Here is a 144179-nt window from a genome sequence, read left to right as displayed (position 1 = left end):
CAGTCTGTGGCACTCTGTTACAGCAACAGAAAGATGAAGTTTACCGCTGGGAGCAGTGGCTCACGCCTGTAATCCCAGGACTTTGGGAGGGTGAGGCAGCCAGATCACTTGAGATCAGGAGTTCGAGATCAGTCTGGCCAACAGGGTAAAACCCTGTCTCCATTAACAATACAAAAGAAAGTAGCCAGGTGTGGTGGCACACACCTAGAATCCCAGCTACTCGGGAGGCTGAGGCATGAGAATCACTTGAACCCAGGAGGCGGAGGCTGCAGTGAGGCGAGATCATGCCACTGCACTCTCCAGCCTGGGTGATGACGTGAGACACTGTCTCCAAAAAAAGAGAAAGACTAACTTTAGTTAGCTCATGGTTCTAGAGGCTGAGAAGTCCAAGAGCATGGTGCTGGCATCTGGTGAGAATCTTTTTGCTGTGTCATAACATGGCAGAGGGCATCACATGGCAAGAGAGCAAGAGAGCAGGAACATGCATGTCAGCTCACATCTCTCTTCCTTTTCTTGTAAAACCACTAGTCCCATCATAGAGGCCACACCCTGATAACTTTAATCCAAATTACCTCCCAAAGGCCCCTACCTTCATCAACATACACATTGGGGAATTAAGTTCCCAACATGAAATTTGGGGGACACATTCAAACCATAGAACTAACTCTAACTCTCAGTTATTTATCTTATACCCCAGTTATTTGTGTATTCTTATCTTGGCATGTATGAGTTAAACCAGCATTAGTTATTATCACACGATTAACTTTGGTAATAACGGCTCTTTTTTCATGGGTGCTATTCCCATCTTTAAATCTTCTTTTCTTTTTTTTTTTTTTTCTTGGAGACAGGGTCTCACTCTGTCACTCACGTTGGAGTGCTTTGGCACAATCTCAGCTCACTATAACCTCTGCCTCCCAGGCTCAAGTGATTCTCCCACCTCAGCCTCCCAAGTAGCTGGGACCACAGGTGTGTGCCACCACACCTGGCTAATTTTTTGTATTTTTGGTAGAGATGAGGTTTCACCATGTTGCCCAGGCTGGTCTCAAACTCCTGAGCTCAGGCAATCCACCTGCCTTGGCCTCCCAATGTGCTGGGATTACAGGCATGAGCCACTGCATCTGGCCTTACACCTTTTGTTCTTCTTCTTTTTCAGAGACAGGGTCTTTCTCTGTTACTCAGGCTGGGGTGCAGTGACTCAATCAGAGGTCACTGTAACCTCAAACTTCTGGGCTCTAGCAATCCTCCTTCCTCAGCCTCTCAAGTAGCTGGGACTACAGGCACGTACCACCATGCCCAGCTAATTCCTTTTTTTTTTTTTTTTTTGAGACAGAGTCTCACTCTGTCACCCAGGCTGGAGAGCAGTGGTGCAATCTCAGCTCACTGCAACCTCCACCTCCCAGGTTCAAGCAATTCTCCTGCCTCAGCCTCCTGAGTAGCTGGGACTACTGGTGTGTGCCACCATGCCTGGCTAATTTTTATATTTTTATAAAGATGAGATCTCTATATTTTTGTAGAGTCAGGGTCTTGCTATGTTACCCAGGATGTTCTCTAACTCCTGGTCTCAAGTGATCATTTTGTCTCGGCCTCCCAATGTGCTGGGATTATAGGCATGAGCCACCCCACCTGGCTGCATAGTATCTTAAATCCATGGGATAGGGATTATATTTTATATCTGTTCCTTACTGGTTCCTAGCTGAGTTCTGAATACAAAGCAGGTGTCCACTTATTATTTGTAAGTTAAGATTGCAATGTTACCTCCTGAGGACTGCTGAGTCATTTATACAACCATCCAAAAGACTGGTTAATATGTAACTCAATAACTTGTTGGCTCCTTCAGGTGTAAGCCAAAAATAGCCAAAAGTTCTAGTCCACATCAGCCCACAAAGGATGAACAAAGGTTCACAAGTGCTGCTCTTAAAATGCACACATCTTTTTATCCAATTTAGTCACTCAACAAATATCTGAGTGTCAACTCTGTACCAGTTCTGTCCTAGACTCTGAAGAGACAGCAGCGAGACAGACAAAGTCCATGCCTTGAAAGTCATCGTTTTCTCTGCTTGAGTTTTATTATCTGAACTAGTTCAGAAAAAGTCAAAATGATTGTTCTTAGGTCTTTTACTTAACCAGAACCACACGGGCCCAAGGACAGCTGCACAATCAGCCTTGCCTTTCTATTATGGAACATACCTGTGCTTCCAGAATAAACTCCAAACATCTAAGTGTACAAAGTCTTCTTCACATAGAATGTCTCACTGACAACTAGGTTGGCAGAAAGGCCTCTCATATTCTATGTTTTAGTCAGTGGCCTGCTTTTAGTAATTCAGTAAAGCAGCTGTATCCAGAAAACCTTTTTTTCTATGGTCCTCTTTCTGTCTTACTGTCTTACCTGGCTCCCTCTCACCGAGCTCATCAGTCATCTTCTCCAGGAAGCCTCCTTTGTCCTCCTACTCCATCTGGGTAAATACACACTTCTGGGTTCCCATGACTTTTAGTTTTTAATCTATATAATAGAATTCAATGCCCTGTATTACAATTGACTGTGTATGCTCCTTAGATTTAAAGACTAATTCTTTTATTACTGTGATGACTGTAATAAAAGAAAAAAAGTAAGATGAAAGGGAGGGTGTGTGGTGACATTGATAAGAATTCTCCCTAGAGCCCATTTTTTAGAGTCAGACACATTTGTGTCAAACCCAGCAACACCAATTATTAGTTGTGAAGCTTTGAGCACGTTACTTATCTCAGTTGGGTCTCTTGACCCTGGCACTAATCATTTGCTTAATGAAAGAATAGTAATCACTATTAGAGGCTTAATTAATTATGATAGCATGACTCTGTGCAGGCACTGCTTTCAGCACTTTTTACAAATTTCCCTATAATCTAACAAAACCCTGTGAGGTGAGTAATGTTATATCCCTTCTATAGATAAAAATGAAGAAACTGTGGCCCAGAGAGGGTGACCTGCCCAGGTTAGTCAGAGGGGCTCCAGGGTCCATTCACTTAACTATTACACTCTAGTTGCTGGCTGCAAGGGAGAATACGGGAAGAGAGACAAGGATGAGCTCAAAGAACCTCCTGCTCCCATCAAGAAAAGCATCCTTCGCCACTCTCATTTCATTTACTGGGAATTATCCCGCCAATACCCTAGAAGTGCCAGTCTTCAGTCTAACATTCCTTCTGTTATGGTCTGAATGTTTGTGTCCCCTCAAAAGTCTCATTGACATTTAATACCGAAGGTGACGATATTGGGAAGAGGGGTCTTTGGGGGGTGATTAGGTCACGCAGATGGTGCCCTGTGAATGGGATTAGTGCCTTATAAGAAGAGGTAAGAGAGCTAGCCTGCCCTCTTTACTCCATAAGAGGATACGACAAGAAGTTGGCAGTCTGCAACGAGGGAAAAAAAACTTTCATCAGACACTGGATCTGCCAATCCTTGATCTTGGACTTCCCAGCCTCCAGAACTATGAGAAGTAGATGTTTGTTGTATGAGCTTCTCAGTCTATGGTAATTTGTTAGTGATGTCCGTGCTAACTAAGACAGAAATTGATACTGAGAAGTAGAGTGCTCCTGTAACAGATACCTAAAAATGTCAAAGCAGCTTTGGAATTAGAAGTTTCAAAGTGCATGCTAGAAGAAGCTGAGATTGTCATGATGGGATGTTTAAAGTCAATTCTGGTGAAGGCTCAAAATAGTAAGAGAAGAGCTCTAGAGGAAGCTTTTATCTTCTTAGAGAATATATAAGTAATCATGGACAGAACGTTGGTAGAAATAAGAATGATAAAGGCCATTTTGATGAGGTTTCAGATAGAAATGAGGAACACATTATTAGACAATGGCAAAAAGATGATCCTTATTATAAAATGGCAAAGGATGTGGTTGAATTGTGTTCATGTTCTAGTGTTTTGTGGAAGGTAGAATTTGTGAGTGATAAAATGGATATTTAGCTGAAGAGGCATCTAAGTAAAGTGTTGAAGAAGTGGCTTGGTTCCTCCTAACCGCTAACAGTAAAATGTGAGAAAAGAGAATGACTTAAAGATGGAATTTTTAAGCAAAAGGAACTAGAACATAATTATCTGAAAAATTTCTCAACCGATCTGTATTGCAAAAAAAAATATGAAAAGCACATTTGGAAGAGGACACTCAGGGTGTGTGGCCAAGAAACCATTCAATAAGGAGATTAGGTGTGAACCATGAATTTAATCAGCTCCCCACAGATAAACTGACAGTTTAACTTGAAGGGGAAGGAGAGGGAAGGAATGAAGGAAGGATGTCAGAAGTCTTGGATTTTGCAGGACAGTACCTTAGAGCTATTTGGCTGCAAATGTGCACTATTCTCCAAGACAAGGGAAGAACGACCGTGAAAGCGATTCACAGATCATCAGGGCTGCCTCCTTAGTTTTGAAATGAGGAGCTGTTGCCTTGTTTTCAACAGGTCAGATGATCCTCACTCAAAGCTGTGCAGGCTTGACTCCAACCCAGCAAGACCCTTGGGGGCAGGACCCCTGCCTGTCAGAGCCACAGGATAGGGACTGCAGCCTCAGTGGGTGTGGAAGGTGAGACTGCCACACAGGGGGTCCCAAAGGCAGGACCGTTTCTCCAGCAGGCCTGGAGGGCAGAGTGCAGAGCTAGGAGACTTAAGAACCCATGGAGTTTGCCTTGCTAGATTTGGGCTTATTTGGAACCCGTCACGCCTTCCTTCTTCCCTATTTTTATCTTTTGGAATAGGAATATCTACCCTATGCTTGTTCCACCATTGTATTTTGGAAGTACATAACTTGTTTGGTTTTATAAGTTCACACCTGGAGAGGAAATTTGCCTCAGTATGAATTGTATGTGGAGTCTTACCCATATCTGATTTAGATAATACTTCAATGAGACTTCAGACTTTAGATTTTGAAGCTGATGCCAGAATAAGTTAAAAATTGGTGAGGCTGGGGAGCTGTTGGAATGGAATGATCAACTGTATTTTGCGTTTGAGAAGGATATAAGTTTTCAGGACCATGGGCAGAATGTGACAGACTAAATTTTTGTGTCCTCCCGAAATTCATATGTTGAAATCTAATCCCCAGTATGGTGGTATTTGGAGGTGGGACCTTATTAGGTCATGAGGATGGAGCCCTCATTAATGAATGGGATTAGTGCCCTTATAAGAAGAGATCAGAGAGCTAGCTTGCTCTCTCTACTCCATGTGAGGATACAAAAATAAGTCATCAGTCTGCGAGCCAGGAAGAGGGTCCTCACCAGAACCCCACCATCCTAAGCTTGAACTTTCAGCCTCTAGAACTGTGAGAAATAAATTTCTGTTGTTTATAAGCACCCAGTCTATGTTATTTTGTTAAAGCAGGAAGGTGACTAAGACACCTTCCTTTTATCTCAAACTCTCTCCTAGCTACTAAACAGATCTCATATAAACACACTAATTATGTCTGTTTTGAGGACCTAGCAGGAAAACACAGCTCCGAATACTAAAGAGCCTTTCTTCTTTATTTGTGACTGTCATCTTCTCTGACAGACCAAGCAGCTTTGGAAGATCTGTGTGTGAAAACAAGGTCACCACCTAGCTAGCCAGTCTATCTTCACACTCACAGGAGACTTTATTAATTGACAGAGAGATGTCAGTTTCCCTTCCAATTTCTGAAATTTCCTTTTCATTCACTATTCCATTTAATGCATAGGCTTGGCTTTTACACATTATACATAATTTCCTTCTAAAATAATTACACAAATACCTCTAAGAATGGTGGGTCTCAATATAGAAGCATGGTCAATAAAGTAGATGACCCTCTGCTGAAAATGACCCCCAACTTTACCCCCACCCACAGTAGCCCTCGTAGCTAGGCTTGTATTCTTTTACTCTCCCCTCTAAGTTTAGCTGATTAGAAGTCTGAAGATGCCCCAATTGATCGTCTTACATGGGTATTTGATGTTGAATTTCTTGTTTGGTCACTTAAACTGAGGTCTTATAAATTTAGAAGCAATCTTATATGTAGAAAAACAGAGAAAGCAGGTTTAAAAGTTAGGTTGCAGGTTCTGGCTTTCTCAATAAAAACCCAATGTAATACTAGCTCAAACGAGATCTATGTTTCCCTCTTATATAAGAGTCTGAGGCTAAGCAGTTGGGTCAGGGCTAATAATCACATTAGCTCCATGGAGTTGGGGACCCAGGCTCCTTTCACCCTGTTGCTCTGCCATTCTCCACCTGTAATTCTATTGCTAGGTTAAAGACAATGACTTCAACTCCTGCCATCTTATTCACACCCAGGCAGCAAGGAGGGAAAAAGAGGAAAGGAGGCGCCCATTCCTTTCTATTTAAGAGTGTAACCTGGAAGTTGTACATATCATTTCTGCCCATATCGCATTGGCTAGAGCCTAGTAAATGCCTACAATTAACAGCAAGGGAAGCTTGGAAGTGCATCTGTCAGCTGAGTGGCAAAGTGTTCAGCTAAAACTCTCTTTTCAGAGAAAAAGGGGAAGAGTGACATCACAGGTACAACAAGCAGCCTCTGCTCATCTCCACAGATAAAACTGATCTCCAGGAAGTGAGCACGAAGTTGAGGCTCAGAATAAAAGCAGCTGTGAGAGACTTGGGACCTCCAAGAGACAAGGAGAGCAACACTGGTTCCTGTTAGCATCCAGTTCTTGGGTTCTATTCCTCATTGAGACGCAGAAGCTTTCCTTCCTTTGTGTATAATAAATTCCTGGCTTTGCATAAGCCAGGCCAAGTGGCCTTCTGTTCCCTGATACCAAAACGTCTTGTCTAATACAAACTCATTATATGCTCCTGGAGGGCAAGGGTCACATTTTACTTTTTTATTCCTGACCCAGGGTTTAGGTGGCACTGATGCTCAGTAAATAAATACTGCTTTGACTTAATGCATTGCTTCCTTTTGCAGCTGGATGCATTTGCTATCTGTCTCCATCATTTTTTGCCAGTTATAGAACGTAGGCCTCCAAATTCCCTCAAAAAAAAGAGAAGGTAGAGTCATGAGGAGATCAAAGAATGTCTTAATTTGAGAACTGAAGAGGAAAATACTAACAGTTTTGGCACAGCTCTTCCCTGAAATCTGTCAGCACTAAGGGAAGGGCCAGCAGCAATAATACAGCAGCAATCTTCATGGCACTGTCAGGCAAATCAGGAGGGCTACAAGGGCCTGCTTCTCTCCCCTGTGTGGACAAATGCTTGTGGCTGTGAGTTAAATACCAATGCAATCAGCTCACTCTCAAATGAAACTGCTCTAGCCCAGACTTGGAGAACAGTCTTGCATGAACCTTTTTTTTCCAGTGTTTTAAATTTAACCAGCTGGAAAGAAGTATCATTTCATTAAATCTTTTTGGCCGAGCGTGGTGGCTCACACCTGTAATCCCAGCACTTTGGGAGGCCAAGGCAGGCAGATCACCTGAACTCAGGAGTTCAAGACCAGCCTGGTCAACATGGCAAAACCCTGTCTCTACCAAAAATACAAAAAGCCAGGCGTGGTGGTGCACACCTGTAATCCCGGCTACTCAGGAGACTGAGGCAGGGAGAATTGCTTGAAACCGGGAGGCAGGAGTTGCAGTGAGCCAAGATTGCGCCACTGTGCCTGGGTGACAGAGCAAGACTGTCTAAAAAAAAAAAAAAAAAAAAGATCTTTATAAAATGAAAGATTTTCTTTTTTTTTTTTTTTTTTTTTCCTAGATGGAGGCTCGCTCTGTTGCCCAGGCTGGAGTGCAGTGGCGCGATCTCGGCTCACTGCAAGCTCTGCATCTTAGGTTCATGCCATTCTCCTGCCTCAGCCTCCCAAGTAGCTGGGACTACAGGTGCCCACCACCACGCCTGGCTACTTTTTGTATTTTTAGTAGAGACAGGGTTTCACCATGTTAGCCAGGATGGTCTCGATCTCCTGACCTCAAGATCCACCCACCTCGGCCTCCCAAAGTGCAGGGATTACAGGCGTGAGCCACCAAGCCCAGCCTGAAAGATTTGCTTTTTTAATGGGAAATCTGCATTCTATCAAAGGGATAAAAAATAATGCTCGACTAGTTCATTTGATACAAAGGCCAGCACAACACTACCCAAATACATGCTTTTGTTGATCATCTTTGACAGAAAATAAAGCACAGGGTTTTGAGAGGTTTGCCTAACAAGGGCTTTTAAGCTGCATTCTGTGGTATCATAATAAAAACTGCAGGGTTCATGTTAAACCAAATAATTTTACATGTCAGCCTGGCATGTAGAAGGTATTCAGTTAGTTCTTGCTGAATAAGTATATTTCAAATTGTTGCTGAAAGAATAGTCTAGAAACATCTATATGTGATACATTCACATTTGACTCTCAAACCATACAGAATTTGTTAGTGAATACCAAAACTAGCTTCACGGACACTGGGAAGGAAATCAAGACTATTGGGGAGGGAACGGGGTAGAAGGGGAGGTGTATGGAGTAGGAGTGGGAGCCAGGGAGCTTTTAGTGTACAATGACCTAAAAATTGTAAATTTCTGCATTGCTGCCTTCTGCTTTATACCAAGTTTGTCCAACCCGCAGCCTGTGGGCTGCATGCAGCCTAGGATGGCTTTGAATGTGGCCCCACGCATATTTGTAAAGTTTCATAAAACATTATGAGATTTATGCTTGGGCCTTTTTTTTTTTTTCTCATCTTATGTCATTAGTGTTAGTGTATTTTATGTGTGGCCCAAGACAATTCTTCTCCCAATGTGGCCCAAGGAAGCCAAAAGATTGGACACCCCTGCTCTATACATTACAGTGTATGATTTTATTTTAATTTATTTTATTTATTTTTTTGAGATGAGTTTCACTCTTGTTGCCCAGGCTGGAGTGCAAGGGTGCAATCTCAGCTCACTGCAACATCCGCCTCCTGGGGTCAAGCGATTCTCTTGCCTCAGCCTCCCGAGTAGCTGGGATTACAGGCACGCGCCACCACGCCCGACTGATTTTGTATTTTTAGTAGAGACAGCGTTTCTCCATGTTGGTCAGGCTGGTCTCGAACTCTCAACCTTAGGTGATCCGCCCGCCTTGGCCTCCCAAAGTGTTGGGATTACAAGTGTGAGCCACCGTGCCCGGCCTACAGTGTATAATTTTTACAGCACTAAAGACTCTTAATATTTTTATAATTTTAGAGAAGGGTCACTGAAGACACAATGCTGCTTGGAGGGTTTTTATCCCTTACTCATTTAAGAACATTTTTCAGATCCTATGTTTCTGGTCATTTTTTGAAAATGATATGTTTGTTTACCTACATTAAATTAGATGATGCTGTGATACCACTCTTTCCCAAACAAATATGTTTCCTTCAGAGATAACTAGTTCTGCCCATCCCCAGGTTCAATGAGTCACTAAGAGGACTCACAGGACTCAGCCTACTGTCACGTAACACTAATGGCTATGATTTATTCCAGCAAAAAGATAACAAGCACAATCAGCAAAGAGAAAAGGCATCTGGGATGAAGTCTGCGGAAAACCAGGCACAAGCTTCTAAGGCTCCTCTGTCAGTAAAATCACAAAGGATAAATTAACCCCCCAGCAGCAAGTTCTGTATGTGAAAACAGGTGTGAAATGTTGCCAACCAAGGGAGCTCGTTAGAGACTCGGTGCCCGAGGTTTTTACTGGAGCCTGGTCATGTAGGCAGCCCCAACCTGGCACATACGGAAATTCTGGCTTCCCAGAAGAAAGCAGGTGTTCAGCACAAACCACATTGTTTGCACAAACAGCCTGACACGATGAACCACTCTTACCAGTTAATGGTGGGAACCCTCACAAAATCTCAGCTCTCTCCCACATGCCAGCCAAGGGCCAACCTTGCAAGCCGGCCTTTTCACAGGCAGTAGTTCGGGCCTGCTACGTTAATTATTTTCTGCACAACATCATCAACAGAGTGTCAATAATCGTGATAGTGACATTTACAAGTTTGATAGGGTTCTTTTTACCCCCAAAGTTTATGTCTAGTCCCTTTCTTTATCATGAAATTAACATTTATGGAGCCCTTATCACATGCCAGGCACATGGTTTAAATCTTTTAATATTTACAGTAAATGGGTCCTGTTTTTGTCACAGTTGTACAGATGAGAACATTTAGATCCAGCTGAATGAGTTAAGTAACTTGCCCAAAGTCTCACAACTAATAATTTGTAGTGCTGGGATTGGACCAGGAGGGCCTAACTCTGGAATAGGCACTGGGGAAGTTCTCAACAGTTTCACCACACACCTTCCTTTTCTTTTCTTTTCTTTTTTTTCTTTTAATATGGTCATTAAAAACAATTACACATTCACACACACACACACACACACACACACACCCCTATATCTCCCCATATTGTATGGACAGAACACAAATACAACCAGGTATATAACCTGGTGCAGACTGGCCTTCCAATATGTGTTGAGATGAATGAATAATGAAGCACAAAATCTGAATGTCTAGCATTTAAGTACCGCATCCTTAAAATATCAACATCACGTCAACTCCTGAAACTCAGTAGAAGGACCCTAATGAGAGAAAACCTAGGCAAGCCTCACCAATAAGTGCTTTAGTTACCAGTCCATTTGGACCTGTTTTGTTTTGTTTTGTTTTGTTTTTTATCTTTTGAAGTTGAGAAGATTGAATGTCATATTTGAAATAATGCACATATTCATCACCAACAATTTTTTTGAGTCCTTACAATGTGCAGAGCACAGAATTACTGCCCTCTTTTCAGAGATGTGTCATCAGCAGCTCTGCTGGAACTACCCTAGAAAATTTGGCCAGGGTTCTTGCTCTTGCTGTGTCTGGTCAAACCAGCAGGTTTGATCTGGGAATATAACCTCAATATGTGCCACCCGTGTTTCCATCAGAATGGAAGGGATTATAGCCTTCATCAAGTTGGACTAAGTGATCTTCCCTGAACGGATTATCCAAGACAGCTGCTCAACAAAAGAAACCACTGCTAGCTCTCTGCACATAAAATAAAATTTTTTTAAACTTCAAAAAAATTAAAATAAATTAAAGCCAAGAGCCATGAACAATTGAAAGCATCTGATGCCTGCCTGGTGTTCCCGGTTCCTGCTGGAGCTCTGCTTCAGCCCAGGTGAGACCAGACGCTGTTGTCATACAACAGGCTTAGCCAAACATATGGATTTGATTTGTCAGAAAGTTAAATTGGGGACTCCAGTGCCTTTTGAAAGATGTAATCTGCTCCAGAGACCTTGCAAAGGGCATGGCTGACCTTGCATCTGTTGTGAAACTGGTAATACCCTCAAGGCAGGGAGGAAAGCAAGTTTTGACAGAGCAGAATCCAGAAGCACAAAGCTGCCAGGAAAGCAGAGGCAGAAAGTATAAAGTAAGATGATAGTGATAACTGATTTCTTCTTTGCAATTGATTCTTTCAGGACGCTATCCCAAGGTAATAATAAGACCTAATGTATACGATGCTTTACTGGTTTTTTTCAAAGTGCTCTCACATCTATAATCTCACATCCTCTTCACAGCAGCCTGGAAAGGAGGCCAGATCTGCATTATTACGCCCATTTTACAGATGTGACATAGGCATAAGGATAATGTGACTTTTCCAATATCTTGGAACTAGTGACTTGTCTTTTAATCTTGGTCAGTGCTGCTCAATCTTCAATGTCCAGACAAACCACTTGGGGATCAGCAGGTTCAGTAGGCCTGGGGTGCGCTCAAGAGTCTTCATTTCTAACAAGCACCCAGCTCATACAATAAGAAATCAGAATGCAGAATGCATTACTTTTAAATTGGTTATTTGTTCTTATTGTGAAATAAAGCCTTCATTCACAAAAAGCATAAAATTGCACAGATGCTTAAAAATATTATTATAGTCCAAATACCATATGACCTACTACCTGGGTAAGAATTAGAACATGACCTGAAGGCTTCTCCCTCATGGCACCTCACCCCCATTAGCCCTCTCTCTCCTCCCAGGAGAAAACACTGTCTTGGCTTTCGTAATAATTATTTTCTTTTCTTTTTTTTTTTTTTTTTGAGACGGAGTCTCGCTCTGTCGCCCAGGCTGGAGTGCAGTGGCGTGGTCTCGGCTCACTGCAAGCTCCGCCTCCCGGGTTCACGCCATTCTCCTGCCTCAGTCTCTCCGAGTAGCTGGGACTACAGGCGCCCGCCACCACGCCCGGCTAATTTTTTTGTATTTTTAGTAGAGACGGGGTTTCACCGTGGTCTCGATCTCCTGACCTCGTGATCCGCCCGCCTCGGCCTCCCAAAGTGCTGGGATTACAAGCGTGAGCCACCGCGCCCGGCCTGTAATAATTATTTTCTAGCTTTTCTCTAGGAAATGGATGTTTTGAAGAGTTTTTTTTTTGTTGTTGCCCTGGTCCCTGATACTTTGAAATTACCAGTATTTCACACATGATAAAGGTACACAGGCCAAAGAGGTAGATCTTATCTTTTGAAATCTTTAGTAGGAAAATCCCCTAGAGGAGTCCAACTGGGGCTTGCTCTGCAAAAGTGTTCATAAAAAGAGGGTATCACCTGCACAAAATACTAACTTTAGGAATGGGGTGTCGTGGGAAAAAAAGGGACCCTGGCTCCTTGCTACTATATCAAGTCAATATTTAACAAATCAGTTAGAGACATTCAGAGTCTAATTCTGATGGCGGGACAGATAAGAAATGTCAGTATCCAGATGAGATACTGAAACAGACGAGGAGGACGTTGCTAAATGTTCCGTCTGCCTTAGGTAGTCTCACTTACAGTGTTTCCTATTCCTTTCATTTGATGAAATCATCAAGCCTAATTTTCAAGAAAACAAAATTTCCTAAAACAACTGCCTGTAAATATTATCTTTCCTTTGTTCAGCCCCCAGTCTGATTAAAAGTTGGACTGGCAGCACATTCAAAGGGGCAAGAGCATAAGAGCTACCAGTGGTTGCATTTAGTACCAGGTGTCTAGGAAGTCTTGACGTAATAAACAGAAGGATGGAAATTTCTCAGAAAGCTTATGACTAGGCCTGGGAACTTAACAGAGAAGAAGGCCAAAAAAGGCTCCTGCTTCTCTAGAAACTGACCCTCCCTCAGGCAGTCTCTACTATGTGTGTATCAGTTAACTATTGCTGTGTAACAAATCATCCCAAAATGTAGTAGTTTAAAACAACAACCATTTCTCATGATTCCTTGATTTGGCTGGGAGATTATGGTGCTGGTCTCCCCTGGACATACTTTGGCTGAGGGCCAGCTGGGCTGGAAGGACCAACATGGTTTCACGCACAGAGCTGATGGCTGTTGTCTTGGGTACCTCAGATTTCCTCTTTTTTTTTTTTTTTTTTTTTTTTTGAGATGGAATCTTGCTCTGTCGCCCAGAGGGGAGTGCAGTGGTGCAATCTCGGCTCACTGCAAGCTCCGCCTCCCGGGTTCACACCATTCTCCTGCCTCAGCCTCCCAAGTAGCTGGGACTACAGGCACCTGCCACCATGCCCGGCTAATCTTTTGTATTTTTAGTAGAGACAGGGTTTCACCATGTGAGCCAGGATGGTCTCGATCTCCTGACCTTGTGATCTGTGCACCTTGACCTCCCAAAGTGCTGGGATTACAGGCATGAGCCACCATGCCTGGCCGGATTTCCTCATTCTTAAATGTTAGACCCAGGGATGCTAAATATTCAAGATTTTAATGAGCCTCAGTTATTAAACCACTGGTAGCCTGAAATCAGCCATGGTGGGAATACTTTTACCAAAAAAAATAAGGAAATGCTATAAATCAAGTCTCTTTCTGTGGAATGCTGGTTTACCTGAACACTACTGCCTACATATGTGTATGCCCTGTAGAGCCTTGCACCATGTGGCTGCTCAGTATGTCTGTTAAATTGAATCCTCAGTTAAAAGACAGAGAGTTGTAAACAATGCTGCAGTCTTAGTGTCAAAAAATATCCAAAACTTATAAAATTAGGGGACTAGATCCAAGATAGCTGAGTTTCTTTTGGGGATATGCAATGATCACCACACACACACACACACACACACACACACTCTCTCTCTCTCTCTCTCTCTCTCTCCCACTCTCTCTCTCCCTACATATTGTAAACAGCATCAGCAGCTCTGTTAATTTAAACTGTTACAGTTTTTGGATGGGGAGTTTCTGACTCTGGCATAAGTGTGTAATATACACTTATATCCTGAAATATAAATGTAATCATCTAGTTTCCCACAGGACAGGAGTCCATAAAGCTACACTGATGTGTCTGAGAGAGATATGAAGGTGAAGAAGAGACAAGACAGTCAAGAGGCATGCCTCGCCATGTATCTTTATTTCTGTCCTCACTGTGTTGTCTGTGTTCTGGCATATTTTGACTTGCGCCTTTCTATGGCCGCCTCTGCACATATCTCTGTCTCTTCTGCTGTTGACTAGAGTGGGTAGTTTGTCTAGTTTTCTCTGAATTTGTTTGAGTCCCCCTCAGATCTCTATCCTGGTGAAAGAGGAGTGTGCATAGCAAGGTTGGTTAGTTGCCATTTCTGCATAGATTGCTATGTTTCTTGGCTAAGCATTCCCCAGGGACTTGGAAATCACTGACCCCCTGCATTTCCAGGACTTGTTTGCATCTGGAAAATGACTAATTAGGTCCGTGGGACTTCCTTACGTTCCTATCCCAGGTATCTTCTTCGCTTCTTCCACTGCCTTTTTTTTTCTTTTTCCTGTTTTGACTGGCCAGAGAAAAGTAAAGAACAAAACTAAAGCTCATAAACATAGTCTATCCAGTTTTACTTGTGTTGCAAAACTGTGCTGCTAGCTTTCCTTCCTTTGCTCAGTCTTAAATGTTAGCACTCCCCAAGGTTTTGTCTTTTGACCTTTGACTTCTGCCTCCTCTCACTTACTGGGTGGTCCTGGGTGATTTAATCCACTCCCTATTACTGACACTGATGGCCCAAGCCAGACAGCCCCAGAGCCATGTATTCACTTACCTACTGGACATCTCTACTGGAATATCCCATATGTTCTCAATGCTTACATTCTGATCGACACTCATTGCCTATTTCCTTAAACCTCAGCTTATAGGAGACATTCTAGACATCTTCTCCCTCATCTTCAGACCAATCCTATTGAGTCTACCTGTTTCAGTTATCCATTGCTGTATAAAAAACTACCCTAGGCCAGGCGCGGTGGCTCACGCCTGTAATCCCAACACTTTGGGAGGCCAAGGTGGGTGGATCATTTGAGGTCAGGAGTTCAAAACCAGCCTGGCCAACATGGTGAAACCCCATCTCTACTAAAAATATGAAAAGTAGATGGGTGGTAGTGGCGCACACCTGTAATCCCAACTACTCAGGAGGCTGAGGCAGGAAATTCATTTGAGCCTGGGAGGCGAAGGTTGCAGTGAGCCGAGATCATGCCACTGCACACTAGTCTGGGCAACAGAGTGAAACCCTGTCTCAAATAAATAAATAAATAAATAAATAAATACAAATACAAATAAAATAAAAAACTACCCTAAAACTTAGTGGCTTAGAACGATTTGTTATTTCTCATGATGCCATGGGTTGCCTGGGTATTCCTCTGTTGTTTTCCCCTGGGCTCCTTCATGTGTCTGCATAAGTTAGTGACAGCTGGGCTGGAAGGCCTAAGAGGGCCTCCCTCACACGTCTGACAGTTGATGTTGGGGAATGGTTGCTGGCTAGAGAGCCTCAGTTCTTCTCCATGTGGCCTGTCATCTTCCACTAGGCCAGACTGCCTTCCTTGCATTGGAGTCTAAGGGCAGCTTTCCAAATGAACAAAGGCAGAAGCTGCCAGGCCTGTTAGGCCTAAGCTTCAGGAAGCTTAGGTCATGTCTGCTGCATTGTATTTGTCAAAACAAATCACAAGTCCAGCCCAGATCTAAGGGGGTGGAAAAATGAACTCCAGCTCCTCCAAGGGAGAAGCAGCAAGGTCACACTGCAAAGGAGCATACAAACTGGGATGGGAGGAATTTATGAGCATAAAACAAACTAGCACAGCATATGAAGGCCTACGGAATTTGTTCTCTGTCAAGGTCTGTCCCAATCTGACCTGTGTTTTAGGATGATAACTCTGGTGATTTGTGGATATGAGTTAAAAAGGTCAGAGATTAGAAATAGGAAGCCCAGTAGGGAGTACATTTCAGTAGGCTAGGCAAGAAGGAAGAGGGCATTGTTCATAGGCTAGGGATGGGGAGTGCATATGGAGAAATGGACATAAGGTATTTCTGAAGTAGAATTGGAGAGAGGCCAGTGTTTACTATATGCTCTGTACCAGCATAGGTGATATAGGGAGATGTGAGTAAGATATTAGTAAGAGCCAGCCAACAAATAGATACTCAAACATTTGTCTGGTTAATGAGGAACTTAAAATCCTTTTTGGAAAAAAGGAAAACCTAGCGCAAAAAAAAAAAAATAATAAAGATTCTAGTGAACTACACATGTTTACTTCATCTGATTACAGAACCTCTCTTTCTCGTTTTTTTATTTTTTTGAGAAGGAGTCTTGCTTTGCTGCCCAGGCTGGAGTGCAGTGGCACGATCTCAGCTCACCGCAACCTCTGCCTCCTGGGTTCAAGTGATTCTCGTGCCTCAGCCTCCTGAGTAGCTGGGACTACAGACATGCACAACCATGCTTGGCTAATTTTTGTATTTTTAGTAGAGACAGGGTTTCAACATGTTGGCCAGGCTGGTCTCAAACTCCTGACCTCAAGTGATCTGCCCACCTTGGCCTCCCAAAGTGCTGGAATTATAGGCATGAGCCACTGTGCCCGGCCACTTTCCCTCTTCTGAACACACATTGTACTTACCATCTGTCCTGTTCTTTGCACATGTAATGATATACTGCCTTCTATTGTTTTGTTTTGTTTTTTTGAGACAGAGTCTCTCTCTGTTGCCCAGGCTGGAGTGCAGTGGCGCAACCTTGGCTCACTGCAGCCTCAGCCTCCTGGCTCAGGCCATCCTCTTGTCTCAGCCACCTGAGTAGCTGGGGTTCCAGATGTGCTCCACTACACCTGGCTAATGTTTTGTAGAGACAGGGTCTCGCTTTGTTGTCCAGTCTGGTCTTGAACCCCTGAGCTCAAGCAATCCTCCCACCTTGGCCTCCTAAATTGCTGTGAGTAGAGACATGAGCCACTGTGCTGGCCTTCTATTATTATTTAACCTTTTTATTTTTGTTAACCTTATTTTCCTTGCTAGATTTTAAATCTGTGAAAGGTCTAATGATGTGAGGCCAGTCACTCAGGAAATTCACAGAATATACTCGGTGCCATATTAGAAGGAAACAAATTGGATGGGGACTCTTGTCAGAGAAAACACCAAAGAGATTCGAGTTGCAGTGGAATAATTCTTAAAAACACACTTAAGACAGCAAGTGTTCACCAAGAAGATTGATGGCTACCAAATGCTTGCTCCCTTTTCCGTAGTAGAAAGTTGTTGTTGGGAAGCGGCTCCGCAGTCAAGGGCCATCTTCCCCAGCCCCACCATTCCTCTCCATGGAGTCATGTGATTCATTCTCAGCAAAGGAAAGTGAGTGGGAATGGTGGAGGCCACATCCAGGCCATCATGGTTAAGACGCAGATTTGCCTTCTCTATTCTCACTTTCCTTTCTGCCAGCTGGACATAGAGGATGCAGAGGGCCTGGAGGATAATGGATCATGGGTGAAAGAAGCTTGGGTGTCTGAATTACTGCATGGTGGAAAAACTCCCCCCAACAGGGAACTCTGGCTTTGGGCTGCTCTTTGAGAGAGACATAAATTCTTTGTGTTCAGCTACTGAAATGTGGAGGATTATTTGTTACAGCAGTGTATTAGTCAGCGTTCTCCAGACAGATAGGACCAATAGGTTATGTATATGTATAGAAAGACATTCATTGAGATTTATTGTAAGGGATTGGCTCATACAATTATGAAGGCTGGCAAGTTCAAAATCTGCAAGATAATTAGCCAGGCATGGTGGCATGTGCCTGTAGTCCCAGCTACTCGAGAGGCTGAGGCAGGAGGATCACTTGATCCCAGGAGGTCAAGGCAGCCGTGATCATGCCACTGGACTTCAGCCTGGATGACAGAGTGAGATTCTGTCTCAACAATCAAACAAACAAACAAAAATTTGCAAGGTAGGCCAGCAGGCTGAAGACCCAGGAAGGGCTGATATACAGTTCAAGTCCAAAGGCCATGTGCTAGTAGAATTTCATCTTGCCAGGGGGAGGTGAGACCTTTGTTCTACTCACCCCCTTCCACTGATTAGATGAGACCCACCCACACCATGGAGGGCAATCTGCTTTACTCAAAGTTGACAGATTTAAATACTAATCTAATTCAAAAGCACCATCACAAAAACATCCAGAATAACATTTCACCACTATTTGGGCACCGTGGCCCAGCCAATTAACCACCCCAAGCAGCTAACATTTCCTTTATTTACACCAAGATGTGTTGCGACTAGTAGCCAACCCATGCAGAAATGTATTTCTCACTCCTTTGTCTTCACTTAGAGGCTGTTCCTATCCTGGTAAAGGAAGACACATTATTTTCAAGGTATATTGAATACCTCTAACTTTCTACCACGATATAATAACTTGTTTGCAAAAGCCCTGGAGAACAGAGCATAATCATGACATTGTAATCCATTATGTCTACGTAGGAAAGGATATGGTCACCCGGGTTTTATTAAACAATTTCTGTCTCTGCCTAGAATCAGAATCAGGCACAGTGAAGATTACCACCAAGGAGCCTGCCCCATGTTTCCATTTTCAACAGAAATAAATGATGGGTTATTCTTGTAGTTGAGTGCCCTTTAGAGTGGGGTCGCCTGACTTCTGTTGTGTTCACTGTTGTGCCTCTCATGTCTTGATTCTTATGATGAAGTTTATAAGCAGGGTAGAACAACAGGACTGAAAAGAGGATGGATATAAACCAGTACCTTAGGGAACAACTAGTAAAATTAACTTCCTTACCTTTGGCAGCAAAAATGGGCACTCAAAAGCTAAACATCTCCCCTGCCCCTTGCCATGTTTTATAAGAAGTGGAAGGGAATTAGTATTATTTCTTGGCTCTAACAATAAAACTAAAAAGTTTGCTACAACCAGCATTCTGATCAATGCCCTGTAATAATCTAGGTAACTTACTACCCTCTTTATGAAGCCCACCCTTACCACTCTAGAACTCTTTATTTCTTTTCTTTTCTTTTTCTTTTTTTTTTTGAGATGGAGTCTTGCTCTGTCACCCAGGCTAGAGTGCGATGGCACAATTTCAGCTCACTGCAACCTTCACCTCCCAGGTTCAAGTGATTCTCCTGCCTCAGCCTCTTGAGTAGCTGGGATTACAGGCGCCTGCTACCACGCCCGGCTAATTTTTGTATTTTTAGTACACACAGAGTTTCACCATGTTGGTCAGGCTGGTCTCGAACTCCTGACCTCAGGTGATCCAGCCTCCTCAGTCTCCCAAAGTGCTGGGATTACAGGCTTGAGCTACCATGCCCGGCCAGGACTCTATTTCACAGGCATTTATTCACAAATATCAATTGAGCATCTACTATATAGTGCTATATAGCATTGCATCAAGAATTGTAAAGAACTCGAAAAAGCACAAGTTGTGGTCTCATACATCTCAATAAACTCAAGATATAATATCCACGTACACTAAGTTTGTGTGTGTGAGAGTGTGTATGCTTAAAGGATAATGCTATTCTGCTTTTTATTTATTTTTTAATTTTTTGAGTCACTGTGTTGCCCAGGTTGGAGTGCAGTGGTGCAGTCACCACTGCACTGCAGCCTGGACCTCCCGGGCTAGGTGATCCTCCTGCCTCCGCCTTCTGAGTAGCTGGGACCACAGGCACACACCACCACATCCAGCTAATTTTTAAAATTATTTGTATCCATGGGGTCTCTCTATGTTGTTCAGGCTGGTCTCAAACTCCTGGGCTCAAGCAATCCTCCCACCTCAGTGCTGGGATTACAGGTGTGAGCCACTGCGCCTGCCCAAGTCCAGGAGGAACTTTAACCCTCTGTGTTCCTCTTGGACTTCCCTTGTCTAGGATATCTGAACACTGTCTATGGCCGGTAGAAGGGGCTGGTTTTATAGATCCCCTACCTTGAAGGCCAATCTGCCTCTCTGATCTCTTTTTAAAATCCCTTTTTCCTCTGAATTGTAATGGAATTACATAATCACTACTGAGGGGACCTGGGACAGGGACAAGAGGGGATAGGGAGATCTTCTCATTTGTGGGGGAGAGTGGGAGTGTCCGGCAGCCCAGGGGCCTGTGGGTCCGGTCTACTTCCTGAGAATCCCTCCCTGATTCTAGAAGGAGGCCAGGGCAGACATGGCATGAGGAGGAAGCCTGTTGACTTGTTGACTTGCAAAGAATCTTAGCAAGGTGCCGGAGTGAATGCACCCAGAGACGGGGAAGCCCACCACGTGGACATAGCTTGGTTGCTGCATGTGTAACTAGAAAAAATACAGTTGTCTGTTGCCGGCTTCCTGCTTCTCCCTTTTTTTCCCCATCACTTGTTCTTGAAGCTAGTGGGAGTTGGATTCTTCCTGTTTGACCATGTTGGAGGGATATCCTAGCCTTCAGCTCTGTGGCCTGCAAGCCCCTCAGGCCTCTCTCAGACCTCAAAGAGGAGAGATGGGGTCAGGAAGAGACTTCCTACTTTCACTATATAGTGCAGCTCTTGCTCTATTTATCAGATTGAAATGTTTGTTTATTTATTTATTTATTTATTTCAGGCAGAGTCTCACTCTGTCATCCAGGCTGGAGTGCAGTGGCGCCGTCTTGGCTCACTGCAACCTCCACCTCCCGGGCTCAAGCGATTCTCCTGCCTCAGCTTCCAGAGTAACTGGGATCACAGGCGTGCGCCACCACACCTGGCTAATTTTTGTATTTTTTTTTTTTTTTAGTAGAGACAGGATTTCATCATGTTGGCCATATGGTCTCAAACTCCTGGGCTCAAGCAATCTGCCTTCCTTGGCCTCACAAAGTGCTGGGATTACAGGAGTGAGCCACCACACCTGGCCTGGATTGAAAAGTTTAGACTGAGGTTTAGGTACTTTTGTTGGGTTCAACCTTCAGTAATTCCTCTAGGCTAGGCTTCGGTCCCAGTAACCAAGCTCACCAGTCCTTGCTCCCAAATATAACTGCTACATTTCTCTTTTTTTTTTTTTCAAGCTGAACCTCAAAAAGTTAGCCTGGCAAGGTTGGAGGATGGTGAGATTTCCCCTCTTGTCACATAAACAAGGAAGTAAAGGAAGCCCTTTGTGCTCTCAGTACTCCAAGCATGAAACAATGTGAGTCTAAGCATTTAAATCACTTGTCTGGGATGAAGCATAAAAAGCTTGATTTTTTTTAAAACCAATTAGGTTTTAGCCTCCATGATACATTTTGGGACCTGTGGTTATCACAGCAATTACACTTCAATTCATGCATTGGATGCTTTGAAAAGGTTTAATAAACAACAATAAGAATATCAGCTGCCATTTATGTCTGTGCTCCTAGCACTGTCCCAGGGGCTTTAATATGGTACCTATAACCCTTCCAATTATTCTCATTTTAGAGTGGAGATAACTAAGACACAGAGAGGTGAAAAAAATAAGCAAACAAAAAAACCTGCCCAAGGACACATGACAGGTCAGAGGTTAAAAAAAAAAATTAGCTGGGCGTGGTGGCGCACGCCTGTGATCTCAGCTACTCTGGAGGCTAAGGCAGGGTTCACACTCCGGGCTCTTGGTTTACTGAAGTTCTCTTCATTTATTCCACTATCTCACAAGAAAAATGAAGCAAATCAAGTCACACTTCAAATCGACTGAGGAGATTTTGCTGTAGAAAGGAATCTGGTAAATCCCTTCATCAAGTAAATAATACTTTGTGTGTAAATCTGGACTTATATAAAGTATACGTTTTTTGGCATGGTTAAGGTGAGCTACCATGTTCCTTTCCGGAAAGTAAAGATGATTTAAGGACTATGAAGGAGGCCTTTGTTCATTCCTTTGATGGATATTTATTCAGTGCTCCTCTGTGGGAATGCTAAGATGAGAAAAGCAGACGGTCCCTGTCTTCAGGGAGCATATCGTTTTTCACTACCCCTTACTATTGGGTTGCTAAAAAAGACAATGTCTGTTTTATTTGTGGAAGTAAGTCAGCAGTTTAAAAAACTTTTCTTTTCTGCTTATCACAGTAATGCATCTCATTAAAAAGTGTAAAAAACCCAAACATTAGAAGAATGTATAATACAAAAAGTCAGTTTTCAGTATTGCCAGCCCCAAAGAAACAACCACGGTTATAGACGAAAATTTTAACCCTTAAAACTCTTTCTCCAGAGGAGAAACAGAGAATACCAGCTAGTAATTTCCCTATCCCGGCTCCTGCAGTACCTTCAAGACTTGGAGATTTTTTTTTTTTTTTTTTTTTTTAACTAGGCGGCTCCTGACCTTGGGGCAAACAGAAACACAGCTGAAAGTAAATGGAACAAAACTCTGGCCATGAGGCCTGAGAAAGGCTTTTTTCCACTGCCTTTTACATGTATTTTCATGAAAAGACACCAAAGACATTTAAAGTTAGGATTGTTCTAGAAAATCCAGGATAGATGGCCACCAGACGTCTATGGGGAATCAGGGCACACCACAGTAAACACTCAATAGATATTTGCTGGAGGGAGGAATGAAGACTGTACTTGTATTTAGAAAATTAAAACAACCCTGAAATACATATTGGACTTTATAGGTTTTCGATTTCTCTCTTCCTTTTTTTTTTTTCCCCCATGCAGAGCAAAGGGAAAAACAGCTAAGTGTTTCCTGGCTGAATTTTGTTTTGCTTTCAGTTTCTGCCATTTCAGTTCCTGTTATCATGCTTCGAGGTGCACTGAACTGCAGCAAACCCAGGGGATCCGAGGCTATGTTGAAAAGCCCTTGACCGCAGTGCAGGGAGCAGAAGACATTAATGATGTGATGTCGACACAGCTCGCACTCAGGATCCTCCAAGAAAAGAACACAGAGATAACCCCCGATCGATGGTACTTTTTGAAAATGCTTTACTGCAAAAGAGTGGCTAGGGTTTTACAAGGGCTATGAAGAAACATATTAAGGTTAATAAAGCTTTTTATTGAGTGTTTACTGAGTGTTACTATGTGCTTTACATCTATTAACTCACTTCATCTTCAAAACAACCCTATAAAGACATTACAACTATAATCCTCACCTTACAAATGAAACAACTGAGGCACAGTGAAGTGCAGTGGCCTGCCCAGGTAAAAAGCAAGACAGAATTTGAACCCAGGCAGCCCGACCCCAGAGTCCAGGTATTAAACCATTCTGCTATAGAGCCTCTAAGATAACAGAGAAACTTGATGAATTACTGGGTTACTGAATTTTAGTTTACATAGGTTGTTTTTTTCCCCTTAAGAGTAGAACAAAACATACCTGAAGTATGGAAAATAACATTTATTTTATTTTATTTATTTACTTGAGGTGGAGTCTTGCTCTGTTGCCCAGGCTGGAGTGGAATGGTGCGATCTAGGCTCACTGAAACCTCCACCTCTCAGGTTCAAACAATTCTCTTGCCTCAGCCTCCTGAGTAGCTGTGATTACAGGCATGCACCACCACGCCCAGCTGATTTTTGTATTTTTAGTAGAGACAGGGTTTCACCATGTTGGCCAAGCTGGTCTCGAACTCCTGACCTCAGGTGATCCACCTGCCTCGGCCTCCCAAAGTTCTGGGATTACAGGTGTGAGCCACCGTGCCCAGCCGAAAATAACATTTAAAAAATTTTTAGCTTTGGAGCCCTGGAGGCAGAGGCTGCAGTGAGCCATGATCACGCCTAGGCACTCCAGCCTAGGTGACAGAGCAAGACTCTGTCTCATAACAAATGATTTCCCTATGGGACAGCCCAATGGGAGCTATACAAAACCAATGGGAAGTAAAATTGGATGACTTATGCCCTTGACTGCAGGAATGCCATCACCATGGGTAATGGGAGGATAAATGGGAGAATGGAGGCAGGGATTTAAGCCCTGCCATCCACGTTTACTAGCTGCAATTAACCCTGGGAGTTTCTTAGCCTCCAGATTTGGCTTCCCTCTGAGTTGTGGGTTGGCCCCAAAGTTGCCAAAATTTATTCCAGTTACAAGTTCTATTTTAACCGAATTTCTGGTCTCCATTTTTCCTTGGAGAATCACACAAGAAAGAAAATAAGACTGAGTTTCTCCACAAATAAAATTATGTCATTTTTCTCTTCTTTTGAATTCCATTGATAAGCTAAGTGTAGAAAATAGTCCACTGCTAGTATCAGACTTGTAGATGAGAAGCACAGCACATCAAACAAAAACCTCAAGATGTAAGAGTCTTTTTTTTTTTAATCAAAATTATGCAAATAACAGATGAGGCTGGACGTGGTGGCTAATGCCTGTAATCCCAGCACTTTGGGAGGCTGAGGCGGGGCAGATCATTAGGTCAGGAGTTTGAGACCAGCCTGACCAACATGGTGAAACCCAGTCTCTACTAAAAATACAAAAATTAGCCAGGCGTGGTGGTGCACGCCTGTAATCTCAACTACTTGAGAGGCTGAGGCAGGAGAATCGCTTGAACTGGGGAGGTGGAGGTTGCATTGAGCTGAGACCGTGCCATTGCACTCCAGCCTGGGCAACAGAGGGAGACTCCGTCTCAAAAAAAAGAAAAAAGAAAAAAATAACAGATAATAACCTGATCAGGGAGAAAATTCAAACGTGTAGAAACCCATGTTCAAAAAAGTTAGAGCTCTTCATTTCCTTAATTTTATCTCCTCCACGGGGTAAGTATAAATTTAAGTGAAGAAAATTATTTTAATAAAGTCAATTTAAAAAATTAGCTTCTGCTCTAAAAACCAGAATGACAAAATTTAGCCTTAGTTTGTGTTCTTGTTATCATTTATTCATTGATAGGCGGTATCTCTTTAGCTCTCATGGTAGTCAAGCTGTTATCTGAGTTTCAGGTACTGTAAATGTGCTTTAATTTGTAATTTTTTTTTTTTTTTAGAGACAGGGTCTCATTCTATTGCCCAGGCTGGAGTGCAGTGGCATGATCATAGTTCACTGCAGCCTTGAACTCCTGGGCTCAGGCTATCTTCTTTCCTCAGGCTCCAGGGTAGCTGAAACCACAGGTGCACACCACCGCTCCTGGGTATTTTTTAAAACTTTTTGTAGAGATAAGGTCTCACTGTGTCGTCCAGGGTGGTTTTGAATTCCTAGCCTCAAGTGATCCTTGCACTTCAGCCTCTCAAAGTGCTGGGATTTCAGATGCTACCATGCTTGGCCTGTGTATTCTTTAATAGATCTGCATGAGAATTCAAAGTCAATTGTTCTCTCTTTAGTGCTTTGGGTAAAATGCAGTGGAGTGGAAAGTCGGCCTAGGAGCTAGAATGTCTTAGTTTTAGTTAGGGCTTTTGTGACCAGCCACCTGTGTCTTGGAGTATCTTTGGTCCTGTGTCCTCACCTGCTAAAAATATAAGTGAGGGTGTCCACTTATAGACCTTCTATCTCTAAATTCTGTGTTTTCACATCTGAGGTTTTTTTTTTTTTTTTTTTTTTTTTGAGATGGTCTGGCCTGTTGCCCAGGCTGGAGTGCAGTGGCATGATCTCGTCTCACTGCAACCTTCACCTCCTGGGTTCAAGCGATTCTCCTGCCTCAGCCTCCTGAGTAGCTGGGATCACAGGCACACACCACCACGCCTGGCTAATTTTTGTATTTTTAGTAGAGACGGGGTTCTGCTGTGTTGGCTAGGTTGGTTTCGAACTCCTGCCTCAGGTCATCTGCCCGCCTTGGCTTCCCAAAGTGCTGGGATTACAGGTGTGAGCCACCGCAACCAGCCTCACATCTGAGTTATTAACTTCTCTTGATGGTACTCAAAGAAGAAGAAAAATATCCAATTTAAATTACTTTTCTTTTGCTGACTGCAAGCAGAATTAGCTTATTTGTGCTTTGGCAAACTCCTACTCCTATGATTCTGTCTTTTGTTTCAACCCCATAATGGCTATTTTGTATCTCAAACTTATATTCACATGATTACATCTGATTTATTTTGCATGTCAGTCTAACCACTAAGCATATGTCATCACACTACTTAATTTATAACAGAACATAAATTTGCTGTGTTGGCTCCTTTAGTTAAAATAGAATCTAGTAATTTACAGTCACCCACAGAGTAATTCACGGTGAAGAATACTAAATAACAATTAAAAATGGCCAAGAGGCTCAGGAGAGAAAAAAATTCAAGGCAGATTTCTGTTTAAAAAAAAAAAATCATTTTCTAAAAAAAAAAAAAAAAGCTACTGTCTTGTTTTCTATCTTTTTTTCTGGCATTCTGCTGTCCTCAGAGACAGGTTTTTGTTTTGTTTTGTTCTATTTTTTTTTTTTTTGAGACGGAGTCTCGCTCTGTCGCCCAGGCTGGAATGCAGTGGCATGATCTTAGCTCACTGCAATCTCTGCCTCCCAGGTTCAAGCTATTCTCCTGCCTCAGCCTCCTGAGTAGCTGGGACTACAGGCGCCCGCCACCACACCCCGCTAATTTTTTTTGTGTGTGTGTATTTTTAGTAGAGACGGGGTTTCACCGTGTTAGCCAGGATGGTCTCAGTTTCCTGACCTTGTGATCTGCCTGCCTCGGCCTCCCAAAGTGCTGGGATTACAGGCGTGAGCCACCGCGCCCAGCCACCAGAGACAGTTTTATACTCTTCATTTTTGGAAGAGCCCCTCTCTAAAAAGCCTCAGAATCTTTTAGTATCTTTCTGAAGGGGGAGAGGGGAAGGTATACAGAGAATCTAATGGAATCTATAGCTTGTCTTCCAGAAAATACATAGATACACAAATCCCCAAAGTCATAGCCATTTCCACAGACTCCAGTTTAAGAATCCCTGGCTTAGAAGTTGGGGAAAACAAGATCCAAAAATGTTGGATATATGATTACTGACTATATTATACAGCAAACAATGGTATAAGCCAGACCCTTAGTATTTCAAAATATTTAATATATAATTTGGGTAGGGAGTAAATTAACTCCTATTTACAATCCAGTAAATTTATGAAAAATATCATGTTAACAGGTTTGGTTAAACAAATCTGGGTTTGAGACCACTGTGCCCCTCTCCAGAACAATAGCAGAGAAAAGTAAGGAAATCCTTCCATTGTAACTGACTCGTTTCCTTTTCAGAACTGGAATATACCTTTTAACATGCATTGCCTTATACTTAAATCTATACATTCAACATTCTTATATAAGTCAGGACTCTTTTTTCTTTTTTTGTTTGCAATAGAAAAGTCCCTAACAAAACAAGGACTCATGTGGTAGCCCTTGGATACTTTAATTATGTGACTAGACAATACAGGAAACAACAAATTCATACAAACCGTGACATTCTAAATCACAATTGTCAAGACTGATACCAAGTTAGAGCCTCCACAAAAATCACTGATGCTTGTAAGAATTCAATGACTTCTGTTGCTCAAATCAGATCACTCTAGCCAATGTTGATATGAAGAATGTATGGGCAGCTCCCCAAAGACATGTTGCCACTGACTCCACTGTTTTTAGGACAGAAACAGAAAACTTTTCCTGATTCTTATAAATCCCTCTAGGAGTTCTCACTGGTTTACAGACAAAGGCAGTCTTTTAAGACTTTGTTTAAAAAAAGTTCTAACTGACAGGAGGTTGTAGTAACAATTTGAAACATGAAATACATACATGAAATACATAAAAAGAAAACTAAAGTAAAAGAAAGGAGACTCCAATTAGGAGTCTGGAGTGGCTTTATCAAGCCCATGACTTTAAAGCATGTTAACAGGCAGACAAGTGACTTCTCTAAGCATAATGAATGGAGCTTTTTCCATTAAAGAAACGCTGTACTATTACTCTACATGTCCAGCAAAAAATAGTTTCATTTCAGAATTAATTTTTTTAATAGTAGAAATTACATTTTTTCTACTTTCCTCTGGGCTCTTTCCTTATTCCTTTCTTGGGTCTTACGCTACGTGTTTCACCAAATGGCCAGCTCCTCTTTACTCTGCTTGCTCTGATGAAACGATCATATGCTGCCATGCGAGTGGGAATTTCCTAGCTTTACCATTTTGTCTGCTGGGCCTCTCTCCTGTTCCCGCCACCATTACTGGGGTTGACACTAAGAAAAGCTCACAGGAAACTGGTGCCAGCGGTGGCGTGGGGATGAGAAGGAAGCCAAACAAGAACTGCAGGGATCTAGAAGGCCTACACTGGGGGCAATCTTCAGAAGGCTTCTGCGGAGTAGTGAAGCTCGGGTATTCTGCATTGCAGGGTGCCAACCATTGGGCAAGTGTATGCTTCTTCACATTATCTTTTGGTTCATGTATCCATGTCCTCAACTAAATTGAAAGTTCTTTGATGGCACAGACCAGGTGGTAGATGGTTGCGTCTATTCATTTGGCTTCTCCCACTCACTTTCCTATTCTTCTCTTTTGGGTTCTTTCGGTAATTTCTCCCCTACCCCATATGGCATTGATGGGGCTATCAATCACAGTCCCAGCCCTCCCTGGTCATAATGATTGGTTCATGGGGACTTGGGCAGAGCTAATCAAAGGCTTCCCTGCTATTGATAAATGAGTATCGAGAGAGGCATTCATTCTCTGTCCTTCGGGGTTGCTGAGTTGGGAGATGTGAACCTGAGGCTTTTGGTGATTGTTTTGCTTGCCAACTAGAGAATGCCTGCATACAGAATGAAGACAGGAAGAGAAGAGCAGAGCCAGGAAAAAAGAGGAGGCCAAAATAGGGCCCTGACAGTTATTATTTGAGCTCTTGAATCTATCAGGCTTTGAAATTGGGTTGAGACCTAGACTTTGTTTATCTGAATCAAAATTATTTTTTAATTTAAGTTGGGTTTCTATTATCTCAACCTTAAAAATTTTAAGTTAATTTCTTTTTCCTTTTCTTTCCTTTTTTGGGACAGAATCTCACCCTGTCACCCAAGCTGGAGTGCAGTGGTGCAATCATAGTTCACTGTAATCTCAACCTCCTGGGCTAAAGGGATGCTCCTGCCTCAGCCTGCCCTGCATAGGTGGGACTCTAGGCGCATCCCACTATACTCAGTTAATTTTTTAAAATTTTTTTGTAGAGATGGGGTCTTGCTATGTTGCCCAGGCTGGTCTTGAACTCCTGGCCTCAAGTGATCCTCTGCCTCCGACTCCCAAAGTGCTGAGATTACAGGTGTGAGCCACGGTCCCCAGCCACAGATAATTTCTTAAGGTTCATAATGAATCAACAGCATTGTTATAGTGCCAGGTGCACCATAGATGTTGGTTGGTGGAAACATGATTTGTTCAAAAATTGATTCCAATTGTACTTTAGCAGAGGGCAAAAATCTTCAGAAGATATGGCAAAAATGGTACAGGAAAATCTATTCTAATACTTTGTTAATATTCCCAGCCCAGCGATACGACACTTTTGGGTAAGGGCTGACAGGAGGGACGGGGCGGTGCAGTGAGCACAGGGGCTAAAAAGCACAGCATCCAAAGTCACGCAGGACTAGGTCTCAATGTTGGATCTGCCACCTGGCAGCTGTTTGACTTGAGGCAAGTCACAGAGCAGCTCTAAATGTCAGTTTTATAGAGAAAAAGGAAATAGTACCTAGTTTACTGGATTGTGAGGATTAAATGTAAGGCAATTAATACAATGCTAAGAGGCACTGTGAGTACCCAATAAATGCTTATCATAATGATTATCAGTGTCTTGGAAGGAGACATTGCTGTGAATTAAACTTTATAAAATCATACAATTATTTTTAAAAATAGAGCTGAGAGGCCCTTTGAGAGCAAAAAAGTACTCATCTCTCTATATATAACACTAAAAAAATTTATTAGTAATTTAAATCCCCTGCATTTCCCCCACAGCCTGCCTTTGGCTGCATGCAAATTTAAGACATGAGACAAAGTTCGATTCCTCTATATAAGAAAGGGATGGATTGTAAAGTCCATTGATTGTTGTATCTGCCAGCACCAAGAATATTCCTGGGAAACGGTAGATACATTAAAAATGTTTGGTTTTTTTAAATTAATTTTTTATCTTTTTAGATTAAAAAAAATTTTTTTTAGAGATAGGGTCTTGCTGTGTTGCCCAGGCTGGTCTCAAACTTCTGGATTCAAGTGATCCTCCAGCCTTGGCCTCCCAAAGTGTTGAGATTACAGGTATGAGCTACCACTGCCATGCCCCGGCCAAAAATATTTGTTGAATGAAGCCAGGTACAGTGGCTTCATTCAACAAATATTTGAATATATATATATTCAATATATATCTCTAATATATTAAATATGTTAATATTCAAATATATATATATATCTAAATACACAAATATTTTTGACAGGGCCTGTCACCCAGGCTAGATAACAAATATATATATATACACACATACACACACACACACATTAACATATATATATATATATATACACATATGTACATATATATTTGTTGAATGAAAATAGACTTGGAATAGGGAGAAATCTTGAGTGTGACTGGACAAAGAAAAGGGAAAAAAATATCTTTGTAAAGGGGAAAGGAAGAGAGAAAGAGAATTTGGGCAGCTGGTAGAGGAAAAGGGAATTTGGGGGGAAAAGTATTTCAAGAAATCTTTAAGGATGTTTTGCTGGTGATATATGATACAACCCAACCTCCTCCACACCCTCCGAATCTTCAGTAAAAACCAACACTGCTATTCAAAGCCTTTGGAATCATACTTAGGGGATTTTGGCATGTGACAATGCAGGCAACTGACCTCCAGGGCAGACATGGGGCCCAGGAAGGCTGATTACATCTGTATTGTATCCAGAGGAATAAACAGAGCCCAGAGAGGTTGCCATTAAAAGTATGGCAAAAGCCACAATTACTTTTGCATCAACCTAATACTAACTACTCTCTATGGCCGCTGTGAAGATTTAGTGAATTAATACACGTAAAAGACTCAGAATTGTGCACTCACTACTATTATTACTGTTAACTTTAGATATTTGTGGTTAGTATCCAAAACATATCAAAAAGTGACTACTTGGTTTTAAGTACATCAAATTATGCCTTCTAAAAAATATTGTAATATTTTAACATTTTTTTCCATAAATTTGCTTTTTCAAATTACCTATAACGTGATGGGTGTTTCTTTATGAATAGTAATTGAAAATATGTTTGGCTAGATTTTATTTCTATGTCTCAGGATGTCCTCGCAGGGAAGGCAGGGGTCTTAACATATCAAAAGTAATTTCCTGGCTTTAGAGTTTAAAGGAAATAAACAAAGACCTACTTATTTGATTGGCCAAATGCTCGCTCGACAGGGTTAAAACCTAATTAAAGTAACTTTTAGATGTTCCGTGGTTGGACTAGCAGCTGTAGGTCAGAAGTTCAGAACAAAAAGTGAAATCCTAGGATTAACTGTCATACTCTTGTATCAAATATTTTTCTGTTGATTCAACTTCCCATGGTAATTTTTTCTGGATGAGGCTTTGCCACCACTTGTGTCTGCCACCTTCTGAGTTGGCACCGATAATGTAGTACAGAGTAGAAAAGCAACTTATCTGATGGAAGAGCTTTTCAGGACTGTCTCTGTGTCTCAGGAGAGACTCGGGTACCTGCAGATTCTGTGGATTTTGTTGTGTGGAGCATGAAAGGGAAGAGTCATGGAATCACAAGAATGACAGGCTAAGCCCTGGCTCTGCCACTAGCCAGCTGTGCAACCCTAAGCAAATTACTCAAGCTTTCTCAGTTTTATTTTCTCCAGAAAAGGTAGTAATTTTAATACTTACTTCATTAGGTCCACCCCTAACATTTCCAGGACCCCTGGCAAGAGTATACACAAAAACCTCTGCCACAGCCCCCCTCCCTTCTCTTTCCATCTGGCTCCATCCTGCCCTCCACACCTCAGCTTGCAGGTCCTAACTCCTGCCACACCATTCCCCACTGAAAACCACCCATGCCGTCTCTCAGCCCAGGGGCACAGTTCACTTGCATTCCATAGGGCAAGAGGCCCATGCAAATCCTAGAAGCAGACTCGGGCCACTGAGGCAGGGAATTTTGGGGGCCTGGGCAGCCTGAGTTTGGTCTAGAAAGGTGTGGCCCTTCCATCCCCGTAGGGAGGAAAGTGGCAAGTATGTGTCTTTAAAGTGTGGGCCTCAGTTGCTTGGGTCTGAGGATTAAATGAGTCAGTGCACACACAGCACTTCTGACACGGAACGGGGAGTGTGCCCTTGGAGAAAGGGACCCTTCAATAGGAGTCAGTGCCCTCAAGTCTCCTGTAAAGGTCTTGTCAAATTGATGTTGAAACACCTCAAATATTTACCAAACAATGAGGAGCACAGCCCTTAGGTGGATAAAGATTATGGTGACATTTCAAACTCGATAACAGTGTATTGAAAGGCCCAACATAGACTATTTCAAGTCAGAGAAACCTATTCAGGTTCAGATTTGCAGACTGATCCTTTTCTCTTTTTTTTTTTTTTTTTTTTTTTTTTTTGAGATGGAGTCTCCGTCTGTCGCCAGTCTGAAGTGCAGTGGCACAATCTCGGCTCACTTCAACCTCTGCCTCCCAGGTTCAAGCGATTCTCCTGCCTCAGCCTCCTGAGTAGCTCGGACTACAGGCGCGTGCCACCACGCCCATCTAATTTTTGTATTTTTAGTAGACAGGGTTTCACCTTGTTGGTCAGGATGGTCTTGATCTCTTGACCTCGTGATCCACCCACCTCGGCCTCCCAAAGTGCTGGGATTACAGGCGTGAGCCACTGTGCCCAGCCCACTTTTTTTTTTTCATGAGTTAAGCATGAAATAAAAGTAATTTTTAAGTGTCCTTTCTTGTTCTCATTTAAAAACCTGGTTGTTTCATTTATCTATAATCAATACATTCTTTGGCATTTTAGCATCTGAAAATTTCTTACATGATATATATTTCTAGAGCTTTTAATTATGGAAATGCTGAAACATATATGAAATAGAGGGAATATAATGGGCTTATTTATGAATCTCCATGTACCCACTGCCCAGTTAGCTTCCACACGCATGGCTAATCCTGTTTTATCTATAAACTCTCCTTCCTGCCCCAACTCTGGCAATGGATTTTCAATAAAATCTCAGGCCTCTTATCATTTCATCCACAAATACTTTGTTTTTTATAAGATTTTGATGAAAACATTTTAAGCTTTTTCCATTTGGCTGCTTTAGACTCCGCTTGTTCAACTGGGCTGTCAATGGACCAAACCACGAGTCTTTTTAGATGCCTTGCATGGTTTTAGGTCCAGATAATTCAGGGCAAATCGGTTTGAAAATTGAACCTCTTTTAATTTGTCTGCCAGACTGGAACTGAATAAGGGAACATTTTGGATACTTTTTATTCCTTGCTGAATTTCTGCCAACTCTGTATATGGTATTTCCATAAAAGTCTTGTTTTTCTCCCTTTTCTTTGAAGAATGAAACTTCTTTTCCCTTTTTTTGAGAGGCGGGAAGAGACTGTCCCCAGGCTGCATCCCTCCTGTGGCTTTCCTTGGGCTGTATTCCCTTCCTACTCTCAGCGTGTACGTTCTGGGGGTTGGCAGGCCAGTGGGGACCCAGACATGGGGAGGGTGGGCCTTCTTGATGTCATACAAAGATTACTGCACTTCAATCACTGGAGCTCAACTGAAAACTTAAAAAAGTTCTCTTGGGCTGGGTGCGGTGGCTCACGCCTGTCATCCCAGCACTTTGGGAGGCTGAGGTGGGTGGATCACCAGGTCAGGAGTTCGAGACCAGCCTGGCCAAGATGGTGAACTCCCATCTCTACTAAAAATACAAAAATTAGCCAGGCACGGTGGCGGGTACCTGTAATCCTAGCTACTCAGGAGGCTGAGGCAGGAGATTCACTCGAACCCGGGGGGCGGAGGTTGCAGTGAGCTGAGGTCGCGCCACTGCTCTCCAGCCTGGGTGACAGAGCAAGACTCCATCTCAAAAAAAAAGAAAAAAAAAGTTCTCTTTACAGTCATTGAATTTTAAATCATTATCCTAAAAAGACTGAGAGAAAAAAAAATGACTCCAAATTGGACAGAATTTTTTTTTTTTACATCTCCTTGCCAGAAACATTGTCCTTATTTTCAGTTGAATGGCTTGGGTATTAATTAAGGCTTCGTGCTCAGCCGCTATCTCCTTTTCTACATTCTTGCTGCTAATCGTCATATATGTGACACATGACTTCTGTTTAAATGCTCAAGTTTATTAGAGTGGAAAAAAAATCTCAGTTATACAGGAAAGGAAAAGAGATTAGGAATCAAGTCCAACCATGTGCTTATTCATCTGCATATGGTTAAAGATTTAAAAGAATCCATTGGTTTCTTTTTCACTGCTGCATGCAGGCCAAGGAGAAAGGAGAAAAAAAATCATTTTCCTATCCATGGTGTAGAAATACATCTTCTGCCTTTTGCCTGGGGGGCAAGAAATTTCTTCCTCTTTTAATATTAAGCTAAGGTACCCAAGCTTTGGAGAAACTGGCTCCTTCTGAAAGGTTATTTTTCTAATTACCTATTGCTTTGTGACAAATTACTCCGAAACTTCGTGGTGAAAAACTACTACCATTTAATCATGCCTATGAACTCCATGGATCAGCAAATCACAGGGCACAGAAGGGAGAGCTTTTCTCTCCTCCAAGGTGTCTGAGCCTCAGCTGGGGAGACCAGAAAGGCTGGAGTGACTCAAATGGCAGGGCTGGAATAATCTGGAGACTTCTCCTCTTGCATGTCTAGTGCCTCGAGTAAGATGACTCAAAGTCTATGCTAAGATGTGATTGTCAACTGGAATGTCTACAGATACCATAAAATTCACCCAGTATACAATTCAGTGGCTTTTAGTATATCCACAGAGTATATGTACAGAGATGTACAACCATCACCACTGTCGAATTCCAGAACATTTTCATCACCTCCAAAAGAAGCCTCATACCCATTAGGAGTTGCCCTCCATTTCCCCTTCTCACCGCCTGTGGAAACCACTAAGCTACTTTCTGTCTATGGATTTGCCTACCCTGGACATTTCATATGAATAGAATCATGCATTTGTTGTCTTTTGTGGTTGGCTTCTGTAACTTAGCATACTGTTTACAAGGTTCATCCACACTGTAGCATGTATTAGTACTTCTTCATTCCTTTGTGTGATCGAGTAATATTCCACTATATGGATATACCACATTTTGTTTATCTATTCATTAGTTGAGCATTTGGGTTGTTTCTACTTTTGGGTTATTATGAATAACGCTGGTGCGAACATATAAGTTTTTGTGTAAATATATGTTTTTAATTCTCCAGGGTATATACCTATGGGTAGAATTTCTGGGTCATATGATAACTCTATGTTTGATTTTTGTGAAACTGCTGAACTGTTTTCCACAGCTGCTGTACCATTCTACATTCCTACCAGCAATGTAGGAGGGCTCCAATTTCTCCAAATCCTTGGCAGCATGTATTTTCTGGGTTTTCTTGGACTATAGCCACCTAGGGAGTTGCTGCACTTGGTTTAAAAAGAGCCTCCTGGCCGGGCGTGGTGGCTCACGCTTGTAATCCCAGCACTTTGGGAGGCTGAGGCGGGCGGATCACGAAGTGAGGAGATAGAGACCATCATAGCTAACACGGTGAAACCCTGTCTCTACTAAAAATACAAAAAAAAAAAAAAAAAAAATTAGCCGGGCATGGTGGCAGACACCTGTAATCCCAGCTACTCGGGAGGCTGAGGCAGGAGAATGGCGTGAACCCGGGAGGCGGAGCTTGCGGTGAGCCGAGATCGCGCCACTGCACTACAGCCTGGGCAACAGAGCGAGACTCCGTCACAAAAAAAAAAAAAAGAAAAGAAAGAAAGAAGAGCCTCCTTAACACACCAGGGGAGCTACCACTGAGGGAGACAAATGTGACTGAGGGCTTACTATTTAGCAGGCTCTGTGCTAAACACAGTACATACATCATCTGAATGTTTAGGGCTCACTACAACTCTAACGCAGGTACATTATGCTTATTTTACAGAAAGCTCAAGTAACTTGCTAGAAAAGGGATAGAGTTTGGGAGATGTGGATTTCCCATATTAAAAAAAAATTAGAGAACTTGGATACTAAGGTAGGAGTTTGGTGGCCCAAGTGAAAGGTTATTATTTTTTCAAAACAAAACAAAAAACATCTGGCTGATTGTGGTTGGCAGAAGTCTCAGATGGCCCCCAGACCGGGCATGGTGGCTGATGCCTGTAATTCCAGCACTTTGGGAAGCCGAGGTGGGCAGATCACTTGAGCCCAGGAGTTCCAGACCAGCCTGGCCAACATGGTGAAACCCCATCTCTGCTAAAAATAAAAAAGTTAGCCGGGCTAGTGGTGCACTCCTGAAATTCCAGCTACTCAGGCAGCTGAGGCACGAGAATCGCTTGAACCAGGGAGGTGGAGGTTGCAGTGAGTTGAGATTGCACCATAGCACTCCAGCCTGGGTGACAGAGTGAGACTCCGTCTTAAAGAAAAAAAAAAAGATGTCCCCTAATATTCCACCCCCTGATTTACATGCCCTGGATAATCTACTATCCGTAAGTATGGGTGGGATCTGTGAATATCATGTCATGTCATTCCCCTGATTATGTTACATTAACATGGCAAAAGGGACGTAATTATGGTCCTAATCAGTTGACCTTGAATTAATCAAAAGGGAGATTATACTGACTCAGTCATGTGAGTCCTTAAAAGATAGGAAGCAGGCCACCACAAATCCTACAACCGCAAGGAACTGAATTCTGCCAACAACCATCTGAATGTATCTGAAAGGGGATTCAGAGCTGCAGATCAGAACTCAGCCCTGGCCATCATCTTGATTTCAGCCTTTTGAGATCTTGAGTAGAAAACCTTCTTTGCCTGGGTTTCTAACCTACAGAACTATGAGATAATGTATTGTTTTTAGCCAATATATATGTGGCAATTTTTTACACAGCAATAAAATACACAGATCACTGACTGACTAAAGAGGAGATAGGCGGGGCGCAGTGCCGCATGCCTGTAATTCCAGCACTTTGGAAGGCCAAGATAGGAGGATTCCTTGAGACCAGGAGTTTGAGACCAGTCTGGACAACACAGTGAAACCCCGTCTCTATTTAAAAAGAAAAAGAAAAAGAGGAGATGAATTCATTGATGTGACGTTATGTAAAGCAGCAGTTCTTAAAATGTGGTCCAAGGTCCCGGGGAGTCTTCAAGACGTTTTTAGGGGTTTACGAGTCAAAACTATTTTCATAGTAATATTAAGATGTTATTTGCCTTTTCCTTGTCATTCTCATGATGGTATAGTTTTCCAGATGCTACAAGATGTGTGATGATATTGTTCTGACAGCCAGTGGAATATGTCCTTTATTTCTCGTGTTTAAAAGTTTTCTCTAATTTCTACAATGGTAAATATTGACAAATATAGCTCACACGAACAAAAGCTCATTGGGATTTTCTTTTTTTTTTTTTTTTTTCGAGACAGGGTCTCACTCTGTCACCCAGGCTGGAGTGCAGTGCCATGATCTCGGCTCACTGCAACCTCCGCCTCCCAGGCTCAAGTGATCCTCCCACCTCAGCCTCCCAAGTAGCTGGAACTATAGGTGTGCATCACCATGCCTGGCTAATTTTTGTATTTTTTTTGTAGAGATGGGGTTTTACTGTGTTGCCCAGGCTGATCTCAAACTCCTGGGCTCAGGTGATCCGTCCACCTCGGCCTCCCAAAGTGCTGGGATTACAAGTGTGAAACACTGTGCCCAGCCAGTTTTCAATAATTTTTCAGTATAATGAGGTCCTGAGATCAAAAAGTTTGTGAAGCACTGGTCTAGATAAAATATAACTGAAGTGAGCCTAGACAAGTCTGAAGCTATAATTTTTTTTTTTTTTTTTTTTTGAGATGGAGTCTCACTCTGTCCCCCAGGCTGGAGTGCAGTGGTGCCATCTCAGTTCACGGCAACCTCCGCCTCCCTGGTTCAAGCAATTCTCTGCCTCAGCCTCCCGAGTAGCTGGAATTACAGGTGCCCACCACCACGCCGGCAAATTGGTTGTATTTTTAGTAGAGACGGGGTTTCACCATCTTGGCCAGGCTGGTCTTGAACTCCTGAGCTCGTGATACACCTGCCTTGGCCTCCCAAAGTGCTGGGATTACAGGCGTGAGCCACCATGCCTGGCCAAATAATTTATGTATTTAATTAGTGCCTATGTTTTGTACAGAGCTGTGGTGTAAATACTATCAAAAGTGGAACAAGGATACAAAACTAGAATGAGGTCCAGTCCCTGAAGACAAACATAAATAATCACCAATAGCATTCATTGTTCCTTCCACAGGTGTTTCTAAGTACAAGGACTGCAATTCGATGGTATGTAACTCAGCACTAACCTTTGGTACGGGTGGCTATGTCACAGAGTTATTTAGAGAATTTGCTCAAACTAGACTGAAGACAAAGACTTTGTGGGTGAGGCAAAATCTCAGCTGGAAGTGAAGTAGAAGGACGACAAATATTTAAGGCATTATCCTTTGGAACTCAGGTAAAATACCACTTTCTTAGAAAGGCCTTTCCTGATTTCCCTATCTAGAACACCAACTACCTTCTACTCCATCATAGTACCCTGTTACCCCATTTATTTCCTTTCGAGGACCATTTTTCTTTTCTTTTTTTTTTAAAAAAAAACCAACCTAACATAGCTATTAAGGTAAGCCTGGCTGGAGCTAGAATGCCTTGGTTCAAATCCGAGATTTGTCACTTTCTAGTTCTATAATCTTTAATAAATTACTTATCCTCTCTGTGGTGTAAATATTATAAAAGGTGGAACAAGGGCTGGATGTGTGGCTTACACCTGTAATCCCAGAGCTTTGGGAGGCCAAGTTGGGTGGATCACCTGAGGTTGGGAGTTCAAGACCAGCCTGGCCAACATGGTAAAACCCCGTCTCTACTAAAAACACAAAAATTAGCCGGGTGTGGTGGTGCATGCCTGTAATCCCAGCTACTCGGGAGGCTGAGGTACGAGAATCACTTGAAGCCAGAAGGCAGAGGTTGCAGTGAGCCAGTGAGGTGAGACTGCACCACTGCACTCCAGCCTGGGCGATGGAGCGAGACTGTCTCAAAAAAAAAAAAAAAAAAAAAAAAAAAAGAAAAGAATGAAAGAAAAAAGTGAAACAAGGATACAAAACTAGCATGAGGTGAAGTCTCTGAAGACAAACATAAGTAATTAACAAAATCATTAATTTGTTCCTCCACAGGTGTTTCCTCAGTTCCTCAATAAAATGTGCTCATCAAGCAAGAAATTTTTGTTGAAAAGCTGGCTTAGATTGTAACCATGGGACTGAAAAGGAAAGGGTAGATATGAACTAAGTCAAAGGCAGAATCAACAGGTGATGACAAAGGAGATGAACAGTAAGAGTAATTTCAAGGAGAGAAGAGGAAGATAAGAGAAAATTCTGGGGATAATAAAATAAAAAAGGCAACCAATTATAATTGGGTAAGGAAAGAGTGAAAAAGCAAAAATGATTCCAAAGTTTGTTGCTTGAGGGACATGACAGAAGCTAGTGGGCTAGCATTAGTTAACTACTCCAGTGGGAAAAGGAGGAGTTATGTCAAATTCATGTTTAAAATGAGTGGGCAGCAAGAACACAGTAGTAGATGATTTGTTTTTAGAGTGCTAGAGGGATGGGCCCTAACAAAAGAATGTTCGAGGCGGACAAGATTTGGGTGTCTGCTCATTGTGTGCCAGGGCTGAAATCATGGGAAGAAATTCTGTGAGGCTCAAACACTGACCTGTAGGAAGAAGGACAATTTTCTTTAACACTTATGATGATGTTCTTATCATTGGTAAAAGGTGCTTAATACATTGCTATCAAATGCCTTTTGGAGGATGGGGCTTTTCAGAAAAAATAAAGCACTCATTCAACCCAAGGAACTGTATAGTAAAGGGGTATGTTTCTCAATTTTAACTTACCATGTATCTTTGAAAGGTAAAATAATGTGTCCCAAGTTGCTTTTATAAGGGGAAGCTTGGGTCATCTCCTTCCTAGCAAGGACATCTTGCTATTCAACTCACAACTGTACACCACTCGTCTTGTTGACATGATTTCATAGCACTCTTCGTTCTAGGCTAAAGTTTCCTGTCATGATTTTGGGGCATCCTTTTTGAAATAGTTAGACGTTCTGACCTGGCAAGCTGCTGAGACCTTTTAGGATAGCTGAACTGTAGATAGAAATCTTCCAGGGAAGTAGGTGTGGTCAGGATGTGTGTTTTCCCTGCCTCTCATTTGAAGACTGATTCAATTAATTTTTCAGGAACAGTCTCCTACAGTAAAATTTGCATTCAGAGTGTTCTAAGAGAAATTGGAAGGGACAAGCTAGCTACTCATCTTCTTCAGTTTAAGTTGAGACTAGAGCACTATCTTTCTGAATGTCACAGAAATGCACAGCAGGGAAATTGTGCCACCAGCCCCCTCTGCTAACGGGACCTTGAGGACTCAAATTAGCCATAACAGTAACACACAGCAGAGCATGCACTTGTTTACCAAGTAATCTGAATGATCAGGAAGACGCAATAACGCATGCACTGAATGAGTGCACAGGAGCCTGAACCTATGAAAGATATAATATTTCCAAACTTTTGGTGAGATAACACATACACATTCTTTCTCTGACATTCCAGGCTAACCACTGTCTTAAGTTAAGGCTCTGCAAAACATCTGGGACATATGTTTCTGGAAAAAATTATAGCATCTTTTCTACAATTCTCTCTGGTCTGACCTTTGTAAGCTCTGACCTGACGGAATCCTCTGCAGCAGGATTACCTGTGGGGGCCCAGGGAAGCTGCCCCACAGCACAGAGAGGCATTCACTAAATGCAGTTCACTTTCCCTCACCTTTCATTTACCTAGTGCCACTCAGGGAACAAAGTACAGAGCAGAGAAAGCCTTAAACAGCAATAAAATGCAGATGCTGTTGTCCCTGAAAAAATCACTTTCTCTCTAGAACAGTCAAGGCTTATTTCACCTCAGCCCCTGGTTGAACGATACTAATATGCTCTGATACTCCAGGGAAGCAACCAGTGACTGAGATTTGAGGATTAAAATCAAAGCACAATGAACTATCATTTGGCTGCCCCAGGCCCACTAAATCCAGACAGCAAAGTGTTCTCACCATTCTGAGACATCTTCGGCTACACATTTCTCCAGCCAAAAACCTAGCAAGATGTCCGGCTGACAGATGTGCCTGTTACATGATTCAGAGAAGGCGGTTCTTTTTTTTCTTTTTCTTTTTTAAAAAAAAAGAAGAAAAAAGGCTGGATCAGCCTCAGGATTTTAATTTTACATGATCGTGGATAATCATGTCTCTTTTCACAAAAATTCAATCACTTCACTAATCACTATTTATTAGATTTGTATCATACTTACAAAGCAAAAGATTTAAGAGGAAAAAACCTATATATAAACTGAAATACTACAGGAGAGTATCTTCTCTTTTCTGTTTATTTTTTTTTTTGGCTGCTTTGTTAAAGAAGCAGAGGTTAGAGGGAAGGAAATGGAATTCCTGTTTTTGAGGAGCTCCTGGGCCAGGCACTGCACTAACTGTTGTACTTCTATTATAGTAGACATGGCACCACTAGAAACATAGTCTCAAGCAGGACCAGCGACAGAATTTAGAAGGTCTAAAATATAAGTTCATTGTTTAAAAAAATATTCAGAAGTTCAAGAGAGTCACAGCAGAACACTAAACCAAGTGTGGGGGCCCTCTTCAGTGCAGAACTCTATGTGACTGCACAGGCCACACCCGTGAAACTGGCCCCACTAAGAAGTCAGGCTTACCTGAACTTGAATTATGGCTTTGCTACTTACTAGTCATGTGATCTTGGACAAGACATCTGTAAAATGGGAATAATAACAGTCCCTACATCATTGAGTTTCGTTTATTTGTTTGTTTGTTTGTTTTTTGAGACGAAGTTTCACTCTTGTCACCCAGGCTGGAGTGCAATGGTGCAATCTCGGCTCACTGCAGCCTCCGCCTCCTGGGTTCAAGTGATTCTCCTGCCTCAGCCTATCGAGTAGCTGGGATTACAGGTATGTGCCGCCACGCCTGACTAATTTTTGTATTTTTAGTAGAGACAAAGTTTCACCATGTTGGTCAGGCTGGTGTCAAACTACTGACCTCCAGTGATCCGCCCGCCTCAGCCTCCCAAGGTGCTGGGATTATAGGTGTGAGCCACCACGCTGGCCTAAACAAGAGATTTTAAAAGATACTCTGTATTAAGGTCAACTACTCAAAAAGCAAGACTGAAGTACAAAAAATGATACTGGTTTATGCTCAAGGTCTGGAGGCTTGTGGAGTGCAAATTGTCATGAAGCCAATTTAATATAACTGCTTCCTTTATGCTGAAAGGATTCACTGGGGACATCACTGTTTCCATACAGGAAATAAAGCCTTTTGTATCTGAACCAAAACTCAGAAATACTTTTTTTTTCTCTTCTTTTACAATGCAGAATACTTTACAAAAAAAAAAAAAAAAGCTGTAGGACAGGAAATATTACTAATCATACGAACTCTATATTTAGTTCTGTAAAAAAAATACCACTAAAACAGCCAGAAGAAAATTTGCAGGTAGTAATACATATTTTTATCTAGAAAAGAAATTTGGTTTACAGAGGCATAAACATTTAGTAGTTACGTTTGTCAATGTTTGTTTCATAAGAGAAGCCTCAGTTTCTTCACTGAGTCATCTGTACATTTTTTATTCCTTACCATCAATAGTTCTCAGGACTGTCAGACGCCTTTACAAGAAACATGTAGGGTTTTTCCCCCCAACTTGAGTACATACTACTGTTAACTGCAAAATTCTAAAGAAGTCAGTTGCCATTTGTCAGACAACTCGCCCAAGGTACACAGATTTGGGATACTTTTCTTTCAGAGCTGGCCACTGAACAATGAAGTAATCTGAGAGATGAAACAGAATCTTTCCGGACATGGATAATGTTTCTACACGGCAGATGCTTTCAACGTAGACAATGATCACTTTCTTTATTCCTAGTATCCCAAGGAGAAGGGCAGATACACAGATAGGAATACATGTTCCTGGTCCGTTACACAACACCTGAAAGAAAAAGTTGAAGGTCAAATGAAAATACAGAATAATAATCTAAGGGAGGCATTTTGCAATAAGAACAGTCTGATCTCAGAGGGGATCTGCTTATGATTCTAGTAAGTCCTTCTCTGTCAAGAACCAGGATGCAGCAAACAGCGCACGTTTAAGCCCATGCACTTTGGAGCCAGGCAGAGCTGTGTTGTCTTGGCTGTCTTGCTTACCAACTGTGTGACTCAGGGCAAATCACTTAACATCTAACTTCTAGCACAGTTCCTGGTGCTCAGTCAGCACTCATCGGACAGGCATGTGTTGCTCTTCTCTGACTGCTTTGTGGACCTTGAATGTCACACAAAAATATAGAAAACAAAATCAACCGAGATTCACTGTTTTCTTTTATGTACCAACTTATTCTTGATTTGGAAGAAAATGTCTTTAATTGCCTATGAAGATTTTTTTTTTTTTTGAGATGGAGTCTCGCTCTGTTGTCCAGGCTGGAGTGCAGTAGCATGATCTCGGCTCACTGCAACCTCTGCCTCCTAGGTTCAAGCGATTCTCCTGCCTCAGCCTCCTGAGTAGCTGGGACTACAGGCGCCTGCCACCACGCCTGGCTAATGTTTTTTTTGTATTTTTAGTAGAGACGGGGTTTCACCATGTTAGCCAGGATGGTCTCGATCTCCTGACCTCGTGATCCGCCCACTTCGGCCTCCCAAAGTGCTGGGATTACAGGCATAAGCCACCGAGCCCAGCCGAATTTTTATAAGCCATTGAAGAAAATAAGAGAAAACCTAATTCAGAGAATTGTTGGTAAGATATTACTGTTTTCAGAGGAAAAAGCGTTTTCCACAACATCTTAATCATATGCTCATGTTGACTGAATTAGTACAATCTAATAAAGCACTTTATTCCACAAACCATAAAACAAGAGGTTTGTGATTGTCTACACATATCTATTGGGCATGCTCTATGTCACATGATCTTACCAGCCTAAGGTCCACAAAACTTAGCACCAGAGAATCTTAGCGTTGGAAAGGTTTCCATATGTGCTGTCTATATTGTTTATACCACCCCAGCATTTCAAGGACTCTACCCGACAGAAAGAGAGCCATCTTGCCTCCATGTGAACATGGTGAGGGCTGTAGGGTTTGAAAAAGGTCACCTGGTCTAGGCTCCACCAGGAGGTGTGACCACCTGGAACACCATTCACAGAGCTTTGGGAAAAGAGTCTGTTTTAGATGAGACCAATTTTCCTTATGTCTTCCTCAAAGCTCTCTACCTACCATCTACAAATCCCCTTTCTGTCTTTTACGGAGAATTTGTGTTCAGACTTTCCCTTGAATTACCAGCTACTAAGCTGCTGTCCAGACTGGTCTTTAATCTCCATTAACTTGCCCCTATAACCCTTCTTCATAGTCCCCCAAGGCAGTGTAATAGAAAATGGAACTGAGAGTCAGGGGAACAAGGTTAAACAAACTGCAAACCAGCTCTGTGATTCTGGGCAACAGCATAAAGAACAATCACCACCTCGGCCCTCACCACTGCTATTTATTCACAACGAACTATGGCCAAGTACTGTACTAAACATTTTACGTGTATTACATTTTAATTAATCGTCACAGCAATCATAATTTGAGACAAGTTCTCTTTTTTCTTTTTTTTGTTTTTCTTTTTAATAACTCTGTATCGTTCCGATTTTAGTATATGTGCTGCCAAAGTGAGCACGAGCAAGTTGTATCATCCCTTTTTGCAGAGGAGAAAAGGCAGGCACACAGAAGTTGGGCAAGTTGCTTGATCACATGTTCAGGAGGTGAAGGAGTTACGTTGCTTCAGGTCACTTTTTTTTTTTATTTCTAGCAGTTACCTTACTAGAAAATGTGTAGGCTGGACTAAATGTCTTTCAGGGTTCTATAACTCTATAATTTTCCTCTATCTTTGTCTTAAACCTAAATTACAAACTTGCTCTGAATCTTTTCAATGTTTAGAATTCCAAAAATCCAATTATTGCCAGGCACTACTAATATTTTGGACTGGATATTTTAGTTATGGGGGCCTGTCTTGTGCATCTTACTTAGCATGCTTCGCAGCATCCCTGGCCTCTACCCACAAGACTCCAGTAATCAAGACAACCAAGAATGACTCCAAGCACTGCCAAATGTCTCTAGTTAACAACCACTCTATTAATGCACTCCCTAATCCTTGGATTGTTTGTGTTGCTTTTCTTAGTCTTTGTTTCAATAATACAGAACAAAATAAAAACTACAGCTAAAAAATAATGTAAGGATTGCTGGATCTTGAATGTCACAGAAAGAATTTCACATTTGTTCATCTTTAAAAAAATGTACAAATCGTTGTTGGACATTTGGGTTGGTTCCAACCCTTTGCTATTGTGAATAGTGCCGCAATAAACATACGTGTGCATGTGTCTTTATAGCAGCATGATTTATAGTCCTTTGGGTATATACCCAGTAATGGGATGGCTGGGTCAAATGGTATTTCTAGTTCTAGATCCCTGAGGAATCGCCACACTGACTTCCACAATGGTTGAACTAGTTTACAGTCCCACCAACAGTGTAAAAATGTTCCTATTTCTCCACATCCTCTCCAGCACCTGTTGTTTCCTGATTTTTTAATGATGGCCATTCTAACTGGTGTGAGATGGTATCTCACCGTGGATAGACTGGATTAAGAAAATGTGGCACATATACACCATGGAATACTATGCAGCCATAAAAAATGATGAGTTCGTGTCCTTTGTAGGGACATGGATGAAACTGGAAAACATCATTCTCAGTAAACTATCGCAAGGATAAAAAACCAAACACCGCATGTTCTCACTCATAGGTGGGAATTGAACAATGAGAACTCATGGACACAGGAAGGGGAACATCACACTCCGGGGACTGTAGTGGGGTGTGGGGAGGGGGGAGGGACAGCATTAGGAGATACACCTAATGCTAAATGACGAGTTAATGGGTGCAGGAAATCAACATGGCACATGGATACATATGTAACAAACCTGCACATTGTGCACATGTACCCTAAAACCTAAAGTATAATAATAAAAAAAAAATGTACAAATCCACGTGTTCATTTCAACATCTAGTCAACTCTCTATATACAAACTATGTATACACAGCTAGAGATGTCTGTATACGGGAAGGGAGATGACTGGCATTGGTGGGAGATGCATTAACAACCTGCCACAGGTCAGAAGTAGAGACTGTTAAGGTAAAAGTGTAAATTAAAGGTATTTTGTTTATCTCTCTTGCATCTGTATATTTGGAAGCACCTTACTACAAAAGTCCCTGGTACAATAAAACCACAAACCCATAAATCAAGGACTGAAAAAAAAAAGCAAACTAATCTCAATGGAAACCTAATCTAAGGAAAGCTACTTTTAATTACACAAAGGTTTTACCTCTTTTTGCAGCAGCCTAGGCAAAAAAATAAAAGTGGATTATGGAGAGTCTTCATTATTCAAAGAAGCATACCAGAGAGACTTATTCCAAGCATTGAACAAAGCAGAACTCACTGAGACAGTCTAAGTAAAGACGTTAAATGATATAATGATTGGAACTGTCTTTTTAATTTTAAAAAACACAGAAATACTCTTCATACTTCCATTTCTCAAAATATAAATTATCAGTGAATGTGTCTCACACCACCACCCTGGCCATCTCTCTCCCTCACCATACTGTAAGCTCCTTATGGGCAGAGTCCACTTCTAGGACAGTGTATACTCTGCACCTAGAACAAAGCAGCCATTCACTAAATTTTGCTGAAAGGAAGAAAGAAAGGAAGAAGCAAGGGAGTATAGAAGGAGTGGGTCTTTGCTAACCCTATATTGACTCAAATGTTTCCTTTGCCAAACTTGACCATCTGTAATTCTAACCATATACTTATGTGGTTGACTGACAGCTTTTTTTTTTCTTTCTTTTTTTGAGACAGAGTCGTGCTCTGTCACCAGGCTATAGTGCAGTAGCACTATCTCGGCTCACTGCAACCTGTGACTCCCTGGTTCAAGTGATTCTCCTGCCTCAGCCTCCCAAGTAGCTGGGATTACAGGTACGCGTCACCACACCCAGCTAATTTTTGTATTTTTAGTAGAGACGGGGTTTCACCATGTTGGCCGGGATGGTCTCGATCTCTTGACCTTGTGATCCTCCTGCCTTGGCCTCCCAAAGTGCTGTGATTACATGCATGAGTCACTGTGCCTGGCCCTTTTTTTTTTTTTTTTTTAACCATCCCACATCCATCACCTTTTCCTCAGGGGAACGAACCACTGTATCCTGTATCCTTCGCTCTCAATTTAAGTGCTTGTGTAGACCTGACTCCACACCCAGCTATAAGGAGAGGATGTATGACTCCAGTCTGACCAATCAGAGCATCGAATTCCCCTGGTGAAAGTCATGGGTTCAGGGAAGAGCACACAGTCCAGTCAGAAACCACAAGACTTAGAAGAACACTTGCTGGAGCTGCTGAGAAAGCCGCACATTTTCTACTGTTCTGGAACTGAGGAGGATGTGGCCTTGGTGCTATTGACATCCATTTTGCCACCATGTAGACAGCTTGAGAATGAAGCCATCACGAAGCAGAGCAGAGCCGAGAGATGAAGACAGGCCAGGTCCCAAAGGCAACATTATGATCCATGAATCCAGCTGTGCCTGAAGGAAACCAGATCTGTCCCTAGACTTGCCAGGTAGGTGAGGGAATACATTCTATTTCTGCTTAAATCATTTGAATCAGGATTTCTGTCACTGGCAATAAGAAGCATACTAAGTGACACAGCCCTTTGTTTTGTTCAACTCCCTGACTGGCCTCTGACCATGTGCAGCACCAACCAGTAGGGGTTCAATATGTGTCTGTTGGATGATTAACAAATCAATAAATAAACTTCTCTAAGAGCAGGAAGTCTAAGATACTAAAAATAATGTGTTATGGGTTTAGAAAATGGAAAGAGGACAGGACTGATATAAATACAAAGTCATGAGCGTAGATGAGCCAGATCAAGGATCAAGAGCAGTTTCAACAGGATTGTTGTTCTGTAGATTTGGGTCACCACAGGTCAAGTCCCATTGGCTGAAACATAACACTCTGCATGTATGAAAAGACATATTTTCAGGAAACTCATGGATAAGAAAAATAAGTAAATAAATAGAAAAGATGTATTTAACTTGAATAGTCTGAATTTGACTCCTGACCCAGTAAAACACCCCCGCCAAATATGGGCTAAGAACTTTGGCATCCTGGGTTGGTTTGTAGGTCAGAGATCACGGAGTTGAGGGTGACTCGAGAGAGCATGTGAAGGTGAGACTGAAAGGCAGCTGAAGAGTCCAATTAAGGCTTCAATTTTAAGAGACTGGACAGAGAAGCAGAGTCCAACTCTAAGGCACTGGCCCAAACCCAGACTTTCTGATAGCCTCTTGCTGATAGAGGTGAAGGCTGGAGAGAGGTCATGAACTGTAGGAACACAGCTGCAGGGAAAGCTTTATTGAGCTCCTGGGGCCGTGGACGAAGGTAGAGAACTGGAGCCCACTGTCAAAGCTGGGCTGGCTCGGGTAGGTAGCCTACATGGAGGTCAAGGGATCTGTCAAAATCAACGCTTCTGTTTATAGGGTATTGGCTCCATTATGTAGACAGGTAAATGGGGAAATGAGGAAGGGAGAAAACACTGACATGTAGGAATTATCAATAGATAAAGAGAAGAAGCTTGGCTGTAAAGCTGAACAGGAAGCAAAGTCAGGAAAATGCTTTAAGAACGGTTAGACAAAGAAGAAGAAAACCACAAGGTCCCTTGCCTATCCCCAAAAGTGTGTCAAAGATGATGAAATGATCAATATCATTTCTTGCAGGTAGCAGAGCTACAAAGATAGAGACAGAGAAAAGATCTTCAGATTTGGTTAAGAGAAGAGTAATGGAAACCTCAGAGATGGCTATTTCAGTGAGTCACTGGACCAAAATACAGGGCAGAGGAAAGGTAAGCATGCTGTGGGAGAGGGAGCTCAGGTGTCAGTTGGATGGGCCAAGCAGGGCTAGGGAAAGGGTTTGCAGAATGGAATGAATGATCTACATGTGAACCTAAAGATCAGTGAGAACAAACTGATAGTGAAGGAGGAAATGACCACATAGAAAAGGGTGAGTTCTTTCAATACCAGGAGAAAATAGTAAGTATTCAGAGTATTTGGTTCATGAGGTTAGTTTGGGAAAAGTTGTACTGAGAATATGATAAAAGATAAAAATAGTGGCATAGAAAGTTTGCCCCTCTTTTAAATATTAACTTTTCATCTCAGTGTGAAAAATACAGAGAAGCACAAAAAAGAACACACTCCTTTTAATCTCACCAATCTTAACATTTTGGTGTATTCTCTTCTAACTTATGTCTTTGTATATATTTATACTCTAATATATGTTCATATATGCACATTTGCAATTGTCAGAGCTTATACATATTAGTAAAGTTAATTTTAGTTATATTTGTTTTTAAAATACTTTTTAAAAACCCATGGTTTTTAATGACTGCATATATTTAATCCTACGGAGATCTCATAACTCATTTAACCATTCTCTTGTTAATGGAAATGGTTATTGTTGGAAATTTAGGCTGACTCCTTTTTTGTTATTCTAAATCATATTGTTATGAACATCTTTGTGTATAAATCTGTGATCCCTAAAGTTTAATTTTGCGTTAAACTATATTCCAGAGTTCTTGCTGAGTGAGAGGTTAGAAGAAGTAGCTTTCAAGATTTAAGGAAGTTGTGGAAAGTTTAATACAACAATTATTATGGATCAGGAATGGACCATGTGGTCTTTTTTTTTCTTTGTTTTGTTCCTGTCTAGAATTTGTTTAAGCAATTTCCCAGTGTATGAGCTGCGGTTGCAGGCAGAGCCCCTTTCTCACAGAAGTGAGATACTCCTTTCTAGGCCTCCTTACAGCTAGTAGATGGGCCAGTGACTTGCCCAGCTATTTCTGCCTAGATCTGACCAGGAGCTAGTGGTACAGAGGGGCAGGGCTGGAGGAGACTCTGTCCTGGTAGCAAAGGTGTTGTTGGCCGGGGTCCATCATCCAGTGCCAGTGGTGCCAGCTGCAGTGTCCACTGTCCAGCAATAGTAGCAGCAGCGTCTCCTGAAACCAGCTCTGTGGCCATAGAATTTCATTCATGGTTCTGGCTGCTCAGTTCCCACTTTGTCCCTCTATATTTTCTAAGCCTGCTTAATTGACATTGCTGGTAATTCCAAGAGTTCTCAGTAGCCTTCACTAAATCCTTTTTCTGTTTCAATCAGCCAGAGTAGATTTCTATAGTTTCCTATCAAGAACCCTAACTAGATGGGAGGAACAAAGATTTGAGAGCAGCAAATATAGAGACAGAGAGGGGCCAGATCACATCGGAGCAGTCACAGGATTTCCTCAGGCAGGGCTAAAAGCACTGGACCATGGGCATAGGAGTCAGACAGGGCAAAACATGGATGGCAACTGCACAGCAACAAGGGGCTGGGAGAGTGCTCCAGGGTATGGAAAGGATAAGCAAAAGGACTTATCTAAGATAGGAGGGCAAAAGAAGTGGGACAAAAGCCTCAGGCAACTAGAAAGAGAAGAATCTGAGAGTAATCAAGGGAGTAAAGAAGAAAATGCAGTTGGAGTCAGGTGGTGTATAACGTGCAGAGGTTACAGTCAGGGGACAGGAAGGCCGGGCTGAAGCCTGGGAAAGGCAGTGCTGAACGTCAGCGATCAGTGGAGGCGGACAGCAGGAAGGAAAAGGATGTGCAGCAGATGGGGATGACGTATTTGCTTGGCTCACATGATGGTACATTGTATTTCTTCTTTTTTATGTTTATTTAATCATCTGAGGAGTAACAGTTAAACAGAAACATCAAAATATCAAGACCAACATTAAATCACCAAATAAATTCTAAACTCTCAAATCACTGACTATCTATGAACCTAAGGTTTCTTACAATTCTATTGACAACAGAATTTTCAGAGATGTCATCATTGTGTATACAGCATTTTAGGGTATACTTTTCCACATATACAGCTATGTCCGTTCCATGTTTCTACATGGGCACGATTGCGCCACTCCGTGAACGTACTACAGTCATCTAGCCACTTGCCGATTTCTCTTTACCCAGAATAGCTTTCATCTTCTTTTAAACCATACCAAAAAGGTAAGCAAGTTATAAATTGTTTTAATTTAGGCTAATGTACTAATGTTTTAAGGATACTGAATTTATTGGCTCATCCTCAAATATTAGTTACTTGCATTTTGCTTGGTGACAACTCAAAAAAACTTTCCAATTTAATCAAATAAATAACTGAGAAGAACAGTAAACTTTGGTTCTGTAGGATCTTGCCCAGTTGATAAGTTCCCTCTAATGCGCTCTATCGATTATTCTGCTCTGGTCAGAATATTCCTGCTGGTTGTGCATTGACATAATCCATCAAGAGGCTGAATAACATGGTGCTTATGCACCCAGGCTTTGCAATCATGCAGACCCCGTTGGCTGCTTAACAGCAATGTGACCTGGGACAGTTTACTTACCCATGCTATGTCTCAGTTTCCCCTGTCATGAATTCATTCATTCAGCAAATATTTCATTGAGCAAAGATAATATGACAGGTACTGTTCTAAGCATTGGGGATTTATTAGTGAACAAAAATCCTTGCCCTTGTAAGGTTTACATTCCAGTGGGTAGGCAGAAAATAATAGATATATAGTCATGTGTTGCTTAACAATGGGGATACTTTCTGAGAAATGCATTATTAGGTGATTTCACTGTGTGTGCACATCACAGGGTGTACTTATAAAAATCTGGATGTTACACCTACGCTAAATTGTATAGCCTACTACTTCTCCTAGACCACAAACCTGCATAGCATGCTACTATACTGAATACTGTAGGCAACTGTAACACATGGTTAAATATTTGTAGATCTAAACACATCTAAACATAGAGAAAGTACAGTAAAAATACTGTATGAAAGACAGAAAACGATACACCTGTATAGGGGACTTACCATGAATGGAGCCTGTAGGAATGGAAGTTGCTCTAGGTGAGTCAGTGAGTGGTGAGTGAGTGTGAAGGCCCAGGACATTCCTGTACACTATGGTAGAATTTATGAACACTGTACACTTAGGCTACACTAAGTTTATTAAAAAATTTTGTTCTTTCTTCAATAATAAATTAACTTTAGCTTACTGTAACTTTTTTTACTTTATAAACTTTTAAATTTTTGAAAAAACTTTGACTTTTGTAGAAATATTTAGTTTAAAACACCCATTGTAAAGTTGAACAAAGAGATTTTTTATATCTTTTTTTTTAACTTTTAAGCCTTTTTGTTAAAAACTAAGACACAGACGCACACATTACCCTAGGCCTACACAGCATCAGAATCATCAATATCACTGTCTTCCACCTCCACATCTTGTCCCACTGAAAGGTCTTCAGGGCCACTAACACGCATGGAGCTGTCATCTCCTATGAGAACAATGCCTTCTTCTGGAATACCTCCTGAAGGACCTGCCTGAAGTTGTTTTACAGTTAATCTTTTTTTTTTTAAATAAGTAGAAAGAGTACACTATAAAATAATGATACAAAGTATAGTATAGTAAATAAACCAGTCATATAGTTATTTATTATCAAGTATTATGCACTGTACATAATTATATGTGCTATACTTTTACATGACTGGCAGTGCAGTAGGCTTGTTTACCAGCGCTACATTAGGACATCTATGATGTCACCAGGTGATCGGAATTTTTCAGCTCCATTATAATCTTATGGGGTCACTATTGTTTGTCTGTCGTTGTCTGAAAAGCAGGATAAGGGAATGGGGTGTTATAGAAGACAAAGACTTTCCTGAGGAGGTGACTTCACAAGCAAGTATCTGATGAATTGGTAGGGTATTCTGGGCAGAATCAGATACTGATTAGAGCAAGAGGCAGTAAAGAGGATGATGAATGAAGATTTTGTGGACTAAGTTACTGAAGGCCAATGGAAGGGTTTGGGGGTTGAAGAGGAGGGGGAGCTTGAGACAGATTATAGCTAAATAGAAATGTTATGCCAGGGTGAAACTGTATCTCAGGGTTCTGAACTTCTTGTAGTGAATAACCTAAACAAAGATGCAGGGCAAGACAGAATTGGTCCTGCCAGTTCTTTGTGGGAGGCAGAGAGTCAGTTCTAACATATTCTCTTCTTGGGAATTGGTAGTGGTAAAGTGGAGAATGTTAGGGATGGGGAATGCTAACCAAACCAGAAGCAAATGTAACACAGAGGAAATAGTATCTGCTGCGGAGATTAAATAAGATAACACATGTAAAGCATTTAACACAGTGCTTGCTCCATGGTAATGTGTCAATAAATGGTAGCTATTATTACCCATCAAAGAGTAAAGTAGTATACTTGCGGCATTTTTCAAACTTTAAGAGTACTGTGTGGAACAAAGGCCAGAGCCTTATGAAACACATAAACTACGTGGGCTGTGCTAATCTTGTCCTCAAGTCCTGTTACTCTGTCACAGGCATAGCATTGACCTGGCATGACTTAGCCTACCCTTCAGGGGATACCGGATAATAGTAACCCAGCCATCCACTTTGGTCTCTTTGTCTTCCAGTCATATATATCACTTGGATAGATTGGGCAGGGCAAAAATTGAGGAAGGGTCACAGAAAATAGTGCTCTTGGTAATCAGGCTTCTTCTATCTTTTTATATATATATTATCATATATTTATATATTTATATATATATCAGGCTCCTATCTTTATGTAAATATATATTTTAAATATCTTATATTTATATTTATATATAAAGACATTTAAATATTTATATTTAAATATATAAAGATATAAATATAAATAATTATATATTTCTATATCTTTACATATTTATATACATTTATATAATATATAAAGATATTTATAATTTATATATATTTATACATGTATAAAGATAGAAGAAGCCTGATTACCAAGGGCAGTATTTTCTGGACTGCCACCAACGGTGGATGCCTAAAGGATTCCTGAGCTTCCCCTACTCGGGATCTGCAGTGACCCTGTAGTATACTTCTCAGCCCATGGCCAAGTGGCCTTGAAGGTCTGTAGCCATAACATGGTGAATAAGTCTGATGACACAATGAATAAGCCTGAGCTTGTCCATTTCAAAACAAGAGTTGTCAATTTTGCCCTTGTACTAGACTTCCCAGCCTACTTGTGAGCATGCTGATTTTTGGGGTTTGGGGTAAGCGATAAGTAGTGCAGACATCCAGACATCAGGCTCCAATATCCCCTCTACAACTTAGGGATGCCCAGCTTTGGTTTCAGTGCATGTCAGTAGCATCCTACAGACCTAAGGTGCTACATGGTGTGCATGCTCCATGCATATTGATGGCTGCTTCCCCGACTGTAACTGCAGGGAAGACAAAAGAGCTCAGAGGTTATTAATGCCACACTGGGTTGGTATTTCATTTTCTTGCCCTGATGTTCCATCACGAAAAACAAATACATAAATAAAGACTTAAACATTTTTTTGGTTGGAATGGTCAGGCCATGCCTGCTTAGCATCATCACTACAGATTGTTATCAGGCTAACCAAACATTGTTTTCCCACCCTTCCTGGCTGCTCCTACTTTCAGTTGAGGAAACCGAATCTTTCAGTTTTCCTGTTCTCTGGACCAAGGTGATGATTTCCTGGCTTCTTGATCTTTTTTTGTTTTCATTGTGTTTTCAACTCTGAAATGTTTTCACAGAGGGCTTTAAACCCTACTAACCCAGTATTTTTTCCTTTTGTTTTCTCCACACCCTGAAGTAAGTGGCTTCTCAAAAGCACAGACAGCTAGAACTAGATGAAGCCTCAGGGAGTAATTTAGGTCAATCCCTTTCCTTCAGTTTGAGGAGTAAGGGAAACACATTGACATTTACTGGGAAACTGCCACTTGCTAGGTATAGAGTCTACATGTGGCATTTTGCAAAATTACCTCATTTAAACCTTAGAATAGCTCTGAGAGGTAGATGTTCTGTCCTCCTGTTTTAGATAATGAAGCTATGGTACAGAGAAATTAACTGGTCTATGTGAGATCATACAGCTAGCTAGTGACATAGCTGAGACTCAAACCCAAGCTTTTTGAAGATTAGGCTAGGGTTCTCCTCTCTACCATACTGGCCTGGCTGAGGCCTGCCAACTAGGTCCAGCTTTTGTTAGAAGTGGGCTTAAGGCAAGAGGGTTCTAAGAAAGGCTATGACACAGGGAATTTAATTAAACGTTAAATTCTGGCAATTGTTATTGACATTTTATATAGCTTTAATAGAGATATCAGTAGCAGATTATAACATGCTATTGTTACAGTAAAATGGATTAGGAAAGGTTTTCAGCAGAGAAAATGGTGAAATGGTTAACATTTTCACAAGAAAAGGGAGTATCCGTCCTAAACAGGAAGAACTGGCTTGAATTCAAAGTCATTATATAACTCCTGACTTCAGTCATGGCACTCTCTTAAGTAGGTAAGTGATATTTTTCCTGTGACACTTCCTCAATTTTTGTACACGTACCTACGTATTAAATTTCTATCTTGCTGAACTGAAAACTGGTCAACAGTGTTCCTTATTTTACGTGCATACTATTTTTGCAGTATAAAAAATAAGCTTAAGAATTTTTATAGAAGATGATCTGATTCATTAATTCTGAGTCAAAGGATATGTAAGAACACTTCTCTATGAGATTCTGCACGTGTGTGTGTTTATGTGTGTGTGAGAGAGAGATACAGATATACAGAAAGAGGCAGACACATTCACATATTCAAAGATAATGAAGCAGAGGCAAGGAGGTAGAATATGACAAGTTGAGATCCTAAAGTTGCTGTACTCTTGGTGCGCTTAAAGAACGTGGTATTTTGGGCCAGGCGCAGTGGCTCAGGCCTGTAATCCCAGCACTTTGGGAGGCCGAGGCAGGCAGATCACTTGAGGTCAGGGGTTCGAGACCAGCCTGGCCAACATGGTAAAACTCCGTCTCTACTAAAAATACAAAAATTAGCTGAGCATGGTGGCACGTGCCTGTAATCCCAGCTACTCAGGAGGCTGAGGTGGGACAACTGCTTGAACCTGGCAGGGCAGAGGATGCAGTGAGCTGAGATCGCGCTATTGCACTCCAGCCCGGGCAACAGAGTGAGATTCTGTCTCAAAAAAATGTATATATTTTGGAGCCAAGTTTGGATTCCACACATTGACTAAGCAGTCAAGGTCCTCCAATGAAAACGTCCTTCACTGTCAGTGCATTGAGGCTTTCAAAGGTTGTTTCCGTTAACTGTCCATCACACATTTGCCAAAATCCTAGCAGTGATGCACCTCACCCATCAGTAACTTACAGAAGCTGAATGACACTGCTTTGTTGAAATTAGGAGGTTTTTGGAGGGTTTTAAAAACTGACTTCAAGTTTAGCTGAGTTATGTTAAGACTGCTCGGCTGCACTAATGACGGTTTCCTACTGCACATGCGAAAGACAAGAGCATTGGTAGGACTTCAGGAAAGCAATGAGTTTATCCCAGTTCTACTCAGAGAGGATCCCACTGAAAGCAAGTAGAGGAGTGACTCTATGCTAGTGTTTCTCAGACTTTCACATCACATTCATCCCGGGGTACTTAACAGAAATGTAGATTCTTTCTAAATCAGAATCCCTGGGTCTAGGCACCAGGAATATACATTTTAAACAAGCTCCCAGGTGATTCTGGTGCACACTGGAGATTCCTCTGCTCTACACTATAGGAACAGGGCTGGCTATGTTCAGGCATGGTACCCCTACCTTCATTCAACCTGGCAGAAGGGGTCTGTGTGTGTTAAAGAGGAAAAGCAGTGGGAAGAAGGAGATGTGGGCACTGGTGATCCATCAACGGCCGTTCTCTCTCATCCTGCTCAATACCACTTTAGGGGCAAGCAGCCCTGCTGAACCCATCTGGGAGGGGCTTTTCAGTGAGCCTGAGGTTTCCAATAGCAGAGAGAACTGCCAGATATTGGAGAATTCAGCCAGAATGCCCCTCCATGTGTTGGTTAGGCTTTCGGAGTCATCTCTTAGAAGGCAAGTATCCCTGGGTGGAGTTCTATCCAAAGGACTGGAAGTTAGTTTCCTAATTATCTATTAACACTTTATTTTTATTTTTATTTTTTTGAGACGGAGTTTTACTGTTGTCACCCAGACTGGAATGCAGTGGCACAATCTCAGCTCACTGCAACCTCCGCCTCCCATGTTCAAACGATTCTCCTGCTTCAGCCTCCCAAGTAGCTGGGATTACAGGTGCCCACCACCATGCCCAGCTCATTTTTGTATTTTTAGTAGAGACAGGGTTTCACCGTTGTTGGCCAGGCTGGTCTCGAACTCCTGACCTCAGGTGATCCACCCGCCTCGGCATCCCAAAATGCTGGTATTATAGGTGTGAGCCACTGCACCCAGATGTTAACACTTTAAAAAAGGGTAGTTGAGGGCATCCAGAGAATAGGGACAGGATATAAGGAAGATACGCAAAAGTGGAAAGACAGAAAGACATTAATAGGGAGGTGGCAGGTGGCAAGGCACCATATCCCCTGCCACTTAAAGTCATCTTGCTTGCCAAGGTGTCCCATTCCATCCCTACTAAAAGGGCATGTGAGAAATGGTTTGCTGCAGGTGCTTCGCATTACAACCTGGGTCTTTGAGGAGGTGAAGGCACAATAAGTAGGGCCTCATTGGTGGGGCTCAGTCTGTCAGTAGCACCAGAGTGGACCCTCTCCCAGAGTAGTCTTAAGGGCAGGGGCAGCAAGTTTTAATCCAGCAGTTGATCTGGGAGACATCTTGCCTGACTAAAAGCCAAATCTTGTTAAGGAAGAGATTCTCAACCACTATGGTGAGAATATTAAACTTCTGAATTTTCTAATTCAAATATGAAGCCCCCTGTTTATTGAAACAGTTTCTGCCTAATTGCACACAAGATGGGGTATTTGAGGCATTGACGGTCCAGGGAAGGGATAGCTGTGAAAGCGTGGGCTCTGGAGCCTGACTGCCTGGGATTACATCCTGGCTCTACCACTTCCTGCCTGTGTGACCCTGGGGGAATCATTTCACCTCTCTGTACTTCAGTTGCCTCATCTGTAAAATGTGGATTTGAGCAGTGCTTCCCTTATGAGGCTGTAGCGAGGATTAAGTGAAGGAAGATCTGCAAAGCACTTAGATCATAGCACGTCTTACATTTGCTGCTTTTTTTTTTTTAGTTTCTCCGTACAGGGCTGCCTCACAATAAATACCAAAAGGTGTTTCTTGGAACTGAAGCGGGGAGGAGAATCTTCGTGGCATCTGTATGGGTGATGTTCTTTCAAGATCGACAGTGGCTCTTTGACTGAATTACAGTCTTCTCTCCTCCTCCAAATCCCACTGAGGGCATGGCTGGGCCACAGTCCAGTCATCTTCTGTTGGGGCAGCAGGTTCTCAGGTTCTCTTTGAAGAGCCTTTTAAGGGGAAAAGAGGTGGCGGTGGCAGAATAAACCCCTATTTTGTGCAGTTCAGCTAACAGGGAAAATAATGCACACCAAGTTATTTACTGGTAGGGCTTCTCAGGGTAAGATTTAAAATAAAATTCTGCTGGAGAATGTAGACAGTCCATTCTAGGGTATAAAAATGGAATTATCTTAACCAGGATTAAACCGCACTTCCTGAGTCTGACGGAGCGTTTCCAGGGAGAGTAAGCGCCATGCAGCCTTCTATGCCAGTTGTCCATTGTTGTTCCTGACTCCCACCTCCACTGGCTGTCTAACCCCATTCAGCCTTCCCTGCCGGCCCACTATGGTGTAAGTCTTTGAAACAGAGAGCTGGGTCTGAAAACAAAACCAGGCTCCCTTTGGTTGGGGGAAGTGCTGGCAATGGGAAGGTATGAAAGAAAACTGGATGGAGGGACACTAACTTTAAATGTGATGTTAATTATAAGCAAGTGTGCTAAAATCCATGTTAAAATTCTAATAACTACCACCAGCTTATCACTGTGTTGTCTCATCTATATGACTTTATTAAAAAATATATTTATGAATTAAATAGTTACAACCTGAGCAGAAGGGCAGCACAGTATAACAATAAAGTATAGATGCTGTAGTCTCAGGCTATCTGGGTTTGAATCCTGTCTGCCACTTGGGTAAGCCAATTTTCTTTCTAATGCCTCAGTTTTCTTATTCACAAAATGAGGATAGACATGGCAGGTAACTAACTCATAGGGTTACTGTGAGGATTAAATACGCATAAGGTATTATAGTGGTACTGGCATTTTACCTGGCAGTTGGGCTTGGGAAGATGAGTAAGCCACCAGAGAGCTTACAATCAAGAAATGGTATTGCACTCAGCCCCTATCACATGCTTTGCACAAAGCAGGTACACACAAAAAAATCTCATGGGAAGCCTGCAGAAATTACTCATACATTGTAAGGTGTCTAGAGGTGCTGGCCAGTTTAACATCACAAAATATCTCAGAACGAGCATAGGTTTTATACAATACCTGTACAAATATGAACAAAAACTTTTGAAACATGTCATTAGTTAAAAACTCCATGTTCCAGTCCTGAGAGTCTTTAAAAACTATGAAACATCCTTATAAAAAGCAGACTACAAAGAGAGAGCTTGTCCCAGGGGTCAAATTCCCTCCATTCAGGCAATTTAAGGCAAAAGAAAAATGCAATTTAAATCCCTCCACCCCCACCAAAAAAGACATAGTCCACAAAGTTAAAAAAAAAAAAAGTCCTCTAGCTAAGTATCCAATTAAATACTTTCATTAGACCCATTTTTTTTTTGGAAAACCTGAAATGAGGCTTCAAATGCTTACCTGAATGGTTAGACATAATTATGAGGCAGGAGTATCTATAACATCCTGGTATTCTTGAAAGCATGCAGCCCCCAAATGTCCCCAACACACCAACTTACTCCTTTTCTACTCTTTCTTTTCCTCCCTCTCTCTCTCTCTCTCTCTTCAGTCAGTGAAAGGCAAATCTCTGTGTTATCCCATTCCTTGCAGTTTTAACCTGCCAGGGGATTCCCTCTCCAGCTCCCTCCTGAGGGACTGGTCCAGTTCTCTTACTGGCCAAGTCCATCTCTCCTTTGGCTCCAGCTGTCTTTCCCACGCTGGATTCCTCATGGAAACCCTCTTATCCTGCTGGGAAAGGACCTCTGGCAGCACTGCCATTTACAATCTTATTATTTTAACTTTAGGAAACAGCTCTCCTATTATGATACATTTCTCTCTTTTCCTTTTCTTGCCCAAATTCTGCTAATTTTACTCAGAAAGCCTCTCAAATCTGGGCCTTGCTCTTGATCTCCACCATCCCTGCCTGGCGCAGGCCATCTCTCCTCCCACCTGGTTCCCCCAACCCTCCCACCCACATTCCCAGCCCCATCCCCTCCTGCTCCATTTCACTCTTTACAGTGCTGCTACACGCCTTTTTCCTAAAATGCAAATCTAGTCATGTCATCACTTATCGTCAATGGCTTCTTCCTGCCTTCAAAATAAAGTCCAAATATCCTGGATTAAAAATTCCTTCCTAAAACTCACTACCTATACTGTTATTCTTCATTATTGTGGTTTGAAGGCTCACCTGAACTATTTTCTATGGTAATAGAGAAGCTGCATAATATTGTTCCAGTTACTAAAACAACAATAAATGTGAGGAATCAAGAAATATATTTCTGGCCAGGCGCAGTGACTCATGCTTGTAATCCCAGCACTTTGGGAGGGCAAGGTGGGAAGATCACTTGAGCCCAGGAGTTCAAGATCAGCCTGGGCAACAGGGTGAGATCCTGTCTCTATAAAAAATTTAAAAAAAAATTAGCTGGGTGGCATGCACCTGTGGTCTCAGCTACATTCAGGAGGCTGAGGCAGGAGGATTACTTGGGCCTGAGAGGCAGAAGTTGCAGTGAGCTGTGTTCATGGCACTATACTCCAGCCTGCGTAACAGAGCAAGACCCTGTCCTAAAAAAAAAAAAAAAAAAAAAAAAAAAAAAGAAATATATTTCCTGTTGGTAGCCATGTATTTGGTGATCATTTAGGTACAACCAGTTGTGTAGTTCTAAAGCAGACTTAATTGTTCCAAATGCTTTCTTTGTTCAAATTAATGAGTTCTGTAATACATAAACCTATTAGCAAAGATTTGGCCAGTGTGAGTTAATTCAACCTATGCTTACTGGAAATCAAAAGCTTTAGGACCAATATGCCACACTAAAAAAAAAAAAAAAAAAAAAAGGAATGAAGAAGGAGAAAATCACCAAATTGAAGGTTCAGAAAGAGAAGAAGAAGAGAGGGCACAAAGACATATACCTACCGAATGACCAATTCCACCTCAGGCTGCGCCTGATCAAAAAATGGCAGTTAACACACACTCATAGTTTTTGTAAAGAATTTGTAATTTCATTTTAGTCTCCACAGCCACAATAGGAGGTAGCTATGATTATCCATATTTTAAGGTGAGAAAATAGGGCTTGCAATATTTATTTTGCTTACCATGGTAATCACTGGTTAAATACAATGCTTAAAGTTAGGGGGTAATAACCCTCCTGTTTCCCTGGAGGGAAGGGAATCTCCAAGTCCCAGGTGGGAAGAGTACAGTCTCTTCTTTTCAGCCTTCTCACTCTATCCTTCCCTAAGGAGAAAGAGCAGCTTGCCTGATCAGTGAGTTTAGGAGGACAGATTGAGGATGCTCAGCCAGATCCCGTGGGCTTTTTCACTTTTTAAATCCTTTTCAGCTTGTCTGTCGTCAACATGTGACCATGCTCTACACCCCGACTGGTGTGCTGGATAGGGAAAATCAGAGGCAGGCCTGCCGTCTAATTTAGGAGAGAAGTATTAGTAAACCTAGGATGGCTGCATATATAAGCAGCATCTTCCAACATGGCTTTTATTGTTGATAAAGTGAATAAGTTGATTTCTATGGCTTCTTTTTTAAATTTTTAATTTTAAAGACAGAGTCTCACTCTGTAGCCCAGGCTGGAGTGCAGTGGTGCCATCTCTGCTCACTGCAACCTCCGCCTCCCGGGCTCGAGCAATTCTCGTGTCTCAGCCTCCCAAGTAGCTAGGATTACAGGTGTGCACCACCGCGTTTGGCTAATTTTTGTATTTTTAGTAGAGATGGGGTTTCACCATGTTGGCTTGGCTGATCTCGAACTCCTGACCTCAAGTGAACCACCCGCCTTGGCCTCCCAAAGTACTGGGATTATAGGTGTGAGCCACCAAACCCAGCCATTTCTATGTCTTATTTCTCAACTGGTTATGAATATAAGTGGAGAAGACAGAGGGCTATTAACTGGCTTCCTAAAAGCCAAATACAAGGCATAAATATAGGCATTCAATTAAATGAATGAATGAATTTGTCCAAGGCCACATAGCTAATAAGCTATAGAGTAGAGACCTGAATCTGTGTCTGACAGAAAGGCATGATTTTCTAAACTTCCACTTTGGTGCTTTTCATACGATGTTCTATTTCCAGGCTTAAATTCATGCCTCAATATGGTTGCCAGGAAACTGGAAACACTGGTTGTTGCAGGCACAAAGTACCTTAAAGACACAGGTATGCCTAAGAATGTTGCTGATAATCTATTTTTCTACAACAGTGATGAGGGATGAGTTCAGCAATGACTGCTTGTTGTCAGCTATCTCATGGGCCAATATTGATAAAGCCCTGTAAGTACCTGGGGGGAACCTGGAAGGTGGGGAGAAGTAGCGCAAGCAGCCCCAGCAGCAGCATGGAACAGATCAGGGAGGAGAAAGGCAGGCAGCCTCGCCTGAAGTTGGATGAGCACAAGAGGGGCGGGGCAAGGGATTGAGGACCAGGGGAAGGAGGCTGAGCGGGTTGGGGATGGGGAGAAGGCAGGGGAAGGAGGATGAACATAAAAACGCCAGGACAGCAAAAGGCTGAAGAGAAAAATATGTCCAAACAAAAAATATAAAGGGGAGACAGATAAAAGAACAGGAGTAAATCACATGCTATGAAAATAGCCACAAACGGATTTTCCATTTCATGTCAAAATGATGAAAAGTGAGAGCTGGCCTGTGTGCCAGTAGCCTTCAGAAACTCAGAAATAAAATATCCCATTTGAAAATAGTTTGGGGAGCCAGTAGATGACAAGATTCCTCCTGCAGGCAAAAGTGAATTAAAGCAACGATAGTATCTACTGCTCCTTCCCCACTCCCACTGTTTGGCTGGCAAACACATATGAGCTCAGCAGGACTCTGTAATTGCTTTTTAAGAGTATCTGGTAGAACTCAAGATTGTATGTCCACAAACTCCATATAAAAACAGGGTCATCTTTGCCTTCCACGAAGTGCTTTTCACTCTGTTTCAAGGCCCAGCTTAGTCTTTTTTCCCCTTACTAAAGTGGCAAACAAAGAATTCTCTGACACACTGCACCCACTGCAGATGAAAGCGCTTAAGTGTGAGTGAAAGCAACAATGTTGAGAGTGACATTTACTAGCTGAAAACAGTGAAATCAGAGCGTTTCAGTTCATGGAGATTAAATGTCAGGCTTTAAACATTTAGCAGAGTATTAACTATGGAAGTTTTAAAATTTAGGATTCAGTTTTATATTGCAAACAGCACTTAAAGCAAGGAAACAAGTGGTCCATAGGCTGAATAAACATATTTATTTTCAATTAAAGTGAATGAACTGCAGGGCAGTTACTGAGCTTAGTGCAACAACACCAGAGGTGCTCACTGTCCTTCACCATCCCAGATTAATAAGAGAAGGGTGACATTCCTCACACTTCATGTTTTGGAAGACACAAGTCAAAGTCCAAAACACAGGAGTTTGCAGGCACATAATATTCCACAGTGGTTGTGGACTTTAAAAGTTCAAGAGTTTTTATATTATTGTTCTAGAATGAATGCCCTCGTTCTTTTTTTTTTTTTTTTTGAGACAGGATCTTGCTTTACTGCCCAAGCTGGAGTACAGTGGCACCATAATGACTCACTGCAGCCTTGACCTCCTGGGGTCAAGTGAGCCTCTTGCCTCCACCTCCTGAGTAGCTGGGACTACAGTGTGTATCATCATGCCTGGCTAATTTTTTAAAAATTTTTAAATATTTTGTAGAGACGGGGTCTTGCTATGTTGCCTAGGATGGTCTTGAACTCTTGGCCTCAAACAATCCTCCTGCCTCGGCCCCTCAAAGTGTTGGGATTATAGGGATGAGCCACCATGCCCAACCTGAATGCCTTTTAATGGACCAAAAAAGTTAGAGGGGAAAATATAGCACTTTTGTTTTCTTTTAAGATTATTTTCCATGGATAAATTTATTTATGACAAAATTAGCTATAATTTCTAAATATAACATCCATTTTTGATTCAATCACAAAACCTCAGAATTTGATATCAGCAGTCCTTTCATTCAAAGTCAGCTAGTAAGTATCTTTTCTATTATGCTTACTATGGGGTGTTGGATAGATACAAAGCCAGTGATAATGGATATTTCAAACTTTGTTTTAAACATCTTGTAAGCATTGTATTCAATTCCCAATATCTTTATGAGGTGGCCACGATTATCCTCGTTTTACAGATAAACCTGGGGCTTTGAAAGATTAAGGACTATGCCCAAGACCAGAGGACTACTAAATTACGTAGAACTGAAACTCCAGCCACTGACTCCAAAGCATGGGTGAGACAGATTTGTTCTTCCCAGGATGAGTGCAGTGACATGATTTGGTCATGCACCTCTGCCTCCTGGTTCAATGGTTCTCATGATCACCTCACTCTGTTGCCCAGGCTGGAGTGCAGTAGCATGATCTCGACTCACTGCAACCTCCACCTCACGCGTTCAAGTAATTCTCCTGCCTCAGCCTTCTGAGTAGCTGGGATTACAGGTGCATGCCACCATGCCTGGCTAATTTTTGTATTTTTAGTGGAGATTGGGTTTCACCATGTTGGCAGGAACTCTCCATCTGGCAGTGACCACAGAGATGTGAACAAATACAATTTAACTCAAGCAATGCCACAACAAGAATATGAAGAGAGAGACACACAGAGTAATTCCGATCTTGGAAGACCTCACGGAGGAAAAGACATTGAAGACAAGTCTTGATGCATGAGGATAAGTCTTTCAGGCGAAAAAGGCAATGGTTACTCTAGAAATAAGGAACTGCATGTACCAAAATTTAGAGGGCTTGACACATCCATGGAATGTTCAGAGTTCAGTGTGTATTTGAAGATGGGGAGCTTGGAAGCAGAGACACAAGGCAGTTACAACAGCCAGGTGAACATAAAAAGGGAGGTGGGAGCAAGGTAATGGAGGAGGCCAGAGTCAGGACATGTTTCTAAGCCAGAAACGAAATGGTCTATGACCTACTGGACACAGGCAGTGAGAGAGAAGAATCCATAGTTGCTGGATTTGTATAATGTTATATCATTTAGGCCTCAAAATTAAGGAGGTAAGACAGATTGGGAGTGGGGACAGGGATCAGAAAGATGGTATCTTAGTTCAATTTGGAAAAACTGAGTTTGAGATACTTGAGAAGCAGTTAAGCATCCTCTTTACTGCATTCTTTACTTGAATAAACATTGAGTATCTCTTGTATAAAGTAAAAAGAAAATTAAAAGAGGAACAAAACTGGACCCTGTCCTCCTAGAGTTCACTGTATAGTCTGGTTCTTCATGGTGCAGTAGATAAGGGGAACTTACAGGGGGATTTCTGTTTGTTATGGTGACTAAGGGGTGCTATTTGCACTTATTGGACAGGTGCCAGGGATATAGACATTCTGCAATACTTGGGACTGTCTTACATCCCTCTTGACTTTCAAATGTCCCATTGGACATCTACATAGTGAAAATCTGTTTAGAGCTGTTTGAGCCTAAAACCTAATTCTGTTTTACATAGAAAGGCAAATTTTTTTTTGCAGGTTTTATACTGAATTGTCCTAAATAGAACCTCCATGGAAACTGAGGGAAGACTGTACTTGGTTTGTTTGGAACTTTACAAAAGCTGTTCACCATTTAAAAAAATTACATCATGGGCAGCAGAGCTGCTCACAGGTTTTGAGTTATCAATACAATGAGCCTGGATCGGTCTGAACTGTAGCTGTCCTACTCATGGTAATTCTATATTCAGAATCTATGCACCTGATTATGTCTCCTGGTTGGTCATGCCTGGGTATGTACATATTGCAAAACATGTAATTTGATTACAAAGTCCTTTCCTTTTATTTTTCCTTTTTATTAAAATTAGAGCATTTTATTGCACTTTTGGAATTACATATAGGTAGGTTCCATTAACTATGACTTTCATTTCAGGATAGGAAAGGGCATGATATAAAAAGGATTACGATAGGTTTGAGAATGACTAGTGAGAGATGGACATATATAAATTGAATTGAATACAAAGGAATCCACGGAAGCACTTCAGAGAGGTAAAAAGTAAAAAGGAGACCAGGAAGAGAGATTATTGGCCATGGGAGATCTGGGAAGACTCATGGAGGAAGTATGAAATGAGCGGGTGCTGACTGATATCCTCCGTTAGAATAACTCCAGAAACGTGGGGCTTAGTACCCACCTTAGAACCTGCCTCCAGTGAGGCCCAGTCATTCTGGCATGGCTTTGTTGTCAATTTCTTTTCCATGCTCTACCCGTATCTTCCCAACAAAGGCCTTTGTTCTGGGAGGCTCCAATGGGCAGAGCATGATGAATCCCTAACCTCTGTGGTGTCTTTTCTGGAATCTGAAAACTGTGGTCTCTGTAATACTTTCCGGTTAATCTCCTCTTCTTTAGGCTAAATCTCCCCACTTCCTCCAACTGTTTCTCAAATAACTCGGTTTCATAGTTCCTCACCATCTGGATCATTCTCCTCTGAACATGCTGCAATTTGTCAATGGCCCTTTAAAAGTGTGATGCCTAGAACCGAATGTGGCTTCCAGAGCTGAAATATATAACTGTATTTCCCAATATTTCCAAAAGGCAAAAATGTTATCCCTCTGCACAGGCAGTGAGATCAGGACAGAGGAGGGGGGTGGGGACGGTCTGTCTTAATAATCACTGTATTGCCAGTATTGAAAAATTTCCTTTTTTGTTTGAGCAAGTTCTATATGAATTTTTAATACTTGCAAGTAGACTTCTGATCTCAAAGAGGGGTTTTCCCCCTTTGTTCGTTTTTGTTGTGAGGATTCAATGAAAAAATGTAGGTCTGGCTAACAAATACTAACAATTATTTTTATTTGCTGATAGCATCCATCTACCAGCATCCTATCGTCATGTCCTGTCTGAAGACATTTTTCTCTTAACAGACTGTGCCCTGCCCATGTCCCAAGTCATCTAACCAAGACTGGCAGGAACACCACCCTTTCCAGGGGCTTGGTCTGTAAAATGGAATTAGCATTTCTGCCTTAAGCTTGAATCTGGTATGTATCTGGAAAACCTCTGCATTCCTGCGTGTCTAGTGAACCTTGGCTTTAGCCCCAAAATGCAAAATTCCATCAAGCCTCCTGATTCTTCATCCCATTTTGGTCTGAGACTGAAATCCTGCAGCAACTTGACTGGCTATTGCCAACATGTCTACACAAGCTAAAACAGTACCAGTTTATCTCATTCTAGATGCTAGGGGCCACATAAACCACAGCAATACCATCCACTGGTTTGAACTTACGGAAACTATAGCAGACCTCTGCATAAGGAAGCCACTCTGACATGAATACTAGCTTGCTATCCTCCTTGAATGCAATGACTTCAAGAAGTGGGAGACAGGTTAGCCATGGAAGTCTAGGCACTTTATGTTATACCTGCCAGCTGCCCAAGTTTCAACATGCCTTTACAGCTGAACAGACCAGTTCCAAGGTAAACTAAATGAAAGCAGGCAGATTTGTCTGTTTTGTTAGCTGATGTATCCCTCACCCTTAGAACAGTGCCAAGCACATAACAGGTCCTCAACAAACATTAGTGGAATTAACTAATAAAATGATCTGGTATGCTAGACATCTATTTTTGTTTTTCTCAGTATTCCTTTCTTCTGAGAATCGCTTCTTTCCCATTCCATGTTCTTCTGGTGGAGCTGTCAGTCATGAAACAGAACAAGCTAACAAATGGTGTCATGATTCTAGGGGCTCACGGAGACACAAGTCCCTAACTCCTAGATTCCCTACAGTAAGCAGGTATCTGTAGTGCTTCCTACTTCTAGAGAATTTGAGGCATACAATCAGGAGCATTGATGAATGTGGGTGGTACATGCTGCAGGTAGATTTATTCAGAGGCTAAACTTTATGTGAACACTTATCACAAAATCCAAGCCAACAGGATAAAATAAACCTCTAGTGAGAATAAGCTTATGTTTCTATTACTGACTTTCATAACTAATCAAAGTATCAGAAATTATTCAAATAATTTAAGATGAAACTTTTTCAAATTTCTGTTAGATGAAATACAATTTTTATAAGATTAGCTTTAGTATGATAATACTATTTAGAAAAATAGGTTTTTCAGAAAAAATGTAATCTGTAGAATAAAAAAACCCTATATATTGGATTTAAATGATCCAGTATTGGGTAGCAGGAGAGCTATGGTTGTATAAGGATTTTTAAAAATTGTGGTAAAATATATATAAAATTTACCCTCTTAACCACTTTCTACATGTACAATTCAGTGATGGTAAGCACATTTACAAGGTTGTGTAAATATCACCACTATCCATTTCTAGAACATTTTTGTGATTACAAACAGATACCGTGTATCCCTTAACCAGTAATTTCCCATTTCCCCCCTTCTTCAGCCCCTGGTAACATCTATTCTGCTTTCTGTCTCTGTGAATTTGTCTATTCTGGCTACCTCAAATAAGTGGACTCAGACAATATTAGTCCTTTTGTGCTGGCTTATTTCATTTACCATGATGTTTTCAGGGTTCATCCATGTTGTGACATGTATCAGAATTGCATTTTTTATGGCTGATTAATATTCCATTGTGTATATATACTGCATTTTGTTTCTCCACATCTGTTGATGGACACTTGTTTCTACCTTTTGACTGTTGTGAATAATGCTGCTATGAATACTGGTGTACAAGTATCTGTTTGAGTCTCTGTTTTCAGTTCTTTTGAGTATATGCCTAGGAGTAAAATTGCTGGATCATATGGTAATTTTTAAATTTTTATATTTATAAAATATTATATATTTTATTTATATTCATGTTTTATTTTTTGAGGAATTTGCAAAAGGTTTCTTAAAATGACTTACAAGACAAAAATTTATTAATTTATGAACTATACATTGTGAAAATTTTTACTCTTCACTCTCTATTTCACTTATCATTATTAAAGATGGAGCAATTACTATAGTAAGTAGAGCAGAGAATATATCATTTCCTTGTAGTGAAGGAAAGAGGAATTTCCAACCAACACGAAGAAGTCACAATAATTGTGTTGTGCTGAAATGGATTTTGACCAGTCACCAGGGTTTTGACAAACACAAAATACACTCTTTAGAAAACCCAAAGTTCCATTCAGAAATAGAGAAAGAATAAATCCCATTATTTGATCGTACAATTGTATTCTCTGTATGCAAAATAATTGATCAGTATTCATCAAACATGTAACAGTCATGAAAGATAAGGCAAGACTGAGGAACTGTCACAGGTTGGAGGAGACTAAGGAGATCTAACAACTAAATATAATGTGGATTCTGGATTGGGTGTGGAACAGAAAAAGAGCAATGGTGGAAAGACTGGTAAAATCTAAATAAAGTCTGTAATTTAGTTAATAGTATTATACCAGCATTAATATCTTGGCTTTGATAACTGTACCTATGATTATATAATATGTTAACATTAGTGGGAGCTGAGTAAAAAGCACACAAGAATTCTCTACTATTTTTGCAACTTTTGTGTAAGTTTAACATGATTTCAAAATAAAAAGCTAAAAGGAATTATAGTCTCTAGACTTTAATAGGCATTTGAAATTATTAACCCAAATAATTAGAGATAGCAATGATAAATTTGGGGTTTTAAGTATGATCCACGAATGAGCCTCCAACATTCACAGAATAAAAAATATTAGACTTTTTATAGTTAGTGCCTCTAATAAACAATCTCTCATGTCCCTTCATTGTCATACTGGTCCTGTGTTTCTTCCTCCTATATCCATCCTCCCAAATCTTTCAACTTTATCTTCTGGAACAAACTTTACATAAGAAAGCTCCTCCTAACATTTGTAGCTTCTCAAATAATTTTCCTCTTCAACTATTGCCAAATCAATGTTTATAGCCCAGATTGCTCTGAGTTCTGACAGTACATCCAATGGACATCCCTACTTCCAAATGCAGCTGAAGTTTGACTGATTTGCCCAAGTCAGAAACATAGGACTCAGCCTAGATTTGTCCTCAACCACCTCCATTCTCTGCTCCCAAGTATCTTAGTCTGTTTTGTAGTATAAAATCCAATATATTGCACTCACTAAAGTATAAAGCTAAAATTCAGCCATCTTTATCATTGATATAGACACAATGAAGTTGTCTATCAATGATAAAGATAAAACCTCACTTTGGCCTAAATGGCAAAAGAGATTGTAGAAATTGGTTATAGGTGAATTCAGGAAGTTTTTGATGGTGAAAATGCCCTTTATATTTGTATTAAAAGAGAAAGAAGCTATAAGCTATTGTATACTGATATTTCTATCAGCCATGTGCCTACTCATTTGTGTATTATGGATTTAGAAAATACCACAAAAATGAATTAGTTCCTTTTGCCATTCCTAAATTCTACAAAGAAAAGATAGTTCTTGACTAGAAGAGGAAAAAAAGCCAGAATATCATTCCATATTTAGTAAAAAATTCTAAAGATTTGGAAGATAAAATTCCAGTTCTAACAGAGCATAGCAGAAATAAGAACAACCAAAGTTCTTCATTATATAAATAAAGATATTGAATAAAGTCAGAAGAAACCATCCTGACCATATATTTAGAATACTGTGTGTTGACCTGGCCTTGCTATAATCAGAAAGTCAACTCAAGAAAAGAATGATAAATAGGAAGGCATCTAGATTAGCCTAGAAACCTGAAGATCCCAATTACTTCCTGCTATGGACTGAATATCTGTGACCTCCCAAAATTCATCCTTGAAATCCTCACCTCCACGGTGATGATATTAGCAGATGGGCTTTTGGGAGATGACTAGGTCATAAGGGTGGGACCCTCATGGAATAGGATTAGTGCCTTATAAAAGAGACCCTAGAATGTTCCCTCATCCCTTCTACCATTTAAGAGTACAGTGAGAAGACCGCTGTCTATGAACCAGAGAGTGGACTCTCACCAGACACCAAATGGGATGATGCCTTAACCGTGGACTTCCCAACCTCCAGGACTGTGAGAAATAAATTTCCTTCTTTTTTTTTTTTTTTTTTTGAGACAGAGTCTTGCTCTGTTGCCCAGGCTGGAGTGCAGTGGCGCGATCTCAGCTCACTGCAAGCTCCGCCTCCTGGGTTCACGCCATTCTCCTGCCTCAGCCTCCTGAGTAGCTGGGACTACAGGCGGCTGCCACAGCGCCTGGCTAATTTTTCTTGTATTTTTAGTAGAGATGGGGTTTCACCGTGGTCTCGATCTCCTGACTTTGTGATCTGCCCGCCTCGGCCTCCCAAAGTGCTGGGATTACAGGTGTGAGCCACCGTGCCCAGCTGAAAAATAAATTTCTATTGTTAATAAGCACCCAGTTTATGGTACTATGTTATAGTGGCCTGCAGAGACTTCCATATATAACAGGATTAAGATTCATTATTCTTTATTATTGGAATCTAAAAACTATATGTGACTAAGTGTTTTAATCTGTATTTTTAATGACTTAAAGTGATGAAAAGTTGATATGGCTTGGCTACGTCCTCACCCAAATCTCATCTTGAATTGTAGCTCCTATAATTCCCATGTGTTGTGGGAGGGACCCAGTGGGAGATAATTGAATCAAGGGGGTGGTTTCCCCCATACTGTTCTTGCAGTAGTAAGTCTCACGAGATCTGATGATTTTTTTAAGGGGTTTCCCCTTTGGCTTGACTCTCATTCTCTCTTATCTGCTGCCACGTAAAACGTGCCTTTTGCCTTCTACCATGATCAAGATGCCTCCCCAGCTACATGGAACTGTGAATCCATTAAACCTCTTTTTCTTTATAAATTACCCAGTCTCAGATATGTCTTTATTGGCAGCATGAAAACGGACTAATACAAAAGTAAAACTCAAAACATTTAACCAAATTTAGTTTAATTCTCATTTCATCATATGAACTTCTACTAAATATGATTTGGATCTTTCAGTGGATGTCACAGTAACCTGAAATCTCTAGGTTAGGGAAATAATACCATCCAACTGGGTCAGAAGTAGACTCGGAACTGAACTCACACAAACTATTTTATAATTGTTTTGTCTTATTAGAGTGAGCTACTGTGCTACTGTAGTGGAGTCCAGTAAGATTTTGCTGCTCATTAAGTAATAACTCATTCTCCACATCTGCTACTGAGAAACACAAATGCCAGATTTGGTAGTCACGAAAGCTGTGTATCTCAAACAGGCAGTTTAGTCATATACCCTATCACCATATGTGGGTTTCTCCTTGAGAACATCTGTGGTCCATGGTCAATGGGGCCTGTTCCAGGAGCCCTGCTTTGATAGAATTTCCTAGTATGTCATGTTAGAATCAGTGAATCAGAGACTGTTGAAGTTGTAAAGAAATTATAAGTTCAAAACTGATATCACAGGAAAAGTATAATCTGATGAGATACTAGTCAAGTCTTTCCTGTATTTGTCCTGTTGAAACAATGAAAAACAGGCCAGGCATGGTGGCTCATGCCTGTAATCACAGTACTTTGGTAGGCCGATGAGGGCGAATCACCTGAGGTTGGGAGTTCAAGACCAGCCTAGCCAACAAGGTGAAACCCCTTCTCTACTAATAATACAAAAAAAGTTAGCTGGGTGTGGTGGCAGGCACCTATAATCCCAGCTACTCAGGAGGCCGAGGCAGGAGAACTGCTTGAACCTGTGAGGCAGAGGTTGCAGTGAGCCGAGATTGTGCCACAGTGACACTGTCTCAATTAAAAAAAAAAAAAAAGAAAGAAACAATAAAAAAACCCAGAAGAATCTTTCCCTCTCATCACAAATGTTAGAGTTGCTATATATAATTAAATATAGAATTGTCTCATTTTTCTAGTCAAGGTAACAAGCTGTATTTGAAATTAACCATAAGCTATTGTTTATTCACTTATCCTAGCCCTCCATCTCTTTTGATGGAAATAAGTTTCCTGCTCTTTTTATTTATTATTATTATTATTTTTTTTTGAGACCGAGTCTTGCTCTGTCGCCCAGGCTGGAGTGCAGTGGTGCAATCTCAGCTCACTGCAACCTCTGCCTCCCAGGTTCAAGCGATTCTCCTGCCTCAGCCTCCCGAGTAGTTGGGACTACAGGTGCCAACCACCACGCCTGGCTAATTTTTTGTATTTTTAGTAGAGATGGGGTTTCACCATATTGGCCAGGCTGGTCTCAAACTCCTGACCTTGTGACCCACCCTCCTCAGCCTCCCAAAGTGTTGGGATTACAGGCGTGAGCCAACGTGCCTGGCCAGTTTCCTGCTCTTTATAATAAAAATACAGCAACCAGGATCTGGATATCTACAATGTTTTGCCAACAACTAAAACAAACAACACCCCAAATCTGTACTGACTCTGCAGACAAACGAGGTCAAACAATTACTTCAGAGTCTCAAAATTAATTTATAGGCCTAGTGAGAAAACTAGACTAGTCTAGTAGACTAGACTCCAGCTTGGATATTTTACTGTTCTCAGGTCCCAGTGAGATAAAATGCTTCAGCATATATTTTTAGTCATGGGTTATTTTTATTTTATTAGCATTGCCTTTAAATCACTTTTTTCTTAAAAAAAACAAAACCTTCTAGCATTTCCAAATTTATGATTCCCCACTTGAATTATGCAATTCCATTATGAAGCAAGGGTCTATAGTTTATCCTTTACCCAACTTTTATCATTTTTTATTTAGAATCATTCTCAGAAATACAAATTAGCTGATTACTGAACGAGTTCTAATTACTCCCCAGAGACTGTGGGAGCTTAGGGTTTCAGTATAGCATTGTTCACTGTTTGGCTGTGAAACAGACTTCCTCCTCTGGTGACTGATCTGTTATCTGTTATTGATTTAAGAACTGACCTAAAGGGCTATTTGTTCTGGGCCCTTTGAAGAGCGTTTGGTCCCCTGACTTCCAGAACTATTCTGTCGGACATCCTGAAGCCTCAGGCCATAATCTTTACTATGTAGTTTGTGCAGCCTGGAATAATGGGATAGTGGCTAATTAACCTGTTCTCACCTCCAAAAGAGGGCTTGTGATTTAAAACACCTCTAAAAAATCACACTGATGCTTCAGTCTGGAACCCTGAGGCAGGTCAATTCTGTTCCCAGTCCAGATCATCCTTCCTTCTTAGCCTCAGACTTGGGGCCATGGCTGGATTCTAGATTACAAACTCTTCTGAGCACAAATTGCCATCTCCATTTCCCATGGTGCCTAGGTCTATTCTCAGCTCACAGCAGTTACTCAATGCAAAATAAAAACAAATTTGTAAATAATTTTTTTGAATTATCTACAAATAATTAAAATTACATGTAAACTTATAATTATTTACAAATTGACTTATAAATAATTTTTATTTGTAAATAAAAAGCTTATAAAATAACAAAATTATGGCTAAATAACTTCAAAGAATAGCTTTGACAAGTAGGTTTTATGATCCCAGAGGAATGACATCAGAAAGTCTTGCACCATATTAATAGTTTCAGGCTATCTTAAAAAATAAAAAGTATTTCAATGAATAGCATTTTCTTTAAGAATTAAGTGAGCATGTTGATGGAATGGCATCAGAAAAAGACTCGAGTTCCTAAGGCTTCGTTACGATTCCTAACCCTTTGCAATCTGAAGAGAGCGCTACACAGTTTTAAACTTGCCATGGCACTCAGAACAGGGGAGGCCTAAGTCCCTCTTCTTGATAACAAAGAGGGCAGAACACACCTGATAATAGGTTGGGAGCAAGTCAGGGTAATAAAGGAAGCAGTTCAAGGGGCTTGTGAACGCCTTTCACCTCTCAGTGGGATCCAGGAGGGATCAGAGGGTGTTAGCTGAGGACCAGATATTTAACCGAGAGAGATGGAGATCTGCAGGGAGCTGGGACTGGGTGCTGCTAATTTCCATCTGGTAGAACTAGTGTGTTCCACTTCCTTACTATTCAGTTATTAATCAAAGACCTCTCCAAGCAACTGACACACTGCTAAGCTCCACAGGGATAATAATAAAGCCAGAAAGCTTGGTTTTTGGCTCTTAAAGTACTCATAATCTAATTTGGGGAGGGAGAAAATTCAGCAGAAGTTAAATGACTAGAGAACAATTAAATGCTAAGCTCTAAGTTCGAGAGGAGTTCACAGGAGGGCAAGATCTGGTTGGAGTAATGGTGCAAGACAAAAAGCCACAGAAGAAGCCTCGAGAAAATGAGGAACCAAACTGGGGAACTAAGGTTGTTTATAAATCAGGTGCATGTGGATGAGCCCTTCTTGAGAGGGGCAGGTTTGGAAGGATGTCCTTGAATGGTGGTCCAGCAGGACAGAGCTGAAATTCATTAGTAAATCCTGACACACTGTTTTTGGAAGCGATGGAGTCTGTGATGAAAACATAAGAGGGCTGGGAAACAAAGAAGAGAGAAGCAAATAATCCTTGGTTGTTTTCATGCCTGAAGAGGCTCACTGTGGCATGAAAATCAGCATGAAAACAGCCAGAATACCATAGCATCCAAACTGGGCATTGTGTAGACATTCTGTGGTCTAAGTTTTAAAACATTTATTAACTCCTTATTAGCCTCTTGATTTCTGGAAGAGAATATTTAAGTTAATGACAAAAGAAGAGAAAGATCCAGGAACCTACCATGGGGGCTTCTTATGCATGAATGTTCACACAAGACTATGAAGTAGATATCATGGTCCCTGTTCTACAGATGAGGAAAAGGAAGTTTATGGAGAATAAACATCTCACCTAAATTTGTCCAAATAGTAGAATGGCAGACCTAGATTTTAAACCCTGGTATGCATGTTGCCCAAGCCCATTTTCTCTATCCATGTAGAGAGCACCTGATACCCTTCGAGAGGAGAAAAGTCTATGATGTCTCATTTGTTGTGTGGTCAGAGAGCTGAACCTGGAGCTGGGAGTGACAAGAACTTTTTTTAATTCATGCTTTCCTATTAGTTCTAAGACTTTGGACAAGGCACTCCCTTCTTTTGGTTCTATTATCTAAACTTTAAAAATAGGATATAGAATTAAATTGTTGGTAAGGTATGATCTTTATAAGTTTGTAATTCTAAGTGTACAAATGCCTTCTCCATCAGAGAATGACCATTGACTAGCATGACTGCTCTAATAAAAAGAGGAAGGGGAATATGCAGACACATGCTGATTTTTATATTTAGAAACCCACCAAGATATAAATATAAATTTGGAAATCTGCCAAGATCTAAATCTGATAAATATGAACTATTCTGCCACAACAGCAATGGCAGCTCCAGGAGTTTAAAGAAGGTGCAGTGACAGCAGGTTTATCTCACAATTGTGTGCAATAAGCCCACTGCCTTCATTTACATGGCATGCATTTAGTCCCCAAGAACATCTATTGGGCCTCCAAGCCACCCCTCAGCACTGCTACTGCCCACTCAGATCCTCAGAAAAAGGCTTGAAGGCTGGACACAAAGACAATCCAGTCAGGGAACCTACAAAAATGAAACCACCAGAGGTAAGAGACCACAGAGAGGATAGCCCAGACACGTAGTCATTACTTAGGGCTGCTCAATGTCCATCCTGCAGTCACCAGCCCTTGCAATTTTGCAAAAGGTTGTGTGTGTGTGTGTGTGTGTGTGTAGTGTGGTGTGAAATACCTTCACCAAATATGTGGTCCAAATACTGAACAACTGTGTGAATCAGACAAGATGTGTGTGTCTGCTATGGTCCAAGGATCATCAGTTTGCTTCAGAACTGGCTGATAAAAAAGAGAAGGCAGGAGGCCCTGATGAGTGCTGGTCTTAGAAATAAAAAGGAGCTAACTGAAGAAGACAAAAGGCATTGAGAAAGACCTTGTCCAATTCACATCTGAATAAAGTCCATCAGTAATCCCTAAGTTCCTACACATCTAATTCCTGCAATGCTTAACTGTTTTTAACACCTATCTGCTTCCTACAGTCAACTGCAGGAAAAGCCCTTAAAATGAAGAGTCACTGTGCTAGGAAAAAAAAATGGCAAAACTGGTGAAAATTAAAGTTCATTTCCCAGTAGACCTAAAGGAGACCTAGGGGAAGAATTCCTGCGGTATAATCTGATCGGGGCAATTGGAAAGGAGTGCAGGTAAACAGGCCAACCACTAGGGTCTTTGTGATGAAAACAGGTAGGAGAGAATGTCAAGGATAAGATGAAACAGGGGCTTCAACACGAGCCCAATGGAGGGTAGAGGTGTAGATGAGAGGAAGAAAGAGAAAGAACAATTAAAGCATGGAAGGAGACAGAAGAGAGAGGAGGGCCATGTATCAGGCAGGGCTGTAGAAGGGCAACCACCTTCTTGAAAGCCCCTTGGGATGTGTATGGGTGATAGGTGCTCCCAAAGGAAACCCTGGGGAACCCCAGAATGACTCTAACAGCCACATCAACATCATAATTCAAGCAAATATATATATTTTTGAGATCTACGATATCTAAAATCCAATGAGGCACAGGAGCTCCAAGGATCATATGTCCTGGCAGGAGGTGAGCAGCAGTAAGTGGTTTTGAATGGCAGGGAATCACTTTCCCAGCAGAGGGAGTGGCTTGGTTAAAAGCAAGTGGATCTGCCAGCTGTGATCCTTCCATTGGCGCTTCCATTACTCCTATTTGATAGGAAGGAGAAGCTAACTCAGAGAAGCTAACTGATTAGCTTTGAGTCACCACACCTAACTACTGACAAAGATGAGAGTAAAGCCAAAACCTCCTGATTTGTAGGATGGTATTTTTTCTTGTGTATCACAACTGAGGTAAAATGGATGCAAACCAGAGAAAAAAGTAGATTGGAAATTATAGGAAATCAAATGGGAAGCAAATATTCAGGATGAATTCTCAATGAAACCTATAAAGAAACTATGAGGTGGCCAGGTGCGGTGGTTCAGGCCTGTAATCCCAGCACTTTGGGAGGCTGAGGCGGGCAGATCACTTGAGGTCAGGAGTTTCAGACCAGCCTGGCCAACATGGTGAAACCCCGCCTCTACTGAAAATAAAAAAATTAGCTAGGTGTAGTGGCACACTCCTGTAATCCCGGCTACTCGGGAGGTTAAGGCAGGAGAATAGCTTGAACCCAGCAGGCAGATGTTGCAGTAAGCCGAGCTCATGTCAATGCACTCCAGCCTGGGTGACAGAGAAAGATTCTGTCTCAATTAGTAGAAAAAAAAGAAAAAAGAAAAAAGGGAAGGAAGGAAGGAAGGAAGGAAGGAAGGAAGGAAGGAAGGAAGGAAGGAGGAAGGAAGGAAGGAAGGAAGGAAGGAAGGAAGGAAGGAAGGAAGGGTAAATACGGGGAATTCTTTTATGACCTTAAGAATGAAAGTTTGCCTTACATAAGCTGCATGTGGTTTCCACAGAGAGCAGGAAATTCACCCCCTACCTTCTCCCAACCTCCAGCCCCTCCCAATTCTGTTCTTTCATAGAAGTGACCAGTGGGGAATTTTTCTCTCCTTGTGTGACTTCACAGAGATGAGTCATGGCTCCTTGAAAAACTGAAACAGGCAAATTGGCTTAGGAATAATTAAACAGCAACAGACCAAGTTCCCTGAATCCAGGCACTGTCTCCACTAACAAGGCTTATCTACAAAATACTGTACTGTGTAAGCAAATCTTGTGAAAAATAACATCTGGAACTTTAAGATGTAGACACAACTGATTTAAGCATGTGATACCTGTCTTTAGAGAAAAGTGATCAGCCCACAAAAGCAAACCTGTTTTCACAAACTGTCAGCCATAAACATATTTTAAAAATTGCTTGTGTCAAAGATTTGTATAAGTGGCTTAAATGTGAATTCAGGAAGACCAAGAATGCAAAATGGTATTTTGCTAACAAATGGAATTTGCTGCCCTTTGCAATTCTACAGCTGATTCCACTGCAGGATTTCATTTTTTATGGCAGAATATGGAAGTTTTGACATTGCAAACATGAGAAACTTATAAATCTGGTATTCACATTTCTTAAAAAAATTATCAGTCACAATATGTTCTTTCTGTAATTTGAAGGTCTTATCAGCAGGGACCTTCTTGCTATTTTTAAGCATGTATAATACCAGCTCAAACTCTCTAACCTGTTTCTGATTGGATCTTTTACATTCCTCACCCAAGAATGCTAACATAGCTTTTGCAGTAAGCCATGATAGTATTTGAAATTTGTAAGGTGTTTACTCATTCCACTTATCCTCATTCTTGATTGTAAGGTCCTTTTGAAGAACATTTTAATAATCATTTGCCCATGTATCTTAGGGAAAATCAGTTAACCCTTTTGACTATGTGGAAAAGGCACCACTGAAGGTGAGAAGCAGCTTGGCTTATATCTGCTGTAAAATGCTGTCCTGGTATGAGTGGAATTTCAAATTGCATGCTAACAGGTAAAGAAGCGATAACCTGGCTGGGCGCAGTGGCTCATGCTTGTAATCCCAGCACTTTGGGAGGCCGAGGCGGGTGGATCACCTGATGTCGGGAGTTTGAGACCAGCCTGACCAACATGGAGAAACTCTGTCTCTACTAAAAATACAAAATTAGGCGGGCATAGTGGTGCATCGCTATAATCCCAGCGATAAGCTTTCTACAGCTGATTTAACTTCATATATGTTTTACACTAGAAAAAGAAATCCATGATACATGGCCGGGTGCAGTGGCTCATGCCTATAATCCTAGCACTTTTTGAGACTGAGGCGGGTGGATCACCTGAGGTCAGGAGTTCAAGACCAGCCTGGCCAACATGGTAAAACCCCATCTCTACTAAAAATACAAAAGTTAGCTGGGTGTGGTGTCACGCGTCTGTAATCCCAGCTACTCAGGAGGCTGGGGCAGGAGAATCGCTTGAACTTGGGAGGCGGAGGTTGCAGTGAGCCAAGATCGTATCACTGCACTCCAGCCTGGGCAACAGAGCGAGACTAAGTCTCAAAAAACAAGATAAAAAATTACACAAGGAGAAAAATAAGTCATCAAATTGCAAAGTATCAAAGAGTAAATGCTAACTGAAAAAGATACATCTACTCAATGACTTCTGGGCAGGGTAAACAAGGAATTATAAAGACCATGAAGGAGACGGCCTTTGATCTCCAGAGGCTGTTAGAAAACACTGTCTCTGTTTTAATCTTTTTTTTTTTTTTTTTCTCCCCCAAATGAAGTAAAAAGTGCTAAGTGGTGTCCAGGCGCAGTGGCTCACTCTTGTAATCCCAGCACTTTGGGAGGCCGAGGTGGGCAGATCACCTGAGGTCAAGAGTTTGAGACCAGACTGACCAACATGGAGAAACCCCGTCTCTACTAAAAATACAAAATTAGCCGGGCGTGGTGGCACATGCCTGTAATCCCAGCTACTCGGGGGGGTGAGGCAGGAGAATTGCTTGAACCCAGGATCCAGAGGTCGCAGTGTGCCAAGATCACACTATTGCACTCCAGCCTGGGCAACAAGAGCAAAACTCCGTCTCAAAAAACAAAAACAAAAAACCCACAAAACTCTAAGTGGTTCTACCACACCAAGAAATTAAAGTAAAACAACTACTGATGAAAATGTTTTGGAACTCAATGCTGTATAGGCATGTGGTGGTTGCACAGCATGGTGAATGTACTAAAATGCCACTGAATTGTACACTGTAAAATGGCTAGTTTTATATTATGTGAATTTCACTTCAATTAAAGAAATAAAGCAAGTGTACTCTGGTTAAGGTGAATGAGAAACTTTCACCATTTTCTTATGGTGCTTTGATAAAGAGAATATTTAACACTTCAGAAACATGTTATCAAAAAAATCCTTAGACGAATTCAGCGATTAATTCAGAGGGAGCAAAAGTTAACCAAGGAGCAGTTATGCAATGTTTTTTTCCTATTCTACTTTCTCCAGCCCACCTAAAAGCTGTAAATGTCATCATCAGGTTTTAATAGCTTCTCTGACTTCTTCTTTCCTAATCTCTCTCCTACCCAGATTTACTCTTTCAAAATTTATTGAATTCCCACGTGCCCCACGCTCTAGAATAGGTACTGGCAGTGCCAAGATGAGTAATACACCTCACTGTTCCTCAAGGAGTTCACGGTCTGTATTCAAATTTTTAAAACTTCCCATGATGCTTCCCTACTGACTCTAGTTACACAAACTAAAACTTTAATGATCCCACTTAACTTGGAGGGCAGCAGCCCTTCCGAGGCTCTCCATTACATATTCAATTATCGGTGCTGTCTGTGCCCTCATCTTTTATTTTTTCCTCAGGTCAAAGAGAGATTTTAAAGATTCTAAACAGAAACATCACTTTCTTGATTTTCAAGTGCTATACAAATAGAGCTCCTGTTTCACATGATCCTTTAAAATAAGCACTGAAAGTCTATGAAGCTGGGACTGGTTCTAGGAATTACTCATGCATCTAAGGTCATTTCAAAGGCTTCCCTTCTCTTCACCCCGCCCTCTGTTCTCACCTCGTCACCAGCACCTCCCATTATCCTCGTCTATAAGGCCAGGTCTCTAGAGCTCACTGCCTGTGACCACATCAGTCCCTTCTTCAAAAACAGTTTTGTTTTCCTCATGTTTTCCTTTTCCTTATCCTCTCACAACTGAATTCCTTTTCATTCAACTTTCATTTTTATTTTAACTGTGACCTCACAGCTATCCTTGGGAAAACACATTGGCTTTCACCTTGAAAGGAAGAGTCCCCACCAGCCTCAGATCCAAATGGAACAGTGACAACTCAAGGGTGATGCAGGCAAAGCAAAACAAGAGAGCAAAAATCGCAGGCAAAGCCACGCTGGCTTCTGCAGACAGGAAAAACGTAATGTTTGCCAAGTGGAAAAAGCATCGACTTAGAAAGAAAAATCATTTTCAAGCTGCTGAGAGTCCCCCAAAATGGATACAAGTAAAAACAACTCAAAGCAATCTAACTGCTAATATGCAGCCGAATTTTGACACAGATGTTGTTCTGAACTCACTCAATGTGAAACAGAAGCTATAAAATTTAAACTAAATACCTCATTTATGGATGGAAGCAGCTACAGGTTGTCACTCAGCCAATGTGTCAGTGGCACAGCTGGTAATTTCACCATGCAGCTGGGAAAAGCAGTTTGTCGGTCACAAGAAACCAGATACTTGGGAGGATTTTCACATCAAACCACTTCTCGCAGTGGACTCTGACCATCATCAGACTTGCTAAATGCACGTACAGTGCAGGGCCAGTCCTTCTGTAACTTTAAGAAGGCTGCCAAATTTACAGTGCATATATGGAGAGGAAACACACAGTGGGAAGGAGTAACACTGGCATTATTTTAACGCATCATAGAGGACTGGGCAACAGAGGAGCAGGAACTGAGGAAACCTAAACAAATGGCTCCCAATTATGATCTCATTAATCTTGGAAAACATGAAGCAGTAGACAAGTGTGGTCTAATTGTTTCTCATTTGACTTGGCTTGGAAAACCTTACTCTCACTTAATTCCATTGACAGATAAGCATCTTGGGACAGCTGACCTTTTCTTTGTCTAGCCAAGTTTCCTTTGAACATGTTATAAAGTTTTTTGATCACCACCAAATATAATACCAGATGAAAGTCATTATACAAAGAGAATCAAATTAACAACAGTTAAGGAGAAAAAGTTCCCGTAAGGGTTCTGGCATGTCAACAACTAACAAGAGTTAATTGCCTCTTCTTAATATTTCAAACACATGTTAATTAGTAGGCCAATAAAAATTTTATATACTATACAAACAGTGATAATCTTGGTGCCACCTAGTTTGTGGCTCACCACAGAAAACACCTAATCAAAAAAAAAAAAAAAATCACAGTATCCTACTTATAGATAATAACCCACCATCCGTGTCATCAACATTTTTTTTGAGACGGAGTCTTACTCTATCCCCCAGGCTGGGGTGCAGTGATCTCAGCTCACTGTAACCTCTGCCTCCTGGGATCAAGCAATTCTCCTGCCTCAGCCTCCTGAGTAGCTGGGATTACAGGCGCCCACCATCATGCTCAGCTAATTTTTGTATTTTTAGTAGACACAGGGTTTCCCCATGTTGGCCAGCCTGGTCTCGAACTCCCGACTTCAAGTAATCCACCCGCTTTCGCCTCCCAAAGTGCTGGAATTATAGGCATGAGCCTCCGCACCCAGCCATCAACTTTCTACTGCTATGAACTTAGACATTTCACAGCTCAAACTGGGTATGAAACATGGAAAAAAATGACTAAATAAAATAATGGCCTTCTTTCATACAAAGCGTGAGTGAGTGTAGATGTAATAAATACATCTAAATTTGTCATGGTGAATTAAACCAGCTTCAGGCAAAGAGGCAGAGTATTAGGCTGAAATGGCCCATTTCCTTTCAATTTGTTAATATGGAGAATCTGAAATTTATTTTTTACTTGATTAAAAATTAAATTAGGTTTTATTTTTGTATGCAGAGCTCTTTCCTTGAGCATTTCATTTGGTAATGGCCAGGGTGGAATGAAGCCAGTAATCAAACACTGCAGACTTTGGAAACTCTCCTGGTTTTTCAGACTCTTAATAAAGCCTGAGAAGAGCACCAGTGCAGGGAGTGGGTGTCTTTGTTTTTTGTGATGACTCACTTTATCCAGTATTCATTCATTTATTTTTAAGTCATTCCTCAAATATGTGGAAGCTTTTCTAGAAAGGACCACGGAAAATGCAAAAATACTTGGCCTTTACCCTCAAGAACTTTATAGATCTTTTTCCCCCAACGTAAGCAGTCTTCTTACTTTAATAATCAGCAATCTCACAAATTAAGTTTTCTATTCTTCTCCTTGAAACAAACGAATTCCTCTTTAGGAGTATATTTTCAAGAGAATATGAGATCAGCCTACTCATTCGATCCGGCTAAATTTTTTGCATTTTTAGTAGAGATGGGATTTCACTGTGTTAGCCAGGATGGTCTCGATCTCCTGACCTCGTGATCCACCTGCCTCAGCCTCCCAAAGTGCTGGGATTACAGGCGTCAGCCACCGCGCCCAGCCTTTTAAATAGGGTCTCTATTTTCAACTGAATTAATCTGTATTTCAAGTCTACCTGTTGTTTCTTTACTCCATGTTCCCTGAAGCCAAAGTATAAGCTTCCCGAAGAGCTGTTTTATTCATCCCTTTTAGTACCTGCTGCATTAAAGATATTTTTTAAAATACTAGATAACTTTTTAATTGAGCAAGTTAGCTAATACTGGCAGAATCTAATACATGTCTAAAGAAAATTGGAGTTACATAACATCTTGGTTACTTAGGTCTCTCTGGCAGGGCAATTTTGTGTTTGTTCTTAAAGTGAACATGAAGACTTGAACTTCTTGATTTGCATGACTTTTGTGGGATTTTTCTGGGTCAAGTGAATAGCGAGCCATTTTCACAGATCACCTCAGGTCACTTAGGGGTAGAGCTGTGTTTACTTTTATACCTCGAGTGCACAGTATAAATCCTGTCACAGAGTAGGGTCCTAGTCAAGTTTCATCATGAGATTTTAGGAATTCAGTCACATCTTCAGGCTCTACTTCTAATTCTAGCTCTGTTGCTACTTCTGTCACCTCTGCAATTACTTCTCCCACTTGAGTCTTGAACCTCTCAAAGTCATGCAGGAGGGCTGGAATATACTTCTCCCAAACTCCTGTTTCTGGACATCTTCCCATAAATCAAGAATGTTCTTAATGGCATCTAGAATGGTGAATCTTTTCCAGAAGGTTTTCAATTGACTTTGTCCAGATCCATCAGAGGAATCACTATCTATGGCAGCTATAGCCTTACAAATGTTTTCTTAAATAATAAAACTTGCAAGTCAAAATTATGCCTTGATTTATGGGCTGTGGAACAGATGCTGTGTTAGCAGGCATAAAGATATTAATCTCCTTGTGTATCTCCATCAGAGCTCTTGGGTAATTAGGTGCATTGTCAATGAGCAGTAGATTTTGTATTTTTTTAAATAAAAACATCCAGCCCAATATATCAAGAGCAGTAATATTTTGAAAGGAAGCTCTGTCTCGAGTAGTAGGTCTCAACAGTGGGTTTAAAATATTTAGCAAACCATGCTGTAAACAGATGTGCTGTCATCTAGGCTTTGTTGTTCCACTTATAGAGCACAGGCAGAATAGATTTAGCATAATTCTTAAGGGCCTGAGGATTTTCAGAATGGTAAATGAGCACTGGCTTCAATTTAAAGTCAACAGCTACATAGAGTCAGCCTGTCCCTTGAAGCTTTGAAGCCAGGTATTGACTTCTCCTCTCTAGCCATGAGAGTCCTGGATGACATCATCAAATATAAGGCAGTTTTTTCTATGGAAAATACGTTGATTAGTGTAGCCACCTTAATCAATTATCTTAACTAGATTTTCTGGATAAATTGCTGCAGCTTCTACATCAGTACCTGCTGCTTCACCTTGCACTTTTATGCTATGGAGATGGCTTCTCTCTTTAAGTCTCAATCAACCTTTGCTACCTTCAAACTTTTCTTCTGCAGCTTCCTCACCTCTCTCAGTCTTTACAGAATTAAAGAGAATTAGGTCTTTGTCCTGAATTAGGTTTTGGCTTAAGGGAATGTGGCTGTTTTGATATTCTATCCAGACCACTCAAACTTTCTCCATATCAGCAATGAGGCCATGTCATGTACTTATCATGAAATCAGTGTGTTCACGGGAGAAGCACTTTTTTTTTTGAGATGGAGTCTCGCTCTGTCGCCCAGGCTGGAGTGCAGTGGCGCGATCTCAGCTCACTGCAAGCTCTGCCTCCCAGGTTCACACCATTCTCCTGCCTCAGCCTCCCGAGTAGCTGGGACTACAGGCTCCTGCCACCACGCCCGGCAAATTTTTTGTATTTTTAGTAGAGACGGGGTTTCACCCTGTTAGCCAGGATGGCCTCGATCTCCTGACCTTGTGATCCGCCTGCCTCGGCCTCCCAAAGGGCTGGGATTATAGGTGTGAGCCACCGTGCCCGGCCTGGAGTAGCACTTTTAATTTCCTTCAAGAACTTTTCCTTTGCATTCACAACTTGGCTAACTGCCTGTTGCAAATGCCTTCCTCACTAAGCTTAATCATTTCTAGCTTGTGATTTAAAATGTGAAACATAAGAAACACTACCTTTCACTTGAACACTGAGAGGCCACTGCAGGGTTATTAATTAGCCTAATTTCAATATTGTTGTGTCTCATAGACAGGGAAGCCCAAGGAATGTGTGTGTGTGTGTGTGTGTGTGTGTGTGTGTGTGTGTGTGAGAGAGAGAGAGAGAGAGAGGACAGCAGGCTGTTGGAGCAGTCAGAACACATACATTTATTGATTAAGTTCACTGTCTCTTATGTAAGCACGATTCACAGTGTCCCCAAACAATTGCAACAATAACATCAAAGATTACTGGTCACAGGCCAGGCGCAGTGGCTCATGCCTGTAATCCCAGCACTTTGGGAGGCCGAGGCGGGCAGATTACTTGAGGTCAGGAGTTCAAGACCAGCCTGGAAAACATGGTGAAACCCCATCTCTCTTAAAAATACAAAAATTAGCAAGGCATGGTGGCACGCACCTGTAGTCCCAGCTACTCGGGAGGCTGAGGCAGGAGAAAGAGCACTTTGTGATAAAAGTCACAAAAAATCCAAGGATGATATCTTAGTCTATTTCAGGTGCTATAATGAGATACGATAAACTGGGTGGCTTATAAAGAACTGATATTTATTTCTTCCAGTTCTGAAGCCTGGGAAGTCCAAGATCAAGGCACCAGCCAGTTCATGGTCTTGCATACTACCTGGCACACTAATAAATGGTAGCTGTTTAAGAAAACTGTATGTCCTGTTACTAACGAAAGATCTACAAGGAGTTACTTTCCCTCTCCTTAGTGATGGTCTTACTTACCAAATCTGGCTTCACCCGGTGAATCAGGGGAAAGGAGAGCCACATGGAGTGCAAGGTGGTGAAAACGGTGGAGGGCCAGGACTGCTGAACCTCCCGGCTTCTTGGAATTCGGTGAATGTAGTATTTGGTATACTAGAAGGAAATAGAAGGAATCCAAATCAACTGAGTCACTGATATCAAAGTTAAATATAGTAACAACAGCTGTAGAAATAGAAATGCTTTCTTGTTTATTTTAAATTTTCATTCTAATCACTTTTAAATTAGAGTTGTAAGGCCTATCTCATGCTTTATATAACACATCAGATGGGATCACATATGACAAAAAAGTTCCTATGATTCAAAAAATGTTAAAGTCAGTTTGAACAATAAGTTGGGGGAAGTTTCTATAAACTACGTTTCAGGCAAAGAATTTAACCTGCTGATACACAGAGTTCTTACCAGTCAGTATGTAAGACAAGTAACCTAGTATCAAGATGGTCAAAGACAGACAGATAACTCCAAACAGAAGAAACACAAATAATGATAAACATGTAAAAAGATGGCTAATAAGCACAAGAGAAAACGAGTCATTTTCACCTACTTGATTGGCAATGACAGTGGATAACCTGTGTTGTTGAGAGTATAGGGAAATAGACATTCATTCCCTGGGTAAATACATGGGTACAACTTTTTGGAAGGGCAATCTGGAAATATCTATCAGAACTTTAAATGTGTCTTCCTTTGATCCAGCATTTCTGCTTCTGGAAATATATCCCACAGATTACCCCACTGTATCATTGTTTGTATTTGTGGAAACTGAAACTAGACCAAATATTCTCCAGTAGGGGATGGAGAAGTGCATACAGTAAAATATATGGAGATACATTAACAAATGACATAGAACTATATGAACTCGTGTGGAAGATATCCCAAGACACATTAAGTGAATCATGCAAGTTGGAAGACAGCATGTTTAATATAATCCAGCATCAATTAACAAAATACTCACATGCATACATACACACATTAATATTTGTTAGTTTGGTTTTTTTTGAGACAAGGTCTCACTCTGTTGCTCAGGCTGGAGTGCATGGTGCAATCACAGCTCACTGCAGCCTTGACCTCCCTGGGCTCAGGTGATCCTCCCACCTTAGACTCCCAAGTAGCTGGAACCACAGGCCCATGCCACCACACCCAGATCTTCCCACCTCAGCCTCCAGTAGCTGGGACCACGGATGTGGGCCACCATGTCCAGCTAATTTTTTTGTATAGACAGGTTCTCGTCATGTTGCCCAGTCTGGTCTCAAGTGATCTACCCACCTTGGCCTCCCAAAGTTCTAGAATTATAGGGTTGAGTCACTATACTCGGCCATGCATTAGTGCTTTCATTAAAAAAAATCTGGAACTGGGCTGGGCACAGTGGCTCATGCCTGTAATGTGAGCACTCTGGGAGACCCAGGCAGGTGGATCTTCTGAGGTCAGGAGTTCAAGACCAGCCTGGCCAACATGGTGAAACCCCATTCTCTACAAAAAATACAAAAATCTGTCGGGTGCCTGTAGACTCAGTTATTTGGGAGGCTGAGGTAGGAGAATCGCTTGAACCTTGGAGGTGGAGTTTGCAATGGTCAGAGATCATGCCACTGAACCCCAGCTGGGGCAACAGAGCAAGAGTCTGCCTCAAAAAAAAAAAGAAAAAGAAAAAAAATCTGGAACTGGAACTACATGCCATAAATTACAGAGAAGATGATATTACAGGATATTTTCATTTTTCAGGTCAGAATAACTTTGAATACGTTTAAAATTTGTAACAAGAAAGTGATATTTTCATAATCAAGAGAAACCAACATATTTTCCCTGAATCAAAGTTCCAGGTATATTGGTTACCTATTTCTGTGTAACAAATAACCTCCAAATTTACCAGCTTAAAACAACAAGTATATTCTGTTTTTCACAGTTTCTGTGGGTCAGGAACCAAGAGTGGCTTAGTTGGGTTATTGTGGCTTGCAGTGACTCATGAACTTGAAATCAAGTGGGTGGCTAGGGTTGTAGTCATCTGAAGGTTTGACTGGGGCAGGAGAATCCACTTCCAAGGTGGCTCACTCATATGGCTGGCCATTTAGTGCTGATTGCTGGTTGGTATCCTTAGTTCCCTGCCAAATGGATCTTTCCATAGGGTTCCTTAATTAAGTGTTCTCATTACGCAACAGCTAGCCTCTTAAAAGTAAGTGCTCCAAGAGGAGGCAAGCCAGAAATTGTAATGTCTTTTATGACCTGACCTCAGAAGTCACATTTTGATATTTCTGATATTTCTGATATTTTGATATTAGTTACACAGGTCAACCCTACTTGATATGGAAGGGGCTACACTGGAATGTGAATACCAGGAAGTGAGAATCATTGAGGGCTTTCTTGGAGCCTGGCTACTACACAGTTAAGTCAAAAAGTAAAGAACAGAATATTTAATACATTCTTCCTCTCCCTTTGGCCTTGAGAAACAATATGTTCCTTGAGAAAAGAAGAATAGAAAAGTCTTTTTCTACACCAGTGAAAAGCATATAACTACTTTCTTGTACTCAGAAAAAGGTGTGAAATTGTGTTTGGAGGCTTCTATTATGCTCCAAGAGAACATGAGTGCAGTTCTTACAGACTCAGCACAAAGTGAAAATGGAAATGTGTGACCACTCTGCTTCTTCATATGATGACAAAGAATATTTTCGTATCTCTCCATGGTATATCAGTGTAGAATGGGAGATCTGGGCTCAATATGTATCCACTATTTTTATTTATTTATCAATCTTTCATCAAATCAATGTTTTTCCTTCCAAAAGCTAAGGTACTAAATATTGAACTAGAAACTAATACTGAGTAGTTCCCAAACTATAAACCACTCAGAAGCAATAGCAAATTGTTTGAAGCTTATGCTCATCTAATTTGTGGAGATTACTAATTGAGAAACAAGTAATAGGCCAAGCAGTACTGTAGAGTCAAAATCCCTTCTCAGAAACCTTTTGGGTCAGAAGTGTTTGGACAAGTAATATGGTTTATATACCACATATTATATAATATCCTTTTTTGAAGTTTAGGAAAAAAATAAAACATATTAGTATTTCTGCAACAATACATGAATATTCACACTAAATAGGATAAAGACTATAAGCTTCATGCTCATTCAAATCAGGTTTTGCCATTAAATAAGCTTGTGACAAACTGGATTTTTTTTTTCCAGTTTTCAGAGCTCTTTAGGATTTCAGACTAAGGGACTGTGGACCTATACTACAAACTACATTTGAATCCAGTAAGATGTCATGTCATTGTTATTGTGATAAAAATAATTCAGCAGAATTCCATCATAGAAGTTTTTTTGGCTGTTACTTCCACCAAATTGTGTGGCCTAATCTCAATATCTACAATATTGTATTTAAAAAAGCATGGGTGTTTATCATGTTCCTTTAATTTTTTTAAGGCTGTGAGCATACAGCTTTACGAAGCAGCAGCAATGAACAACATTTCTGGATTATATCCAGACAGTGTCACCAGGACCGGAAGGATGATCAGTTTGATTCTGGCTCCCCTGATTACATCTTGGCTCCAAGGACATAAACATCCAGGCCTGGTAAAGCCTATGCAAGAGCATCTGGGGCTGGAGATAGCTTTCTTAGACCTGGATGTGGAAGAACGTCTACATCTCATCCCTGGCAGCAGCCTGAAGCAGCTAAGAAAATGGGTTTAGGAAGTCTCAGTCCATTTTCAGAAGAATAGAAACTAGTGCAAGCGTGTTCTGGGGTGGGAACTGAGGGACCTCCAAGATATAAAATAGAAAATCAGGCCTGAGGGTAAGGCAACAAGACAAGTAACTAAAGTTTGATGACCTCTCTTGTGTGACTTGTGGATATACCACACAAGGAGCCAACCTCCCAGTCTCCAGACCAGAAGTTTAGCTGGGAGGGGAGTCTTGGTTCCATTTGTGTGCTGGATCTAGCTCTGTCAATGACCACATGCCTATAGTGACCAATCATCTAGAATGCAGAAGATGATCTCAGTCTACACTTGTTGTCTCAGCATAATTATTGATAGTGCCCCATCTGCTCTCAGAAGTATCAATTTAAATGATAAAGCACATGGTTATCCACGGGGTAGGGCAATGAGGAGCCTCTTCCAAGTCAGAGAGCAGGATACTTGTTCAGTACAGCCTGAAGAGTCAATATGATGGGAGAATCTGCATCAAAGTCAGGGATGAAAGTTGAAGTGGTGGCTGGAAAGAAAGCCAAGCTGGAAGTCCTAACCGTGACATTAACAATGACTGGCCCGGAACAGGAGAGTCCATCTGGTGCCACTCTCTGGCTTATAGCTCTAAACTAGAGAAGCCTCCACTTCCAAATCCTATCCGATCTTTCTCACATTATTTTTTGATAGTAAGTTCAGGTAACTGAAAATCCTCCCAAAAAGAGATTGCTCTATAAATCCAAGTCTCCACCTACACATCCCCCCACCACTGTAGCATATCAGTTCTCCTCAGAGATATCCTTCCTGACTAGCCTTTCTAAAATATCCCCATCCTCCCCTCCCCTCACCCCACCGTACATATATTCTTTCCTCCCCCATCACCAAACTTTCTGTATGCTTTAAAATAGCATCTACTATACTGGCATATTATATACTTATTTATTTATGTATTGCTGTCCCCTCCATTAGAACATAACTTACACAAGGAGGCCAGGAACTTATTTTTTAGACGGAGTTTAGCTCTTGTCACCCAGGCTGGAGTGCAGTGGCACAGTCTCAGCTCACTGCAACCTCCATCTTCTGGGTTCAAGAGACTCTCCTGCCTCAGCCTCCCAAATAGCTGGGACTACAGGTGCGCACCACCACACCCGGCTAATTTTTGTATTTTTAGTAGAGATGGGGTTTTGCCATGTTGGTCAGGCTGGTCTCCAACTCCGGACCTCAGGTGATCTGCCCACCTCGGCCTCCCAAAGTGCTGGGATTACAGGCGTGAGCTACTGCGCCTGGCCTGGGGCCAGGAACTTTAATCACTGCAATCTCAGTGCTTGTAAGAGTACTTGGTTATAGTTTGTAGTAAAAAAAAAAAAAAAGTATTTATTGAATAAATAATTCAATATGTCATTACACAGTAATATAAATCAATTCCATCTTCCTATCACCTAGCTGAGATGTATTTAGAATACAGAAAGGACACAAGGGGGGTAATTTGAGAGTGCATACTTCAAGCCTTATTTGCAAGGGCCACTCCTTAAATGGGTTGAACTGAATGGAATTCATGAAGCTAGAGGAGAAAGGCTGGGGTAGTGCAGGGAATTGTGGATTTATAAACAGCCAAAGCTAGGAGGCACCAAGCCCCAAAGGTTGGGGAAACAGGAAGGAGGGAGACAAAGGAACCAAAGACAAATGCCCCCTTTCCCTAACATGTTCTAGGTGAAAAGCCTCTGTGGGTCCTCTTTCCAGAATATAGGACCATGAGACAGGAGTGTGCTGAGGCTTTGAGGTATGCACACAAAGGGGAAAGGAGCCTGCCAATTAGAGCAGCAGGGCATCCCCTTCTGCATCTAACACTGCTTCAAAAACTCTCTGCCCCACTGTTTTTCTATGATACCTGCTATGCTGCCATGCAGTCAAATAGATGGGAACCTGGGCCATCCTGACAGGGACAGTGCCCTCAGATTACCTATGCTTGACACAGAAATTGGGTGCTGGGTTACTTGATGTCCTGTGTCATTTAAAGGAAACACTGAGAGCCAGGCTGTGGCAAAATCTTAAGAGAATTTTTATTATTTTACATAGTTTTAGAAAATAAAATCAACTATGTAAAGAAGTCAATGAAAAATAATCAATACAAGGCTTATATTCTGGTCTTAAAGGTTCCTTTGAAGACAAGAGAATGAGACAGAGGTTCAGACAACTATAATTCAGGCCTGCTATGACCTTTGGCCAGGAATTACCTAGGGGTTCTGGCATCTGGAGAAATCCAAATGAAGGCATCTTTATAGACGTTGTTTTTGCTAGTCTGTACCTTTGCCCTAAGGGAACTGTTCCTGACCCAGCTTCATGTCCTATAATGGGATGCAAGACATAAAAGATGCCTGCTCCATCATTTTACCACCCCTACCTCCCACTCCCAGAACTACCATTTGGTTCAGGAGTGGCCACATAACCCTAGCAGGGCCAGTCTTTTCCTGGATGCCTATAGACCAAGGAAAGTAGTTCTTCCTTTGAGGGACACCATAGGCTGCTAAACTGGATCTCAATCCATCCTACTGGGGCTGAGAAATACACACACACACATATGTGTGTGTGTGTGTGTGTGTGTGTGTGTGTGTGTGTGTGTGTGTGTGTGTGTGTGTGTGTGTGTGTGTGTGTGTGTGTGTGTGTGTGTGTGTATTCCTCTATCCACTAGGCCTTTCTACAGTGACTTAAAACTGGACTATCATATTTGCCACAATGGGCTACTCCTTCTGTATTCCCAAGGTAGAAATCAACAAATCAACAGTAAAATCTATCATAGATTTCCTTCTAGATATGAAGATCTATGAGGTTGCCAGGGACAGAAGGGAGAGAGGAGGCTGCCCCCATGTTTCCTTCTTCCAAAACTTCTACACACATTCCATAGCTAACCACTTATTCCACATGTCTTGGCTACTCCCACGATTCAAGTCATTACCATCTCTCACCTTGACTACTTCAACAGCCTCTTAACTAGTCTCTTTGCTTCTCCTCTTGCTCCGCTACAATCTATATTGTAGAATATAGAATTTCCAGACCCGTCTGCTTATAATGTAAAGCAGATCCTTTCATTCTCCTGCTTAAAATCCCACAAAGGCTTTCCACTGCACCAAGTCCAAATGCCTTACAGTTGCTCCCAAGGTCCCATTTAATCCGGTGCTGGCTCACATCTCTAATTCCTCCTTGTTCATTCACTTGAGCCACACTGGTCTTCTGTCTGTTCTTTGAATGTGTCAGACTCACTCCTTCCTGAGGGCCTTGTCTGCTCATTCTAACAAGTTTTATTTGCCCCCAGAACTGTCTCACAGCTAGCTCCTTCCTGCACATCAGGTCTCGTCTAAACAGTACCCACTCAGAGGGGAGACAGTTCTTCTCCAAATATGTGGTCTCTCTCCACCACACTGTCTTGTTTTACCATCTTCATAGCAATCACCACTACCTCCAATTAACTTGTTCATTTATGTGTATATGTGATTGTATGTAGTCTGCCCCTCTTCCTGGCATGCAAGCTCCATGAGAGAAAAGGATTTCATCTTGCTCACTGCTACAATCCCACTGCCCGATGTTTTGCACATCAGGGGTACTCAGTAAATAACTTGCTGAACAGACAAATGACTATCATTATAATTTCTAGAAGTCTAGTCCATGCTGGATGGTAATGAGGAAGATGCTGGCTCTTAACCTCATGACATCTCAGGGTTTTAAGAGACATACTATTCCAACTTTCTCACTTTGCAGATGAGGAATCTGGACTTTCCTAAAGTGACAGCACCAGGAACTGAACCCAGGTCTTCCATGTGTTCTGAAATATGCTGCTGACTCACCTCCTTCTCTAGACCTTGCTTGGATCTCTGTACCTCACTCCTGAGGAGCTGCCTTCCCCAACATATAAGGAGCTGAACCACGAAGTTTACTCCTTGCCTCCTGCTACTCTTACGTATAGCCAACTACCCATCCTGATCCATTTCCTTTTTCTTCCTTGATTTTTCAAATCACCCACTCTCAAACCCATAGAGTTTGTTGTCTCTTTCCCTGCCTCTACAGGAACTAAGCTCCCTGCCTCCTCCTCTCTCTTTGCCCTCTGTGCCCTGTTTTGCACTGTAGGCTTGGGTTACCAAACCCACCTACCACTGTTACCAGTGACCGCCCCCCCCTACCCACCCCCACACATTCCCTAAGCCTTTTAGGGGAAAAGTCAGAATAAGAACACAACAGGACCTCAGAAATGTTCAGACTTTTCTGTTGAAAGTTAGGCCTGAAGGCCCTTATGGCAAGTTCTGCTGTCCTGCTATTGCTCCTACCTGGCAGTCAACTGGGTTATATGTTCCTAGAAAGGATTTTTTGTTTTGTTTTGTTTTCTCTCTCTCTTTCTTTCTTCTCTGTCTCTTTCTCTCTTCTTTCTTTCTTTGTAGTTCAATGTATATATCCTGCAAAGTTTACCTGTCTTCAGTATAATCCGGTCTCTTTCACACTACTGGCCAAAGAAGTAAGACTCTTTCTTATTCTCTATCGTACAGAAAAAGACATATTTTAGTGAAACAGTGAAACAATCTTTCCATCTCAGCTTCCTAATTCCTGTAGAACAGGGCCATGTCCCATAGTATGCTGTATGCCCACAGGGCCTCCCAACGCTCCCTATATGAACTTGACTGATGTATAATCAAATGTATGGTGGCAAGAGGGACAAGAAAAGTAGGATGCTGAAGAGTGAAAAAACAGAGAAATGGATTTTGTTCAGGCTTCTAGTGTCTGATAGTATATGAAACACTGAGTTAAATACTAACAGTATATGACAACTTGTAACTTTCAAAGTATGTTCCAGAATTACATCACTGTTAAAAACCACAAACATATCTGGCTTTAGATTTGTGAAAACTAAATAGGAGTTTATAGTGATTTAGATGGAAATAATTCCACCAAAGAATCCAGATGGCATCATAAACCACAACAGAGGAGATCAAGTGGTTGATGAAGTCATTCTTTGCTGTTACCACACACTGAAACATACAATACATTTATTATTTAGTGAATGCCACAAGACTGAAAAGTCCTGGAAACAAGACAAAGTTAAAATGGTAAAATTTCATTAGACCAAAAATGGTTTCAGCTTTCTTTCATAACTATTTAAAAATAATGCAATGTATATTAAATGTATGTTGGATGGTTCAACTAATCATTATGAAATCAAGATGACCATAATTTACCACAAAATTTTTTCATATGTCCTTCAAGTACTTGGTAGATGCTTACTTTATGGTGCTGATGAAATGCCATGAAGTGTCATATGAGTGAGGGTGCTGTGCGCCCCTGATATAGTTTGGTTGTGTCCCCACCCAAGTCTCATCTTGAATTGCAGTTCCCATAACCCCCATGGGAGGGACCAGGTGGAGACAATTGAATCATGGGGGCAGTTCCCCTGTGATAGTGAGTTAGTTCTCATAAGTTCTGATGGTTTTATAAGGGGCTTCCCCCTTTGCTGGGCACTCATTCTCTCTCCTGTCACCCTGTGAAGAGGTGCCTTCCTCCATGACTGTAAGTTTCCTGAGGCCTCCCCAGCCATGCGGAACTGTGAGTCAATTAAACCTCTTTTTTTTTTTTCTTTTGAGATGGAGTCTCACTCTGTCGCTCAGGTTGGGGTGCAGTAGTGCGATCTCGGCTCACTGCAACCTCCACAACCCAAGTTCAAGCAATTCTCCCGCCTCAGCCTCTCGAGTAGTTGGGATTACAGGCATGCGCCACCATACCCGGCTAATTTTTGTATTTTTAGTAGAGATGGGGTTTCACCATATTGGCCAGGATGGTCTCAAACTCCTGATTTCAGGTGATCCACCCGCCTCGACCTCCCAAAGTGCTGGGATTATAGGCGTGAGCCACTGCACCCGGCCCAAGTCTCTTTTCTTTATAAGTTACCCAGTCTCAGGCAGTTCTTTATAGCAGCATGAGAACAAACTAATACAGTCCCACGATGGGTCCTGCTGATAACCAGTTACTTTGCGTGAATCAAGCTCTCTGGACCTCAGTGTCCCACTGTGAAGCAAGGAGGGCTGGCTGAGATCAGGGATCCTTAACTAGCCACCTTGATCTCACACCTGGCTCAAGACTGGCTTGTCAAAGAGAAACGAGGCTGCACTCCAGCTCTGCCCCAGGGCCTGAAACTACTCCTCACTTTACCTCCAGAAGCCTCTCCTTGCCTGGTGGTCTGAGACTTCAGGGAAAAACAAAGTAGTTTGTTTCTGAAAAAATTATGAGATTCCGGCTCAAAAGATTTTTTAAAGCCTTTTATAAATGCACATTTATTCTCTCTCAGCCTTTATTGACTCCTTCTTTTGACAATACCACAATTTTCCTTTGGGTAACTCATTCCTCTCGTATTCTCAGCCAGATGGTTTGGTGGTATTTGCCGCCTGTCCCCTTCACCCCTAACCCTGCCTCTAAGAGTAGGCCTGGAATGGCTGAAGCAACATGGAAGAATCATTCCTGGCTACAATGACTAGCTGAAAGATGGGAGTATTACCCCACTGGAGTACCATGAGGCAGGAGATGTTTGCTGGGGCTCTCTCTCCCATATGCTATAAGAGATCCTCTTCTTCCTCATGAAGAGGAAGAGACATGAGGCCAGCAGGTGCTACAGGTTTTTGTTACCCTAATGAGAGAGCTTGGAGCTGCTGGAGGCAGCACGGTGGGGAGCCCAGTGGAGCTGCCACTGCAGAAGACAGAGCAGAGAGACAACAACTCTTGCTATAGTGATATCCCTGGGCAACCGGACCAAGTCTTGCCAGAAATAAGACTGAATTTTTCCTGTTTTGTAAGTTGACAAATTCCCTTTATTGTTCAAGCCAATTTTAAGTGGAGGTTTATGTCACTTGAAGTTGAAGCACCCTTCCTCTGTCCTTAAAATGGTATGAAAATTGCATTCCTTTTCTTAAAATAAAATATATATATTAAAATCACGTATGAAACAATTGTTTACGACATTGAATTTCAGAGCTGTACTCTGTAAGCATGGATTCATTTACTTGTTCCTTCATTAAACTTTCAACAAGCGCCTGCCAGGTGACAGGAACTGGGCTAGGGACACAAAGGTGAATAAGACATTCACAAGGAACTCACTGCAGTCTATCAGGACAGCACAGGAAAACTGATAATTGCAATCAAAGGGGTAACTATAATATGAAACAATTATTAAATATAATGTTAGCACCAAGTAAGAAGTAATAAACAGGACCAGGTGCGGTGGTTCACGCCTGTAATCCCAGCACTTTGGGAGGCCAAGATACGTGGATCACCTGAAGGTCAAGAGTTTGAAACCAGCTTGGCCAACATGGTGAAACCCTGTTTCTACTAAAAATACAAAAAATTGGTCAGGTGTGGTGGCTTATGCCTGTAATGCCTGTAATCCCAGCACTTTGGGAGGCTGAGGTGTTTGGATCACCTGAGGTCAGGAGTTCGAGACCATCCTGGCCAACACAGTAAAACCTCATCTCTACTAAAAATACAAAAATTAGCTGGGCGTGGTGGCACGTGCCTGTAGTCCCAGCTACTTGGGAGGCTGAGGCAGGAGAATTGCTTAAACCCAGGAGGAGGAAGTTACAGTGAGCCAAGATCATGACACTGCACTCTAGCCTGGTGACAGAGTGAGACTCCATCTCAAAAACAACAACAAACAAACAAACAAAACCTCAAAAAACAAATTAGCCAGGTGTGGTCATGGGCACTTGTAATCCCAGCTACCTGGGAGGCTGAGACAAAATAATTGTTTGAACCTGAGAGGTGGAGGTTGCAGTGAGCCAAGACTGCACCACTGTACTCCAGCCTGGGCAACAAGAACAAAACTTCACCTAAAAAAAAAAAAGCGATAAACTATAAGTTTTTTGTTTTTGTTTTTGTTTTTTTTGAGACAGGGTCTCCCTCTCTTGCCCAGGCTGGAGAGCAGTGGCATGATCATGACTCACTGCATCCTTGACCTCCTGTGCTCAAGCGATTCTCCCACCTTGGCCTTCTGGGTAGCCAGGACTACAGGCATGCCCCATCACATCTTGCTGATTTAAAAAAAAACTGTTTCTAAAGACAAGGTGTTCCTATGTTGCCCAGGCTGGTCTGGAATTCCTAGGTTCAAATGATCTTCCCACCTTGGCCTCCCAAATTGTTGGGATTACAGGCGTGAGCCACCATGCTCAGCCAATACATTACTCTTTGATAAGGTAAATCAGGCTTCATGAAGAGATTCCTGATCTAACTTGTACAGGATATAACATTTTCTAAGTATAGCAGTGGGGGTGTGGTTGGTGAAGGGTCTTCCTGCCAGAGGAAGCAGCGTGTTCAGAGCTGAGAGGCATGAAATAGCATGGAATATCTGGGGAACTGTATTTTGGTACGTAAGAAGCAACATAGAGAACAACAGAAAATGGAGTTGGAGCAGAATAATGGGAGCAGAAATGCATTCAAGAAATACAAGTCTAGCAATTATGAAGAGAATGGACAGAAGGGGAGAGGGCATGACCAGAGAAGGGCAGTCACTGGGGAGATCACTGAAATACATCAGGAGAATGATGCTGAAGGCCTGACAGCCAGCGGCAGCACTAAGGTAGAGGAATGGAGACAACAAGCAGTGAGAAGGGAGATTTAGGACGCTAGAGAGTTTGGGATAACTCTCAGGTTTTTACCTAGGGTGAATGGTAGTCATGACTTAGGGAGAGAATAGCAAGAGGGGAAACAGGCTGAGAGCACATCATGATTCACTGTGGTCTTGTCTGGAGCATAATTTTGAGTTGGTAAAATACTCTATAAGTATAAAATATATCAATATTAGAAAACATACACAGGTATTTTAGGTTGAAATGGGATAGACAGGAGTTTGTACTATAACTGAAGCAATGGGTAGACCTAGCAGGCAAGTGGACAGAGGAAGACAACTGGGAATCTAGAAAGACAGTATTCAGGAATCTGGATGCTGGACTGATGCTGACAGGCCCTGGAGAAGCACGGCCTGGAGCAGAAGCCTCACTTGACATTGACAAGTCAGACTTGAAAGCCAGGTGTGAGATCTCTGCCGGGTGCAGTGACTCACGCCTGTAATCTCAACCCTTTGGGAGGCCGAGGCGGGCAGATCACTTGAGCTCAGGAGTTCAAGACCAGGCTGGGCAAGATGGCAAAACCCTGTCTCTACAAAAAATACAAAATTAGCCAGGTGTGGTGGCTCGCGCCTATGGTCCCAACTACTGGGGAGGCTGAGGTGGGTGGATCGCTTAAGCCTGGGAGGCAGAGGTTGTAGTGAGCCAAGATTGAACCACTGCACTCCAGCCTGGGTGACAGAGTGAGACCCTGTCTCAAAATAAATAAATAAATAAGATTCCTAATCTCAGCCAGGCCCCCTTATTTCACAGTAGAAGACTAAGGCCCAGAGGGGTTGATTCACACAAGGTGACAGAGCTGGTTATCAGCAGGACCCGCAGCTCCCTTACTCATATGTTGCTTCATGACACTTCATAAGCACCATAAAGTGAGCATCTACCAGGTACCTGAAGGACAAGGGAGCGCCCCTCAGCACCCATTTTTTCCCCTTTACTTCCTTGCCATGCTCACATGCTTGGTCAAACCTGACTAAAACTGTAAGTACATCTCTAGTCACAGCCTGGCCACATGCAGAGCTTAGAATTATGCTGTCCGTGGTGTGGCTGCAACTACCAGAATTATTTCCTTGGGCCTAAAGGCTGGAAGGATCTAACAGCCTCCATTTGTGCAAAAGGAAGGACATAGGGAGTTCCAAAACAGGCCACGTCCTGATTTTATAACAGCACAAAATAAATTGTATGTTTGTACTCAATGGTATAGATTTTTTTTAAATTGTGCTATTTATGTTTCTAAATCCAAACATTGGTGATTAGAATGCCATAAATTTGCTTTAAAATGGAGAAACAACAGTACTATATTATAAAATGTTACTGCTCTTCATGTCGTAAGAATCCCATACAGTACAAATTTAACTGGCACTGGGAAATTGGTTAAATTACCACAAGGTTGAAATAAGTGCACTATGTTATTCACAGTTATTTTAATTTCATCTATTCAGATCATGATTTGAAGAAAGTTTAACCTGACTGGCTTTAGGTCTAGAGATAGAGGAAGGAATAATTGAGATTTGGGGAGGAATTTAAGAGATTAAGCTGTTTAAAATACTTTAAAAGCATGTATACATCTACCTGATATACTATTTCAAAAATAAGAATTTATTCACTGAAATGGCCACATCAGAATCTCTATTTGCAGTAAATTACGAATATTTTCTTATTCAAATATTTCACTCATTTAGACTGGCCTTCTTTCAAATTAGAGATTTTTTTTACCTTTACCTATAATTCAGTAAGTTAAGGTCCATATGAATGAGGAAAAGTGCACATATACATTATACACACTCAAAACCATAACTATGTTAAACCACCAGTTGTAATATACATTACAGTTGACAAACTGAAACAAAACCCCACAGCTGAAACTATACAGTTACAAACATTTCCTTCAGAACCGATTGGGAGGCCAAGGCAGAAGGAGACTAGCATAGGCAACACAGCAAGACCCCATCTTTACAAAAACAAAAATTAAAAAATTAGCTGGGTGTGATGGGCCTTACCTGTAGTCCCAGTTACTTGGGAGGCTGAGGCAGATGGACCGCTTGAGCCCAGGAATTCAAAGATGCAGTGAGCCATGGTTGCGCCCACTGCACCCCAGCCTGGGCAGACAGTGAGACCCTGCCTCTTAAAAAAAAAAAAAGAAAGAAAGAAAAAAAAAGAAAAGAAAAAAAAGAAAGGGAAAAAAGAACTGCTTAGGAACTGTGGAAAGTAACAACAAATACACTCAATGTAGACATCTCAGCGAGCTGTACAGTCTCAGTCCACTGTGTGAAGTTAGCACCCCACCTTGTGGAAAACAGTAGGTGGTGTTCAGTGGAAGAATGTCATGTTAATTTTAGAAGAGCTGGTTGATAAATCCTGCAACCACCAAACTGCCACTGATTCTTATATAAACAGAAAATGCAAAACCAAAAAAAGAATGCAAACCAAAAGAATCCTTATTTATTAAACTAGCAGCAAAACTTTTGTACTTCCAAAATAAAAGGATATGAGTCTCAAAATATTGGTGCTTATGGTATGTGTTTGGATTATTTCTGTAGAAAATATTTATTTAGATATTTACAAAAAAAATATTTCATATTAGTAGGTTTTTACTCCCACTGGGGCTTGTATCTCTTCTTAGTTTTGTTTCTAAAAAATAGCTGTTTTCTAATTGTAACTTTAGAAAATACAGAAAAATATTCAAAGACAAAACCAAAAATCAACCAATATCTCCCTATTCTTGAAGAAGCCCCCACCCCACCTAACACTCTAGCTCACAGAGATCTCTCCCTCCTCTGCATTCAAAGCACTCATTGTCCTTTGCTCATCTTTGATTTAAACACACACACACACACACACACACACACACACACACACACACACACACGGTTTTAAAGTTCTGGTCTCAGTTTGGTCAAACTCTTCGGGTTATTTATCATTCCCGTTACTTTCTTGGCACCATGTCTCCTGGAGTTTTCTCTGTCACTTTGCTCTGTTCCCAACTGTTTGTTCTCGAGGACCACCTATGAAGTCTTCACACTGGAATTCCCTTCACTGCTGTCCTGAGAATTCCCTTCCCTTCTCTCCTGGACTGAGGCCCAGATCCCTGGAACTGAGTCTCCCTTTTGGGTGCCCCTTGTTTTGGTGGGGCACACCCTCTGTGGGAGGGTACATGAGGAATCCATTTGAGACACTGCTCCACTGTACTTCTGAAAGCCATTTGGACCTCAAATGTGACTCCTTTTCTTGTTCTTTCTGGAAGTTTTTGGTATCTTCTCTTCATCGTTAGTTCTGAAACTGTCGATGACATATCTTGTGACTATAGTTTCACTGGACTCAGGATAGTCCTTTTATTTTAAAAGTCAGGTCCTTCTGTTTCAGAAATTTCCCTGGGTCATAATTTTGTTTCATTTTGAACTTTTCCCATTTCCTTGTTTTTTCTGGATAATGGACCTCCAACATCCAGTTTGGTTGTCTAATTTTCTTGCCTTTCTCTATTGTTTTTTACGTTTTCCTTATGCTTTTAATCTTTTTCTTGAGTTCTTCAATGTGATCTTCCAATCTTTCATTGAACTTTTATTGCTGCAATCAAAATTTTAATAGCCAAGGGGTTTTTTTTGTTCTTAGTTTTTTAAAAAATAGGTCTCATTCTTGTTTTAAGGAAATAATGTCCTCTCATTTCTTCGAACATAATTGTTTTCGTTTAAACTCTCCACTGCCACGGAAATGCCCTTTTCTGTAGTTCCTTTCGTTGTTAGTTTTCTCTTTAGAGGCTTTCCTCAAATGTGATAGTCTGTGGATGTTGATTCAACCACTGACTCTCAAGGGCGATGGGAGGGGAGGCCCCCCATACACACGTTATAAGGTCTGGAGACATTTTGGGTTGCCATAACTGGTGGTGGAGCACTCTTGGCATCTGGTGGATAAAGGCCAGGGATGCTGCTAACATCCTGTAACACACAGGACATTCCCCTACAATGAAGATTTGTCTGTCCCAAAATGTCAATAGTGATGAGGATGAGAAGCCCTATTTCATATCAAAGAATGAGGCATTAAAAGGCCGACTGCAGGCTCTAAGTTCAGCTCTCTATCGCCTCTACTGAGAACTAGTGCAGGTCAGCAGCTAAATGATCAGCAGTGCACTGCCGCCTGGTGGCAGGATGAGGGAGTGACATTGCAGAGGAAAGAAAACATAAGTCCTTCAACACTTGGAGGGGCCCGCCTGGTCCATTTCTGAAGTTTCAAGGACCTTTTAGGGGAGGGAGAGGAAGAAGGAAGATAGAGAGGAGAAGGAAGAGAAGTAGAAGGAAAGGAGAAGGAGCGAGGAGGGGGAGAGAGGAGAGAGAAAGAGAGGGTTGACAAGAGGAGAGGAAGGAGAGAGAGAAGAAGGGGAGAGGGAGAAGGGAATGAGGGAGGAAGGGAGACAAGGAAGGAGAGAGAGAGAGTACACAAGTGTGTGGAGTTTAGGAAATGGTTTTGAATCTGTGCAAAGTGGTTCTGGGAAGTCCCTTTGAATCCCAGGGAGTTTCCAGGTTCCTCTAGGCAAAACTTTAAAGACCCTTGGAGATCGGGATGCTCCCCTTTCAGACATCCCAGGGTTAGCGATGGCAATCCCATTCTTACAATTGCTCAGAGCAGCTTTGAAGTCATGTTTGATTCCTCTGTTTTCTGCCATGAAATTCTGTTAACTCCACTTTCAAAAACATCCAGAATCCAAATATTTTCCCTCACTCCTGGCCCTCCTGATGCAAGCCACACTATCTCTTGCTTGGATTTCTGCAACAGCCTCCTAACTGGTTTCCTTAGTTTCGCTTTTGGTGTATTTGTAACACAGCCAAACAAGTGACCTGTGTAAAACAGTATGATTGTGTCACTCCTCCAAGCAAAACTTTCCAAAAGGTCTCTATTTTCCTCAGATTAAGAGAGGAAGTTTTTAAAAGGGCTTACAAGGCCCTATATTATCTGGTCTTTGCCCGCTCCTCCCATCTCCTCTTCAGTGTCTCTCCTTCCACTCACTCTCCTCCAGGTACCAGGATTACCTGCTATTGCACCAACATCCAGGAATATTCCTCTGTATGGCTTTTCCAGAGACTTTTCCCTCTGCTTGAAACACTCTTCTCTCAGGAGTTCCCATCCCCTTCAAGGCCCTAAGAGCAATCACAACTTTTCCACTCCATCAAAATTCCCAGTTCCCCATCCCTGTGCAATCTGCCCCCACAGCACTGATCACCTTCTAACAGACTTTACGATTTTCTTCTTCACTATGTCTGGTATTACTGTCTTCTCATCCAGGTCAAGTGGACTGAGCTCTATGACGGCAGACATTATTTTGTGTTTTTTGTTCACTCGTGTATCCCAACTATCTATAATATTACCTGGCAAATGGAAAGCAAATATTTATTGCTGAATAAACAAAGGATTTTTTTTTTTTAAAAAGCATTAGAATTCTGACACCTACTGCATTATAAATTTGGGAAAACTGGAAATCTTTGTTAAGTTTTTAAACATCAGGAACATGCTTCTGTATTTATTTTTACCATATTTAATGTCTCAATAAGATTTCACTATTAGGCCCATATTGATCATTTCCTTCTATTCAAGCTCCTTTCCCAGTGTTTAATATTTTAGGTCTCTTTCTTCATTATTTTTCTAATAGTTAAAGCTAGCATATAAGGAAAGTGATTCAGTTTTGCCTATTTGTCTTGAATCTGATACTTTTCTGAACTTGTATTACTTGATAGTCTTTTGTTGATTTTGTTTCTAGATATAATTATTTATAGAATATATTACTTTATTTCTCGTTTTTCAATGTTTATACCTCTTATTTCATCTCAGGTGGAGGGCCAAAACAAAACACAGTATGACTAGTGACAGATACTCTTCTTTTGGTTCTGATTTTAGAGAGAAAGAATGTAATGGACATTGGCTTTTGGCTCTCAGTATACTTTTTCATAGTAAGGAAACCATTGACAATGTTAGAATAATGGGTTATTTGTGCAAAGCAGTGTTTTAGGAAGCTAAATGTGGACAGCCAGGGATATCAATGTGATTTAAAGAAGACGAGAGTCCAAATCAGTAGCATGTGTAGAGTTTGCATATACATTGCAAATGTATTGCAATGTATACATTGTATTAGTATACTAATTGTACAGTATTAGCATACTGTATTAGTATATTAATAGAATTAGTATAATAGTATACTAATAGAATGGTATACTAATAGAATTAGTATACTAATAGAATGGCATACTAATAGAATTAGTATACTAATAGAATGGCATACTAATAGAATTAGTATACTAATAGAATGGCATACTAATAGAATTAGTATACTAATAGAATGGTATACTAATAGAATTAGTATCATATTATTATACTAATTAGTATTATATTATTATACTAATTCTATTAGTATATACTCAGTATACTCCATATTGCTGGCTTGAGTAAATTATTAAAAAATATGAATAGAGGGCATAGTGGCCACAACAAAAATAGTTTGGAATATCTATTACATTGGTTTTTTTTTTTTTTTTTTGAGACGGAGTCTCGCTCTGTCGCCCAGGCTGGAGTGCAGTGGCGCAATCTTGGCTCACTGCAAGCTCCGCCTCCCGGGTTCACGCCATTCTCCTGCCTCAGCCTCTCCGAGTAGCTGGGACTACAGGTGCCCACCACCACGCCCGGCTAATTTTTTGTATTTTTAGTAGAGACGGGGTTTCACCGTGGTCTCGATCTCCTGACCTCGTGATCCGCCCGCCTCGGCCTCCCAAAGTGCTGGGATTACAAGCGTGAGCCACCGCGCCCGGCCTTACATTGGTTTCTACACCATATATTTATACTCCTAACTTCTAGGTGTACTTCCAAATAGGAATTCAATCAACAATCTAGCACAGGAGTCTCCAACCACCAGGCTGTGAATCAGTACCAGTCTGTGGCCTGCTAGGAACCGGGCTGCACAGCAGCAGGTGAGTTGCAGGTGAGCCAGCATTACCACCTGAGCTCTGCCTCCTATCAGATCAGCAGCAGCATCAGATTCTCTTAGAAGTGCGAACCCTATTGTGAACTGCGCATGCAAGGGATCTAGGTTGTGAACTCCTTAAGAGAATCTAACCAACATCTGATGATCTGAGGTGAAATAGTTTCATCCTGAAACCATCCTCCACCATCTGTGGAAAACCCGTCTTCCATGAACCTGGTCCCTGGTGCTAAAAAGGTTGAGGACCGCTGATCTAGCAGAATGCTAGAGTGGGCAAGGGTTGACAAGCCCTTTAATGTCAGCAAGTTATTTAATTTGGTCTTCTTTATTTCCCATATTTATTGTAGTAAAATTGGAAAGTTATAAAAATGCTTGCAGAACGTGTATAAAATGTACTTTTTAAAATAACTTACAGAATAAAATAATACTATATAGCATTTAGTGAAAAACTGAAAATGACAGGAAATGGTACATCAATACTATAGTTTACAATCATTTTAAAGTAAAAAGCAGTCTAGACGCAGTGGCTTACGCCTGTAATCTCAGCACTTTGGGAGGCTGAGGTGGGTGGACAGCTTAAGCCCAGAAGTTCAAGACCAGCCTGGGCAACCTGAGATTGTTGCACTGCACTCCAGCCTGGGCGACAGAGCGAAACCCTGTCTCAAAAAATATAACATAACATAACATAACATAACATAACATAACATAACATAACATAACATCACATCATAACATAACATAACATAATGACATACCTGTATGAACCAACATGGAAAGTTATCAAGGTACAGAATTAAATTTTTTTAAAAAGTTGCAGACAATATATAGGATGTGATTTATAAACTAGCCATACCCTGCTCCTTCCAAAAAACACCCAACACTGTCTCTAGGTTTATATGTATGTGTGTATATATAATTCATAATACTTTGTTATATGTATACACGTAACAGAAGGGGAAAAAAAGCACTGGCAGGATATAACTCAAACTGGTACAGTGGTTACTTCTAGAGAGTGGAACTGGGATAGTGACAGGAAACTTTCACTTTTTACTTTGTATATTTCTTTTGTTTTTTTTTTAGATGGAGTTTCACTCATGTCACCCAGGTTGGAGTGCAGTGGCGTGATCTCGGCTCACTGCAACCTCTGCCTCCTGGTTCAAGTGATTCTCCTGGCCTCAGCCTCCCAAGTAACTGGGATTACAGGCGCCCACCACCACGCCCAGCTAATTTTTGTATTTTTGGTAGAGACAGGGTTTCGCCATGTTGGCCAGGCTGGTCTTGAACTCCTGAACTCAGGTGATCTGCCCGCCTTGGCCTCCCAAAGTGCTGGGATTACAGGTGTGAGCCACAGTGCCTGGACTACTTTGCATATTTCTGTATTGTCCAAAGTTTTAAAATTAAGAAACCAACAGGCCAGGCATGATGATTCACGCCTATAATCCCAGAGCTTCGGGAAGCTCGGGTAGGAGAATTGCTTGAGACCAGGAGTTCAAGACCAGCCTGGGCAACATAGCAAGACCCCATCTCTACAAAAAATAAAAAAGTTAGCCAGGTGTGGTGGTGCATTCCTATAGTTGTAGCTACTTGGGAAGCTGAGGCAGGAGAATCACTTGAGCCCAGGAGTTCGAGGTTGCAGTGAGCTATGATCATACCACTATATTCCTGCATGGGCAACACAGCAAGATCCTGACTCTTTAAGAGAAAACATAAACAAGAAATAAAATTTGGAATGAATAGAAAAGAGCAAGGCAACAGAAAAATAACCACTCACAGTCCTGCCACAGTTAATTATGGGGCATATTCAATAAAGATTTGCTGAAATTTCCACTAAACACAGTGTCTTGTACAGAATCAGCACTCATTTTGTATTTTCTGATTGAATTAGCAAATAAATAATGTTTATTGGTAAAACATAAGCCTACTTACAGAGTAGTGGGAAATCTAATTAAGTGGCCTGAAAGTTGGCTCTGATTTTTAACCCTTCAAATGAGTCTTCAGCAACTTCTATTGTTGTTTTATATATGAAAAACTCTATATTTTTTTAAATGCAGGTTAAAAAATGTTTTATTCATATGTCACCGAGCTTTTTTCTACAGTAATGTGAAAAGGGGCCAACTCATGCTGTAACAGAAGTTACAACGAGTAACAGTTGGTTGCCAAGGGAGGCAGTTAAGAAACAAGGCTCAGATTCAGAAGCAAATAAAAGAATGAACCAAAATCCATACTGCAATGCCCTGAGCCTCATTTCCTTCCACGCCTCGGAGGAGTGGATGTCCCTGCTGAAACACGGCCTATTGCTCTCCAGAAGAACGCTCTAGTTTGAGTTTTCATTTACCTTCATAGGGCTCTGGTAATTGGCTCTATTTGGAAAGGTTACTCTCCAATTTTTGCTGGAAGATATTACTTTACTACTCTTTACTTTAGAACTAATCCCAGTGGAAATTACTTTTTCTTTAGTAGGCTTTTCAAGGTATTTTTTTCATATAAGTAATTTCACAGTCAAATATCCTTTTTTTTTTTCTTAGCTCTCCACTCTTTGCCTTCTAATTTCAGTTGTTAGTCAAGGGAAGCCTGTTTCTCATTAAAAAGCTACTTAAACTACTCAGAGAAAGACAGGCTGAAGAGTAGAGTTAAAAAGTTATTAAACCAGGAGTATTATTCACCTTTACTCTTGTGTAATTATAAATAAGGTGAATTATGCACCTAAAATATTATATACCATTAAAAAATACACTGATTCAGAAGAATCAGAAGAAACTCGAATGAAGAATTTGTGCAAGAAATGTGGGCCACCTCTAACATTCAATTAATAAAATTATATTAATTTAAAATTTAGCTTAAAATCTGCTGTATATTAATATCTAGCATAAATAGGTAAATACCAACATTAATTTTTTTTCTTGCGTGAGGGCTTTGAAAGGTTATAATTACAAAAAGATAAATAAACATTTAAAAAATATGGGTGCAAGCACAGTGGCTCACACCTGTAATCCCAGCACGTTGGGAGGTGAAAATGGGCAGATTGCTTGAGTTCAGGAGTTCGCGACCAGTCTGGGCAACATGGCAAAACCCCATCTCTACCAAAAATACAAGAAATTAGCCTGGTGTGGGTGGTGTACACCGGTAGTCCCAGCTACTCAGGAGGCTGAGGTGGGAGGATTGCTTGAGCTTAGGAGCCAGAGGTTGCAGTGAGTTGAGATCGCACCACTGCACTCCAATCTGGGTGACAGAGTGAGATGCTGCCTCAAAAAAAAATTATTAAAAAATAAAAAATAAGGGCCAGGCACTGTGGCTCATGCCTGTAATTCCAGCACTTTTGGGAGGCTGAAGCAGGCAGATCATTTGAGCTCAAGAGTTTGAGACCAGCTTGGGCAACATAATGAGACCCCGTCACTATAAAATATCAAAAATTAGCCCAGTGTGGTGGTGCACGTCTACAGTCCCAGCTACTTGGGGGGCTGAGGCAGGAGGATCACTTGAACCCAGGAGGTGGAGGCTGCAGTGAGCCATGATTGAGCCACTGCACTCCAGCCTGGGTGACAAAGAGAGATCCTTTCCCAAAAAAATAAAATAAAATAAAATTTTTTTTTCCTACAAACTAGCAAAAACATTTAGAAATGTATTGGATAATTCCGTATCAGGATAAGTTATTAACCAAATGACAGAAATTTCCTGTTACTTATATAACTATAAGTGATTAACATTTCTAATTTGTATCTTCTGATTTCTGGGAAGCTCTTTGTGTTTTTGGAAGAGCAAGCCTGTGTTGAAAATGTGGATTTTGGCTTCTCACCAGAACCAAGTGTGAATCAATGCCCTTTTATTCCTGAAGGATTCCGAGCGATATGGATGAGATCTTCTGCCAAAGCACAAAGTGCAGTTACTATTAATGCTTTAAAATGATCCAGATTTTCTGGTTCACTTAAGAAGTCCGAAAAAAATTAAATTACAGAGAGATAGTTCAAGGCCTGTAACCACAGGAGTGTTTTCTATAGCCAGGAAATTGCAACTGCCACAATTATAATACATTATTTAAGAAGTGAGGAGAATCGGGGGAGGGAGGGGTGCTATTTACACAAATGGTGCAGAATACGCATCCACACCAAGGGTACCTCAAAACTCTGACTTTCATTAGAAAATGAATTTGACTTTGGTTCTGATAGAATAGCAATATAAACTAGCTTTATAACCCTCCTTCTATAAACAGTTTTAAATGCTGTCAGAAATATAACAAAAATACAATTTTATCTGAACCAGAAAGAAGGAAACGGAAGTCCCTAATTGCCACAAACAAGAAGAAAATGAAAAGGGAACAGACAGCCTGTGACATGAAGGTTTGAGGAGGATGACATAATTATTCCAGACACCTAAGGGCTGGGATTTCAGGGCCTCTAAAGGATGGGGAGGAGAAAAGCCTACAAAGGAACAAATTGATAGCTGATATTTCCAAGACATTAATAGCTCCCCTATATCTGAAATTTATTAATAGAAGGCCCTAAGGCCCAGTTCTTAGTCTTCTTCTATTTTCTATCAATCAATCCCTGGGTAATTTTTTTTCTTTTCTTTCTTTTTTTTTTGAGATGGGGTCTCGCTCTGTCACCCAGGCTGAAGTGCAGTGGCGTGATCTCTGCTTCCTGCAACCTCTGTCTCCTGGGTTCAAGCAATTCTCCTGCCTCAGCCTCCTTAGTAGTTGGGATTACAGGCATGAGCCACTGTGCCTGGCCTACTGCCTGGGTAATCCTACCTAGTTTCTTGTTTTACATACCATCACCTATACACAGAAGAATCCAAAATCTGTATTATAGACCAGACTTCCCTTCTGAACCTCAGACCCATAGATCCCATTGTATTATCTATATCTTCTCTTGTATGTTTACAGATAACCCACAATTACCCTCCTGATGACCCCTCTAACCTTCCCTGTGTAAGTGGCAACTCCATTCTTCCAGTGGCTCAGGCCAAAAACCTGGGTGCCATCTTCCACTCCTCCTCATTCTCTCACACCCTAAATCTTATCTGCCAGCAAATCCTATCAGCTCTGACTTCATAATATATTGAGAATCTGACTTCCTTCTCCCGCATCCACTGTTGCCATTCATGGTCTAAGCCATGCTGATCTCTCATTTGGAGCACTGCAATAGCCTCTAAACCCCTCTCCCTGCTTTTGCCCTTCTCCCCTTCAGTTTACTCAGCACCCAAAGTGATCCTGTCAGATCATGTCCCTCCTCTACCTAAAGCCTCCCAATGGCTCCCCATTTCACTCACTGCAAAAAGCCATCCAAGCCAAAAAATGAACAAGGTCTTAAAAGATCCAAGCCTAACATCCTTACCTTAACCTCTATGACCTCAGATCCTACTCGCCTGCTTCCTTCACTTTGGCTACACGGACCTTCTTGCTATTTTACAAACATGCCAGGCATGGCCCCACCTCAGGGCCTTCTTTGCAGTTACTGCTTCCTCTCCCAGAATTATCTTTCCCCAGACGGTTTAACATCTCACCTCCTTCAGGTCTTCATCTAAACACCACCTTTCCTGGTCACTACCTAAAATTACAACCCCGCTTTAACCCTCTGAATCTTCCTATTCCCTTGCCTTGCTTTATTCCTCTTAACAAGTTTTCACTAACACCTTATAAATTTTACCTAATTATCTGGCTTATTATCCTGCCACTAGAATGTAGGCTCCATAAGGGCAGAGATTTTTCTGTTTTATTCACTACTGTATTCCTAACACTTATTAGGTATTCAATAAATATTTGTTAAATAAGTTTGTGAATGCTAAACTTTGTTATGAAGGAAAACTAGAATTCTAATCAAAGGAAGGACAAAACCAAGACATATTTTCAGGTAAACAAACAAAAACATGAAAAGTCATCACTTGGCCGGGTGCGGTGGCTCACGCCTGTAATCCCAGCACTTTGGGAGGCCGAGGCGGGCAGATCACGAGGTCAGGAGATCGAGACCATCCTGGCTAACACGGTGAAACCCTGTCTCTACTAAAAATACAAAAAATTAGCCGGGCGAGGTGGCGGGCGCCTGTAGCCCCAGCTACTCGGGAGGCTGAGGCAGGAGAATGGCGTGAACCCCGGGGGGGCAGGGCCTGCAGTAAGCCGAGATCGCGCCACTGCACTCCAGCCTGGGCGACAGCGAGACTCCGTCTCAAAAAAAAAAAAAGAAAAGTCATCACTTGCAGAACTTCCATGAAGGAACTAATGAAATACATACTTCTGAAAGAAAGACATTGAATCCAAAAAAACAAGTAGGATAAAGAAGCAAGGGTAAGAAAGAAAATACTATATAAATATACATCTAAATAAGCACAACTGTATAAAGCAATAATAATGATAAATAATTTAGGTGGTATAAACACAAATTAGAACCAAAATACTACACAATAATATGTAAGAGGAGAAGGAGTGCTCACAGTTAAAACATTCTAAACGCTTTGTTTAAGATGACAGCAAGAATGAGAAAAAATAAAAATAAAAATAAAAGCTTTGTTTTTCAGGAGGAGGATGGAGATATTATATTTTTTCCCTTAACTAGTTACTCATGTTAACAATTTAAGAACAATGTGTAAAGGGCTGGGCGCAGTGGCTCACACCTGTAATCCCACCACTTTGGGAGGCAGAGGCAGGTGGATCATTTGAGGTCAGGAGTTCGAGACCAGCCTGGGCAACATGATGAGACCCTGTCTCTACTAAATATACAAAAATGACTCAGGTGTGGTGGCACGTGCCTGTAATCTCAGCTACTCAGAGGCTGAAGCAGGGGAATCGGTTGAACCCAGGAGACACAGGTTGTGCTGAGCCAAGATCGCACCACTGCACTCCTGCTTGGGCACCAGAGCAAGACTGCATCTCAAAAAAAAAAAAAAGAATAATGTCTAAGGGAGTAGAATAATTTCCATTTCCAAATGAAACGAAAAAGGGGGAATAAAGACATCTTCATTAACACAAACAGAAAGCAGCCCAAGGAGGAAAAACAAAAAGATTCCAAGAAAAAGGTCTAAGTAAAAAGGATAAAATAAAATAGGAGAAAGAAATCTAATGCATTAGTAATCACAACAAATGTATATGTACCAAACATGCTAGTTAGAAGACAATTCTCAGTTTTGAATTTTTAAAATTCTGCTATATGCCATTTATAAAAGACACACAAAAAATGCAATAACACACACTAAAAAGTGAAAATAAAGAGGTGGGAAAATATATACCATGCAAACACTAACCAAAAGGAAGCTGGTACTTCTATGTTAACGTTAGATAAAATAGATTTTTTTTAAAAAAGCATTATTAGGGATAAAATGGGTCACTTCATAATGATGAAAAATAATTCACTACGTAGAATCAAATTTGAGCTTCATAATGATTAAAAATAATTCACTACGTAGAATCAAATTTGAACTAGAATGCAAAAATATGTACAGAAAGCTAATAAATACAAAGAAAAAAGACCAATTCACAATCACAATTTTTACATACCTGTCTCTGTTTTTTGGGATTTTTGTTTTTTCTGTGTGTTTGTTTTTAGACATGTAGTCTCACTCTGTCACCCAGGCTTGACTGCAGTGGCATGATCATAGCTCACTGTAACCTCGAACTCCTGGGTTCAAGCAATCCTCCTGCCTTGGCCTCCCACAGCGTTAGGATTACAGGTATGAGCCACAGCACTCAGCCCATGCCTCTCTTTTACTGAATAGATCAAGAAGTCAAAACAATTTATAAAGATCTAGAAGATGACCTGAACAATGCAGTAAACATTATGGACATACACAGAACTCTACAACAAACAACGGGGAATATAATTTCTTTTTAAGCACAGAAAATGTACTCAAACTCAAACATACCAGGCTACAAAGTAAGTCTCAACAAATACCAAGGAACTTCTTTTACAAGAGCACATTCTCCGCCCACAATGTCAGATTAGAGTTTTACAAAAAGTCCAGCTACATGTTACTTACAGACAACACATCCAAAAAATAAAAGCACATGAAGGTATCTAGTATAAGAATAGAAAGTTAGATATACTGACATCAGAAAAAATATATACTTTAAGAAAAAGCATTTTAAGGATAAAATAAGTCATTAAATACTGTAATAACAAAAAGTTCAACTGACCAGTAGCCTGTAACAATTTTAAATTTAAATGCATGTAATAAAATAGTCTCAAGATACACAAAACAAAATTGACACAACTACAAGAAGAAATTAAACCTATCATCAGAAAGGGAAATTTCATCATATCTCTTTCAGTAACAGCTAAGTCAAACATACAAAAGTGTCGTCAAGGTCACAGTAGATTTTAACAATACAATTAAAAAGCTTCATTTAATTGTCGTATGTAACAGACCATTAGAGAATACACATTTCTCTCACTGACACATGTAACAACTGACCACGTGTAAGAACATTAAGTAAATTTCAAGGCCATGAAAAAAATCTCAATAATTAAAAAAACCTTGGTCCTATACAGGCCAATTTTCTGACTATACAGAAACAAAATAATAAATCAGTTTAAAAAATTAGAGTTTTTTAAAATTTGAAATAATTAAAGGGTCAAAGAAAAATTCATAATGAGAACTTTGTGGTACCTAGAAATTAACAATAATAAAAGTGTTACATATCAAAATTTTTGAGATGCTGTAAAATGTTACCTAATGAGCAATTTATAGTCATACTTGTATTTGAATAAGGGCTGAAAATTAATGAGATAAAGATACAACTTAAAACATTGGAAAGAGAACAACAGTATAAACACAAAATCAGAAGCAATAAGGTTATAAAAATAGAAGGAGAAATTAAATAGAAAACAAGATACAACAGAGAAATAAAAAAGCTAAACACAGAAAAGAATATTAAAATTCCAGCCTGGGCAATATGGTGAAACCCTATCTCTTCCAAAAATACAAGTTTTTTTTTTTCTCTGTTGTATCTTGTTTTCTATTTAATTTCTCCTTCTATTTTTATAACCTTATTGCTTCTGATTTTGTGTTTTAACTGTAGTTCTCTTTCCAATGAAAAATACTAGGATAAAGATTTTTTTTTTTTTTTTTGAGACGGAGTCTTGCTCTGTCGCCCAGGCTGGAGTGCAGTGGCGCGATCTCGGCTCACTGCAAGCTCCGCCTCCCGGGTTCACGCCATTCTCCTGCCTCAGCCTCTCCGAGTAGCTGGGACTACAGGCGCCCGCCACCACGCCCGGCTAATTTTTTGTATTTTTGGTAGAGACGGGGTTTCACCGTGGTCTTGATCTCCTGACCTCGTGATCCGCCCGCCTCGGCCTCCCAAAGTGCTGGGATTACAAGCGTGAGCCACCGCGCCCGGCCCCTCAAAATACAAGTTAACCAGGCATGGGGCATGTGCCTATGTCCCAGCTACTTGGGAGGCTGAGGTGGGAAGATCACTGGAGCCCCAGAAGTCAAGGCTGCAGTGAGCTGTGATGGCACCATGGCACTCCAGCCTGGGTGACAGAGTGAGACCTTGTCTCAAACAACAAAAAAATGAATATTAAAATTGACAAATGTCTGGCTTCAAACAAGCAAAATTAGGAATGGAAAAGGGCACAAACTACAGCTACAGCACAAATTATAAAAATAACAAGAGAATATTATTGATAGGGTTTATATCTGTGTCCCCACCAAATCTCATGTCGAATTGTAATCCTCAGTGTTGAAGGAGGGGCCTGGTTGGAGGTGACTGGGTCATGGGGGTAGAGTTCTCATGAATGGTTGGTCATGATCTCCTTGGTACAGTATAGTGAGTGAGTTCTCACAGGATCTGTCTGTTTAAAAGTATGGAGCACTTCCCTCCACCCCTTCCTCCTGCTCTGCCCACGTGAAGTGCTGCCTCCTCCTCTGCCTTCTGCCATGATTGTAAGCTTCCTGAGGCCTCCCCAGAAGCAAAAGCTGCTATGTTCTTGTATAGCCTGCAGAACTGTGAGCCAATTAAACCTCTCTTCTTTTAAAATTACCCAGTCTTGGGTATTTCTTTATAGCAATGCAAGAACGACTAATACAATTATGAAAATATTTATGTCAATACATTTGCAAATTTACATAAAATGGACACATTCCTAGAAAAATGTCTTAACAACACTGATTTAAAAAGAAACACATAGCGGCCGGGCGCAGTGGCTCACGCCTGTAATTCCAGCACTTTGGGAGGCCGAGGTGGGTGGATCATGAGGTCATGAGATCGAGACCATCTTGGCCAACATGGTGAAACCCTGTCTCTACTAAAAATACAAAAATTAGCTGGGCATGCTAGCGTGTGCCTGTAGTCCCAGCTATTCAGGAGGCTGAGGCAGGAGAATCACTTGAACCTGGGAGGCAGAGGTTGCAGTGAGCCAAGATCGCACCACTGCACTCCAGCCTGGGCGACAGAGCAAGACTCCGTCTCAAAAAAAAAAAAAAAAAAAAAGAAACGCAAAGCTTGAAGAGTCCTATAGCCATTACAAAAAGAAGATATTAGGCCCTGGTGGTTTTATCTTAGACAAGTTCTGCAAAACTTAAAAATAATCAATTCCATGCTTACACAAATTCCTCCTGAGAATAAAAAGTTGTCTATACTCCACAGCTCATTTGATGAGAGTACTGTAACCTTGATACCAATACCAAAGAAAAGCATGAGAAAGGAAAAGTGCAATCTCACACATGAACATACATTTAAAAATCCAAAACAATATGTTTGCAAACCAAATCTAGCAATGTATTAAAATATAACACACCATAAACAAACTGAGTTTATTCCAGGAATTCAAGAATAGTTCATACCACGTACTTGGCCATATAAACAAGTAAAATTGGAACAACCATATTATCTCACATGCAGAAAAGACATTTGATAAAAATCAACAACCAAGTATGATTTAAGGTAAAACTCTTGGCACATTTTTAAAATCAGAAAGAATACAAGGGTGTCCACTACATTATTCTCTATTTGTTACTGTTCTGGAAGTTCTGACAAAATAAAATGAGAAAAACAAAAGGTGTAAGGATTAGAAAGAATTAGAACTATCACTATTTGCAGATGATTAGATTATCTTCACAGATAACAAAGATTCATAGCAAATTACCAGCTTTAATTAGAATGTAGCAAGTAGTTCTTCTAAGATTACTATACAAAAATCAAGTGTATCTCTACATACCACCAACACAGAAAATGTCACTAAAAGATATATTACTCCCAAAAGTAAAAAAAAAAACAAGATACTTAGAAATAAACACACCAAAGATATGCAAGACTCTTATAAAGACAATTAGAAATGTTACTGAAAAGCATTAAGGATATCTAAACAATGAAGAGAGAGAGAGATGAAGTTTCTGGATAGGAAGACATCATCATATGGATATAAGTTCTCCCCAAACTGATATATTCAATTTAATGCAAATAAAGATATCAACAAGATTCTTTCGTGAACTTGTCAAAACTAATTTAAAAACCTATGTAAGAAGGAAAGAAAAATTAAAACACTTCGGCCGGGCACGGTGGCTCACACCTGTAATCCTAGCACTGTGGGAGGCCCAGGCGGGCGGATCACGAGGTCAGCAGATCAAGACCATCCTGGTTAACATGGTGAAACCCCGTCTCTACTAAAAATACAAAAAAAAAAAAAAAAAAAAAATTAGCCGGGCGTGGTGGCCGGCACCTATAGTCCCAGCTACTCGGGAGGCTGAGGCAGGAGAATGGCATGAACCCGGAAGGCAGAGCTTGCAGTGAGCAGAGATGTGCCACTGCACTCCAGCCTGGGCTACAGAGTGAGACTCTGTCTCAAAAAAAGAAAAACAAAAAAAACACTTCTGAAGGATAAAGCTAAGGGAGTTTGGTACTGGGTGAGGGACAGACAAACAAACCAGTTAACAGAATAAAGAGCTAGGCTGAACAGCTATATAATAGAAGCAGAAAAAAAAAAGAATAGAGAGCTAAGATACAGACCTATACACACACAAAAACTTGACGTATCAGTGGTGGCACTGCAGAAATGGACTGTTGAATAAATGGTGCTGGGCTGGGCCCCTGTTTTGCCATATGGAAATCAGATCTCTTTCAAACATTATACAGAAAAAAATCAATTCCAGATGAATTAAAGACAAGTGTGAAAAGCAAAATGTGCCCAGGCACAGTGGCTCATGTTTGTAATCCTAGCACTTTGGGAGGCCAAGGTGGGCAGACTGCTTGAGTCCAGGAGTTCGAGACCAGCCTGGGCAACATGGAGAAATTCTGTCTCTACAAAAAATACAAAAATTAGCCAGGTGTGGTGGTGCGCTCCCATAGTCCCAGCGACTTAGAAGGCTGAGGTGGGAGGATTGCCTCAGCTGGGAAGATCGAGGCTGCAGTGAGCTGTGATCACGCCACTGCACTCCAGCCTGGGTGACAGAGTGACACATTGTCTCAAAAAAAGAAAAGAAAAATATTAAAACTTCTAGAAAATAACACTTGAGTATAACTCTATGACCTTTAAGTCCTAAGGGAAAATATAAATTTGGATTCGTAAAGGAAAATATAAACATTAAAATCTAAAACTTCTGGCTGGGCGTGGTGGCTCACGCCTGTAATCCCAGCACTTTGGGAGGCCGAGGCGGGTGGATCACGAGGTCAGGAGTTCGAGACCAGCCTGGCCAACACAGTGAAACCCCGTTTCTACTAAAAATACAAAAATTAGCTGGGCATGGTGGCGCACACCTGTAGTCCCAGCTACTAGGAGGCTAAGGCTGGAGAATTGCTTGAACCCAGGAGGTGGAGGTTGTAGTGAGCCAAGATCAGGCCACTGCACTCCAGCCTGGGCAACAGAGCGAGACTCTGGCTCAAAAAAAAAAAAAATCTAAAACTTCTCTTCATATAAAACAGTGAAAGAATAAGCAGGAAGAAAATGTATACAGTTTTATATAAATATAAATAAATATATATATACAAACACATATACACGCACACAACTCTGTTGTATGGATAAGGAAATATATTGTCCATGTAACCTTCCAAGAAACATATATATGCGCATGCACACACAGTTAGTCCTCCAGATCTATGGGTTCTGCATCCGTGGATTCAATCAACCATGGATCGAAAATATTTTGGGAAAAGAATGGATAACTGTACCTGTACTGGACATGTACAGGCCTTTTTCCCCTTGTCATTATTTCCTAAATAATACAGTATAACAACTATTTACATAGTATTTACACTGTATTAGGTATTATAAATAACCTGAAGGTTATTTAAAGTATATGGGAGGATGAGCAATGTGCAAATACTACATCATCTTATAAAAGGGACTTGAGCATCTGTGGATTTTGGCATCCGTGCAAGGTTGTGAAAATACATGCATGCACGCACACACACACAGATGGTCATTTCTCCTTAGATGACCATCTGTGTGTGTGTGTGTGTGTGTGTGTGTGTAGATATATACATATGACCTATATATAATATGAAAAAGGATTAGTTTACAGAATAGACAAGTAGAAAAAAGAGAAGAAAATGGTCCTAAATTGAAGAAAGATCATAAGAGTCCACTGAATTCGAGAAAGAATTAATAAGAAAACAGACATGTAGACATGGCCTGATTAAATTTCAGAATTCTAAGGAAAGAGAATCAAACTAGGATCGAAGGTCTTTTCTGGAACTCTGACTGCTGGAAGAGAATGGAATAGTATTTACACACTCTGAGAGGAAAAAATTGTGGCATTACAATTAGTATTGTACATCAAGCCAAACAACTGTAGGGATATTATGTCACTGTAAAGATATCTTCAGGCCGGGCACGGTGGGATCACCCCTGTAATCCCAGCACTCTGGGAGGCCGAGGTGGGCAGATCATGAGGTCAGGACATCGAGACCATCCTGGCCAACATGGTGAAACCCCGTCTCTACTAAAAATACAAAAATTAGCTGGGCATGGTGGCGCGTGCCTGTAATCCCAGCTACTTGGGAGGCTGAGGCAGGAGAATCACTTGAACCAGGGAATTGGAAGTTGCTGTGAGCCAAGATCATGCCACTGCACTCCTGCCTGGCGACAAAGCGAGACTCCATCTGAAAAAAAAAAAAAAAAAAAAAAAAAAAAAGATATTTTCAGAGATGATAGCCGGCACAGTGGCTCATGCCTGTAATCCCAGCATTTTCGGAGGCCGAGGCGATCAGATCACTTGAGGTCAGAAGTTTGAGACCAGCCTGGCCAACATGGCAAAACCCCATCTTTACTAATAATACCAAAAAAATTAGCTGGGCGTCGTGGCACATGCCTGTAATCCTGACTACTCGGGAGGCTGAGTCAGGAGAATCACTTGAACCCAGGAAGTGGAGGTTGTGGTGAGCTGAGATAGCGCCACTGCGCTCCAGCCTGGACAACAGAGTGAGATTCATTCTAAAAAAAAAAAGATACTTTCAGAGCTGAAAAGACTCTGGAAATATATTGTCCATATAACCTTTCTCAGAAAAAAAAAAAAAAATACTGAAGGAAACACTTGAGCCAAATAGAAAACAAAATGAAATCAGAAGACATGGTATACAAGAAACAGTGGTAAGTTAAGACTATATAACTGTTGATGTTATGATGAGATTTAATTAAAAAGTGATACTCGAGCTAGGAGAAAGCTAATGAAAATCTATTCTAGAGTTTTTAAAATTTTATTTTCTCTCCTCTCATTCTTGACATTTCATGATTCTTTTCCCTCATATTTGCCTTATTGCCTGGAGAATTCCTTTAGCCTGACTTTCAACTCACGAATAAGGTTTTCGGCTATATTTAACCTGATAATTACTGACTCAGAACTTTTAATTTTGATAAGCACTTTGTTTTAATTTCCAAGGAATCTTTCTTGTTTTAACATTGCTTCCCTTATAAAATAGATTATTCTTGGCTGGGCGCAGTGGCTCATGCCTGTAATCCCAGCACTTTGAGAGGCTGAGGTGAGTGGATCACGAGGTCAGGAGTTCGAGACCAGCCTGGCCAACATGGTGAAACAAAATTTTTGGGTAGGTGGCGGGCACCTGTAACCAACTATGGGGCTGAGGCAGGAGAACCTTTGAACCGGCATGGAAGGTTGCAGACTGAGATCACATGACAGGGCGAGACTCTGTCTCAAAAAAAAAAAAAAAAAAAAAAAAAGATTATTCTGGTTTATTTGGAATATCTCCTTGAATTTCAATGATAATATGAAACTTTAAAAGTTATTTTCTTTTTTTCTTCCTCTTTTTAAGTTTCTTGTGATCACTCAGGAGCTAAAAAGTTACTTTGTTTCTATGTTAACTTTTGGGAGGGGCCCTTATTTTTGAATCTGTTAATTATCTTCACAATATCTAATCATATTTCGTTCTCAGCTTATTATAAATGAAAGTCTAGATTAGTGTCATCTGATAGAACTTTCTGCAATGATAAAAATGTTCTGTTCTATATAATCCAAAATGGTAGCTACTAGCCACATGTGGCTACTGAGCATTAGAAATGAGGCTAGTGCCACCGAGGGACCAAATTTTAAATTTTACTTAGTTTTAATTAATTTAAATTGAAATACATGTAGCCACATATGGCTAGTGGCTACTATACTGGACAGTGCAGGTCTAGATTGTTAATTATACTTGGCTAATATGGGCTCTTCCAGCAAATGTATTGATCACTATTGATTTCTTCAGCAAGACCCCACCTTTTCCTAGTCTGGTGAGCTCCATGGAAGGTACAAAAGATGGCTGAGCTGAAGTGTAGAAAAAGACCATGAGGGAAACCCTCCAACCTTAGTAAGGCTTGGCAGGAAGGTGTCTATCTCTGCTTCTTTGTCTTTCTGTCCCTTACCACCTCCCATCAACACCCTCCTATACACACACACACACACATGCACACACACACAGTGTGGTACCCAGTGGTGGCCAGCAGAAATGTTAATGCAATCTCCCTCAACAGTTCATTTGCATCTCTGCAGAGCTCTTCCCAGTTTCAGATTCATGAGTAGAGGCTCTTTTAGGAATGGAGTAGAATTTTCTCTCTAACAGTGGCTGCATTGCCCCAGTACGAAAGTGTTAGTAAAAGGAAGTTGAACAGAGATGCTCAGTCCTACACTGCACTTTGAAAATACAAAATAATGGCACCATAAAAATCCAAAATCTGGCTGGGCACGGTGGCTCATGCCTGTAATCCCAGCACTTTGAGAGGCTGAGGCGGGCAGATCATGAGGTCAGGAGATCGAGACCATCCTGGCCAACATGGTAAAACCCCGTATCTACTAAAAAAAAAAAAAAAATTATCCAGGCACGATGGCAGGCGCCTGTACTCCCAGCTACTCGGGAGGCTGAGGCAGGAGAATCGCTTGAACCCAGGAGGCAGAGGCTGCAGTGAGCCGAGATCACACCACTGCACTCCAGCCTGGGTGACAAAGCGAGACTCTGTTTAAAAAAAAAAAAAAAATAAATAAATAAAAATAAAAATCCAAAATATTTAGCTTTCTTGTCAATGTGAAGCAAACCCAACTTACTTGGTTCTAAGTGTTGTGATGCACAGTATATAACAATCTTCCAAATGTTTCACTAAACCATGAAATCATTCAGTAAATAAACAATACATATGGTGACAGACCAAGAGGGAAATATTTAATACATATTCTAAATTAAAAATAGAGCCTCCAAATGAGATGCAACTTGAGAAACAACCTGCACACTAGTAGTTGGGTCAAACCAAAGATACCTGCTCCTTATGCTGAAAAACACAGTAACAATTTTGTGATTATTTTGCTCTTTGTACATTTTTAAGTGCTCTATACCACTGGTAAACTAGACTTTTCACATTATTCTTCTGTGAAAAATCATCATCATTTTCTCCAAATTCTCTACCGTTTCTCAAATACACCCTAAGATAAGAGATTAAATGACATTTTTAGTCTCTGATGCCTTAGATGAGAATTTCCAGGGCATTCTTCTCCTACTAAGTCTTTTGAATTGGAAAATAATACACAACATCAGCAGGGTAGTTATGTAGGAGAAGCAAAGGATTTGGAGGAGATGTCTAGGTATGTGACACATATTTGGCAGGACTCTGGTTAAGTTATTTATACCTTTGAGCCTCGATTTTTCTCATTTGTAAAATGAGGATACTATTATCTGTCTCACAAGAATGAAAAGAACACTTACTAGTATACTCAATAGTCTCTATTTTCTCCTTTTACACTTAAAAAAAAATCACCTGCTATTTCTAGACTTTCACACTTTCTAAAAGGGAAAAGTTGTTGTTTTGCATTATATGTCAAAGAGACTTTCCTGGTCGGGTGCAGTGGCTCACGCCTGTAATCCCAGTACTTGGGAGGCCAAGGTGGGCAGATCACTTGAGGTCAGGATTTTGAGACCAGCCTGGCCAACATGGTGAAACCCTGGCTCTACTAAAATACAAAAATTAGGCAGTCGTGGTGGCACATGCCTGTAGTCCCAGCTACTCTTGGGAGGCTGAGGCAGGAGAATCACTTGAACCTGGGAGGCGGAGGTTGCAGTGAGCCGAGATTGTGATGATGCACTGCAGCCTGGGTAACAGAGCTAGACTCCATCTCAAAAAAAAAAAAAAAAAAAAGACTTTCCCAAAATAGTTCAATGTAAATATTTACATTCAGTGAACTACTGTCCCCCTAAAATTCATGTCCACCTGGAATCTATGAATGTGACCTTATTTAGAAATAATATCACTGCAGATATGATCAAGTTAAGATGAGGTCCTTCTGAATTAGAGTGGGCCCTAAATCCAACAGGTATCCTCATAAAAAAGGCATGTGAAGACAGAGATACAGAAAAGGTCATATGATGGTGGAAGCCGAGATTAGAGTGATGTAGCTGCAAGCTAAGGAAGGCCAAGCATTGCTGGCAACCACTAGAAGCCAGGAGGAAGCAAGGAGGGATTCTTCTTCAGAACCTCCGGAGGGAGTATGGCCCCATGACGCCTTGATTTCAGACTTCTACCCTTCAGAAATATGAGAAAATACATTTCTATTGTTTTAAGCCACCCAGTTTATGGGTGGCAAAAACCCAGTTTTGTTACAGCAACCCTAAGAAACTAATACAGTATTGATTCCTAAAACAAAAATGAAATCATTTTGGCTTATTTTCCACAGAAGAAAAAAAGTACCACACATTTTGCTATAGCTGAATGATAGCAAGCTGATTTACATACCGATCTTGTTTGACGTGGATTTTTTGAGAAGACATTTTAGTAGTATGTTAGTTGGGGATGATGTTTACAAACGACCAAAAGTTAACTCAAACAGCCTTAAGAGTGTGTGTGTGTGTGTGTGTGTGTCACAAAGGTGGGAACAAAGGAAGTGATGTAGGGTTCTAGGAGTGGATCCTGATTTCCCAAGAAAAGAACCACCAACCCAGGACCAACACAGCTATAGCAGGGCCTCTTGAGTCACTGAAGGCAGCACCAGACACTGGCTTCTCCTCTCTTCCTGTACATTATCTTCATTCTTCTATCTATAGACTACCTTTATCTTCTAAGTGAAAACATGACTGTCAGCAGCTTTCAAGCTTTATCATTTACAGAGCTTGCCTGAAGACAGACTGATTCCATTCTCTAGGTCTCCAAGCCCAAAACGCTCAGAGAAAGACTTCGATTGGTCTGAGTTAGGCCAGCTGTCCACCCCTGAACTATCCAAAGCAGCCCTGCAGCTGGGCCGTTCCCAGAGAGAGGGATGGATAAAGGCACTCACTCTACACAAGGAACAGCTCTAGTTTCCTTCCTTAATTAAGAAGTAGTTTCACTTAAAAAAAAAAAATCTCTAAACACTGACTAGAATGCTATAATGAAGTGAGCAACCAGGGGTAAAGAAGTACTAATAATTTCAAAGGCAGACACAAGTATGATTTGGAGAAGAAACAGCAGTCATAGATAAATCAAATTATCAATAAATGTAACACATTGATAGAGAGCTTTAATGAAGAGCCAATAAGCACATGAACTGGATGCATCGTGTATGTAAGTATAAATAAAATAATTTTCACTATTGGAATTCAATGAAAAACTGCTTTCTCTATTTAAAAGAATAAAAAATTAACCAACCATTTTTTTTCCTTCAAGTTCCAGGGTATGTGTGCAGGATGTGCAGGTTTATTACACAGGTAAACGTGTGCCACGGTGGTTTGCTGCACAAATTAATCCATTACCTAAGTATTAAGCCCAGCATCCATTAACTATTCTGCCTGATGCTCTACCTCCCTCAACCCCTCCCTTCAACAGGCCCCAGTGTGTGTTGTTCCCCCATATGTACCCATGTATTCTCATCGTTCAGCTCCTACTTATAAGTGAAAATGTGCGGTATTTAGTTTTCTGTTCCCACGTTAGTTTGCTGAGGATAACGGCTTCTGGCTCCATCCATGTCCCTGCAAAGGACATGATCTTGTTCCTTTTTATTGCTGCACAGTATTCCATAGTGTATATGTACCACATTTTCTTTATCCATTCTATCATTGATGGGCATTTGGGTTGATTCCATGTCTTTGCTATTGTGAATAGTGCTGCAGTGAACATATGTGTGCATGTATCTTTACAACAGATTGATTTACATTCCTTTGGGTACATACCCAGTAATGGGATTGCTAGGTCAAGTGGTATTTCTGCCTCTAGATTTCTGAGGAGTCGCCACACTATCTTCCACAATGGTTGAACTAATTTACAGTCCCACCAATAGTGTAAAAGCATTCCTTTTTCTCCACAACCTCACCAACATCTGTTGTTTCTGGACTTTTTAATAATCGCCATTCTGAGTGGTGTGAGATGGTATCTCATTGTGGTTTTGATTTGCATTTCTCTAATGATCAGTGATGTTGAGCTTTCTTTCATATGTTTGTTGGCTGCATGAATGTCTTCTTTTGAGAAGTGTCTGTTCATGTCCTTTGCCCACTTTTTAATAACACTGTTTTTTTCTTGTAAATTTGTTTAAGTTCCTTGTAGACTCTGTATATTAGACCTTTGTCAGATGGACATATTGCAAAAATTTTCTCCAATCCTGTAGGTTGTCTGTTCACTCTGATGAGTTTCTTTTGCTGTGCACAAGCTCTTTAGTTTAATTAGATCCCATTTTTCAATTTTTACTTTTGTTGCAATTGCTTTTGGCATTTTCATCATAAAATCTTTGCCCATGCCTATGTCCTGAATACTACTGCTTAGATTTTCTTCTAGGGTTTTTTATAATTTTGGGTTTTACATTTATGTCTTTAATCCACCTTGAGTTAGTTTTTGTATAAAGTGTAAGGAAGGAATCCAGTTTCAATTTTCTGCATATGGCTAGCCAGTTCAACTCCTTGCAAAATAGAAAATCCCTTCCCCATTGCTCGTTTTTGTCAGGTTTGTAGATCAGATGGTTCTAAGTGTGTGGTCTTATTTCTGAGTTCTCTATTCTGTTCCATTGGTCTGTATCTGTTTTTGTACAAGTACCATGCTGTTTTGGTTACTGTAGCCTTGCAGTATAGTTTGAAGTCAGGTAGCATGATGCCTCCAGCTTTGTTCTTTTTGCTTAGGATTGTCTTGGCTATTCGGGCTCCTTTTTGGTTCCATATGAATTTTAAAATAGTTTCTTATAATTCTGTGAAGAGTAAATGGTGGTTTAATGGGAATAGCATTGGATCTATAAATTACTTTGGGCAGTATAGCCATTTTCACAATATTGATTCTTCCTATCCATGAACATGGAATGTATCTCCATTTGTGTCCTCTCTGATTTCACTGAGCAGTGGTTTGTAGTTCTCCTTGAAGAGGTCCTTCACTTCCCTTGTTAGCTATATTCCTAGGTATTTTATTCTTTTTGTAGTGATTGTGAATGGGAGTTCATTCATGATTTGGGTTTCCGCTTGCCTGTTGTTGGTGTATAGGAATGCTAGTGATTCTGCACATTGATTTTGTCTCCTGAGACTTGGCTAAAGTTGCTTATCAGCTTAAGAAGCTTTTGGACTGAGACGATGGGATTTTCTAGATATAGGATCATGTCATCTGCAAACAAGGATAATTTGACTTCTTCTCTCCCTATCTGAATACACTTCATTTCTTTCTCTTTCCTGATTGCCCTGGCCAGAACTTCCAATACTATGTTGAATAGGAGTGGTGAGAGAGGGCATCTTTGTCTCGTGCCAATTTTCCAGGGGAATGCTTCCAGCTTTTGTCCATTCAGTATGATATTGGCTCTGGGTTTGTTATACATGGCTCTTATTATTTTGAGGTATGTTCCTTCAATACCTAGTTTATTGACAGTTTTTAACATGAAAGGATGTTGAATTTTATCAAAGGACTTTTCTGTGTCTATTGAGATAATTATGTGGTTTTTGTCTTTAGTTCTGTTTATGTGATGAACTACATTTATTGATTTGCGTATGTTGAATCAACCTTGCATCCTGGGCATGAAGCCAACTTGATCATGGTGTATAAACTTTTTGATGTGCTAAGCAACCATTTTCTAATTTGAAGATTTATTTTATAGAAATTCATATCTTTTGGTAGCAAAGGAAATGTATTTCATCACCAGTAAACATTTGACTGCCCATTGTGGGTAGGGCACTGAAGTGCCATGAGATTATTTCTAGAGATAATTAAACTCAATGTACAACTTGTAATTTTCTTAGAAATAGAAATTGTCACTTACCATGTTACTAGGGTCTCTATCAGCTCGATCTAGTTCAAAAGAATTTATTTTATTGGCACTCATTTCATCAGTGTCAGCAATGACATAATATCTAGGTGAGTAGGCATTGGACAAGCTCCCAAGCAGCCTCAGGATCTCGGTGGTATGGCCACCTGGAAAAAATATCAGAAGTCCTAAGATTAAGAAACCCACAATGGACATACCCATTTCACCATGTTATACCAATATCATGGTTTCAGGTTGGGGTGGGGGGGGGCACTGTAATTGTGTATTTCTCAGAAGACACAAGGAACATTTGAAAACAATAAATCTATGCCCTTGTATAAATACAACTTTTATATCAAAAGAAGATAACACATGTATAAAAATAAAATCAGCACTAGCAGTAAGTACTAAGGAAGGCACAAAACAGTATAAGACATAGCTCTTGCTATCAAGAAGACTGGTGAGAAAGGGGCAAGTCACATATATGAAGACAAAGAAGATGCAAGACAGCAAGAAAAACTAAAATGTGAAGGGTAAGCAAACGGTTATGAAAAATCAATACCTTAAGAATAAGAAAGAACCCCGGAAAAGGCTGAGATGACTTGAAAGGTGAAGATAAGGGAGAGATAGGAGTAGGGAGGCCAGTGGGTGGAGATGGGGATTGTTAGGGCATGAGATGACAAGATCTGAAACACGTGTTCAAAGAGTGATAGGAATACTGGGAAGAAGGGTACGGGTGAAATAAGTTCACAAAGGCAGGATGGGAAAAGGGAAGCCAGTCACTGAAGGTTCTGTATAGAGAAGTAAGGTGAAGGGGGCATGAGCACCGACCAGCAGGGCTTGGGCCTTCCTAAGAAACATTTTTTGTTCACCACTGTAACCCCAGCTCTTATCAGAGGTCTCAGCACACTGCAGGTCCTCAAATATTTATCAGCTTCACCAAATGAGTAATCTTCAGTTTCTGAAGTCATACAGTCTCCAAAATTTTAATACACTAATTTCAAAAGCATAAATTTAAAAATCAACTGTGTTCATTGGACCATGAAAACATTGTTCATGAAAACAACAATAGAATATCTACCTATCTATAAACCATTTAAGCAAAACAAACTCCTTATCAAGGAGCCCTACCACACCTATTTCAGTCTCGTTTCACAAGCTCTGTGCCTCAGTCAGGTTGATGTCCTTAACATTCTCTGCATTCATCTTATTCCTTACTCACTCCTTGCCTCTGGTCATGCTGCTCCCCCTACCTACAAGGCTTCTTCCACCCCACCTCCCTTATTGTTGTAAGAAAAAGTATATAGTGATACAAGAACACAAACAAAGATAAGTTAAACATGAGTTTCCCCCCAACACAAATTCCCTCCACCCCCTCACCCACCCCCAGATGGAGTTTCACGCTTGTTGCCCAGGCTGGAATACAATGGTGCGATCTCGGCTCACTGCAACCTCCACTTCCCAGGTTCAGGCGACTCTCCTGCCTCAGCCTCCTGAGTAGCTGCAATTACACGCGTGCACCACCACGTCCGGCTAATTTTTGTATTTTTAGCAGAGACAGAGTTTCACCATGTTAGACTGGTCTTGAACTCCTGACCTCAGGTGATCCACCCACCGGGCCTCCCAAAGTACTGGGATTACAGGCGTGAGCCACCATGCCAGGCCCACATTTTTTTTTTTAATAGTAGAAAGGAAAGGATTTCGTTCTAGATTCCATAAGGAATTATATATAGAAACAAATTTGGCATAGATTTAGTGTGAGTTTCAGGAATTAAAATCATACATTAGCTTTATAACCTGTCACCCATCTTCTTGACTGGGGCATATAATTTACACATCTGGTTTATACTCATTTTAGCATCTTTGGTTTTAGCCTCGAAAAGAAAACAAAAAAGTTAGGCCGGGTGCGGTGGCTCACGCCTGTAATCCTAGCTACTCAGGAGGCTGAGGCAGGAGAATCACTTGAGACTGCACTCCAGCCTGGGCAACAGAGCGAGACTCTGTCTCAAAAAAGAAAAAAGAAAGAAGTGGTGGTACTCCAAGTAGGTATTTGTTTTCACAGCTGGAATAATTAAGGATAAAACCTAATATCCACAACATCTTCCACTACAATTAAAACTTCATTATACCTGCTTTAATAGTCTTTTTTTTTCCTCTTTTTTTTTTTTTTTTGTTTGTTAAGGAAACCCTCACTGAATACTGTGAAAGTTGTCAGGATAAAAATAGAGTCACTTGTGACAAAATGGAGCTGGGAAAGGCCATGAAGGAAGGGTTCTTAATGCTCAATCGCCTGAAAACAAGAACTATCACAAAAGACTATACCAAAACCACAACCTTGTACAAAGGCCACTGCAACCTTATGCAAAAAAAATACTTCTGCAAGGACATCTGCCCAGCAGTTGCCTGCCTAACCTTGGACTGATGCCACCCTTATTATTGATCCCTGTAAGCAAGGATAATTGTTTCAAACTACTTATGTAACTCTCCCCATTTTAGCTTTAAAAATCGCTGTCTTCCCTTGCCTCTTTGAATGTGCCCATAGTTTACTCGGCATGTGTGCTCCACACTACAATGCTTACTCTTGAATACACTTATTATCTTTGGAGAATCTCTCTCTGTTATTTAGCTTGACAGTATATTCACTGAAAATGTAAACTTGTTACTGAATAAAGTCGTTAACATGATGGATTTTGTCTTCCATTTTACTCTTTCATTAAGATACATTTTTTTGAGAATAAGATTCTCTAAGTTCTACCTTAAAATATATCCAGCATCCGATCATTTCTCACCATTTCTTTTGCTATCCCCTGCTCCAGGCCACTATCACCTCTCACTTGGATTATGAACAGTTTCCTGATCTGTTCCCTGACCCACTTCCCCTACAGTCTATCTCAACATAACATCCCGTGTGACCCTATTCGAGTTGATTATTTACTTCTGCTCAAAATCCTCCACTGGCTTCATGTCTCATGTGGAATAAAAGACTTCTTATACTCTGACCTCAACTATGTTCCCTCTTGGAGCTCATCTCCTGTTCCTCCCCGCTTACTCAGCCTACTCTAATCACTCTAACCTCCTTGCTGTTGGCTGTCATCTCCCCAAGAAGGCTTTCCCTGACAATCTTCATAAAAAGCAATGCCCCTTCCCCAAATCGTAGTGTTTATCACTGCATAACTTACTATGTAGTCTATTTATTTGTTTTGCTTTTTATCTCCCTCTATCCATGCCTCACTACAAGGCAAGCACCATACTATGAGGGCAGGGATTTGTGTTTGTTACTGCTGTACCTCCTATTCCTAGAAATAGCAGGCCGTCCTATTGAATGAAAGAATGAATGAAAGTTTGATATTAAATCTAACATTTGCCTAAGAAAGCTGTATTGTGTTTCAAAGAAAAGTAGTTTTGGAAAATGTTCTCTGAACAGAAGTGATCTACTAATAATTTTTTATTTTTTATTTTTTGCTCTGTTGCCCAGGCTGGAGGGCGGTGGTGCGATCTCGGCTCACTGCAACCTCTGCCTCCTGGGTTCAAGCGATTCTCCTGCCTCAGCCTCCTGAGTAGCTGGCATTACAGGCACCCGCCACCACGCCCAGCTAATTTTTTTGTATTTCTTAGTAGAGATAGGGTTTTGCCATGTTGGCCAGGCTGGTCTTGAACTCCTGACCTCAGGTAATCCACCTGCCTCAGCCTCCCAAATTGCTGGGATTACAAGCGTGAGCCACAGTGCCTGGCCTACTAATAATATTTTATGATATCTAAAGAGTAAATGTTGCTTGGTCTTCAAGGTAAATATTGAAAATGTCTTCTTCCTCCTCCAAAATTTTGGGCATGAACTATTAAACTGCTTATTTGATTACAAGTCTTCCTTTAACTGGCATGGTTCTTTCAGGCCCTTGATACCTTCCTACCCTCAATAATTTGAATGAAGGCACCATTTGCCAGATGAATTACCAAGCTTAATTTTGGTTTCTAGTCCACCAAATGTAACACTATCAAGTGAATGGTTCTAACATCCATCCATCTGTTCAAGTCAGAAACCTGGAAATCACCCTTCAGTCCTTCCCTCCCACATCCTCTACTTTCAATCCACAGTTGTGGATTTAACTCCTAAATCTTCCAATCTCATCTGAATGCGATTGCTTTTCTCCAGCCCCACACCTATCATTCCAGTCAGGCCATTTTTATCTGTTATCTGAAATATTCAAAAGGCTCCTATTTGTTTCTCTACTTCTGTCTTTATCAAGACATTCTTTTGACAAAGTGGGCTGAATAATCTTTGTGAAAGCTGATTGAAGTGGGTGACTCTCCACTGAAAAAGATAAGCCATGTGTGGTGGCACGTGCCTGTGGTACCAGCTACTCAGGAGGCTGTCTCAGAATCGCTTGATCCCAGGATTTAGAGAAAAGCCTGGGTATATAACAAGAGTCTGTCTTAAAAACAAAAAACAAAACAAAACTTCAAAAGCTCCTTTTGCCACCAAGACTAACAGTAACCATTTATTAAATGCTTACGTAAAAAGAAAAGAAAATGTCAAGAGCTCCCAAATAGGCCGGGCGTGGTGGCTCACGCTTGTAATCCCAGCACTTTGGGAGGCTGAGGCGGGCGGATCACGAGGTCAGGAGATCGAGACCACGGTGAAACCCCGTCTCTACTAAAAATACAAAAAATTAGCCGGGCGTGGTGGCGGGCGCCTGTAGTCCCAGCTACTCGGAGAGGCTGAGGCAGGAGAATGGCGTGAACCCGGGAGGCGGAGCTTGCAGTGAGCCGAGATTGCGCCACTGCACTCCAGCCTGGGCGACAGAGCGAGACTCCATCTCAAAAAAAAAAAAAAAAAACAAATCCCTTAGTGTGTAATCAATAGTAGTGTTGGGACTTACAAAATAATATCCAAAAATGAAGGCCTTAGAAGTAAAAATTTTTCTCTGGCCTTCTCCTGTCCTCTGTCTCTCAGTCCCATACTCCCCTGAGGCTTGCCATAGAAACTAGAATCTCTCTTCCCCACGGCGGGTCACAGAAACCAAGAACTCCTTCTCCCAAAAGCTGGTCATAAAACCTAAAAATACTACTCTAATTTTACTCCACCTTTCTGTGTAAAACTGGCCATAAAGAAATTATCCGAGCTGGGGAGCTGGGCGAGGTGGCTCACACCTTTAATCCCAGCGCTTTGGAAGGCAGGAGAATTGCTTGAGGCCAGGAGTTCAAGACCAGTCTGGCACACATTGCAAGATACCATCTCTATTTTAAAAATCAATTAATTAAATTAAAAAATATTATCTGATCTACCTTGTTTGACGGTAGGTCATAAGACCCCCATTCCAGAGAGGGTCCTACCCCATATCCAGAAGGAAAGGAATGCATGCTCAGAGAGACCAAGAAAAATCTAGACAGACAGGCCTTGCTGGGCTTCCCTACTGTCTATTAGCATTAAATTATACCCTTTTGTCCAGTCATAATTCTACATGGCTGTCCATACTTTGTTGAACCTAAGCATAAAAACAGACCATTTCCCCTGTATCTTTGAGTCTTCATTCAGAACACTTTCATATATGCTTCATAAATTTGTATGCTTTTCTCCTATTATTTCTGCCTCGTCAGTGATTTTCAGTGAAACTTCGGAGGGCAAAAGGGAAGTTTCCCCTTGGCCCTTACAGTAGCCAATCAAATCTTGTATCTGTATGTTAGCCTTTGTATGGAAAATGTTGTAATTTTGTTCAGCATCTCTGTTCTTGCCTACACAAACTATCTTCATTCTTCCCCACATGGGGAGCACTGACTACCATTCTTTGGTATAGGTTTGCTCCCCAGACACCCACTCTCACACTTTGTGCTTGAATAAACTCTTCTAACTGGATATTGAGCCCTTTGATTATTTTAGGTTGACACTATATGTCAAGCACTTTACTAAACACTTTATTTTTTCATTTAAGCTTTTGATTATATCATTTTATTTTATTTCATTTTGAGACAGGGTCTCACTCTGTCAACCAGGCTGGAGTGCAGTGGCGCAATCTCAGCTCACTGCAACCTCCACCTCCCAGGCTCAAGTGATCCTCCTACCTCAGCCTCCCAAATAGCTGGGACTATAGGTACATGCCACCACATCCACCTAATATATTTATTTATTTTAATGTAGAGACAGGGTTTCACTATGCTGCCCAGGCTGGTCTCCAACTCCTGAGCTCAAGCAATCCGCCTGTATCGGCCTCCCAAATTGCTGAGATTATAGGTGTGAACCACCATGCCCGGCCTAAACACTTTAAATATGATCATATTTAATCTCTCCCGTCCTCTCTCAACCCATGTAGAAACAGAAGGTTCAGTGAGGTTAACTAATTGCCTAAGATCCCCAAGGTAGTAAGTGGCAGAGATGTGATTCATGTGTGGTGTTATGACAACCTAGAGGCCCGTGGTCTTAATCCCTACATGATATCAACAGTGGAGTAGCAGCAATTGCTTTATAAAGCAGGATTTTAGGCCAGGGGTGGTGGCTCACGTCTGCAACCCCAGCACTTTGGGAGGCTGAGGCAGGAGGATCACTTGAGGTCGGAAGTTCAAGACCAGCCTGGTCAACATGGTGAAACACTGTCTCTACTAAGAATACAAAAATTAGCTGAGTGTGGTGGTGCGCCTCTACTCGGGGGGCTGAGGCAGGAGAATGGCTTGAACCTGGGAGGTGGAGTTGCAGTGAGCTGAGATTGCGTCACTGCCCTCCAGCCTGGGCAACAGCGTGAGACGCTGTATAAAAAAGAAAAAAAGCAAGATTTTAAATACCCTGTACAATCTGGACTCAGTTTACCTCCCTACATTGAACTCCACACGATAGTGTTCTCTCAACTCTGGCCATTCCAAGTGCTATCACCTTCTTTTCACATCCTCCCAGCCCTCAAAACCCTGGCTGTCCCTCATCTGACTAATTCTGGGTCATCTTTCAAGTTTCAGTTTAGCATCATTTCTTCCAGGAAGCTGCCTGTTTGTTAAGACCTGATAAAGTAGTGCCCTTCCTGAAGACTGTCATGGCAATTTGTACTTCTTACACAATTATTACAAGATTATAGCATTTGTCTCATTGTGGCAAATACTCATTTTGATTTATTTTCTGTTAGTTTTTTTGTATTTTCTATTTCATTCACTGCTGTATCTTTGCATCTCTCACAGGACTCAGCACGGAGTCAGCACTCCGTAGCAAGTAATGTTAGTCAGTTTTGTTATTTCCAGAGGTTAGTTTAGTGTTTGGTCTTTCTAACAGCTCAAAACAGATTAAGTGAATAAAGTAATGTGTTATACTTGAACATAAACTTGGTACATTTACTCATACTATACATGTTCTAACTGGATGCAATCTCCTGCCTGCTGTTTACATTGTGTCTTTGTGTGTGTGTCTGTCTGTCCCTGTCAAATATGTCTACTTAAAACTGTAAGCACCTACAGAGTTGGTGGATTTAGATTGTGTTACCTGACAGGTCAGTGTGTTGCTCACGCTCTGCCACCCCATGTGTATTGTTCTACAGCCCGTAGATCATTGTTTTTATCCTCTTGGACTTTGTATATTTATAAATGTGACAATTCATTTTGCCTCATTTGTCATGAAGCATTCGTGTTTCCTAAACTAAATACGCAATACCTAGATTAATAATGCACAACAGCCATACGGGGAAACTGCATGTTTGCATCAAAAGGCTTCTACGTTCTCTGTTCACTAATTGTTTGAAAAATATACGCTACAGAGAGTCTTAATTACAGACAAGTGTAAATTACTTGTCATAAAAAAACCTCTGGGCCGCGTCAGCAAACCAGCCCTTACCCTGGCTGGACTGCCCGGTTCCGGCAAGGCAGAGAAACTACAAATCTCTGCATGCAACACTCCAAGAAGTGCTAAGGGTACCAGGGAAGAGCGTCGCGGTGCACTCTGGGGTTTGTAGTGACCAACCCAAGTCCGACAGTCGCCTCCTCGATACTTACCGGACCCAGCCACTACCAAGATACTGAGAGACTCCCGGGGCGTAACGTCCCTGGAACGAAGCACTACCCATATTCGCAGGATTAGGAAAACCGCCACAGCTCCTGCAGCCGCAGCTAGAATAAGAACACACACCATGCAGAGAAACGGCGCATGCGTCCAACTTCCGGGGACCAGCCGCTGTCAAAGTTCACAACTACGGGTGCCGAAGGGACTCAAACGCGGAGGGACGCACCTCCTGGTGGGCCGGGCTTTCTTGAGCTGGGAGGAGTGGAGGGCCGAGGGAGAAGGCGGGGTCCCGCTGACGATCCATTTTACCTCATTTATCATGTAGCATTCGTGTTTCCTAAACTAAATACGCAATACCTAGATTAATAATGCACAACAGCCATACAGGGAAACTGCATATTAGCGTTAAAAGGCTTCTACGTTCTCTACGTTCACGTTTGTCAGCGGAACCCCTGCTTCTGCCTGGATTCTGCACAGCTGCAGCCAAGCGTAAGCTGAAAATCGTAAAGTTAAGCGCTGGGGAAGCTTGATTTACGCCCACGACGAGGTCAGGCAGTCTCTGCTCCCTAAAGGCCCCGAAACTCCCCAGTTGGGAGATGTTCTGGCCCTATCAACTTCGTGAATGCCACCTGAAGCTAAGGGACTACATCCTTTCTTTTTTTTTTTTAATACCAAGAGAAACGTTTCTGTTGCACACAGACATTACTGAAAATGTTCGCCAGTAAGGACCCAAGGCTTAAACATCGAATTTAGGGCCCTCATCCAAACCCCCTGTCTCCCAACACGTATGTTTTTAACTTTTCTCAGCGTTTTCACAGCTCTCAGTGTGACCAGAGTAGTTGAGGGTGACCACCTAAAGGTAAGCCACATTCCTAAGAGGATTGCAAAGCTCAGTGGCTCTAGGTAGCAGGATAGACAAGGCATAGTCCTACAATTAATATTCAGTTAATTTTATCACAAAGCATTTCCAGTGTGTTTCTCATGTCCTCAGCCAAAATGATGATCTGCCAACACCCCCTTCAATCCCAATTTTGCTTATTATGTCTAATTAATTGTTAATAAATTAATTATGTCTAATTAATCCACATTACAACAACATAAAATACTAAGATCAGGAGCCCCCTTCACCCCAAATATAATTTGCCTTCGGTCCACCATAGACCTACCTGTAGGTTATATTAAACAGGTATACAGATGAGTAAACAGGTTCAGAAAGGTGCAACTGCTTGCCCAAGTGGAATAGCGTCAGATCTAGAATCAGAAACCAGAAATCTAAGTCCTGCTGGACAGGAGTACTGCATCCTGTATTCCTTTGCTAAATTCAAACTTGCCTGATCACCACACTTACCTGGTGCCTAGAATGTGTTTTTAAAAGTGCAGAGTCCCAGGGTCCATTCTGACACTGAATCAGAGTTTCTGGAGATCGGGCAGCTGGGATTAGCTTATGTAACCAGCGTGTCCATTCCTATCAGCAAGCAAGTTTGGGAGACTTTGTGAGTAGAGTTCGTGGACCTTACAACACTTTCCAAATTGTCTTCCATCAAATCTTCTTTTTTTTTTTTAAGACAGAGTCTCACTCTGTCGCTCTGGCTGGAGTGCAGTGGCACAATCTCGGCTCACTGCAACCTCCGCCTCCCAGGTTCATGCAATTCTCCTGCCTCAGCCTCCCAAGTAGCTGGGACTACAGGCATGCACCACCATGCCTAGCTATGTTTTTTTTTTTTTTTTTTTTTTTTTTTAGTAGAGACAGGGTTTCACCATGTTGGCCAGGCTGGTCTCGAACTCCTAACCTCAGGTGATCTGCCCGCCTCTACCTCCCAAAGTGCTGGGATTACAGGCATGAGCCACCGCACCCGGCTCCATCAAATCTTCTTAACTATACATTCTCACAATAAGACCTTAAAGTGGATATTATTTCCCTTTTTACAGACAAAGAAGTAGATTCCATAAAAGTTAAATAATTTGCCTAAGGCTACTTAGCTAGTAAGGGTGGAGAAAGTTCATAGTTGTGGACTTAGAAGTCAGTGTCCCTCAGATTTTAATGGAATCAGAATTCTCTGGGCTTACAAATGCATAGTTGGAAGTGCAGAGGTAGGGGCTTTGGTGTAGTATGAAAAACAGCTCGAGGATAATACGAAGAATGTCATTTACTTGTATATGCCCACTCTGCCATTCCTAATAATGTCTTCAACCTGAAACAGTCTTACCTCATACTTAAGACACTAGTGGTCCCAGAATGGGATGTGTGGATGGTTACATCCAACAGGGCAATCTCCATAGCCAAAGAAGAGGCTATCTTGTCGGGTCTTTTTTGCCCCTCCCCGCCCAGTCTTGCTCTGTCGCACAAGCTGGAGTGCAGTGGCGCGATCTCAGCTCACTGCAACCTCCACCTCCCGGATTCAAGCGATTCGCCTGCCTCAGCCTCCCAAGTAACTGGGACTACAGGCATGCGCCACCACACCCAGCTAATTTTTGAATTTTTAGTAGAGACGGGGTTTCACTATGTCGGTCAGGTTGGTCTTGAACCTGACCTCATGATCCTCCCGCCTCAGCCTCCCAAAGTGCTGGGATTATACGGGTGAGCCATGGTGCCCGGCCTGCTTTATTTTTTATTTTTTTAAGGCAAGGAAACTTATTCTAGAGCCCCTCACAGCAGACTTTCTTTCACTCCTTTTGGCCATACTTATATCACTTTCCCAGGCGTAAAAGGAAAGCGACTTCAAAGCTGGTGGAGGTGGGAGGAGGATGACCTACAACTCACCTGTAATATATGGCTGTTGGATGAAGGGTGGGTACTGAACAAAACAGGCATTCTCTCAGTGAGGAGGAAGCTGCAGGGAGGGTTGTTGGGTAGGCAAACAATAGCATCTAGATTGCTGTGATGATGATGTGTCTGAAACAGCTTTGTAAACTGACACATGCAATGAAAATGTCAGGCATATGATAATTACTTAGCTCCAGGCCCCAAGCTCTCTATTATGGTAGATTTAATACTTAGAGGACACCCTTGCATTTCCCATTACTTCATCCCCTCACTATTATAATTACCTATATCTGTAGGAAATATCAGTTTGACCACACTTGGCATGTAGCTGGAGTGAATGGAAGCAATCAAACATTGGGGGCTTGCCAGGAAATGCAGAGAATCAAAGAGGGTGGGGTACCAGACATTGTTTGGACTTATTGGTTGAATTATTCTGAATTAAGGTGATCATAAAACTCTTTACTTTTCCTGCCAAGAAAGTTGAGAACTGCAGGGAGCAGCTAGGTAGCAGGCAGGGACAGGAACATAGTTGAGAATTCCTGCCAAAAATGTCACCTGGGTAAGCAAAGTCCTGGGCTGTGACAGACACAGAATGTATGGATAATCAAGAAGTCAAGAAGCTGTAGTGGGCCAGGCATGGTGGCTCATGCCTGTAATCTCAGCAATCTAGGAGGCCAAGGCAGGAGGATCACTTGAACCTCAGAGTTTGAGACCAGCCAAGCAACAGAGTGAGACCCTATCTCTATAAAAAATTAAAAAATTAGCCAGGCATGATGGTGGTGTTTGCCTGTAGTCCCAGCTACTCAAGAGGCTGGGGTGGGAGGATTGCTTAAACCCAAGAGATCAAGGCTGCAGTGAGCCATATTTGCGCTACTGCACTCCAGCCTGGGTGACAGAGACCCTGTCTCAAAAAAAAAAAGAAAGGCTGGGCACAGTGGCTCGTGCCTGTAATCCCAGGACTTTGGGAGGCCAAGGAGGGTGGATCACCTGAGATCGGGAATTTGAGACCAGCCTGACCAACATGGAGAAACCCCGTCTCTACTAAAAATACAAAATTAGCCAGGCGTGGTGTCGCATGCCTGTAATCCCAGCTACTCAGGAGGCTGAGGCAGGAGAATTGCTTGAACCCGGGAGGGGGAGGTTGTAGTGAGCTGAGATCGTGCCATTGCACTCCAGCCTGGGCAACAAGATCGAAACTCTGTCTCAAAAAAAAAAAAAAAAGGTTTAGTGGATTAATCAGGAAAGTTAAGACTGAGCAAGAAGAAGCAACAATTAAAATTTCTCTTGGGAAGATGAGTTATGCTGACAATGCATTTAACAGATTCATGGAAGTAAATTATAGTGCTGCAAAAAGTGTGAAAACTATGTTAATAGTTGACAAAATCAATAAGGATATGTGGTCTATAACCAATCATAAGTAAAGTATGTCTGGGAGGTGATTTTTTTTTTTTTTCTGAGACAGGGTCTCACTCTGTCACCCAGGCTGGCATTTAGTGGTGCCCTCTCAGCTCACTGTAGCCTCAACCTCCCTGGGCTCAGGAGATGCTCTCACCTCAGTGTCCCAAGTAACTGGGACTACAGGTGTGTGCCACCATGCACAGCTAATTTTTGTATTTTTTGTAGAGTCAGGGTTTTACCATGTTGCCTAGGCTGGTCTCAAACTCCTGAACTCAGGCAATCCACCCACCTCAGCTTCCCAAAGTGCTGGGAGTATAGGTGTGAGCCACGTAGCTCAGCCCGGGAGGTGATGTTTATTCTCTTCTCTTTTTTTTTTTTTTTTGAGATGGAGTCTCGCTCTATCGCCCAGGCTGGAGTGCAATGGCACGATCTCAGCTCACTGCAACCTCTGCCTCCTGGGTTCAAGCCATTCTCCTGGCTCAGCCTCCCTAGTAGCTGGGATTATAGGCGCCTGCCACCACATCCGGCTATTTTTTTGTATTTTTAGTAGAGAGGGGGTTTCACTATGTTGGCCAGGCTGGGCTCAAACTCCTGACCTCGTGATCTGCCCGCCTCAGCCTCCCAAAGTGCTGGGATTACAGGCATGAGCCACCGCGCCTGGCCGATTTTTATTCTCTTCTTAAATCTATTTCCCAAAGTTTCTACAGCAAATATTATTACTCATGCATATTTTTAAAGTTATTTTAGAAGTTCAGATAATTTTGTACTTTTCTGTAGGATTGTACACGTTAATTTATTCAACATATTTAATAAGCATCTGCTATGTGCCAGACACTGTTTTAGGTGCAGGGGATGTCATATAAATAAGACAGTGGTCCAGGCAAAAACTTTGGACTAGGGAGATAACAGTGGAGGGAGAAGAGGTCAGATTTGATATACATTTTATGGGTAGAGTCAATAAAACTTGTTAAGGGATTAGATATTGGGGATTAAAAAACAAGGAGGAATCCAGATGACTCCTAGATTTTTTGATTCAAAACTGGTTAGGTGGTATTATATGCTAAGAATAGACAGACTGGAGGAGAAACAAGCTTTTGTGGGTAGGGGAAGGGGATGAGAGGATGAAAATGAAGTGGTCTGTTTTTGACTTTAGTTTTAATAACCTCCTAGACGTCCAAGTGGTTATGTCAGACAGGCAGTTTTATGTGCAGACCTGAAGCTTGGGTCAGATCTAGTGGTATAAATTTAGAATTCATTAGCATATAGGTGGTATTTAAAGCTATCAGATTGGGTGAGATCACCAAAGGAGAATTGAGGTCAGTCCTGTCAAATAGAACTTTCTACAATGATATAAGTGTTTTGTATCCATGTTGTATACTATCCACATGTACCTTTTAAGCAATTGAAATATGGCTAGTGTGATTGAGGAAAGGAGTTTTATTTCATTTAAATTATTTTAAATTTAAATAGACACATGTGGCTAGTGGCTACTGTATTGGACAGTGCAGGATAGAGAAGAGTCTGGAGTCACTAACATTCAGAGGTCTAGTAGAGGAAATTGAGCCAGCAAAGAAGATGGAAAAGAAAAGGGGTGATAAGAGGAAAATTAGCAAAGAATGGTGTCCCCAAAAACCAAGAAAGGAAAATAATTGAAGAATGAGTGTGCAGTCAGCTATGTCACATGCTGTTGACAGGTGGGTTCAGACATCTTGGGAACAGGTTAGTCACTGGAGATCTAAATAAGGTAGTGATGGAAGGCAGATGGAAATGAGAAGAAAGAATGGGACATGAAAAAGAAAAAAAAACAGTCTGCAGTTATTGCAAGCCTTTCTTTGAGGGGAATGGATAAATTGGGTGGGAGATGGAGGAGCATTTGGAATTGAGGAACCTTATTTTTTTAAGATGGGAGTTAATAGATATATTGATGTTAAAAAGAGCCGGTAGAGGAAAATTGGTGCAGGAGGGAAAAAGAATGAGCACAGGAACAAGTATCTTCAAAAGATGGAATGGTTGGAACCTGGAGCACAACTGGGGAGGTTGGACTTTGATAGGAGGAACGACCCTCATTCCATCGTAACAGAATGGAGAACAGGGATGAATGCAGATATAGGGATGTTTGTAGAATTTGTGGTGAGTCAATGAGAGTGTGGAGAGTGTACAGTGTGGGAAGCTTGAAGAAAGAGAAGGTATGAAATAATCATCTTAAAGAGTAATTGGCACACTCACCAGGACCAGTGTAGGATTTCTGGGCAGATTATAATGCCCATTTGAGGCTTGTGATAGCAAATATAACAAGAAACCAGTCAGCATAATTTTATGTGTTTTCCCCCCCAGTGGAAAAGGCAGATAGTTGGTGCTATGGTTTGACTGTGTCCTCCAGAAAGCATATGTTTGAAATTTAACCTCCAGTGGAACTTTGTTGGGCGGTGGGGCCTAATTGGAGGTGTTTAGTTCATGAGAGCTCCACCCTTATGAATGGAATAGTGCCATTATGAAAGGGCTAGATGCTGCAAGTTCCATCTCTTGCTCTCTTTGTGTTCTTTTGCCCTTCTGCCTTCTGCCATAGGATGATGCAGTAAAAAGGCCATCACCAGATGCCAGCCTTGGATTTTGTACTTCCCAGCCTCCAGAACCATGAGGAATAAATTTCTGTTCATTATAAATTACCCAGTCTCAGGTATTCTGTTATAGTAGCACAAAACATACCAAGACAGTTGACTAGAGTTGGAGCATTCATGGGTAAATACAAAGGAGAGAGAAGACGCTCTTCAGGGGAGTGAGGTCTGTGGAATTTCATGTAATCCTAGTGGAAAATGAAGACAGGAGGGTGGGGGTGGGGGAGTGGATGAATAGTAGCATGGTAGTAAGATCTGTCGATTGGAGGCCCCCAGAAGATTGAAAAATTGCAATGAAAGAACTAGAGTAAGTGAACTATAGACATAAGAGATGGTGGTCAGAGGGTGGAATGCTTGAAGTGAATGTTGTGTTATTACCAGCAGTAGTAGTATTTAGATTATCACTGGGAATGGATGAAAAATATCACTGGATCCTGAAATCGCTGAGGGGTAGAGAGGAAAATAATTAGCTAGGAGCTCATGTGTTCAAAGAGTAAAAAACTGGAGAGTGGTAGCAATTAAAAAGATCATTGGGTATGAGCTAGATATCTTCCATCTGTCTCCCCAGATTCATTCTCCATGCTTTCCCACTTCACTCAGTTCCATGTTAGCTGAGACTTAGGGACTAAATCAACAGGTTTCCTTGCCCTCTGATTCTTGTTGAGTTTGGCTAGTGAGGATCTTCAGCAGAAGATCTGATGGAGGGAAGGCTGTGTCCCTGAACTGAAGGTTTCTGTTATTTTCGATATGGCCTTTTCTGTACATATATTTTCTTCAGGGTCCCCGCATTTCCTTTCTTTGTTCCTTCAGATCTAGGGGGTGGTACCAGCTCCACTGTGACTAGCCTAGGTTACTGCACCATCCCTTGTGCTTTCCCTACCATATTCACACCTTTGTAAATAACCCCTTTATAACTCATCCTCAAATTAACCTGATACAAGTGTGCCATTGTATGCTATTGGGGATACAGATGCTGACTGATACAAGGTGATACAACTACATGGCAAGAACTTTAAAGGAACTGAAGTTTTGAAAGAAGGAGGAGAATGGTGTGGAAGCAACAATAGAGAGAAAGAGGGATGCCCTCTCCACCTCCTGTGGGAGTGAGAAACAAAAGGCTTCTATTTGAGAGACAGACTGGGGAAGTGTGAGAGAGCAAGCCTTCAGCTTAAGAAGGGAAGTGAAGAAGACATTCAAAGAGAAGCTTAAGACAGAGGGAAAATTTGCAGGTTATATGTCAGGATGCCCAAAAGGTGCTGTGAAAGGCTTTGAAGGGTGGTGTGGAACAGAGGTTGGGTCAGATTGGGGGAACTATAGAGATAGGAATTAGAATGATGATGGATGATCTGAGAGGCTTCTGAGGATTGAAGTAAATAGGAATGTAGGCAGGCTTTCATTCATTTTAGTTCCCTTCATATCTATTAAATGCTGCACACTAAGCTAGGCACTGGGGGTACAGTGGTAAGGTAGTAACAGTTAACACCCAAGCAGTGACTTAACAATGA

The 144179-nt window shown here is 41.3% G+C and overlaps 1 protein-coding gene and 1 long non-coding RNA gene across 2 annotated transcripts; one reads left to right on the top strand and one right to left on the bottom strand.

Annotated features, from left to right (window-relative positions):
- Nucleotides 1-42500: 42500 nt before the first annotated feature.
- ALG14 (ALG14 UDP-N-acetylglucosaminyltransferase subunit) lies at nucleotides 42501-136079 on the bottom strand. The gene is made up of 4 exons (XM_032155306.2): nucleotides 135891-136079; nucleotides 127947-128098; nucleotides 87051-87182; nucleotides 42501-42997 (listed from the first exon to the last, which is right to left on the bottom strand). The coding sequence occupies exons 1-4, from the start codon at nucleotides 136024-136026 to the stop codon at nucleotides 42767-42769; spliced, it is 651 nt and encodes a 216-aa protein (XP_032011197.1). The 5' UTR covers nucleotides 136027-136079; the 3' UTR covers nucleotides 42501-42766.
- LOC116469739 (uncharacterized) lies at nucleotides 124696-130615 on the top strand. Its single transcript, XR_004248335.1, has 2 exons — nucleotides 124696-125290; nucleotides 130114-130615. It is a non-coding gene; the product is annotated as an uncharacterized LOC116469739 (long non-coding RNA).
- Nucleotides 136080-144179: the final 8100 nt, after the last annotated feature.

Source organism: Hylobates moloch, unplaced genomic scaffold (assembly GCF_009828535.3).
Source record: "Hylobates moloch isolate HMO894 unplaced genomic scaffold, HMol_V3 SCAFFOLD_5, whole genome shotgun sequence".
In the NCBI taxonomy this organism is placed as follows: domain Eukaryota; kingdom Metazoa; phylum Chordata; class Mammalia; order Primates; family Hylobatidae; genus Hylobates; species Hylobates moloch.
This window is presented reverse-complemented; position numbering and strand designations above follow the sequence as displayed.

Bases quoted from the DNA above. Each gene is read 5' to 3' on its own strand.
- ALG14 (XM_032155306.2), bottom strand. From the start codon at position 136,026: ATGGTGTGTGTTCTTATTCTAGCTGCGGCTGCAGGAGCTGTGGCGGTT. The intron at 128,099-135,890 runs GTAAGTATCGAG...TATTTTTTCCAG, and splicing joins CTTGGTAGTGGCTGGGTCCG to GTGGCCATACCACCGAGATC. The intron at 42,998-87,050 runs GTAAGTAAGACC...TTTTTCTTTCAG, and splicing joins ACCGGGTGAAGCCAGATTTG to GTGTTGTGTAACGGACCAGG.